The sequence below is a fragment of the Cydia pomonella genome, chromosome 2 (assembly GCF_033807575.1).
Source record: "Cydia pomonella isolate Wapato2018A chromosome 2, ilCydPomo1, whole genome shotgun sequence".
NCBI lineage: Eukaryota > Metazoa > Arthropoda > Insecta > Lepidoptera > Tortricidae > Cydia > Cydia pomonella.
In genome coordinates, this window is record NC_084704.1 from 31,925,260 (window position 1) to 32,037,590 (window position 112,331).

The 112,331-nt window shown below is 35.7% G+C and overlaps 2 protein-coding genes and 1 long non-coding RNA gene across 4 annotated transcripts; 2 read left to right on the forward strand and 1 right to left on the reverse strand.

The window, feature by feature from the left end:
* Positions 1–309: 309 nt before the first annotated feature.
* Positions 310–30,063, forward strand: LOC133515368 (phospholipase A1 member A). Of its 2 annotated transcripts, none has more exons than XM_061847897.1 (7): positions 310–573; positions 15,405–15,552; positions 18,244–18,469; positions 24,680–24,860; positions 26,171–26,362; positions 27,008–27,176; positions 27,414–30,063. In XM_061847897.1, exons 2-7 carry the CDS (start codon positions 15,530–15,532, stop codon positions 27,529–27,531), a joined length of 909 nt encoding a protein of 302 aa, XP_061703881.1. In that variant the 5' UTR covers positions 310–573; positions 15,405–15,529; the 3' UTR covers positions 27,532–30,063. The 2 variants fall into 2 exon arrangements, with proteins under 2 accessions (XP_061703881.1, XP_061703880.1); XM_061847896.1 differs by having other exon boundaries at positions 322–716.
* A 6,930-nt stretch (positions 30,064–36,993) lies between these two features.
* On the reverse strand, positions 36,994–90,238 carry LOC133515367 (vesicular glutamate transporter 1). The gene is given in 13 exon segments (XM_061847895.1): positions 36,994–38,996; positions 39,599–39,775; positions 40,651–40,836; positions 41,226–41,261; positions 41,263–41,412; positions 41,578–41,685; positions 41,861–42,023; positions 42,409–42,602; positions 44,617–44,871; positions 45,161–45,300; positions 45,944–46,056; positions 87,039–87,146; positions 89,348–90,238. Coding segments are annotated over 12 exon segments (1,800 nt in total). The 5' UTR covers positions 87,107–87,146; positions 89,348–90,238; the 3' UTR covers positions 36,994–38,786.
* LOC133515369 (uncharacterized) lies at positions 41,341–44,003 on the forward strand. Its single transcript, XR_009799015.1, has 2 exons — positions 41,341–41,385; positions 43,788–44,003. It is a non-coding gene; the product is annotated as an uncharacterized LOC133515369 (long non-coding RNA).
* Positions 90,239–112,331: the final 22,093 nt, after the last annotated feature.

The following is a 112,331-nucleotide window of genomic DNA, read 5'->3' on the forward strand; positions in this document are numbered from 1 at the left end:
CAAACAAACATTCAGCTTTTATTTATTTATTTCTAGATCAATTTTGCGAGTTTCCTTTACAAGTATAATGAATGTTAGTCTGTCTAAAACAAGTCACATAGTGGCTCGGCAGACTCGCAGCCAAAAACGCGTTTTACACCGAGTTACACTTATTACAGAAACAAATTTTCACAAGAGTTGTCATTATCTGTAGAACAAAACCGATTTCAGAAAACTTTGTATGACATTTTAGTCTCTCAATGCGGTAAAAAAAAACCTTTAAAATTGTCGGGTTATTCGAGCCCACGGTGTATTTAAATTTAATGTACATATGACATGCTTACAATGATTTCTGTATTTTTATTCATATTCATCTCAAAACAAAATTATGACAGGAAGGGTGACACAATGACGCACGTTCATTTTTTTCTCAAGGTAGGAAAACATACTTAATATGTGGTTATCATATCCATGGTGCACAGCGCAAGAGGAAGCCATTCGAGGGTCGTGTCCCAACAGCTCCACCACTTTCGCTGGCCAGTATCCGCACGGAACACGACCGGCGCACACGCACCCGTACGACATGATCACGCGGTAAACAATAATATTAGTTATGGTCCGTGATAACAAATATTATGTCTGTGTAAAATTGTGATGTCTAGTTAAATTATTTATATGAAAAATGGTTGAAATGAAGTGGTTGCTGGTTGCCGGAGTAGTCCTTTTGCAATTTCCTGGTAAGTAGAAAAACGGCGTTTAGTGATAATAATCAGTTTTGCAATTTGTAATAATTACACGTCAAGCCAAAATAGGGGTTTTAGATCAAAACCTTTTAACAACAGATTTAATTTTTATTCTTCATTTACTTATATCGTTCTTCAGGCAAAGGGTATTTTTTCTTTTCTATAATTTGAAGCAATTTCAGTTGATTTTCGTATGCAGTAAGGAATTACGCAAGTAATCAACCGCAATCCGCATCCTTGCGGTATCAGTAGATTAAACCCGGGATTGGAACCGTTTTTTTTTTTCAAAAACTTCTAAATAACCGTAAATTTCGGTTTATTTTATACTCAAAATGTAGGACTTCGTTGTGTTTCTAGATAAGTACTTCGTATTATTAGATTGGAAATGAAATAATTGTCAAAGAACGAAAAAATATCGTTTTCGTTCCCATACAAAAAATACCGGTTTCGGATCCCTGGATTAAAGTTAAACAAGCGACGCCGTTAGCTGGATGCTAGGCTACGCTACGAGGTAATAAAAAAATATTCCCGGAATTTTTCAAAGTAAAAGCCGGATTAACCGGTAGAGATCAAATTATTTAGCCATTGCAACTTAATTAGCATCTTACACTTTATACATACTACGTAAAGTCAACGAAGTATAATATCGTGCGTGAAGAAACTGGCGCAAAAACCGAATCAAATGTGAGTTTGCGTGCAGTTGTTTTAACTTAGTGAAATAATTTGCTTATAACATCAGCGGTAATGCTCCTTATTTATGCTGTATCTGGTTAACGAACAAATATAAAGAGATAAGTAGAAACAATTTATACCATTTTTTGCATTTTTTTATTCTTAATCACGTTCCTACTTATGAGATGATATACATGAACAATGGTCTTTTAGACATTAGAGAGGAGTGCTGAACTCCTGAGCTAAATCGGCGGCGGCGGTATCTCAAAAGCATTTATGTTCTTGAAAATTGAACAATGAACAACAAATAAAGAAAGTAAAGTATATTACAGTACGTTAAATCTTCATTTCAGTTACCGCTTTTTAGCTTAGCACGGCAGCAGTGCACGAAGCGAAGGAGATGCAACCTTTGCCCATTTACGAATACACATTTAAATACATACTAAGCTATTGCGTAAATGCGATGCACTAAATAATGGTTTATTCTGTTAAAAAAATATAAAGTTTGTAATGTAAGGTACTTACCTAATATTACAAGTCAGGATCAAGTAATACTGGGGACTAGCTCACAGCCTGGATGGAGTGATTTGCAAATAGACAGGCAGTACACAGACCTGACCTACGTGACACGCCGCGTTAAAACATGTGGCTAAAATATTTGTATTTACATGACAATGTATTGTATTGTATCTATGGCGTAATGTTTTAGGCTTTTTGCAATTTATTCCTCTTCACCTTTCGCATTAGGAGGGGGCTGAAGGACAACTCACGCTAGATCAGGCCCAATCCTTAATGCAAAGATGTAATTTATATATTTAATTTACACATATTTACAAAGATCAAGGGCTTCAGGGTTTGTAGAGTTAAAAGCTTGGCTCTACAAGAGATCTGATAACTTTATGATAGTGCGAGCCTTATGGTTTTGTCTTGGCAACATTATACATGAAAATGTTTTTGATAGGATTTCACTTCTTTTTGTAAGTTGGTTATGACAATCTTTCATCCCCTAATGGAGTTGGGGGTGATTTTACAATTAAAAATCCTGAAATACTTACATATCTTGGGGCATCTTTTATACAATCTGCTTTTTTACTGATTCTCCATAAAAATTTCAACCCCCTTTCCCCCAAACGCCCTTTCCCTCCCACTTTCCACCCTTATGGAGTGGTTTTTCCCCATAACAAAAACTATCTAAGGACCTACATGCCTAATTTCAACTAAATCGGTTCAGTGGTTATTTATTCCTCATACACAATACAACCCCCCTTTTCAACCCCTTAGGGGCAAAAAATATAAAGTTTCTAATTTTTTTGTTGTTTGTGTACTAATAATATCCTACATACCAAATTTCAGCTTTCTAGGACTCCAGGAAGTACCCGGAAGGGTTTTGATGATCATCACTTTATCAGCGAGTGAGTAAGTCAGTGACGAAATCGGAGTTTTTTATATATGAATAAAATCTTAAGTGAGACAGCTGTGCAATTGAATATTTTCATGCTCAATAAGTTCACTATTATACATTATATTCCAAGAATTTTATTTATCTGGTATAATCCAAACACAAGTTTAGGTTTCAAAGAAACGACGAAGCGCTTCGGGAGATGGGAGGTAGTGCCCCGGTTAGTTTAGAAAGACTACATATCGTCGTTGAGAATGCCATATCCAATATGTGCGCGATTTTTAATCAAAGTAATTAATACCTTATGTATTTTGTTACTAGGTAACTATTTGTTAATCAAAAATCGAGCACATAACGGATTTGGCTTTCTCAACGACGATATACCGGTAGTCATATTATACATTATCTCAAATAAAAATTAAAATAAAAGTAACAAATAGTGTTTTTAGTAATAAGACTAATAAGAATTACTCGTTCCTTGCTTAGTATGGTGGAAATATTCGCTGTCATCGAGTGAAGTGTCGTCCAGAGTCGCGAGTTCGAGTAACGCCCGAGACTCTGACCTTTAAAGTAGTATTGTTTCTTACATAATTTAGGCGCTAATGATTATGGTCATCTCATTTAAGATTTATTTAATCAATTTTATCAAAATACAGAACTACCTATTACACAAATGATGCTAAAACAAAAGCCAACACTATCTTCACCAATATAAACAGAACCTACTAGAACTTCCTTACGCATAACACTTCCACTGCGCCACTTCCGAACGCAAGCGCAGACCACATTTCATTGCATAATCCCGCGCATGCGCGCAAGAGAAAGGCGGAGCACACATTTCAAACATACGCACATAAGACCTTTTACCACAAACCTTTACTCTCACCGACTTACCTAACTTTGATACATTACATTGTAAACGTGACTGACTGATTTGGGACAATTTTGAACAGATTCACTTGTTATTGTTACGATTCTCTCATTTGCTGGCTCGCGATTTTGGTGATGTTAGGTAATGTGACACTGACAACGTTACGAATGAAATGGGAGAAATTCTTTAATTTTGGAAACAATAAATTATATTATAGACTACAATAGTCCACGAAAATATTTTTTTTGAGTTATGATTAATTGATCGTCTGTCGAAACAACCAATTACTTACAAATACTATTTTTTTTCTAATTAACGTCATACTTGAATAATTTATTGCTTAAGGTTCATTTTGTTTTACTAACATTATCTTTTCTGACTAGCAGCTCATTCCCTTCATATCTCCCAGGACTTCTCGGGCACTCTTATCATTAAACAAAAGCCAGAACATCCAAAAATCGACAACGACGAATCAGCCACCATCAAGTTGCAGGTCCATCCAGCCCCTGTTAACACCGCTGCTAATACCTTTTCACCGTTGCCCCCATACAAATGCTTCTATATATAAATATGTAATCCCAAATGCAATAAATATAGCGAAATAGTCAGTGGCTGACCAACACTGGACTTTATATCTTTACAATAAGGTTTACGTACAGTTAGATAATAGCGTGGACGATAGTAGATGCGATTTGCAGCATAGTTCCAATCGTAGACAAAACTGACTATACTTAGTTTTTTTTACCATTAGAAAAGGTGTAAACAATCTTGACAAACAGCGACGTCATTTTCCATAGCGACCTGACTAGACGCCGACGCTCAAAAGTCGCTAGTGTGAAGTGGCCCTTAAACGAACTTTATGTGGGTCATGATGTTCACTCTTTATCCCAATCACGTTCGTTTGCGCGCACATTGCCTTAGTTACTAGAAATGAGAATACTAAATACTAATAGACATTGCAGAATACAACTCCTATCATATGTGTATTGAGCTCACTATAACTATTATTATTACACAAACTACCTACTTATGACAAAAACTACCTAGAAAATTGTAGGAAGAATTTTCCGAAAAATCTGTATATAGTACAAGATTCACAAAATACGATAAGCTAAAAATCATTAAGCGACAAAAGGGTGATTTTTGGGGTCGTGATCCCGAATGTCAAAAATTTATTAACAAGGTTTCCCTTGTACTTGCATTTGGATATTTACTTGAGCAGACTGACTGACAGACACGCGGGCCGACAAAGTACAGTCACCTTCGATACGGACAAAGTGCCAAAAATATGTATATACGGCCTTATTGCCCTAATGTTACTTAAGGTAGTGTATATAATTATATTTTTAGCACTTTTTCGGTATCGATATTTTTAGACCTAACTGTGGTGTCTACGTGTCATCAACTTGTATTAACAAAATCTAGCCAATTACAGGTTATCCGGTCATGCAAAACAAAAGATTGTCTATACTTGGATTACACCTCGCTAGTTTATCTACTTCTGCTGCTAATTAAAATTAAAGGGAATTTAAGACCCGAGTTTGCAATATTCTTGCCCCCGGAGTTACACACAAAGTTTTTCATCACACTTGCATAGAAAAAAATAAATTTTATACGAAATAATTCTTAAATACGGTGACATTTCAAACAAATATTCGTCTGCCATATTATAATTTTTTGACAGGTAGGCTTCGAAGGCACAGACCCATCCAACATTCAGCGATGATTGAAAATTGTCTAATAATATTTTAAACGGCCAAGCCTAAAAAGCGCTGGCTAGACGTAATAGCGGACATGGAAGAGAACAATCTCACACCTGAGGATGCAGAAGACTGGGCAAAGTGGAGAAGATTGAGTAGGAAAGTGGACCCTGGCGTTAGCTCGAGACAACGCTAGGTTGAAGATGTATATTTTAAACAGGTATTAAATAAATCAAATTAAATATTTATAAACCCACACAAATAAACGTCAGTATTTTGAAAGTAAAACTAATTTATAACTACTTGGTTCGTATGAATTAGTGACATAATAAAAAAAAAACAATAACATCTTTTCAGAATTATAAGAACTCCCGCAGTATCAATATAGGCCTTAAGTCCTTCACTTGCATTTTTTTTTATTAATTATGGCCTGGATGCGAGTCCTTTAAGCCATAGTCACCTGCATGATAGCAAGATCTTTTTCGCGCAAGTCTGATGAAAACAAGCTTTTATTTGGCCTTCGCCATGTTGCAGATTTTTAGTGGTGCCAATTTACCATCATCTTGGTTAAACAGTACAGCTTGGCCCGTTTCTAACTTTAAGATACGTGAAATATTAGGTCTAGACGTATCTTAAAGTCATACGAAGCGTTCGTATCTACAATACGATACGTTCGTGTATACGATATGGATCAGATATATCAGCGTCAAAAGTGACGTTTCTTCAAACTAAAACGTCACTTTTGACACTGACATATTGATACAACCAATAGCATGCATGCAATTTTAGACTTTGATGTCTGATGTCTCATTCTTCACTTGAGCGACTCTATTATTCGTTCCAAACGTTATCTAACATAATAACAGTGATTATACTCCTTTTAAAAAACATAATTTTGCAAATTGCATCGATCTTTTGACACAGTATCATCAGAGTTGCGCAAGAGTAGATCCGTGTCAGAGATCGAGTAACACGCATTCGCGTTTGCATTATGACATGGTTCGAATGTCCTCGTTATACTTTTTTCCTTGTAAATCTCAGGTTTGTATTCACGATGTATCGCACGAATATAAATATGTTTCAAATTAAAACTTAGATTCTGTTTTCACAAGCTCAAATATCAGTCAGTCATTCAGTCAAACCTGCCAGTTACAGTATTCAGTACCCCTAGTGTAAATATTTTCGACAGCGAAACGTTACGTACGCGTTTGCGTTAAGTGTCATTTTGTATGAGATTTTTGACTCTCCAAAACGTCCCGCTTGGCGCGCTGTTCAAAAACCTATACAAAATGAGACTTAACGCAAACGCGTACGTCACGTTTCGCTATCGACTAAATTTACACTAGGGGCACAGAATGCGATTGTTACTGCCCCGCAGTCTGCTTAATAGTGAACCTTCTTTCGCTGGATAGCTTGAAAACTATCTGTCCGAGCTTCAGCTAACATCGTAGATGCGCTGCAGAAGCAAGGCAGTGTTAACAACGCTCTAAACCAGTAATTTTATTTTATTAGATTTACTTACAACCTTCACTATCGACAGTGGGGCGACACTCCTCCTTTCGGTCATTCTCGGGTTCGTTCAGCTCAGCATTGCTCCGAACAATTATTAGGGTTGGCACACAGAAAATATTGGTCTGTGGGGTTGGCACAACTTGACGTCCCTTTGCGTGCTCGACCACAGATAAAATAATGACTTGAATTTTGACAACCTTAAATAGCCGAAAGGGATAATACTGCCATACATTAAAAAGGGACAGCGTGATTCGTCCCTGAATCGCTGCCCAACTTCTTTTTTGTAGGAAGTGTCATATATGTACGGTAGAACTCTTATATACATATATTTAGTGCTATCGATACAGACATTATTTACTGAATTACCAAAAATACCAATAATTTAACACTGCATCACTCTCACTCTCGTCAAGTCATTTTGTTAAAATTGGTGATGTCATTGTCAGTTTGATAGTGGTAGTGTTTTTTTTATACGTATGGGTAAAGACGCCGCCCTAACGATGAGCAAAAATACTTATAACAACCGACACCAACAACTTATCGTCGCTTTCAAAGCACGAATTTTGAATTCACAACACTTTTTACAAGTATGTAATTTAAAGCAGTCGTGAGTTAATGTTAGAAGTCACTTATTCAAAATTTGAGCTAGATTCTAACCTAAACTCACTTCCTAAAGATTACTTGAGGATTAATTAATTATTAATTATACAATAACTTGAACTGTGGTAATAAGTCATAAATGGTAAAATATAACCTGATAATGATTGGAAATATAATTAACCATGTAATTAATCACTAAATACCAGTGTAACTGCATTATTCGCAATACTTTGGCCGTAAACAGATTTATATTATACTTAGTTATTCACTTTTTTAAAGGTTTACAAAATTTAACTTCAGAGTTGAAGTCACGCACACACACGTCATGTAGCGATTTTCAAATTATTGTTTTTTTCTTCATACTTACATGTTAACAGCCAACTACCAAATTGATCATAAAGTTTCTTAGACGTATTTAGCTTATATATTTAGGCATATCGTCAAACTACTACTTCTACTACTACCTACTGCCGGCCAAATTGAAACTATGCTTATAAGATGTCATAGCGATGCGATACCGATCTGTGAGTGTCAGAACTGTCATTTATTCAAGCAAAATAACTTTAGATACCGTTGTCGTTGAGATTCAAGATGGCGAAGACGTCTCGAGTTTTTTTTTTGTGTTTCGCTCATTTATGTTGTTTAAAGTCTAATATTGATAGCTTATTATGCAGTGAACTATCGTGGAAGTGTGCAGCTAATGAAAAACTAATCTTTAAATCCGTTTGGCCATGTGCCATGGCCATGGCCATGTGGATTTAATCAACACCCGACAATCCATCGTGGCTTTTAGTAACTACCGAACAACGTCATGCTCTACGAGCACACTTAAAACTTACAACGAAACTTGACATTGGCAAAATCATCATAGATTTGATGGAAGCCATATTTTGGAAGAAGAACTTTTGACAGATAGATATCATATCATTTTATACGTTCGAATTGGGACGTACTACTGTTATAAAAAGTTATTGTTATAAATGTACAGTCGCGTCTGACAATTTAATATCGGTACGAAAAATATGCCAAAAATATGTATACACTGTTAATATATGGGCAATAAAGTCGTGTATACATATTTTTGGCACTTTTTTCGTATCGATATTTTCAGACGTGACCGTACTTTAATGATTCATTTTGGAATGAAAACCATTTAATAAAATAAGACATGCGTTTTGGTAGGTACCTACTTCAGATTTTTTTCGCAAATATTCTTTGTGGTTAAATACACAACTGTACCATCGTCACAAGAAGACACATTGCCGTCGTACACTTTCTGTTTCGTTAACTGAACGACGCCTGACAATAGAGGGGTTACTTAACAAGGTTTTTCTCGTGAGAACGGGAGCAAAGTATAGTAATTCGCAAGTTTTATTACGAACTCTAAAGGGTAACATTGTTGAGATCTTTGTGTGGCGTTATGATGACTGATAAGGCACATACAAGATAATCCATAATGTGAGTTTATTGTTACTCAATTATACTTAAATAAATAAATATAAACTTATATCCCCAATTAACTTACGTAAAGTTGAGTTTAGTGCCTAAAGTTTGCAATTTTGCAAAAAAATGCGTATTAGCGGTAAAAAAAACGTAATAAGAATTATAATGTATGAAGAAAAAACTTTAACACTATTTTCTCTTAAACAAAGCAGAACCGTATTTTTAAATTTTAATATATGCAAGCATATACATAACTAATGCTATCCAGGGATATTTTTATTTTTGTAAAAAAATGCGGCAAAGGAAACGCGTAGTGATTGAATTTAATTTAATAGTGATTTCTAAATAGAGAAAAGTGAGATATTTAGAGCGGGTTCATATGGCTCTTAACTATTGATAACCGGTGATGAGGCTTTCTCGAGTGCAGCCTACAATCGGTATTGGATATGGACACATCACTATAGCGCATGAGCATCGCGGCAATGGCGGCGCCGTAGTGGAGTTTCCCAAGTTATATCTGTTTTTATTGTATTAAATCCTTTATTTGATGATGACTGGTGTATTTAGTTTAACATTATACACCACCATGCCATTATTTACCCTAGACTGGCATTTAAAAATGTGATGAAGCAAGCGACCTCCAGGGTCTTCAAAGGTGGATGTTTCTCAATACATGTCAACCACAAAGCGATGGTATTGCACGGCGGTAATGATTATATTATAGACTCATTATAGTCGTTACATCGTGCGACCACGCGTGTCGGTCTTACGATGCCTTCCTTGTAAACAAATGCTTACAATTACTATAGTTCGTTTTTATTAGCATTAAAAAAGGTAACCAATATTGACGTGTCTTTTTATGGGAAATTATTGGAAAACGCTTATTGAAAATAAGTTAGTTTACTATTTATTAGGTACTTATGAAAGCAAATACTAGACTAAATAGTAAATAATCAATTTTTATCATTTTTTTATTCTCGAATATTTTTTTTTAATTTCTGTTTAGTTTGTTACCTACCATTACTTATATTGTAGGTTCAGCGATTTTTCGCATATCGACGATTGGCGGCTTTCTTGCCTACTCTTATTCATCAAACTTTACAAGCCGCACTATTAGTTAACTTATGTTTATCCGTCTTCCTCGCGTTGTCCCGGCATTTTGCCACGGCTCATGGGAGCCTGGGGTCCGCTTGACAACTAATCCCAAGATTTGGCGTAGGTACTAGTTTTTACGAAAGCGACTGCCCTAACCTTCCAACCCAGAGGGTTGGTTCCGGATTCCTCACGATGTTTTCCTTCGCCGAAAAGCGACTGGTAAATATCAAATAATATTTCGAACATAAGTTCCGAAAAACTCATTGGTACGAGCCGGGGTTTGAACCCGCGACCTCCGGATTGCAAGTCGCACACTCTTACCACTAGGCCACCAGCGCTCTTAACTTATGTTTATCCGTTTCTTATAATTAAGTAAATTATAATGACAGATTAATTAAGACTTTTTGGTGGCATGTTCCCATCATTATTCAAAAATTCTGAATGTCAAGACCAATTTTACTAGGTACCTACGATATTACATAAGTGAGGCGTAACATTCGTAACGCGTCCACACAGTGCGAACCCGATCAGTGAAAGCGCATTGACTCATTCAGTTTACTAACCAGTAGTGGTTGACCCTTGCGGTTCATAATGAACGAATATAAACGAATTTTTATTGTATACGTTTTAAATGTTAATATATCTGAAAATCTTTTATAATTATTTCATCCTATTTATTATTATTATTATTTTTTGTAATTTTAATATTTTCATGCTATTGACTCCTCATTAAATTATTTCTTATTAGTTGATGTTAAATTATATTTAATCATATAAATATAATTCATTTTAATTGACCGAGTGATCTAATCAAGTTATCACTGACAACTGTTCACATGTCTACATGGACTGAATATATCATGGGACACAATGTTTGTAATTTAAGATCTTATGTTACCATATGTTCATTGTGAATAAACGATTTCATTTCATTTCATTTCAAAAATGTAATGGGTAAATGATGGATCAGGTCGTGTTTGCTAATAGGTACGGTTTGTAAGAAAACCCGAGCGTTGCGTCAAGGCACGTTTTAGTTAGGCAGTGGCGGTGGGAGTGCCTAATGAATCTAGGTGAAATAGGTTCTAAAGTATACTAAGTTATACTATATATGTATTAGGTGGGTTAATAAACTAAATTTAAATTATGAATGTGTCTGTTCAATTAGTTTCATTACAAAAACAGATTTTTTAATGGTCAACTTCAATACCGGTATTGACATCGGAAATTGGATTTCAATACCGATATTAAGAATCGTCTGATGTTGGATGGCCTAGTTGTAACTTTGTCTACCTTCCTTGGATGTTCGTACCATGAAGCGTTTGTCAGTGAAGGAACCGCTAAGCGCGGCAACAAAGCGTGACTTTAGCTCATGAGACCATTTTTTCTGCTTTACAAAAGACAATAATAAGTGTATTAATTTATTGAGTTTTACCCATGTAACGAGTATACGGGTATGGCATATCGTCTATGGCGTGTGACAACCTCGATAAAAGCTATTTAATTTATTCAAATAGAATTCCAAACTGTCAAGGCGAAGGTTTCACTTATGATGAATTAAGAGTATACCTAACATAAATTACATCAAGAAAAAAAAAACAACTGGCACTGATTTTCTATCGTTCTCTGGTTATTTTCAATGTATTTTGGTACAAGCTTACACAGACCGACATTTTTTTTATACCACGACGCTGGCAAACAAGCATACAGCCCGCCTGATGTAGTCCGAGGCGAATCGAATCATGATGAAAAATCCGTTGATATATGAAACATGGACATTGCACTAATATCTATAGCGCTGTCTTCTGTTAGCCTGCGACGTCACATTTTCAATATCAACATTTTTTCCTAGTCCAACCCGATTCACCCTGTGATCCGATTCCCCTCGGCCTACTACATATACTACAGGTCCTAGGTGACGATATATAATATTAGATAACATCCATCACTCACGAACACATAAATATTCGTTAATAAAACAATTAAATGGCCTACGTAGGCAGGGTCACTGCCTGCTAGGGTAGGAAGCCGTCCGAATAGTATATATACTTACTTGTAATATGTAGTGTGTGACGTTTTCACAATAAAAATGCAATGCGAACTACCTGCAAGTCGACATTCCGTTGTCAACCGTCATGGCGAGCGGACAGGTCGCAAAGCAAGCGAGCAGAACTGATTCTTATTTACCATAGTCATAAACGAAGAAAATTTCAGGCGCCGAATGTCACTCTAGTTTGACGTAAAAGATAACACTAGCGACGAAAATATTCACGGTTCATTACAGTAACTATTCAAACAGTTTGCATGTTTGTAATTGGACTTGAAAAATATTTAAAAATTATTTAAAGCATATTTGTACTAATGTAGACTAGCAAAAACATTTAAATATTATTTAAAGTGCATAATTTGTAGGTACTTTGGACTTGCAAAATCATTTCAACATCATATAAATGACGTGCTTATTTCCTCAGGCGTAATTTTAGAAAATTACTAAAACGCTTGGTAAGTATTTGAGCTCCTGCAGTACCTAAAGTCAGCATAATTTTCTTGAGACCACTTGAGATAAACGAAGCATTTCGCAAAACCATCGCAGCAACATATGGCGCATTTAGATTTATAAATTAAAATATATATATATATATATATATATATATATATATATATTCACATATTTTCTTGATATAACAGGGAATCTTGCTCTCACTAATAATATATTCAGTATTATTGGTGATTTAAATTGAGTGATGAATATTTCTAATATATAGGCACAATTAAGCGTGGAAAAGTTATCTAGACCATGTTGTAAGCATAACAATATTAGTAACTGTGACGATTTGATGAACGATTTAACATTTTTGGTGGTCAGTGAAGGATATTTTTGTAAATTACCTGTTACTGACAATTTCCACATATGACACATCCGGATCTGGATTCGGGTCTAAAATCGTATCGAAAACCAGATACCATAGACAATATTCAGAACCATCTGAATGTATTATTTATTCATTCATATATAGACATAAATTTACAGCTTAAGTAGGTATGCCATAACACCCATATGCAACTTAAAATACTTAATAATTTATTTAGGTAAGTTTTAACATTGTCATAAAAAGTTAGGTATAATCTACAATTGTATCTGTAGGTGAATATTGATTTTTTTTGTAGAAGAGTCAGATTGTATTCCATCCATGAGGTTCAGATTTCGTAAAACCACCAAACTATAGTCCAGTGCCTATTGCAACTATGATCCACAAAAGGTACCTATGTTATTTTTGGTTACGTCTGAGCTTATCTTCCGTTTATATAAATACATATATTACCTGGGGGGTTCCCAGCGCGCATATGTTTTTTGCAGAAATCGCGAAGCGTCTGGTTGTCGTAACTGGTGACCAAAGAACTGGCGGCTTCTTCGCACAACGTATCAGGATTGCGATACAACGAGGAAATGCCGCCAGCATCCTTGGTACAATGCCTCAAGGGCCTATTTTAGATTTAAGCTAGTTATAAATAGTAAAACGTCTGTATAAGTATATCTATTATGTAAATAAATAAATAAACTTTTTACTATACAGGGTTTTTATTTAGTCATCAATTGTGAATGCGTAGTCGTCATTTACGGGGTTAATATATAGGTATTACTGAGCAACTTTTACTATGGGAGCAACCCCGAAATCGCGAATAAACAATCGGTTGTTTCATACATTTTGGCTGTTTGAACTTGCCTTGACATTTTCTATGAGAGAGTAAAATTTTTTTTCGCGATTTCAGTGTTGGTCCCATAGTGAAAGTTTCTCAGTATGACCTTATGTAATCACCCCGTAAATTATTGCAGGTTTCTAAATAAACTTCCTGTATCTAAGAAATAAAAAAATCAAGTAATAGTCACACCTGAGCAAATATATCAGCGTTAATTTTTGACCATATTTGGGACCTTTTGGACTGTGGTAATCGTAAAGGGTGGTTTTACATTTCTTAATTTCTGACCATGTATGCGCCTGTGAGAACCCACAGTATAGATACCTGTACCCCTAGTGTAAATAAATTCGATTTCCAAACGTGACGTACGCGTTTGCGTTTAGTCTCATTTTGTATTGGATTTCGAAAGAGCGCGCCAAGCGGGACGTTTTGGAAACTCAAAATCCTATACAAAATGAGACTTAACGCAAACGCGTTCGTCACGTTATGATGTCGATCTAAGTTACACTAGGGGTACTGATGGACACGCACTTACGTGGATAGAACTTAACAGTAAAATCGCCGACATAACCGAAACAGTCACGACTAGTTTCTTTATGCTCTGTTTATTAGATGACCGCTCACGCACAATTAATTAAAATAATGAAGTATTTAAATACTGCCCAATTAGTATTTTGTTACGTAATTAACCTATTCCTCCATTTATCTTTTTCGTTGGGTCGGTGCACAATCTAAATATTTATAAAAATACAATTTTTATTAGTGTCAGATATTCATTATGTTTATGTATGTATGTATGTTTTTTATATGAAACAAGCCATGTCGACCAAACCAGGGAAATTTTTAATCTCAAACCATATGTAACCTATCTGTATCTTAAAAAAATACTCGTAGCAATTCGATGATACGTAATACCTAAGCAATTGGAAATAATTACTCGTGTCTGTATTCATAAGTAACTTGTTTAGTTGGTTTTAGTATGTAGATACATATTGCAGCATTACATTACATTTTAAGCAGACATCTGCTAAAAGGTAATTATGGTGCAGAAATACTATTATTTTATTTATGTAGTAATTATATTTCGTTCATAATTTAGTTTTTTTTTTCTCACTGCACCCACCTTGACGCATTTCTGTTTCGCCCAATGGTTGACTGGTAGAGAATGCCTAGAGGCATTAAGTCTGCCTGTTACACTTCTTTAAGTGCAATAAAATAAATAAATAAACCCCGTACCGTTCAGTCATCTCGGATATGATATTTAATAAAGTACCTAATATTTATGGATTCTGTCCTATGTACACATACCCGCTTTTGCAATGTTTTGCATTTGTTCGCAAATTTACCTAATTTACCTAATTTGCATTTATACCTAATATTATAGCTCATTATTTCAATTTTCCATAGTTTTTTTACACTGACGCTATTAGGATGTCATTGAACAGTTCGAGAAGGCAGAGATAAACCTGTTACAATGTAGGCAGTATTTTTAGAGCTTACAAATTTTTACTTAGGGACTGTTCACTTAATCAGCCAAACCGGTCAAGCTGCAAATATCCATTTCATTGGTAGCATAAAACCGGTGAACGCGAAGGTTAAAGACACCTAACATATAAAATATATCATTACCAAAGATAATATTATAGCTATACTTATTACAACTAATATCTGAACCATCTCTGTTTACATTGCAGTATCAGAGAGCCAACGACAACGCAACCCCAACAAGCTACGCGTCAACCCCGGACCTCAGCAGCTACAGGACATTTTCAACACCACCTCATGTATCCCTCCGCCTTATCGCTGTCCGCACGCTGGGATGCAGTTCTTCCTATACACCAGGTGAGTAAGTCAAAGATTAAACTACAATGCAACCCCAACTAGTTGCGCATCAAATCTGAATCCAAACTGCTACAGGGAAAATTCAACACCGTCTCATGTGTCCCAACACCCTACCGCTGCCTTTTCCCTGGTATGAAATTCTGCCTCTGCACCAAGTGAGTGATTCATCAGTCAGCGACAATGCAACTCTATCAGTTCCTCAACCTGGAGTAGCAGCACATAACGTAATTATCTCCATATCCTACATCCTGTCACTACGCCGCTGTTTACAGCCTGGGATTGCTTGCACCATGAGCGTGGGTTACACAAGGAACTACAACACAACCTCAACAGCGCTTCAACCTGGGGTCACAAGAATCAGTGCTGACTTCCCAGACCAGCGTCATCCACTTTAGAAATCGATATTTTAAAATTCAAAAAAGGCTTCAACCGTTCGCCAATGTCGAATGCTAATCCGAGACCCTCGCATCCACCTTTACCTCAACCTCTGTAACACAAGGTCGATTAAAGTTTTGATTGCTTAAAAGATTATGCGCAAGTCAATGGGAAATAGAAATATTTAAAATTATGCATTTTGTTGTTGTGTAACGTTGATTAATATGCGTCATCGAGATGTAGAAGCCTCCACGTGTGGTTGATCATTTTAATAGGTGTAACTGTGTAACCGACGAGTGAATGGTATTACCTGCTAATCTCCGTACAAATAGACTTTTCATCACACTTGCTCGTAAACGGTGTTATTGTATACCAGCATACTGAAATGGAATGAGCTATATTACGACCACGACCGTAATATTTTTTTAAAATTTTATTACGCAATGGGCATATTGAGTTTTACTTACTTTTAAAATACTGACGTTTATATTACAATCTGGCGGACGAATGTTTGAAATGTGACCATACGATTAAGAATTATTTCCCTTAAAATTTATTTTCTTCCTCACAAGTATGCTGAAAAACAATGTGTGTTCCACGGGCGGTAGAAGAATTACGAACTCGTGTTAATTAAGCCCTCGCCTTCCGGCTTAAGTATACATATGTTCGTAAATTCTTGTTTACCGCCCTTAATACACAAAAATAGCAGATGCGGTAGGGCAAGTGCCAAGATCGGGAGTGTACCTATGTAATCACTTTCCAACTTAAAACTCTACTTCGGGGAAACTCTACTTCGTATTTAAGGTAGCGGTCTATATAATTATTTGTCTTTCGTCATAGTAACTACGATTATGCCGTCTACTACATTAATTGCCATTCTATAGCTCTTCTTGGTGCCGAATTTGAATAATCTTCCGGTTTTTTTTATCTCTTACGTAACTTATGTTTTATGTTTAAGTAATAAGTACATACATGCATACGAATTTGCTTATAAAGATAGACGTTTCAAGGTTTCAGGATTTGCAGTTTTAGGTATAGCGGGTAGTTTTAAGTATTTTATCGCCATTTCATATGACAGTAAATAAACAGTTATCGAGATAGCTACTTCTCATTCATAGAAATGGGGAGATATTGTTGTTAAGTGGCAGTGTGTGAGACTACAGGAGAAAAAAGAGTTGGTAGCCTAGCGGTAAGAGCGTGCGACTTTCAATCCGAAGGTCGCGGGTTCAAATAGGTTACCACCAAACCAATAGGTTTTTAAGACTTATGCGAGATATATCATTCATTTATCATTCGCTTTTCGGTGAAGGAAAAAATCGTGAGGAAACCGACTAATCCCAATAAGGCCTAGTTTTCCCACTGGGTTGGAAGGTCAGATGGCAGTCGCTTTCGTAAAGATTAGTGCCTACGCCAATTCTTGGGTTTATTTGCAAAGCGGACCCCAGGCTCCCATGACCCGTGACAATAAGCCGGGATAAACGCTAGGAAGAAGAAGGTTAAGACGACAGGTTTGCAAGTTGCGGAAAATTTCAAAAAAGTTGAAAAAATCTAGGAAATTTCATAGGAAATTAAGAAAACTTTCAATATTGAAACGGAACATTTCGATCCCTATACAGTATTTTCCACCATGGGGCTTTAAATCCAGGGCTCAATTCTATTCATTACACCGAGCTTCTTTGACTATGAGACCAACCTCGAAAAATCTGGCTTTACCATTGAAAACGTCGATATCAAAAAAAAATGAATGAAAAATCAACATTATCCTAATAAAAATAGCACAGTGTGGGGAGTTGAATCGATTCCTGTATTTAAAGCCCCCCGCTGGGAGACACCCCGTATATGAGAAGTTTTCGAAATTTGTCAATGTGGAAATTACGCAATTTTTTGGCACGAAAAAAATTGTTTCCTATGCGACCGGTAGTTTAAGTCCGATAACCCTCCATACAAAGGAAAGGATTTTCGCGTCAAAAAAAAATTCTACTTTTTTCTAATCAGAACACGATACCGAATATCTTAAAAGGATCCCCACTATAAACTGATAAATAATTTAATTTGTTCTAATACTTCTAATAAGATCCCCACTATTTTTGTTACGCCCTGTAGAAACGATGGGCGTTGCAGCAAAGAATTTCTCTAGTGGCGACCGCAAACAGGAGCACAGCACATAACAATAGAAGGCCCCTATAGGCAAGATAGAGACGTGAACTAGTCATCACCGAAAGGCACGACCGGTCGATGCCTCGAAATTCAATGTTATATAAGTATAGTAATCTAATACCTAGACAATGCTTGCACCTCTTTATCCTCTCATTTCAGAACGACGCAAGCAAAGGGCGAACTCCTGGACACTCTGGACAACGAGTCCCTCTCGAACTCTCGCTTCAACCCCAGCCACCCCACCAAGGTGGTCGTCCACGGCTTCGGCGGTGGCAGGAACCTCTCACCCAGCACTGACATGCGCAAGGCCTACTTCACTAAGGGAGACTACAACATTATTATCGTGGATTATGGCAGTTTGGTCAAGGAGCCTTGTCTTGGACAGGTCAGTATTTTTATTACATATCTCTATCACTTTTTGCTTGTCACCAATGATATTATAACTTCCAGATAGGTAATAGGCGATCCAAAATTGTGCTTATATTGGCATGATGACAGTAACAAGAATCATGGAAATAATGGTTTCAAAGAAACGTATATGTTAATATGATTCTAACAAATGGCCCTATTCCAGTACAAACATTAAGATTATTCATATTTTCAATAAAATAGAAGTGCAGAATTCTCCAATTAGCCATTTTGACTGAAACACCAAGGAGAAGCGAGCCAATCCGTCATATTTCTTTGAGCAGCATAGACAACCTCATTCACCGTAATCCATACGTTCACACCAAAAAGTTTGGATGTCCAAAAAAATTATATATTTTTTATTTCACACAAAGAAAAGGGCGTGACACCGCAAGTGTTTAAGTGATTGTTATTATATTGCTTTTATTATGTTTCTTGATATTATTAGAATACATTTATATAACGCAGAAAGGCATTTTTAATTTTTATATATTTTATAATTTTCGTTATATGCGAGGCAACTCGCCAGTAGTCGGACAGAAACGATATGAAGTACCGGCACTTCATTGAGGTGCGGAAACATTTTGTTAGAGATGCCTCAATCCCAAAATCAATTCAAAACTAAAAAAAGCCTAAAGGAAAATCTCAAATTCTCAATGGACGTCACAAACGGACGTGAGGCAAACTTGCGCGAGGTTTAAAGCAGCTATTAAAAACGCAATTATTTGTGTTAAAACTTATGAGTAACTAAAATATTGTGTTTTTCGGAATCAATACAAGTGTACCAACAATAATAAAGGGGATTTAAAAAAAATTTCGTCATACCAATCGTACAGTTGCTCTTTAGTCGCGCCGAGGCAAGCTTCCGCATATCGAAAGAGACAAGTAGCTTATGTTCAATAAAAATTATAACAAAGATGAATGGTATGCAAAAATTAATCTATAAAACCACAAAACTGATTCATTTCTTACATTCATTTCATTAGGTAGGTACCTAATGAAATAAATATGGAAGTATTTTATGCTCCTTACGTACGAGTATAACCTATCTATAGTTATATATTATCATTGGTACTACCCAGTCAGAAGAAACTAAAAAATAAAAAAGAGCAATTTGTTTTATGACTAACCCACGATTTAACTTATGAAGTTGATACTTTTTATGGCTCAACAAGCCAGTTAATTAACATTGCTTAATCGTTAATAATGCGGAAAAGCTTAAGGCGCTCTTATAGACAGATTTTAGGTTTTTGAGGGGGTGAAGCAGACGAAGTGGTAAAGCAGGCAGGCGGGCGCCCCGCGCGCCGCGCTCGCAGCAAGCCTACGTCCTTATTCTGACGCCATCCGTATTCTGGTTTGTTAGTTCTGGGATCTTTTCCGGAAATTTATATTGATTATGATTTAAACTTAATGAAATTAAAAATTTGATAATTATATATAATACTAGAGTATACCGCGGCAAATTGAGAACCTAGTAAAATGATACCAAATCGTTTTGTGTCGAAATAATATTACTTACTAATTCAGACAAAAGTTACAACTGTCTGCTTTAAATCATATATAGATACCTATTAAAAACGTAGTTGACCTTAAAAATGCAATAGAAGTCAATTTCGGGCAAGTAGTGCAAAAAGGAAGAATACTAGCAAAGCTAAGTCATTTGTGGAAGTGAACGTAAAAAGGTAGCATGTTTTTGCTAGTATTGAGATAACTGAAAACAAGCATAAGGTATGCACAAGCATATGTAGCTCCAAAAAGTCGATAAATTATGCTATCTTCTCAAAAAAGAACCATGACTCTAACTGTAACGACTATTTCTATATTATTTTTTGAATTGACGACAATGAAGACGATTATAAATTTTAAATGCAAAAGTCGAGAAAACTGCTATTATTATTTATTACTTAAAGTTTATAATGGCAAAAATGCACTTATACTACTACTACTACTACTTCGAAGTTATGTAGTAATGAGTATAATTGACTGACTTTAATTAATGTCTAATAAAGAATCAGTCTGTTGTCTGTCTACTCTGTCTGTAATCAAATATTACAAGTATATTTGACCCACTGAGGTTTCAGATGAAGTTGAAAATCTGCATACATATGTAAGTAGGGTGACAATGAAATATTATGGTACCATCGAGCTGATCTGATGCATGAGAGAGGAGGTGGCCATAGGAACTCTGTGTCAAAATATCGCAACCAAATTGCGTTTGAGGTTGTTAGAAATGTCTCAATGAGTATTATTTTCCTTTGGAAAGAACTGTTAAGACCTGTTCCGTAAAGTTAATTAACATACAAAACTTTCCGATTAACAAAATTATTTTATCGTCAACTATGTTATTTATCCCTTCAAGTGGTGGCCCACCACTCACGGGTCGATGCGATAGCCAGAAAGCTGTCGGCCAACAGAGGGTGGTTAGTGAGGTGTTGCCATATTTAGTGGCAAAATTAAAGGCTTTGAAGTATATTTACGCTCTTCTAGCGCCCAAAAGTAGCTAGCAAGTTAGACAAGGAAAACATACATACACACGCTTGTTAACGCTTGGTTGCTAAGGACCGTTCATCCGGGATCGAACGCCTAGGTCGAGTTCTGTCTTGATTTTTAAAGAGGTTATTTTGTAAATACACGGTACCCTCGAGGAAACGGAAAGATTTTAACAGTATATTCCGGATCGTATTTAGAGGCAAAAATGTCATATAAACTTTTTTAATTCGCCTAGTTTCAGAGTTAATAGCAATTAAAAAAATTTTTTTTCGTTGTGTTTTAGTGCATAACGCCTTTTTGATGGCTATGTCGCCAGTCGCCACTTTGGGACCTAGTCTAGACTACCTTCTTGACAGATATCAAAGTCACAAGGTACCATTTGAATAGACTTATTTTTACGAAAAAAAATGTACCAATTTATATTAATCCATAAATTTTCCAAGAACATGAACTTAATATGTTTAAAAACATACAAAAAGTAAAAAAAAAACACATTTTTTTTGCGGAATTGACTTAAACTTGTACGTGAAATTCTTCTTATGACCTCAGGAATACGTGGTTAAAAAAAATCCGTTTCCTCACGGGCACTTTTTATGACTTAACCTTTGAATTTTAAGCCCTACGTAGAAAATTAATTAACAATTACCTCCAATCATAACTTTGTTTTGTGGTGGTAGTCATTTTTAATAAGGAAACTGTAAAAATGTCACTGTTGCTAGGTTTGATTAGTTAGGTGCATGTGGCGAAATGCAATAAACATTACAATAATTTAACAACAACAAGGACAACTTCAACAGAAGGACATGATGTCACGATCCTCAGCATTGAGGGACCAAGAAGAAGAAGACAATAATTTAATAATTAAAATATTAATAATTATTGTTCTATTCGAATAGCGTATTTAGTGCTTATTCTAACGATATATGCTTCAATATATACTTTTATACATAGATAAGCTTAAATAGTTGAATTTGTAATATTCTCTAAATCCGCGCTGAAAACCCGACGGGGCCACGCCACGTGACTACTTTTTACGTTTTGGCTTCTGCCACTTGAAGGGATATACTATAGGCCTTGACTAGTGATTCATTTCAAAATAAACTATTTTAATATATACATATTACACATAAGCACCCTAATGCAAAAATGAAGAAAATATATTTTGCAAAACTTTCGATCGGTTTTTTCCACTTATATTTTGTATTGGCAGGAAAAATAGTAAAAGCATATCACAAAGACATAACAAGGTCCAAGGTTTTAAAGAAGAAGGTAAAATTGGCTGAGACCTGAAATTGACGGCAGAGTGTCATCGAAATTTATACTTGAAAAAAGAAATAAAATGTCACCAGTTTTCATTTCATACAAAACAGAAATAGCATGGTATAAAAGTATTATACCAAACTTTTACAAAGGACTTTATGTTTAACATTATCAAAAATGGAATTTAGTGACATTCTTGAATTTACAGAATAATTAACCAGTGAAATAAAAATATTGGCGAGAGGTACAAATATATACGAACTTCCGAACCGAGTACTTGCAAAATTTTGAATGGAATTTGAAGGGTAAATATCACTCCTGCTCACCTTACAAAATAAAATAGTTGATATGAAAGTTAATAAACCAGAAATACCAAACAAATTCAACACTTATAACATAAACTATTACAGCCATTTGAGCACTTCCACAAAAACGTGAAATGGTACCTTCCACTAAGCACTATTTAAATCCCACATATTTAAATCCAGTATATCTCCTGCATCCTGTATGTGTTAAAAATGAAGCTGTTCCAATATAATGACTTATATAAATTAAACAAGCGGATTAATTTTATTTGTTTACGTTTAAAAATAGGTAATCAATTTGATTATTACTGTAATAGCCATTTAAAATATTATTTTACCTAAATTGATAATTAAAAGTAGGTACCCCTCACGAAATAAGTACTACTGAATTTTATACTTAGCAGTGTTTTTTAAAATGTACATGTATTTTACCTTCCTCGTATTAAAAATGAAAAGTAGAGTGTTTAACTCGGGTGCAAGGCACCATTTCATCACCGGACAGGTGCGTGTGTAAAACTTGTCAAAAAAGATAATATGACGGATGGATGTCTGAAATGTCACCGTATTTAAGAATCAATTAGCTTAAAAATTAGTTTTTTCTTCGTAAGAGTGATGAAAACATTGTGTGTATAACATATTTGTGTATTTATAGTGTGATTATCCATTTTATGTAACGTCCGCTAAACTAGCACAGGTCCGACGCTGACAGTGGTCACGGGCGTACTGGGGTACTGACGGTATTGCCACGCAGGGTAACGTTTAGTAGACAAAATGTTGAATTCATAATTATGAATGAAAAATTTAACGCATCGATAAACTGACAAGCAAAATGTTAGAGTAACTTAAAAGCTATTGAATGAAGTAAATTTCATATTGATATTCATCATAGTACTTCTAAAATATCGAAATAAATACAGTTTTAAGCATATTTTCAAAGCAAAAATCTATCGAGAAAAAGATGAGCCATCGTGTTTCTGACAAGCATACGGCTAGTTCAAAGACTGAAGTTATACATACTAGAAAATAATCGATGAAATCCTTGTACAAGCCTGTAAATATCGATTTAAAAATAGCGCATTTTACTATACACCGCGCCTTAAGCTTGGAATGTACTCCTATACGCAGAATTGAATATGTCACGGCCACAGCCGAAATCAGTCGATAATGAGTATTAATGATAATAATGACTGACAGATTTTTTGAGTTTGTTGCGTAGTTTGTTGGGGATTGGTAATAAATTAATAGAATTTTATTATAATATGAGATCGTAAATGAATATTCAATAAAATATAATATTACTGTTCACCTTGCTCTTTAGCAACTAGCACAGGTATCCTTGGAGGTCATGGTGTTTAATGTTTAGTGCACATAATTATACACATACTTATACAGTATCAGATACATACTTACATTATGTCAATAAACTAAGCAAAAAAGTATAAGTACGAGTAGTAAAGCATGCATGGACAGATTATTACAAAACAAATCTTACTAAATAATATGTATGGATCGAGATGTTAAGTTTTGAACAATTTTAGGTTGGGGGTTGCGGTAAATACCTAATATAGAATTTTAATTTTAAAATACTACAAACAATACTAATTTTATTCATATCGTTCTATTTCCGATTTATAAGTACTTACCAATCTGTTTTTGAGATGAGATGAGCTGAACCTGAGCTGTCAGAAGACTCCTCCTCTCTTTCGTAAGAAAATATTCAATGGAGTTAACTTTTACCCGGAAAGTAAACTCTTGAATATTTCCCTGAGCGTATGTAGGTTATCTATTTCGACACTTATAATCTTCTTCTTTTGTTATGTCATCATCTGACGTCGGCGACCATCTCTCGGAACTTATTTCTATCCTGTGCCATTCTGCTCAGGTTGGCAGCGTCATTAATATGAGTCCAGCTTTTAGGGCCGGTACAGACGGACTGCAACTCGACTGCAACTTGTATGGGAACTGCATGCCGACTGCACTCCAACTGCAACGTCGACGTGCAGTTCCCATACAAGTTGCAGTCGAGTTGCAGTCCGTCTGTACCGGCCCTTAATGTTATCCATACAGGCTAATTTCCTTCTTCCTCTACTTCTTTTGCCCTCTATTTTTATATAATAAACGTCGCTTTTCAGATAGAATGGGCTCCCCGCTTCGCCGGCATGTGTATAGCGCAGATGCTGGAATACTTACGGAAGCACCCTACGAAGAGTGTTCCGCCGGAACACGTGCACACCATCGGGTACAGCGTGGGGGCGCACATTCTGGGACTGGTCGCCAACTTCCTACCTAAAGGAAAACTTGGTCGCATCACAGGTAGGTTAGAATGAAGCTAAGTGTCATTGGAACGAGTGCACACCATTGGGACCAGCGTAGGGGCTCACATACTGGGGATGGTCGCGAATCACCAGCTAAAACGAAACCTTGGTCGCATCGCAGGTAAGCGTACCTAATGAAGCCTATGCCATTGGGAATGGCTTATCATCGGGTACATAAAGTTTGACATCCTGCAGCTGGTCGCAAATCACCTGCCAAAACGAAAACTTGGTCACATCTCAGGTAAGAGTACCTACTCTCAGTTGTGACGCCTTCATAAAGTACCTAATACTTAATGAAGTCAATGTCTTTGGTAATGTTTATTGAGCAACACCAATATAATTAGGGACCCGATTATTAACAGCATTCAATAAAATTATGCCTAAATGTTGCTTGCATTGGACCATTTGCAAATAAATGTAACGATTTATACAATCTTGAAGACAAGAGTTCACAACAAGTTCAACTCATTTACCTAAATCTTTAACCTCTAGCCGCCAGAAACCTATTAATACCCCATTACAGTAAATCTTTATTTTGACAATTCAAAATTCCTTTTGTTGGTTTGAATTGACGAAAATATGGTTGACTTACCCTTGGCATTATATTTGCATAATATATGGACATCAGAATTTTGCCATCCGTTAATTAGCATGGTATAGACCATAATAAGAATAAGCATTTATCAACTGGTCGACCTCTAAACACCTTACTTACTGAACCGACCGAATGTTTTAATTTCACCTTGACGATATTCAAATTCATAACATAATAAATACTTGCCTATTAGAGTGATGTATTGTTATCCTATTGACGTCACCAATTATGGGACATTTAAGGGAAAATTTGAAGTATTTTCGATAATAAATATCTACCGCTTTCCTATTCGTCCTTTATGTTTTCGATATATTTAATTAAACCAATTGCAGTATTTATAAACTGCAATTGGTTTGAATATTATTAACAAATAAAAACTATGTGTTTTTTCTTCAGTCATGCTATGTATGGCACCATTAATGCCTGATGCCATGTTTTTATAGGGTAGAGGTGTCTATTGTAAAAAAAATTGAGAACTTTTGACACCATGAATCACCATGATGTTATGATTGTCCCGCCGTCTATAATCTGAACCGACTGTGACGAGACGAAGTGTGGTCGTGTCATTACATACATCTTAGTTTCATAGTAATTTGTTGTTTCATAGTGATTAACTACACTTTGTCACTGCAAACTTACCTTAGTCCGATTTGATAAACTAACCGTTTCTAACCCAAAAAAAAAAAACAATTAAAATCTGTCGTTTTTTTCAGGTTTAGACCCTACGATCCTATTCTACATGGGAAACAACCGTTCTCGAGACCTAGACCACACGGACGCCCTATTTGTAGACATCCTGCACACAGGTGCCGGTATACTTGGCCAATGGGGCCCCAATGGCCACGCTGACTTTTACGTCAATGGCGGCTCGAGCCAGCCTGGATGCGCGCATGACACCATCTTCCGTGAGTAACTTCCGTAGTAAGTAAAAAAAACACCAAAAAAAACAATTTATACAATCCAATAAAAACTGTAATATTTGGGCTTTAGAGCGCCATCTTTTATCAAAATAATATACTAACATGGCTTAAGTAACGTGAATAATGTGAAAGTTCGGGAAAGTGAGTTTTGCTCTGATATCTAATAGAGGGCGGTGTAATCTTACTTATTTTAGCGCCATCTATTGCTCTAACATTACACTGCGAGGTCTTTAAGTTTTTTTATAGTCTTTGTGAAATTTGCATTAAGTGGATAGGGGGCGAGTGTAGAGCGAAGTTCAAGCAATTTTTCTGTCTAACCACTCTAACCAGGCATAATATCCGCCGTAACAGCGATTGAAAATAGGAATTTGTTTTACAAGGTGGCAAAGTTTTTGTTTAAGCTCACGTTTTTTTTTGATTTTTTTTTACTTAGGTCGTAGGTATAGTGAGAGAGATAGTGATATCGCTCGTGGTTCAGAAATGGAATCTTGAACGATGCGAGGGTTTCAAATCACGAAGGTTAAACAAACTTTGCCACCCATTGAAACACATTTTTTTTACAAATTATGTAACTATATAATTAAAACATTTGCGAGATAATCGAAATATACCAAAATATACACGTTCCAGAAACGCTCTCATGCGACCACACAAAGGTGACGCCGTACTTCATCGAGTCGATCAACTCTCGAGCAGGCTTTTGGGCCGGACCGTGCCCTAGTTTACTCTCCTACCTCATTGGCTGGTGTGAACCTAAGGACACCGAGTATGTGCTCATGGGAGAGCACCTCACGCACAAGTAAGGATCCATCTTAATAATCATTAAGCTCAAGTCTCAAAACCTGGTTCTGATTATTTGTATATACACATCGATTTAACATGAAGACAATTTCATGTTGAAATTTTTCGTTAATGAATTGAGAGTTACCTGTAAAGGGCTCAACTCTCTACAAAAGATTCTTGTCTTCGACTTGATTACAAGCTGACTCGCAAGCATTCTCCTTCATACCAATCATGTGTGTTCTATTTTTTACAGAGCACGTGGCGTGTACTACGTGACGACAAACGCGAAGCCGCCTTACGCACGCGGTTTCCCCGGCAAGTCGCGTCGACTGCGCTCGGCACCACCCTATCCTTACAGCTCTAATAGCTGAGGTTCTGCTAACTAGAAGTCCTTTGTTATACCAACCTGACAATTGTCTCGGGCCTAAGCTACAAAACATGAAGATAGTAACAATGTTTATTAGACATTTTTTATTCTCGTGGGATGCGGAATAATTGTAAACATCATCCAATAATATATTACGCTGTTTAAGAGTCAATTGGTACATCTAAAGGCGGAACACCTTGTATACCCGACTCAAGACACCGCTCTGAGCCTTATAGGGAGCGTGCATGAACTGTAGGAGGCAGCACATGAGCCGTCAGATTTTTGGCGCGAGGCGTAAATGTGATGTTTTTTGTTCCGATGTAGCCCACAAGATGGCAGAACCCACTATGCACAAGAAAACACGTGACGTGTACATGTGCATGTTTATGGTTCCGATTCAGGCCACAAGATGGCAGACCCTCCAACGCGCACGGTCCCAATTGACCTTGTTGTCGTCGTCGGTCTTTCCCAACGAAGATTCACCGTATGTTTTCACTTAAGTACTAGATAATAATTATTGCTAGGCATCATTGTTACTTGTTATCTCAAGAATTTTCTCCTAATTGAGTGTCAGGTGACAATTGTCAAGTTCGTATAATAGGGGTAAGAACAACGACAGAGCAACTTCACATTGATCACGTTATACGTCAATTTATTTATACTAACATTGAAAAATAAATTAGCAAAAATTATTTTTCTCCTGCCATAAAAAAATTAAGGAAATTTAGGTATTAACTGATTAGGTGACCAAGCATTAGTTAAAATAAATGACTGTATTTATATTCTATTAAAAGTTGCTAGAGCGTGTTTGTTCGTTCTGATTACCAGAATAATAATAGTTTTACTTCTTAGATAGGCAATGTGTTTTCTTGTCAATTGAATAGTTCACCAATATAATTTATTAATAGGTCATAGGTGTTTGTGATATTTGCCACTCTTGATAGTTTTACGGACTTTTATCGGTTTTCGGTATGCTTAGTTGACTTATGTTAAGTGTAATACAAAATGTTAATTTTCTTCAATTTTAGAAGTAATCAGAGAAGACATCGCGATAGGTACGAGTATGTTACAACAGTTACACTACAAACTTGCTTTAAGTTGATCGCGATTGATTATTTTAAACCCGCAACAGAGCTGGCAATACCGTAGCATATGACAGTTTTATGTCAGGGTCGGCGATTACGATGAACTTTGCTTAAATTTTATCGTCCCCTAAAATTAATAAATTGAATTTAAATGAACATGTCAATGTTAATATCAAAATGCATTTCTATGTGCCTGTTATTTTGTTTGAAATTGAAATCACGTTTTTTCTTACGGGAATATTGCTGCTTGAAAATATTGGTGTGTTTAAAAAGAAAGAATAAAATATTTTTTGTTCCTCAATTTGTCCGTAGTATAACGTTGACGTACACCTGCCACAGAGTTGCTGGCTCGGTTGCGGGGTTATAATATATGGGCAAATGATTAGTTTATCTACACACATGTCATAAACCCTCTATGATGCCTTAAAAATCCGCAAATAATGGCCAATATTACGATAAACTGTATTGTTACAACAAATTTCTTATCTGTGATTATGTTTTAATTGCTTCATAACTACATCAAAATCGATTTGGTTATACATTCAAATTTGGAACAACTCTGAAAAAAAAAACAATTCGATTTGCCCTCTTTTCTAATATCAATCGAGATGCCTATTTGTTCGAAATGAAATGTCAATTGCATACAATTTTGACATATCTCGCATGTTAGTTTGTATCGAATGATACGGAAAAGGCCCCCGACTCTAGTTTGTCTGTGAATTAAAAAAAAACTACAAATGCGTGACATGTGTGAAATAAGTTTTCATTTACCGTACAGTTTATCTTTTCATTAGTTTTAAGTATAAAATGAATATATTTTGTTGTTTTAAAGTAACTATATCAAAAAGTGCGTATAAAATGAGAGATAAAAATATTTCGGTGACGCCACCACATATCCGCGAGTTCCGTCAAGAAAGCAACGATGCATCGTTGTCCCAACGTTGGCTGTAATTTGGATTAATGAATCTATCATAGAAAGTTTATAATATGTGTGTAGATAAAATAGGGTATGTAACTGTACATAATTAGGCATTACTCACTTCGTTCGTTTCTTAAACACACACTCGTGTATTTTAATGCCTTTTATTATGTAGCAGGCACATAAACTATTATTATGGCCATTGGAATTTGTAGTTCTCGTGGTTAGAATCATTACAATACGTAAAAAAAGTGGTTACTAGAGGCCAAATTTACCGCCCAATTCTTAATCAACTCTGTTAATTCCAATTACACTACATTTGTGTATATCTTTGTAAACAGTTATATTTAAGTGATTATATTAAGATTTTCGGGAAAGTAGAAACTCAAATAACTTTAACCATTCATTTACCTTTCTTCTGAATTATCGAGTAGAAAACATAATATTATGATGTCTTTATGTGTTTTGCTTTTATATCCATATTATGAATGCCTTACCTAAGAAGACAAATATATTTAAAAAATATGTTTTTTTTTTGTATTTTTGCATTGTACGAGTAAGTAGTGAAAAAATAAATAGTGTTTATGTTTTATTAAGGCACTGGCAATAAAATAAAGGACAAAATTTTTATACATTTATTAATAGGGAAGATAATGTCACCATTTAACTCAAACAACATTTAGCTAAAACTCTATCAGAAATATACAAGCACATGAAGTAAAGACAAAAAAAGAAGTTTTAATATTTTTATACAGTAGATAACAAGTCGAAGCCGAATATAACAATGAGAAAAGAGTTAAAATATAAATGCACTAGAAAAGTACGATTTAAAATACATTATTAATCTATGACAAATTATGTAACTACTTGATTAATGTATGATTAATTAAACTACTATATCCTTTGCAACATCAATACCAAAAACAGGAAATATAAGGTATTTTTGATTCATCGATATTTTAATTTCTTATTTAACTAAGTAATAGAATGTTTCACTTGCATCAGCCAAAGTAAGAAATGTTTGTTTTTTTCAATTATCGGTTGCAGCTAAAGAAAGTTTCTGCTGGTGACGACTTTAAATTTCTAGTGAGAAAAAACAGTGTAGGTGCCATCATACGTAAAAATAATCATTATGCCGAACAAAATATAATGTAAGTATTCATACAAATATGGGATGAGTAAAAATAGCTCCATTGTTAGTAATTATAATGAACCGTGGCTGATACAAGCACTCCAGTATTAACTCAGCCAAATAAGTAAATATTAAACAACCATTAATATTGAACTCGATTAAGTATGAAGTATCAACATGCGTACATTGAATCGACCACATTTTCTTTGAAATGTACACCTACAATGTCAACTAGAGTTTAACGAAATTTCAGAATGAGAAACCATAGTTAAAATATTTACAGTAAAATTACTATCGTACCCGTATTCTCCAACAAGAGCACATTATTTTACCTTGACATCACATTTCCCCGTCTTTGTCTTATTCTTTGTAATTTTCTTCATCTTAAACACTTATTTTCTTATTTTTGAAATTTATAGACACATCTGACACTTTAAGAGCTTGCAAGCTTATATTTATCAAACCACATATACCTGAAACCTTATCAAACACTTCAACCCACTTTTTTATTTACAATCATTTTCAATATTAAATTCATTCAAAGAACTCGGATAACCATATATACTTTACACGATGTTATCCAAAAATACAGCAACACACAACAGAAGTTCTGTTTCTTTGTTAACAATTATTCCGAAACTACCTTTATGTTACAGTCGAGTTAATAAATACGAATCCTTTTCTTCAGTTAATCCATTGCAATAAGGTGAAAAATGTATACATATTTATGAACTCAACTGTAAAATATTTTTGATTTACTGAACTGTAAAAATAGTGACACCTATTTTACTAACTTGACAGTTGACACTGAGAACTGTCACTGACCTTTTATTTCAGCCATGGCAATATGTCGCAATGACATGATCGGGCCAGAATCGGAAGCGAAATCTATTGTTAAGTTAGTAAATTAAAGCCTGTTTGTTTTGTACAACTCCTAATTACTAGTTATGATAGGCCAGATTGAAACTAAATGCCGACCAATGTCTTAACCACGTGACCTTAACTGAGCACATACTACAGTAATAATCTACTTAATTCTGAAGATACTGTTTTTTCTACTCTTCGTAATTTACTTTTGTTTTCGACAGTATAATTGAGACAATATGACAAAATAAAATACAAAAAACTTTTTGGCTCCTGGTTCACCAAATCGACAATGACAATTGGCAATACGTATTATGAAATTAATGTTTATACGTTTCTATGATTACATAGAGTCAAACGACATCATTTGAAAATAGTAATGCCGAATTGTCAGTGTCAGATGACAATTGTCAACATGGTGTAACCGCTGCAGATGCATTACCGCTGGAGATTCTTTTCTGCTTTTACCACCGCTTGCGGTTAGTAATAAACAAGTCAAACAACACACAAGGTAATGTTAATGAAGTAAATTACCGATTAAACCTTTTATGTTACCTACAAATGGTATCAATCCTTTAATGCATGGCTTTATATTTTGTTTTTGAATGCGAAAAATAAGGTTTTATATCGAATAAAACGACTTCAGACATAATAATATATCAATCTCCTCTCATCTTTAACCATTAAGGCACATACGGCGCGCAAACTGGCATGCGACTTAAGTTACATTGCGGACTATTGAGGTTACAACCAATTCAACAGACCGATCAACTACCTCTCCGATGATATCAAATTCTCGCACCGTATAAATGAGCCCTTTTAATAGCCCCAACACTTAACTCGAGACAATAACAGTGAAGGTACCAGTAGAAGGTACCTCAGTCAAAGATTATATAATAGTTTTCTCAGTCTAGGGCTAAGTCAAAGTATTTATTGTTTACTGAGCCGAAGACAAATCAATCTACGTCCAACAAACTAATGAAAAAAACGGTAGCTTATTGCATAATACAGAAGCTTGGTAAAAATGTTTCTAAGCATACAATTATATGGACTTTTATTTTATGTTATTATAAGGAAGTGTACACCATGCATTTAAGGGTTGAATAGAGAATAACGCAACAGGATCAAATGTGACGTAAGCGACACAAATTATTTACAGCAGTTGTCAATATAAGGACTTAGAAAGCAAATCCTTAAACATGAGTCTAATCAGTAATTGACAAATCAGTGCCTTTGTGCAATTAATACTTACTTCAAGGCTTATGTTCAATATTACTTTGACTTGTAACCATGCAGAGAAATTTACTTAACGCCAGTATTATCGTGGAAACGATTTTTTTTATATCAACCTGATTTTGGCCTCTCTAGAATGGTGGTGCTAGAGTGAGAAATCTTCATTCATACAGTTTAATATTTTACGTAGGTACATACACTTGACGATATTAAACCAAGTTTCTCTGCATGAAAACATTCGAAATTTGTTTAGTCTATTGTAAGTACATCAATTATCTATGTTATAATTAGTTTTCTTATTATTTTTAAAGCTACTATAGTTATACGCATTTCCATGTTCTTTTAACGAGTGTTAAAAAAATATAAATCTAAGAAATAGCAAACATAACGATGAATGTTCTATAAACACCGCATCCGCATTTGAACTATTTACATTATTATAAAAAGATAACTGATTATCAAAACAACCAAATGGTACAAATTTGTGAGAATTTTTATATCCTAAACACAGCATTCTTGTGAAACTGTCTACATTAACACATACAGAACGGAACAAAGCCCCTACCGTGGAAAACGAAAATTGAAATTTCTTTATATGCCTCTCTATAGCTCGAATATGCAAGAGCGATAGAAAGACAGATAACGAAATATTGATTTACGTTTTTCGCGATAAGCCCTATGCTAGTCGCTGTAGTACACGGCCACTGATGATACATGAAGTATAAATTTAATACAACAACGGAATTCTAAACGATGATCTCAAATCGATATATACATAGACGAATAAAAAGTTGAGCCGAGTATATGTACATATTATCGCAAAATTTACTTCAAATTATTGCGATTACTATATGTTTTAAAATATTATTGTCTCTGCCCTTAAGTACGAGTTTTCAAAATGAAATAAATTAAATATTCAAAAGTAAGTTTATATATTTTAAAGAATAATAATCCTATGTAGCGAAAATTTTATATTGTAACACTTATTATATTTCATTACATTCTAATTATACAGGCTAATTGTCGTTCCCCAAGGGAACATTATTGTCAACACAGCCTTATAGAGTGAGATCACCCCTTTTAAGAATATAATTATTGTCGTATATTTAACTTACCTAGTAATGCATGTACAATGATTTAAATAAATAAAAAATTGATAGAAATTAAAATGTACTAAAAGTTTGCTATACTATATACGTAGGACCTGGGAGCATATTCTGATTGTAATAACAGTTTATGAATGTGATCTGGATTTCTTCAAACAAAATCGTCACTACGGAAACGGATATATCATATTCGTAAAAATCCTGATCAATTAACTTGTAATTACAATCAGAATACTCCTCCCATTAAATTATTAAAATCAAAATTAATAAATTAATTGTAATTGAAAAATAACAATACCCTGAACTTAGTGTGCGCTCGTTCTTAAATAATGTTGTAATTCTCTTATTAAAACTAGATACGCACAAAAACATAATAAATAACGCGTATGATTTTTGAAAAATAAACAAATCATTCACCCTTTTTAACACCATATGCTGCATGATAATACAAACCGTATGTCACACGTGAAACTTTATTGCAAAATTATTTTACTAACTAGACTTTTTTAGAAAGTAAAGTCACACGCACTGACAACTACATACGTGACATTTAGCCACTTTAGCACAGCTACCACGAGTTGGTGTTAGACATTTATGTTAGCGTCTGCGTAAACTCGGCCGCATTCCCTCTCTATCGCACCAATCCATCTGTGCGAGCGAGATGGATTGACGTCAAGTGTCAACTCCTGGCACGGCTCTTCTCAAGTATCAATAACTCATTCGATAATTACTGACTATGGATAAATTTAATTACAATTACAATGAGTATTACGCTAACTTATCTTACTAAATAGTGCACGTCAAACAAGTGACCGGGTGATCGGTACCCTTTCCGCCATAGACATTGGACATCGTGAAAATTATCATTGATTCTTTTATATATTATGATATGATTGAGTTCAGCCATTCTTAACAAAAATGACCATGTTAATAAATAGAATGTTAAATTATTACACAAATTATTAGTCGTCAAGTTAAAACTCGACCAGAATGTTTACATGTAATATAATTATATGACTCAATTGCCAATTATTTTTAATATTTAATATAACTTTACAAAGTTTTTCAGTTCCTTAGATATTTAACCAAATTGATAATTGTTATATGATACTGACAATTCTCGGTAAGTTTTTATATATCGAGTAACGATGGTAGTTCGGCTACATCTTCACCAGCTGGCCCAATAACGTACAGGGATTATTAGTATTAGATTGGTGAACTAGTATTTCTTGCTCCCAAGATACCTTGCTGCTTATCGATCCAAAAACTTACGTGAAATTGTCACTGTCGGGTGACAATTGTCATGTTGGTGAAGTAGGGGATGGGATATTATTTTAATTTAAAGAACAAAAATAATTTGCGACTCTTGAAGAGTTGGACGTAGTTTAGCGAAAAGGATCCATCATCAAAAATTAGTCATTCAAATGAATGACTTTTCTTTTTGACAGAAATTTCAAATTTTATTGACAGATTTTTTTTGAGTTGGATCCTTTTTTATAAATTACGTCCAGTAAAACTTCTTATAACACATTATTGTACGTCTTCCTACCTGTAATAAACGTCGTCGCAACATAATATCTAGAAATATGACACAATATTAAAACTTTTTGGTGATTAGATTTGTCATAGTTTATATTTTCACATTTATATATTTTTCTAGCTCATACCAAATATACAAATCTTTAAAATCCAAACGTTTTATCAAAGTTTCACAGTCTTTGAAAAGAACTGAGATACCAGTTAGTTTAAGAATGATCGTCAACGTCACTTTAAACAATTGTATTATTGCTAAAATTATTAACTTTCTAAGTCATGATACAAAATACTACACATTCAAGTAATATTTTGAAAGTTAGTCAAAATATTTTACAACACAGAAATTGACGGTGTAGAGATTCTTTAAAACAACCACTTGCTCTATATTATAATTTAAGACATGAATCTAATGACATGAAAATAATAAATGATGTTAGTTACTACAATTTTATATCTCCTTGGAAAGTAAAAAATATTCACAGATATGTTTAGACGAAGTTTCACTGAACTACTCCAATTGGCGCCCAGCAATCCGTTGAAAGGTTGTTGTATTTTAACATGCCTACACCTATGATAATTATCACCCATGTCCAACAAACCAACTAATAACAGAATTATATTAAGTATGACCTAACCTGGCTATAATGTATATAAATAGAAATGACTTGTTGTTTTTATTAAATGCGAATTTCTTGCATTCAGACTTTACTATGTCATGTATACTATATCCAACCACTCATTGTCTTAATGTATTATTTATTGTTGCTATTTAGCGTTAATATCTGTCTTCCATTGATGTGGCCTGCATGATGACACTGGCCATGTTTGTTAAAAAATATCTAACTACTAAAGTTATAGTAATCTGGGTTAAAATAACGGCATCTTTCGTATATTTTGCACACATTTTCTAAATTTTAACGTGCACCGCATAACAAGTGTTCTTACGCTAGTCTCTTATCCAACATCAGTCATGAATTATTGTCACAAACCTGCTTTTCCATATTGTCGTTGATGCATACCCTGTGGAATATAGGTTGCCGTGAAGCTCTATTGTCAAGTAAGCCACTAAGTTTTGCTTGTAGTAAACACCAATAGTGAGAATAGGTTTTTGATCAGCTCCTCCAGACATGGGAGCTTTTTGATGAGAACAAACAGTTTACTACGACTTGATTATAACATTTGTGTAGGTAAAGTGCAACGTGCGAGTCTACTAGTGAAGGTGAGACTGAAAATTGGTGCCGTGCTTTAAACCCAGAAACAATAAGGTGAAAAATAAATGTTTTAAAGCAATATTGTGTCATTATGTGTTAGTATACTAATAGTGTATTTACATCCAATAGGTGAGAAAGGATTATCCTAAACTTTGTGCATTTTAGATTTATTTTACGGTGTGCATATATATTTACAAAAGTGCATGTTTATGATAAACTAGTTGGTTGGTAGGTGAATAATATGAGTATAATACTAACTACTTACGTGCATGTAGTAATGAGATCCGTAATTTGTGATGAAACAATCTACACCTATATAGGTACCTAAAATGTCAATATTACTTAGAAATAATGCGAATGTTGTACGAGATTCCTGAGAATATTATTTGCGTAGAGTTATTTTATTAGTATGATCAATATTTTCTTCTTAACGATCTATTATCACAATATTGACTATGTGGTTGAATTACTGAAACTGAATTACATATAACTAATACAACTTTTCGATTCACGAACGACTCTCGAATAGTGGAAACTCAATGGAGTGTTTCAATTGACTAAACTTGACTACAATAATAACAAAAAATAACAAATTCACACTAATTTTTCACATTATTAACCCCTTTGGTATACTTATTTTAAAACACAAATTTACTTTAATTTCTTTAAACTTATTTACCCCAGATTAAATATTTTCTTTAATCTTATTACCTACATATAGATCGAGTTACGCTAGGAAGACGGGGAAATGTGTTTTAGATTTCAAATCCATAATATATATTAATGGAAACTTGCTACATATATACAATTTCAAAGCATTGTGATAACAAAGTCCTCAGCACAGATACTACTGATATTATTATACGTACATTGGATAATTCACCTAATGATCCTTCTAAATGACTTATATTACAAGCAATCACAAAGCTCAAAATAAAAAATGTATTTAGGCGTTGTATTTTTTGTAACGTCTTTTAAACTTAGTGAGTAATATAACAAAATAATTTCAACACAAAGCTTGCAAACAATACACATGTAATTATTAAACAATGATTGCATTACTTCCCTCTGTAGTTAACATTCTCTAGTAAGTACATAATATATTTCTACGTCTATAATATTGTTTTATATTTAAATAGGTACAGGTAAATCTAAATTTGAACAATTAAATTACATACTTATTTTTAAAGATATAAACATTTTACAACAATTAGCAACAAGAGAGCAATGTATACATATCTATGGGACTCATGCATTTAACAATCAGTAACGTGTGTTCACATTTGCTGAGGCTCGGCATTGTCGCAACGAGTGACTAAAATAAATATCGAGAAAATGGCATGTTTCACTATTTCGACAATTATAACCTGACAATGACAGTTTGTTGTTTATTTATGAGCAAAAACAAACCAATGGTCGCTAGATACCATTGGATTGTCAGTGTCAGATGACAATTGTCAACTTGGTATAATATGTGCTTGGTTGGTAATAACAAAACAGAGTAATCGCACAATATAATGCCTTGGACGAGGCTGCTCAAAATGGTCACACACCTTAAAAGAAAATGAATAAAAAACGACCCTAAGGTATATTTTATTACTTGATGATATGTCAATAAATATAACAATACAAACTTTTTTAAGCTATGAAGAAAATCAGCACGGTTTAAACCGAGCAACATAATATAGACTTCAACCTGAACGGGTTTTAATATGAATACGATGTAGCACAATGTCTGTGTGTATAAAAAAATAATGAAGATCTGAACAGGTACTATTAATTTCTATAACGATATGACGTAGTACAAGCTAACCATGGCGAGATAACAGCACATGTAATTGCACCTATCTACTCGATTAGGACTAGTTCACCACCCGAGCAAGGGGCGGCGCTCACATCGAGTGGTCAACTAGTTGGAAAATACTATAGTGAGCACAAAATCTTTGAAAATATCAGTGATAGAAAATCATAAACCTCAATATAATACTAGACAAGAAGCAAGATTTACATTTGTTTGAATATAGATTAAGCCAAAGTTTTGATTTTTGCATTATACCTTTCATATCATTGTATGACGATACCCCACTGTATGAGATCCTCTACCAAAACATTTTTCTGAATCTTATAGAACTGAAAATCAAACCTCAAGTCTAGTACCGCATTGAGCTATAATCTAGTAAGTGCCGTCATCCGTGAGCTCGGGGTACTGTTGGGCCGGGGGCTGCACGGGCTCCGCCTGGTAGAAGGCGCCGGACACGAAGGGGTTGTTCGGAACGTGGGCCTGCGGGGCCGGCGCGGCACCGGGCGCGGGCGGCCGCGGCGGCGCCACCGCACCGTACGCCGGTGGTGAGCTGCTCTTTAGTGGCGCTGATGGGTCGCCCATCTAGATTTCAAAAATAATAAGTTTAAAGACAAATAATCTTACGCGGTTTAAGAAACAAGATTTTAGTATAGGTATATGAATACGTGATTGTTAATAGCAACTTATGAAGGTGGTCTCATACTCCTTAGATTTCACAATGGACTCACAAAAGAGCTGTGGGTTAGCTCCATCGACATCAGCAACGCACTCAACGCAAAGGTGCATCAATATACAGTATTTTTAATACTTATAAAGATGATCTCACGGTCCTAAGACTTAAGAGGTGACTCGTAACAAGATGGCAGTGCCTCGGCCCAAGACATGATACGAAGATGCAATTAGTCAAAATACACGATTGTTAGTACATACAAAGGTGGCATCATGATCCTTAGACTTGACGGGTGATTCGTAAGAAGGCGGTTGCTCGGCCGATGATTGCAGCTCGCCCGACGCGAAGATGCGACAGTAAGTATACACGATTACGAACGATACTTACGGAGGTGGTCTCATGGTCCTTAGCCTCGCCAGGCGACTCGTAAGAAGGTGGTGGTTCAGCCTATAACTGCATCTCGCCCGACGCGAAGATGCGACAATAAGTATACATCACGATTGCTAGTACTTACGAAGGTGGTCTCATGGTCCTTAGCCTTGATAGGCGACTCGTAAGAAGGCGGGGGCTCAGCCCACGACTGCAGCTCTCCCGACGCGAAGATGCCGTAGATGGTAATGCCGATGAAGTGCACCGTCGCGCCCATTAAGAACACCTCGCGCCACTCTGTTATTGCTTTTTCGAGTTTATCCTGCACCAATATCAGATGTTTGGTTGGCGATATTTTGAAACACAGTGAAATAGTAAAGAAGCGTGATCAGTGTATTTTCTTTCATTGCCTCTTTAAACCAAAAATGTCAAGATATAGTCGGATATAGATATAGGATATAGCTAACTGTAAACTGAATTTGAAGTGTGGAAATGTCATAGAAAATGTTGATGTTGCATATGTTAGGTAAGATTTTAAAACGAGAATAAATCTGGTAGGTACATTGTTTATAAAGATTAAATGAAAACCTGAATCAATATCAATACAGAGATGATTTTAACATATTTATCGCAACCTTATGCATAAAACAAAGGTATCGAAGCGCACTACCGCAGCAGGAAAGCACCATAATAAAGTGCTAACTCATAAATACTGTTTCATACTCCGAAGTAACGCATCGCCGCGCACCCACAAAGCGATTCATTTCATATTCCGAACACAACTCGCTCGGAGCTCGATTTCCTTTTTAAAATTAGCTACGGCCGAATGTCCTTTTTGTTGCGCCAGCTATCGCCGAGGAGCGATACGGTGGGGTCGCATTCAACATTTCAATATAACGTAAGGACTTTAAACTGAGGCAGGAAATGCAAAATAATTTTATCTGTGAATAGCTGATGCTGACGATTTTACATTATGTGCATTTTACGAGTCGAGGGTTATAACAAATTAAAGAATACAACAGCATTATTACCTATTATACAATCATTTTACAATCGACAAAATAAGAATCAAAATAACTGCAATTAGTCCTTACACTATTTCCTTTCTTTCGTCTAATGTTCGACTTTCCCTTTATGCCATTCAGTTTTAAGGATGCCTCAATAAAGTGGGCAGAGATCCATACAATGTTCACCTACCTTCTCCTGCGTTATGTAGTTGATGACGATAGGCACCACAAAGCCGGCTATGGTACCGATGCCGTTGGACAGGCCCATGAGGATAGAGGCGTATCGAGGCGCGATGTCCAGATGGTTCACATTGTAGCCGGAGATGGCGAAACCGCTGCATGCCACGCCCAGCGTTAGTTCTATAGTCGCCACGTACTGACAAAGGGAGATTAATACATAATAATGTTAATTCTGAAATATTTGCGCGATTTTAAAGAAAACTTCTTTGACTCAGGTATAGGTGCAGTTCATATAATCAAGTCCGTGTGATGGGAGTAGTATCATGAAAATGTATGGGTTTGCCTCTTCACAGAATACGAAAAGTGATTGCAGAAAAAAAGAACGGCGGTTTTTGAACTATAACGCACTGAAAGACAAGCACGTAGACTTCATGTATGAATCATTTCATATAGCAAATTCATAACAATTAATTTATACAAATAATTTTAGTATAATAGTATGGTAGAGTTCAATTTTGCGTACTTTCTGAGATCCTTCTGCTTTAGTAAGGGTTAATTAAATGTTGACTATATACTCAAACTTACCTTGTTATCGGCATAGGCAACAAGAACAAAGAAAAAACGCCTCCAGCCCGAACCCTCCGCAGTTGAACAGTTTGCGCACGTTGGTGGTAGTCATCGTGCCACTCTTGCGCAGGTAGTCGGCCAACATGCCGCCGATGGGCACCAGCGATGTCATAATCAGGTGGGGAATCGCGCCCACGAAGCCAGACTATAACAATAAGATACCACAGTGAGTTTGGTATTAAGTTGCATAAAACGGATGTTCATGCCATGTACAGTGGACATATCCCATAGTTCTGTATTCGCATACATAAGAGATATGGGTTATATTTTCGAGTAAGATGTGTGTACCCTATTTTTAATAGTTACTCACCTCTGTGATTTGCATTTGAAATCTTGAATTAAAATATGCAGACTGGAATATAACTAGCAAACAGAAATTCCATGTTCTGCAAAAATTCGCTACAATAATGGCGTATACCTGAAACAGAAAAAAAAATACATTCAAAAATGGCACAAGATTTAAAAAATCAAGTGTCTTAAGATCTTTAAATGTTGCAGGGAGATAATAGTAGGTACTGTAGTAGGTAGGTAATGAAAATCAATATTGGGAAACAAAATAAGACAAGTATGCTACATGCATAATGTTAACTTACTGGGGGTGACGTAAAAAAGGCCTTCCACGGCGTGCCCCAAAAGCTGGGCATGGGGGCCTGCGAGGCGGTGCCGAGAGACTGCTCGATGTAGGCCATCTCCTTGCCGGCGATGTGCGGGTGCTTGCTCGGCCGCTCGAACACCAGCCACAGCCACATACAGTACCTATACAATAACATACAAAGTTAGATGTAGCAAAGACCCCTCAGCAATAACTATTTATTACAGCTTTATGATCAAGACTTTCAAGACCAAAGTGAGTAACTCATTTGGTGATTTTTTTATAATAATATGATTGCGATTATTTATTTTAATATTAACGGCAGAGTTTCCCCAATTTCAACGAATTTTTCATCATTAACAATTTCCCGATCAAGTCCTGGACAAAGGGGGCTACCGACTGTCTATTAAATTGTAAGAAAGATCCTCTTTTATAGCAAAATAATGATGAAGTGTGACTACAATGGGTTCCTCCTCAAGTAAATACTAAACGCATCATTTAAAAACAAACACTTTACTAACTTTTACTAACTTAAGTTTACTAACTTACCATATAAGACCGAATACTCCGTAGAAGTAGAACGGCGCCTGCCACCCGATGTAATCCGACAGCATCCCAGAAAGAGGCATGCCAATGACGATGCCCGCATATGTCCCGCAGAAGGCCAACGTAGCCAGCCGCGAGCGCTCCAGCGGAGGCGCCCACATGCGCCAGATACCGTGGCATGAAGGATACGTCACACCCTGAACAGACAAATTAGGATGACGTATTAAGATGTTTGCGAATAGATTTTGTGTTTACTTTCACATATAAAAAAAACTGTCAAGTAACATTTGGCTGTAGGTATGCATTCTCACTTTTTTTAAAGTATGTACCTACCTATATTTCAAAGCAGCAGTCCAATAAAGTTTAGTCAAACCTTACATAGTGATTGTAAACGCGCGTTCGAAACTTAAAACGTAAATATAAAAAGATGCTACTCGTAAACTTCATGAAACATATAGGTAGCTACCTAAATATAAAACTTCTATAAGGCCATCTAAATATTTCTGTGAGATATATCAGTCAATAGAAACTTTTGACAAAGCATCCCATAAAATGGGATTCTTTTGTCAGTATATCTACAGTTATCAATGATTAGATTTAAGGGGATATCATGGGTATTGAGGAGTCAGCTAAGTCGCGATACACGGGCGCGCAAATACGTCGCCATAGCAACGGGACCCGCGTAATCCTAAAGAGGCTTTTGAACATCGGAATCGATGCCGACTGTACTTGAAAGCGATTAAGAATGGATACGGTGGAGGCTAAATTGTAAAACCACTCAAACGTGATCCAAATAGGAAAATAGGAATACCATGTACACTCGTATGTAAAAATTGGGAAAAAAACGAACGGCATTAGAGCGACGATCACCCACTTCATTATAAAAAAGAAGCAGGATAATTTATATTAAAAAAAATCCTTTAAATGATCCTGACGTATGATATATGTAGTCTCAAAATTAGATACCCATTGAACGCTAAACAACACAAGTTATCGCTACGCTAATACGAAGATATTTTTCGCTTATTCGCTTTTTTGCAGAAAAAGTATCCTATAGGCCGAAAAGTCTAGCTTAGCAGTGAATGCTTTAATTAGATTTTTCGCGCCGTTTTTGATAAGTTTGTTGGCTACTTACCGCTTTTCACACTTTTTATAAAACATCGTTTTATAAAAGGCGATTATCTCTTTACCTCGTATTCATGATAAAAAATGCATGACCACTATTATGTTAATATCATTATCCGATGTTGTTTACATTTATTAATAAGGGATCGCACCGACCGCTTCCGCCGAGCGGCACTAATGCGCTGCTAATGCATTCCTAAAGACTACATTACACCATGTAGAAAAGCTGTAATATGCAAAATGTTGTTTGTCTACAGAAGGGGAGTAAAATCCAAACGTGACGAGCAGAACGATAGACGGGCCCTCGAAATTCGGAGCGTTCGTAATAGGCCTCATCATGCGAAGGCACGATCCGACCAATGCCAAATGTTCAAAATTTAAAACGTATGACATTTTACTTGTTACATGTTCATCTTCACCCTCTTTGTTCTATTATTAAATGGTATGAGTACGTAATATGTGCTGTTACACAATGCATTGTCGTTTACAATCGATCGTCCTATTTTTTTTCGGAAGAATGAAATAAAAAGAAGCATTCATATTTTTAGGTTCTTCGATGAAGAGTTGTAGGACAGTAGTAAATAAAGATTTTAATAATAAATACCTAGTATTTTCTCATATTACAAAAGCGTCTCTTAAATCTCCCACTAAAAAGAATTCTAGCCGGGAATTTGTCTATTTCCTGGATATCATGTATATACTGTAAACATTATAGGATGACCAAAAAAATTTAAGTAATTATGGAACCATAAAAAAATAACTCATACCGTTTTTTTCCTTGGACTTTTCAAGTGCATAACATGTAATTAACATACAAATTAAACTAAACCTAAACTAACCCATAAAAACTATTCGAACAACCCACCCCGCATCGTTCCCGGCGCAAAGGTGCCCATTACGCTTGCCGCGTTTCCACGTTGAACCACGATGGACAACCTATTCTATATATTCTATTAACATATGAATGAAGTAATTCTTACCACAGTTTATTTGCTTCGATTTTTTTTATAAATATAGATTAAAATAGATTTAGTTCAAGGTGACATATGCTCATGAAAAAAAAACCAGCAGTCCATTTAGATTCACCTCAACAAATCCCTGCGCGACCTTCAATAGCACGACTGCAGTTGGCCCCACAGCCATGGCACCAGGGATAGCCATGTTAAAGATGGCGGACGCCACAATGGCCGCCCCAAAGATCCTGTTGGCCGGATACATGGACGCCAGGAAACCACCCGGCAGCTGCGTGATGAAGTAGCCGAAGAAGTAGGAGGAATCGATGGAGGCTTCTACTTCTACCGTCCAGTTGAATGGTGTGTCTTCTTTGATGCCACTTGATGTCTGTTAACAATGTTCTGGTCTTATAATATGTGTATTGATGTTTGATCAGCGTACAATTTTAGAATTTAATAGGAAAGAGTAAATATTTTGGTATTCAAAGAGCATTCATTGCCAGATCGCAGACATTTTCGCATACACAACTAAAGTTGCAACACCCTTTTCGTTTTTGTAACCTTCACGGGTTCGGTATCATGGCTAAAGACTTACCGCATTCACGTTTGACCTTTTTTGCCTTAAAAAAAACTGCTTGTATACAGCGTTATCTACTGTTTGTGTAACATCGACTCACGTTATGCTTCTCCGTCATCTTGAGCTTGGCCATGCTCATGTTGCAGCGCATGCCGAACATGATGCTGAAGCCGAAGCAGGCGAGCAGCGCCACCGTGTAACGCGCGCTCAGGCATGGTAACTCCGCTTTGATGTACTTATCTTTAACAAAATAAATCGTTTTGAGGAAGGGTAAGCAATATAACTAAACAATAATAATCTACTGATCAAGGTAAGCAGTGTAAAAGTATCTTACTAATTACGTATTGTAGTTTTGAATCATATAATCACGGTCACTTTTTGCCTGCGCTCAATAAGAGATACAAATACACGGTCAGCACTACAGAAACACAATCATCGGGACTTCTACCAATTTAAATCCTAAGGCTGGTCTGGAACTAGGCCCACGTCGTGCTGTAAGAATAAATAGGTCTAAACAGAGTTACTAACTCAACCTGATGGCAACGGTATTAGACAATAGACATACGGTCTAAACTTTCCTTTACCACTCGCGGCAAGTACAAAATTTTAGAGTACAGAAGTCTGGCTTTAGCTAAAATAAATCTGCCATTTTATTCGTTAGGAGTGCCTATATTAAGCTGTACCCTTACCATGAGTTTGACACTGATATATTCGCTAGCGAATGTGTTCACTAACTCACAATGCATCTCCGTCATACTGAAAATGGTTGCAAGCGAGATACACCGCATTTGCTATCGACTATGCCAGTGACTAACTCGTGGTAAAGGTACTGATATTTTATTTTTTTGCTTTAGAGAAATATTCAGTACTCAAAAATACCTACCTATATGTCGTGGCGGGGGCCGATCGGGTGAAGGTGGTGTTTCCAGGTCCTCCCCGTCGTACATCTGATCGTAGCCCTTCTGGTCCACATGAAAGTTTTCATATTGGCTGTTCCTGGAACAAAGAAAATCAGTTCATCAGTCATTGGTATGAACTACAAGTTCCGAGGATATAATGTTGATGGCCAGATTAACTTAGAATACTACAAGTTCCGAGGATATAATGTTGATGGCCAGATTAACTTAGAATAAGTAAAAAGTAAAAAAAAAATCTATTTATTTAGAAATTATATAGACGATTACAGATAAACATGTACCATATGTAAGCTAAAACCTCACTGTTTGTAAAACATCCTTAAACGAAAGATAAAAGCAAAATAAGTGCTCACTACCCCCGCTCAGCGTCATGGATATTCCAGTTAACGAAATTAGTCTCCCGTGAGCTGTCGTGTCGCGGCGATTAGATTGCAAACAATGAATTGCGACGTGCGACGTGCGACGACAGTGCTAATTCAATCTCATCGCTTAATGGCCTCCGTGAGCTTCCCAAACGGAGCGGACATGCACACGCGTTGTAAATGTAATATTTTTGGAAAAGTATCAAGGGTTTTCTACCACTTAAGACTGTTGGTAAGAAGGTATTACGGACTACGATGTGGTTAAAGCTGTTAAACTAAATACGTCTCAAAACAAACTACCAGCCGCAAGAAAACCAACACATAACTAAATTTGAGTAAAATGGAAGAGCTATCATGAGGACAATCCAAACTTACATTTTGACATCAAAATGATATAGAGACCATGATATGATGTAATTTCCCGTGCATTTCACTCGCGCCAAAACATGTATATGTTACGGGTAATGTTAAAAGTTAAATTAAACTCAAGTTTACCCTGATATAACTAGTATTACCCAACACTGGCTTGGTAATGTTAGGTTAGGTTATCATCATTCTGACAATATCCTCCCAGTGTTGGGTAGACCTAGATATGTACGGGTAGACGCAGAATACAGATTAATGTTGTTTAAATTATCAGACTTTACCCAAAAGACTTGGATAATACTAGTTATATCAGGGAAAACTTGATTTTAATTTAACTTCTAACATTACCCGTTCCCGTAACATATATAAAAAGAAGTATGAGCAAAATGCAAATTACATCATTTTGACGCTAAATTAAGTTCCATGTCTCCGAACGCGGATAATATACCTACCTTCTATTTTTATTGTTATTTGAATCAAATCAACGAAACTGCATCGCCAATTTGCAGGTCTTCCATATGATTTACCTAGATACTCAAGTTTGACGTCCTTCCAAACTAACTAGACACGCCTTATGAGAGTTTTAATTACTAACCGAGCTTTTGAGTTTATTAAAAACCCATTCGATTAATATCCCATTATGAGACTGTTCGACCCACCAGCACCTGAGCGCCGACAAATCTCAATTACTACATTATTCAGTCACCCACACACCTCGTCGATGCTAGAGTTTAGTTCTGCATTTTTCATTTTATTTGCACCTGCGTTAGACGCTGCTTAATTGTTGATAACTGCTCGTTAATCGTGTTTAATGTATTGCAAGGAATAATTAATGTAGTAATATTAAGAAATCCCTATTAATTAAAGTATTATTAGCTACTCTCATCAAATAACAACCACATATAATAAAGGTTGCGCCAAGTACTGTTTATTGCTTCAAGAATAATAAACTTGTTCAATCTAAATAAGTAGGTGATTAACAGTTAATAATCAGAGCCCCTGGTGTAAATTTATTCGATTTCGAAACTTAGTATGGGATTTAGACACAGCGCGCCAAGCGGGACGTTTTGGAAACTCAAAATTTCATACAAAATGAAACTTAACGCAAACGCGTACGTCACGTTACGCCATCGAATAAATTTACACTAGGAGTACAGAATCACTGTCCCATTAACAATTGCTAGGGTTGTGACTCAGAGCCCTCAGAGGTTTTGAATCGGTTAAATATGCTCTTTATGTGATGAAATGAGAAAACTGCTTCTACATACTAAGCTACAGAATAATGTGTCCCCAATCTTGACTAGATATGTCATCATATAAATTACGACGAATACAAAGATATTGGTAAGAGTATTAAAGCGACGCCGACGTTTTTTCTAATTACCTATCATTTATCAGAACCATTTATTTTTTAAAACCAATATACGTATATTTATAATAGCTATTACAACTATTCTTATGTATGTAAACGTTCACAGTTAAGAATCAAACCCTATTGTCCCATACCGTCGCTAGGGCTGTCACCCCGTATCCTTCGTTTCCACTTGGTTATGCCCTTTATGCGACGATTCATTACCACCCAAAGGGGACGCGGACAGATAGCCACGCTTATTACTTTTGTCAGCGGAAAAATGAATTCACACCGATGAATGTTACATTACATGTTGGCATGATTGTCATTTTATTTTTATGTGACGTTTGTAAATCTTAAATATCGATCAATTTGCTTTTATCGCGTAGTACCTACCTACTTATACCTTTAAACGAGCAATTCTTGTATATATATTTCGGGATCTCGGAAATGGCTCTAACACAATCTATCTAGCTGGTAAAACGCGCATTTTTCAGTTTTTATATGTTTTCCGAGCAAAGTTCGGTCTCCCAGATATTATCCATTAATTAAATAGCTTCTGAATTATATTAGGTATCATTTTAGAAAACGACACTTGCACATTTAAAAATATCTGTAGTCCCGGTTGTGAGTAATAGGCATCAAGCTAGTCTGATAAAGTTATATTCAGGTAAGTATGTATGCTCAGGCAAGACTGCAAATAAAACTGAATACGTCAATGGAAAAATAACATTTAGGATCATACCTCACTGCACCCCACACTCCATTTTCAAAGCTTAAATCCTAGGTACCTACTTCAAATTAACCAACTTAAGTATGCTCTCCAATACCGCATAATTGTCTCGAGTCTTGAAGTCCACATTACATTGGTCTATCAACGCCTAATAATCCTCAAAGAAAATGGTATACTCATTGTCATTGTCAAGGCCCTAATAGCATAAAGTTTAAATTAAAATCGAAACTGCCATTACGGTATCTTTCACCGGAAAACATCCCATCCGCTGAGCGACGCAGCACGTCAACTATAGCAGGAGGCTTTTACAAGCATTGTCACAAATAGCATGTGATTTTAGCAGAGTTGCCAACTTGACATAAAATATGCCAGATCTGGCATATTTTCACTCGCTTTGGCATCAAAATTTTCCATTTAGTATCTGGCGTATTTTTTTGCATATTTGGTGTAAGCCAAGTTTGCACCAACTAGGCAGCAATAATATGCACCATGCCATCGCCTTATGTGGTTTATATTTACATATGAGTTTTAACTTTTGTGGTGATGCAACAAATGGCATGTGATTTTATTTTAGATAATTGCCGGCTCAGTAGGAGCAACGAATTCATCGGATCAATCAAATGCCGCAATGTATCGCAAACCGCATGCGATTATCGGTGACGTTTGTAGAAGCCAATAGGCTAATTATCATTTTATATAGCAAATTGATCCTTAGCAAAGTAGGTGTGAGTGATTTATTTTCTAGGTACAGTTAGCAATGTTGTCGGATAAATAACAATATAATAGTTTGTGTGAACAGGTTTTGATTGTTCTATACGTATTTTAAAATTCGGTTATAGTCTCAGTAAATGTTTTGGACTTAGTCTGCAATCAGAATGTATGCGCTCAACTGGCAGGTAGTCAAAATTGGGACGAATAACTCAATATATTATAATTTTATAGCTATCTACTCTATTGATATATTAGGTCATTACCTATGAAATTGGCGTTTTATATGGAACTTTAAAGAAATTCGATTTTTCATACAATGAATTTTGCGGATTATTTTGTGATGGCATTTTCAAACCAAACAAATTTTTGCCAGTAATCTGAGACATTTTTAAGGCACATTTTTTATCTGATATTATTTTATAAATCTGTCCCGTCAGAAAAATATAAGTCATTTAATTACTCGAGCCGGCAGCATGAAAAGAGCTGTTTTCAGGGCGGTATTCTGAATACATAAAACAATAAAAGTAGCAAATAATTGTTTGTAAAATCGTTGTTATGTAGCGCACTAATGAAATCAAAAAATACTTCGAAGTTACTATTAAAATAAATAAACTATGACATGACTAATACTTATGAACAAAAACGCCAATTTCATAGGTAATGACCCAATATTTCTAATTTTAAAGTAAATATATACAAAATAATGACATTTAAACAACATTTAAATAACTTATGCGAGGTGAATGAACAAATAGCAAGGTAAAGTAGTTTTCTCTAAGATCATAATTACATATAATAGCATATACATACTTTAAAATGTATGTACTCTTCAAAAATCAAAAGTTCAATTATTTTTCACGACTGATGCTCCCGCTAACCGGTTTACACGCTAAAAGCAGTATTAAATTTATTTTTTATTTGGCCATCGCGCCTCATCTAAATAACTGGTGCATCGCCGATCGGGGGAGTCGGGAAACAAATTTAACCGACAATTGTAAATCAATTAGAGAGGGTGGTTTTATGGGGTGTAATAGCTACCCCCGTAGCAAGGGCCGGATTCTGGATAAACTAATGTAATTATTTATTATTTTATGTCATAATTTGTAATGCTTGTCAAATTGGAGTATTCCGATTATATCGAATGAATAGATAAGATAGGATATTTTTTAATGGTTAACATACAGGTACTTAAGTGAAACAGTAGCTTTATTTAATTATGACTCCGAAGATGTTACAGTTGCGGAAAGTTTCCGAAAAATTGGAAAAGTTCTAGGAAAATTGCACAGCGAACAAGAGAAACTTTCATTTTGCGGAGAAACATATGAGGAGTTTCTGAAATTTTTGTTCTTGTGGAATTTTCGCAATTTTGGAAATTTTAGTTTCATCAAAAGAAGATGCGTAAAATACAAGTCAGCACAATGGGTACTCGGCCTTTGTTTAATTAATTAGCGAAGAAGTCGCGTTCCTCCCTGGCGGTAGTATTCAGCGTTCGAGTGCATATTGTGATCTCCCCGCTCTTCACGTCTCGGCCAGGATCTCGGCGGATCCTGCACGACGCTTTATTTTGTTGATTCTCGAGTGTTCTGGGTTAAGAAATCTGCATTTTGGATGTTTATGGTTGAAAACTGACAACAAATATAACAGATAGGTACCTAGTTTAAGTTTTAACTGGATAACTGAGTTGAATATGTATGTATAAATTCTTTTTCAAACTTAAATAATGTGTCAATCAGATGTTGACATCGTCTTGAACGACATTCTACTCCGCCAGTTTGACGAAAAAAAAAATAACGATTGAGCCATGGGTTTTATTTGCAATCGTCTCGTAAAAGTATACAAAAGTATAACAATTTTCTGTTCAGTTTTTACCGTTAAGTTTAATTTTTGACGAGCTTATTAGGGCTAATGATTACTATATTACACCAAGAATCTTTACACTTAAATATCACAAAATCGTTACCCTTATTTCATATTTCTTCATTACTACCCACCACTAATTAATTATTAAGTATATATAACACCAACAATGTCAGTTACCAAGAATGTTCTCAAGAGGCTCGCAACTGCGAGAATGCCGAGAGTGGGGTCTATTAACGAAGTTAGCGGCTAACTAAAGTTGGCGACTAGCGTGGGCCCAATGACGTCCCGTATTGTCCAGCTATCGCCGTGATGAAAATAGTTCTACTTCTGATAATGGCAATGGAAGAATTTGCTTCTTTGAGCACGTAATTTCTGCAAGGTATAAATAGACAACAAAAGAATAAATCGAATTATTTTTAATAGATTTTATCGGCGACTGTGCTTTTCTTTAAAGACGCATGTACCAGTGTTGGCCGAAACGTTTATGCAAATTAAAATTATTGGCCATTAACCATTATAAGTTGAACCGTAAACTGTAAGCGTCCGTTACGGTTACGGTGCAATTTATAATGGTTATTGGTTAATTGCAATTAACGTTCGGCCAACACTGATGGCATGTACTACTCTCATCGACGCGATTCTAAACAGTATAAAATAGATGTTGTTAGGTTATTTTATGTCTAGGTCTTTGATCTCCATGATTAGCACGATGTCAACAAGATATGCAATTAAAGTTTCAGGGCAAACGAAAGCCAAAGGTGAAAATTAAAGACAACCAAATCCCGTTATCAGTGTTGTAGGTTCATTTAAAATCATGTTTGTCGCACAATTTTTATTTCGTTGTAAGTGGATCTTTTTAAAAATGTTTTGTTGGAAAAGTGTATCCAATGTTGCCTTCTGCATTATGGTACGGTTACGGTTACGGTACCTATTAATATTGCAAGTTAAATAAAATCTTATACGAATAATGCAGTAGCCTTCTTCAAGGCGACGTTTCCTTCGCTATAGAGGTAAGTAAGTTTCAAAACAGTCCAACTTACCTCTTTGCCCCAAACTGACTCACCTCGTTGATCGATCAGCCAGTATATTAAAGCCAGTGATTACAGCGACAAAGTTAAATGCCTTAATAACTATATCCATTAACGGGTATGACAAAACAGTAATTACGCGTCGCGTCGGGTAATGACGGCCCCGGTGGTGCATTAGCGGAACAATGGGGGAACATAGATAATCAGTTCAACTTTTGGATGTACAGTTTCGGCTTTTGATTTCTGATGTGAGGGTTAAGTTATGATTTTATGTAGTATGGCAAACATCTATATCTAATCATACTTTAGCAACACTGTTACTGCGACGTATACTAAGGTAACTTGGTTAATGTTGCTATAGTAGAACGTGCTTCTAGTTTGCTAAATATTTGCCATTTTCCAAATTACCTCGCTTTTAAAGTTATACATAACAGTGATTATTGAAACATGTCGTATTTATTTTATTATCATTATTCACTTTAATTTGATCAAAGAGAAACGGCTGCGTTAATATTCAAATTAGTTTTTATCCGAAATAAATAACATAATGAATAAGCCAATTTTTATATGACACCGAAGCACAATATCGACATAAAGCTCTTGAAAAGAATTCGTAAAAGCAAAACGAACGAATTTGACGACCGGTTTGGCCTAGTGGGTAGTAACCCTGCCTATGAAGCTGGTTCTGCTGAGGGTTCAAATACTGGTAAGGGCATTTATTCGTGTGATGAGCATGGATATTTGTTCCTGAGTCATGGGTGTTTTTAATGTATTTAAGTATTTATAAATATTTATATATTATATTTTAATCGTGTGAATGGGGCACTCAACGCTTTTATGAGCAGCCAGAAGGTGTCGCAAAAAGCACGGTTGGCTGTGCATAGAGGGGTGTTGGTGCCTACACTTATGTATGGTAGCGAAAGTTGGGTATGGCAGAAGAAACATCAGAGTCAAGTGAATGCAGTGGAAATGAGAGCGTTGAGAAGTGTGTGTGGTGTAAAATTACAAGATAGAATTAGGAACAGTGTGATAAGGGAAAAGTGTGGACTGAACGAAGATGTAGTGACAAAAATTGAGAAAGGTATGTTGAGATGGTTTGGACACGTGGAAAGAATGAGTGAAAGAAGGTTAACAAAGAGAGTGTATAAGGGAGAAGTAGAAGAGGGAGCTGGAAGGGGTAGACCTCGGCGGACTTTCTCTGATCAAATCGGGGAAATCCTGAAGAAAGGCCAGGTCAAGAGCACCCTAAACCGACGAGCGTGTATGAGGAATGTCATGAAAGTGAAGGAAGCGAAAGAGGTATGTCAGGATCGTAGCAAGTGGAAATCCGTGGTCTCTGCCTACCCCTTCGGGAAATAGGCGTGATTATATGTATGTATGTATGTATGTATGTATGTATATTTTATATATATCGTTGTCTAAGTACCCTCAACACAAGCCTTATTGAGTTTACTGTGGGACTTAGTCTCAATTTGTGTAATAATGTCCTATAATATTTATTTATTTATTTAAAATGTTTCGTTGTTCATAAAGAAAGAGCTACGCATATACAGCTACAAATACTTAAGTGTCTAAGTAACGCAGTCGCTCTAAGCAAAAAGTCGCTAGATTTCATGTGCTCTTTATTAACCGATACCAAAAATGAGAGGTTCTTTTTCAATTCGTCTGTCTCAAAACCCCAAGTTCACGTAAAACAATATTTTAATTTGAAAGCTCTAAAACATGTTTTTACTATTCTAATATTTACATCTTATGCAAAATATAATCCCAATATCTTCATGAACCTGTTGCTAAGAGGAGACCATTACGATTAAAATATTTCTTATGCGAAATACCTCTAATGCCTACCTAATATCTAGAAACTATATAAATCTGCAGTTTATTTAAAAAATAAAAAGATGTTTTAGCTATGATTCAAATTCTTAGTTTTTTTTTTAAATTATCAAGTCATTATCTATACAGAATAAGAAAAACTAAACAATTCATTCGATCGATAACACCTACAGAACGTCAATATTATGAAATCCGTAACGAAATTAAAACCGAGTCCCAGTCTCACAACAACAGCCAACTCTATATCCGGCTCATTACTTGCTCGGCAAGTTATGGACTTAGTTAACAAGAGCCTTGGCTGTGTGTGATTTGCGGTTCACACACTTACAGTAAGAATTACATAGATAATATTATTAATTTGTTATTTCAAGTTTATGGTTGGGGCCTCCATAAATCAGTGTTGCTGTTTTTCGTCCGTTTTACTACACAAATATTATTAACTGCTGCCTGTGTTTATGCTTGTTTGTCATAATAATAATACTTATATATGATTTATTTATTTTAAAGATTCGTATTTCAATATATTATATTGGTATTTAATTGGTATTAGGTGATTGTATCTACTTGTCTAGTTTGCAATCAGCTTTTGTTATGTACGTGTAACTCTGCAGTTAATGCGGCTGAAACACATGGACCCCAACAACTTAAATTTCAATAGAATATTTGTAACACTTGTATAAAGTTTTACCACTTGTTCATTCTAAGGCACGAAAAATCGGAACCCTTGGAATAAAAATTTGCATACAACGTTTTCGTTTCTCCTATCTATTTAAATGTACTTATTGATTTTCCTTCATCTTATTTTCAGGTTCAGCTCAGCATACATAATTAATTTTTCTATCAGGTAATAAATAAATAAGCAGCAGAAATAGATGAACGAGCGAGGTGTTAAAAATGGATACTCAATCTTATTACCTTAACAATAAGATTGGGTTTAGATCATTTTATATACCTCGTACGCGTAGCTACTTTTTGCTGACTGTAGGTATAAGATACGAGTTTTTTTTTTTTCAGAGTAGGGACAGTATAATTATTCCTTTAATATTAAGGATGAACCCAAGACTAAAACTAAGTTTGACGTAATTGCCTGTCACTTAGATATAGAGTGGGCGGAAGGGCACGTCGATGGCGTCCAAATGCCAAGACTGAATAAAACATGTAATAAATAAACGCAGGGCTGACATGTTTCTTAAACTCAGATTCAATTTAAATCAATAGTACAGATACAATTACCTATCTAAAGTTATGTTCCGGACCGGAAGACCGGCTAGCATGACATGCGTTCTCGCGCGCGACTATACATTTAGCGAGACTTCAAGTATAATGTCGCGAGAATGCAGCCAGCCTTATGGGAACCCTTCCACAGGGCTCTGACCTGGGTGATCTAGCTTAATATAAACATATTGGGCTAGGTCAGTCATGTTATGGTTTTTTTTTTTAGGTTTTAATTTTAGTTTTGTAGGTAGTTTTAATTTTAGGTTACATTTTATTCTATAAGTTTGTTATTATTTAAATATAGTCATACTAGACTGTCAGCTGAGCTGAGACGATTTGTAAATTATAGGTATATTATTTTCATTCTTTATTTTGTTTATATACCTATATACATCTAGAAACGTATGAAAACTAAACATATTTAAATCATCATTTGTTTCTAATCGGGTAGGAAAGGAACATACATATCAACATGTAAATGTTCACAGCAAGAACGCCGTATAAATGAATAAAGAAAGCCCCATAAATAAATCACAAGAACGGTCTCGCGTTTCGACACTCGCGAGCATAATGGAGTTATGACAAAAATGGCGAAGCCCGAGAAATATCACTTGGCGAACCCGAGACGCTTGTTAGCGTCTTTATTTATGGCCAGATTTATTTTATGGCCGGCGAGGATATCGCTGAATCAATGGGGGAAGAATTGCTCTAAAAAACAGGCAATCACATCGATTTTTCTGTTAAACTGTCTCTTTTGCCCGGCTAACGAGGAGGGTAATGTTCTCGGAGTTTATAAATAATATGGCTTAGTTATTTCTTACGGTAGACCGAATCAAATTGGATCACAGAGTGGATTGGATCATGATGATTTTTTTTATAAATATTGGAACACAGAATTGATATGAGAGCACTGAAATAGCGCTGTACATCTCTTCTGTCAGCCTGCGACGCCAGTCTCATAAGTCATTTTTTAGCTGTTGAAATTTTGATTTTATTTCAATAAATCAAATTTCAAAGACGTAATCGGTCGATAGTCGACGGCCTACCATTCCAAGGGATAAGCAATATGTTCAATATCAACAAATTTTTAAGTTTGATCCGATTCGCCTTGTGATCTGATACGCTTCGGTCTACTACATACATATATTTATTCACGCGTTGCTATCGTAGACGGAATGCATATGATAAAGGTGTTGTTAGACATGTGTCAGCCTGTAGAAACTAAAAAAGGTCAGTGACTGAAAAAATCGTTAGTTTTTTTAGTCCCATTAAATTCTGAAATATTTTAATAAAGCGCTTCAAAACAACTTCATTAGATATCTAAAAACTGAAACTGAAAGCAGACTGCAGCCTACACCGAACGTGCTTTTGGGAGATTCTATTTCAAATATTGTGTTTCCAGGGAGCGAGGCGAGCGACAAATATAATAAAAATGGAACGCAAACAGTGCGGGACGTATTTGCGATGATATTTGTTTCGTAGGTTCTTACTCTCTGCTCTAATCTGCCGGGGGAGGCAGAACTCACGCGCGGGATTTTGTTTCTTGATTTTTATTTCCAAATCAATTACGGTTTCCGCTATTTATTTGTTGCCAAGGGCATGTTGGACTTGGTTTAATGATGACACGTTATATGCCAGACATAGGGACACTTTTGTCAAAGTGAAAATTATAACATGACATAAAACTATCGTGTTTAAAGTATAGGTAAATATTTCATTGGGTTTTGTCAAGATATGACAGCCTTTTTTTATTTCAGTAACGTACGTACGTGTTTGAAGTTTTTTTCTTTACTAAATAATTGATTTATTACCATTTTTTTGCTCCATTTGCTAATATAATACTTATACCCCCATTATATTATTAAAAATATTTGCTGTTGACAATTCTTCTTACGACTCTGAATGGATTTACCTGATCTTTTGATTCTTTTAGAAGGATTACCTACTTTCAAAATTACCTTATTTGATTCATTCTTTTTCGTTCAAACAAATCCAAGACGTTCTACAACTTAAGCCTATCTCCAACCCGAAGTGTAAACGTTATTGCACGCAGTAAATAAATTGAAGACTCGAAAGGGGATCCCAACAAATCCCCGGTTAATCCAGGAAAGAGCTCCGAATGCAGGTTAGTTGTAAATATCAATTACGCAAATATCCTGGCTTAAGTGTAGACGGATGCTTCTCGAGGATAAAGTGAATTAGAGCGAAGGGGTGGCTCTAGCGTAACTCCCTGGAGCGTTTTAGGGAACACGCTGACCGTGGTGTGAAATAGCTGCGAAGCGCAGATTACATGATAGCACGGGAGATACTCCAGTCTCAAATACAAATGACAGCGATCTAAATCGTCATGACATATATAATTGAACTATACTTTGGCATTCGTGACAAACTTACAGAATAAAAAGAGTGGCTAAGCGCCACTTGCTCCAACCCACTGACCCGGGGTTAACAGGTTACACCGCTAACCCAGTGTCAAACTGTTCTGGTAACCATGGTAACTACAGGTTTAACCGATTAACTTCAGGTTTAACTGATTAACCCCGGGTTAGTGGGTCACTCTGTTTATTAGCATACACCAGCAGTCGTCAATGAAAATTTACACAATAAATTTCGAGGTATTTTGCCGATCCCGTCTGCTATTTTCTTGAAATAATCCATGAACTAAGGCGATAAAAATATAATAACATACCTCTTCTGATAAGTTCACTTTCATTAGGTAGATAAGTTAGCTCTAGTATCAGCACAGCTAAATATTGTACGTAGGTGTTGATACATTTTTAAATATAATTCCTTTGGCGTCCCAAAACCGATTTCCCGAATAACTCAAAGTAATCAAAGCTAGGCCGCGTAACTATAGAGAAATACGGCAGCAATCAATTGGAAAACGTCCCGGGGGCAATTTTTTCAAATCCAATAGAAATGGGAGTACACAATTTCAATATTCGTACCGCTGACTCGCAAGGTATCATTCCGGACTCTTGAAGAGTTCGGGTGGGTTGATAAATTAGGTATGTTCTCCTCTATACGTCGCAATTTACGTGAAACAACCGACTTTCGTGACAGGTTCAACAATCAAATTATATTTTTTGTCGATTCAGTTTTTGGAAATATTTAAAGCTATTCCCGCAAAGTCTACAACTCACAGAGCCACTAATAAAAGTATGGTCCTATGTACGGATGTGCAAGTTACGGATTTTTTTTCTTAAGTCAGAAAATTTCCTAGGTAATTCAGAAAAGTTTCATTTTGGAAATAGAGAATATAGATCCTCATACAAAAATACGAAAAGTTTTCGTAATTTTCATCGTGGAAATTCAATATGTGTACAAAAAAGCAATTATTTGTGTTATCAGAGCTCGGTAGCTAGACGGCAACAATAATCCAGCTATACCAGCAGCAGCAGCAAGCAGCAGGCAGGCAGCAGGGAGCAAAACCTGATGTTATGGGTTGGGATACAATGGTGCGGCACTTTCAATGCCTACAAATCCTAAAACAGTGAGCTTAATACCAGTACTTGATTTATTATTTTAATAGTTTTAAATTATATTCTTTTTTTGACAATCAGTGCGTATTCGTGCGCGCGGACTTCGACTGATCATATTTTCAAGTTCGTTCAGTTTATCAATTACTTTAAATATAAGGTCAATCAATGTGGAAAAGACCGTCTATGAGATAAGACCATCTACAAGCTCTTTTGTCGCTTCTAACTCACACATACTCGTACAGAAGTACACATACTCCACTTACAGTAGGTGAGAAGAGTAGAAGGAGCGAAGCTCTTCCATTTTGACCGTGTCTGAGCAAAGTACTTATACAAATACGAGAGTTCTTGTCTTAAATCGGTTTCTCTTATTAGGTTGCTACTTACTTTGAGTTCATTTTACACCGGCGTGTAAAAAGCTCATTAGCCTCGAGCTCGCTACCGACGGAAATGTCCGGACAGCTTAGCGACCTCTCGCTCTGTGGCCGGTATTGGGTCACGGTCTTTAATTAATTACGGAATTCTAAACATTGTACATTGATTGGATTGTTTGAATGAAACGATCAGACATAATTATGGATATTTTAAGTGTTTATTAATTTGAATATTTTAAAGAAAAAATGTTGGTTGGTTTTGAATAAAACGGGGCAGAGGCGTGTATACGGGGAGAGTCGGTTATATCGTACCAATGTTTACTTAGAAGTGGCTATTTTATTTATGAAGATAGTTACAAATGTCTGACTATTCATGTAAAATTAACAGATAAAAATGATTTTTTTGCGATATGCGAGAGGACTGTCATCGGTACGATTTAGCCGACGAGTTGGTTTACCCTCAAAATTTAAATTGTATCCATCAAGCATTTAGCAAGTTTATTGATTATTTTAGGTTTAAAGAACAAATATTTATTGACAAAAACCAAAATGATTACATTACCTGCAATAAAGTCTGTCCACCAATGAACCATCTGGATCTGTTTGATCAAAATGGTTGACTGGTAGAAAATACCATAAGGCTAAGTCCGCCATTTGTACAATTTTATATCGTACAATAGAGTTTAAATAAATAAATAAATAAAGTAAAAAAAAAACAAATAAATCGTTAACGTAGACATGTAAAAACCATCCATGTAAGCATGAACTAACAAAGAATGTTAGGCAAGACATCCCTTACCCTAGTCAGTAGTTCAATCATAAAAAGAAATTGGCATACCTGTGTCCCGTAATGCCGGCCCAGGGGACCGAGGGATGACATGTGAAGACATAAAACTTAACTATGACTAAATGTAGGGAACGAAAAATGGTACTTGTTAGAAAATGTTGTTTTGTTCTTACGACGAAATTTTTTTTTTCGAGAATACCGCGTAAATAAAGAGTGGGTTAAAATTCTTTTAGTTGTCAGCTTTTTGTATGAGAAAAAACAGTTTTTTTTTAATTTCTCTCATGTAAACTGTAATCTACAGCTACAAATACATGCACTAGTTTTCGACTTTTTTATTTATTTGATAGAATACACAAATACAAGCGTGACAGAGTGGTCAGAAACAAGACGACGAAGAGAATTTTGACCCGGGCATCTATTATAAATTTGATCGCTGTTTGTATGTGTGTTTGTGTGTCTGTGGCACCGTAGCTCTTAAACGGGTAATCCGATTTGCATGCGGTTTTTTATTATTTGAAAGCAGTCTTACTAGCGCTGGTTCTTAGATATATTTATCAAAATCGGTTAATCCGTTTAATTGCGTTGAGGTTTTTTAAAATTTAAGTTATGAGATTTCTTTGTTAATGAGGTTAGTAGCAGTTAATGTCAGATTTGACTTACTGCACTTCCGGTAATTAAATGAGAGTGTAGAAATACAATTATTAGGTAAACACAATGAAACCATACAACAAAACGGATTCAGTAGGATCCGTTTTCAACACACTACATTATAGTGTTCGAGTCAGTGTGCGTGCTACGCCGTGTCGTAGCATTATTTAGCGTAGCATTCGGTGCCATTTTCGATCAACAGTTACATACAGAGATGTTATTCCAAGCTTGGGAAGTGACACGCAGAGTGTATAATGGGATATATATACGGGTAATTTCAAAAAATTAAGAACCTTTACTCTAATATGACGGAGTTATGTGTGATTTTCGGAATTAGCGCACATTTTGAAGCAGTCGGAATTACCCGAACATACTTTACCCATTTTATTTGCGACACTCGCCTGTCGGCTTAGACCAATAATTTGCCTAAGATAAATTAATTGTATTATACTTTCGTGGAATAATCTACTATTATTTATCATTTTCCTTATTCCTGGACTTTTTTTATGATTACATCAAAATAAAAATACAATTTACATCTATACCGTGTACTTACATTATCCATCGCCAAAACATGGTCCCAGTGGATTTGTACCCGGGGAATCAACAGGTGATACCGCACAACACTAAGCAAACTTCAGACAAACTTACACCCTCTCCCTTCCCCTTAACGTTCAACTTTGAATCACAGGTTTATTATTTCTAAAGGCAACCTGTGGATTTTCACAAGATTACTTTCGCCAAAAATTGAGTACTGTTAAAGTGAAATACACTTTTAAGGAAATGCACTGTACGGTACACTTCTAAGTACTTGTATACAGTGAGGTGCAATAAAAGAGTAGTGGTAATGAATGTTAATCGCGGTATGGAGAAGATATCAAGGCGCGAGCGAGCAGTCGTGACGTCACGGGCGCTGGTATCAAACTAGCCAGATGCGTGCCACGCTCCCTCAGTCGTCCTTACTCAAAGAGCGATTCTGCAATCATTTGTCCAGTTAATATCTTTTTTTTTGTCTTTAGAGATACAAGAAATATTTATTTTATAAATGTATACTACGCTTGAGCTGCGGTATCTGTAAATTCTTGTCAAAAGGAACTACTTTTGCCAACATTGTTGGAATACTTAAGCTTATTACATTACATTATAGTAAGTATACGTTTATTGATTATGATAACATGATAACGGACAAAAAAAATATTTTAGGAGTATGTCCTTCGAGAGTTAGGTAGGTATTGGTAACGAAAAGTTGTAGAAATTGTTTAGGCACAGGATTATTCATTCCTCACTACAAGTTTATAAATTTACGTCCACATGTGTCTTTTTAGAACTATCTATGTATTTAAGAAATAAAAGCATGAACCTAAGGCACAATGTAATAGAATCGTAGCGTCAGAAACTCGTCATGAAATAAACACAGGATAGTTTGAAATTCAATAAAATTTCGTTAGTATTCGAATTGCCTCCATTTTCTTCGTACAAGACAATAAGTATTATTGTTGAAAGCGCGCCGAATCGCTCTGCCGATTGATCTCGTATTCGGGTGACAAGAAGGTGTAGTGGGAGAGAAAGAAACGAAAACTCGAACAGAGAGAGAAGAAAATAAATGGGATTCATTCAAGATCCGCCATTACAATCTTAAAGAATTTCTTTACAATTAAGAATAAAAGTAAAAATCGTTGTGTGATTTTTTAGATTTATTCGTAGTTGCAGAATGACGAAGACAGTCCCGCGAATGCTCCAGATTCGCAGACAATGCCCTAATTTATATCCAACTCACTTACTGAGGTGTTATTCTATTCGTATGCTTCTCGTGAACTTTCTTCCGGGCCAGTTCAAGCGCGCTCTCTGCTTACGCAGCTTAAAGGTCACTGGGGGGCAATTGCGTTGGTTTGTAATAGGTGTTGACTAGTTAAGGGTTAGGAATGTTTGGGCCGGAGTCAGGGTGGGAGCCGGCGTGGGGTAAAGTACGTCTATCTCATTACACACGACTGCGCCGCCATGTCCGCGGAGTTTTAGTGAGTGTTTGAAAGTTCACTAACTTCTGTTCTCGCCTTTAATGGGTATGTTAAGTGTCGGTCATTTTGAAGACAATGTTGCAAACTTCTAATTGGATTTATTAATCCGCGTCATAATTTTCCATTAATACAGTTATTGCACTGATACGTGGTAGAATCTATTCTAAATAGAAGTATAGAATTTTGTACCTAAAGCACATAAGTATATATTGTTAAGTGTTTAGTGACCTTTTTACACATTTGCATTAATAATTACAATAGATCATTGATCAAAAAACTGCGTTGTATATTTTTGAGTTAATCACACGAAATAAGAGTAATTGGCAGAGGTATTTTTTTACTTTTAAATTATAAATGCCGCTTTATTTAGGAAACTCATAAAACGAACTGCTTTAAAAAATGTAACAAAATTAAAATCGCCAAACAAAACATTCCCTCGTCACGCTCATCACAATGGTATCATTGTTACCAAAAACTACTAAGCCATATTAAACGGCAGCAAAACATGCGCCATGAAAACGTACACGTACAAGTCACAAAGCCAATTACATTAAAACATTCGGCACAAAGGGCGCGGAACAATGGAGCCTGCGAGGAGCCGCGATATGTCTTTCAATGCTTTTAACTTTGCTCTGATGGCGAGGGAAATGGTGACGCGGCGCGACAAATGCCCGTGACGTAGGGGTGAGACGTGTCGATGTAATTATTATATTTTTTGATGACATCGATGTCTTTAAAGATTTATCGTTTATAAAGTTAGATTTCTCAAAAAAGGTTTATAGTCCATTTTTTTGCATTAGAAAGAAGGTAAGCGATTTTAACGTGTCTATTTATTGAAAAACACTTTTGAAAAATAAGTCACGGCAAATATGTAACAATTGTAAATCATATACGGTCATTTACATTATTTTGCTTTCATAAGTAATAGTTACTGATTTTTAAAAAGCATCTATCAATAATAAGATATATTGAGATAGTTTACCTTTTTTCTAATGGTAAAAAAAAACTAACTATAGGTATACTATTTTGCGAAAACATATAGAAATAAAAATGAATGAATTCATTGTTCATTGTAAAATTGATAATTCTTATATAATACCTACAGTTTCCAGGTTGGATAAGAAACGTGCCAAACGCGACACAACAGTAAGTGATAGCACCGCACCGTAAGCTCATTTTAGTAGGTACTATTATCACATTTAATGAAAAATAAGTTTAATTACTTAAGCATCCGCATTGTAATTAGTTAAACGTCTAGTGCACGTTATAGGTAAACTCAGAGATCTCAGCTCTCTCATTGTTTTAATGAGGTTTCAAGTAAAAACACGATGTTATGTCGATACGTTAATAATATCAAGCAAAGTGGAGTAAACCGGTCTAATTGCACCAACTAACTCATTTCTGCCGTCCTCGCATTTAAGGCAAAAATAAATGGTAAGGACACAACCACAACGTAACGAACTATGCGCACTAGTATAAGAATCAAATCTTTACCGATTCCAGACAGATCACGTAAAAAAAATTAAAAATACACATATTATCCATACTTCATAACCAAGCAGTGTGCGCAAGTGTAAACAAGTCAGACGTAACCAATGGGGTTATATCACGGCGTGGTTATTCCGCCAACTTATTTTAATACCTTTTTAATACAAAATACTCGTAAAAATATGCCATTTATCGATATGAAGCAACCAAGTTGTATGCACTAGCATAAAAAGTGAGACGTAACCAATGGGTATCACAGCATGACTATTCAACTCATTTTAGTGTATTTTTTTAATAAATACTAGTAAAAATATGCCATTTACCGATATGAAGTAACCAGGCAGTGTGCACTAGCATCAAGAAATGAAAGTGACCAATCAGAGCGTGGTTATTTGGCTTCACATTTTGGTACTTTTTTATAAAATACTAGTAAGATATGTAAATATTAACCATTTTTATAGATATAGGAGGCAAACGAGCAGACAAATGATGGTAAGCAATTGCAGTAATTACCATCGCCCACTCTTATTGGTACATTTATGTATAAAATACTAGTAAAAATATCTCACTTATCGATACATAGTAACCAAGCAGTGTGCACTAGCGTAAAGAAGTGAGACGTAACCAATGGCGTATCACGGCGTGGTTGCACCGCAAACTCATTTTTATAAATCGTCCGCCCGCTGGCCCGGAACCGCGTTAGCCACCCTTCTACACTAATGCACTACCTTTATATACTGCGATATAAAATGTCCATCGAGGAGCATTTTAAAAAGCAGCTTCAACCATTTTTTACTGAATTGGTAAATGGGGAACAATGTTTGTGAGTGTAGGTTTATTCCTTTAGAATTTCTCACAAACCAGCTTTTCAGTCAAGATCTCGTTTTAGACAAAGGTCAATTCTATATTAGGAAGAGACTAAAATCGCTACTTGATTTACAAGTTAATTTCTGGTACTTTAAATTAGTATTTCTATCGAATATCCGCTAGTCTGAAACATTAACTGGCATTTTTTATTACCATGTAAATTATTGATACCACAAATCTGGTAGCCCATGGCCCAATTAACGGTGAAATAAGAAACTAGATTGTCTTAAATGTGCTTTCCAGCATTTTAAAGGACCTTTAATATACTGCCAACAGTCAACACGTGACATTACTCCCCATATAAACGACCGTCCTCGGCCACTCTCTTAATAGACAGTATCTACCCGAGATCTTAAGTAAATCAAATCGCCCCATGAATGGGAATGAGCCGGGGCTTTTCACGGACTTTTCTGAACCGTCACAATGGCGGGATCAAGGAAACTTATCTCGGGGACTCGCCAAAATGTTTCTTAATGCTTATTTAAGTAGCTGCTATTTGATGTTATCTATGGGAGTATATCTTCGTTTTCTTGTTTAAGTTGAATGGGTTTTATAGATAAGCGTAAGTCGCCTAGACTATAATCTACTTAGTTCTTCGTGAAGTGTTCAGTATTGGGGTTATTAAGTGGAATTTATGACTTTCACTTTAGTACTTATACTCGAATAATTTTGCGATCTATCCTCATTCCTCGCGTCTATTTTAAATTTATATTGTTGGTTTCATTTAGAGTAGTCTGCAGTTCAAAATCCTCTTAAGCAAAGCGACAGCATAATTGTTAATGTTAACTAAGCAAACAGTCAAATGTGACCGTAATAACAATATCGTTAAAATTCATATCTAAACTCTTATGTACCTACTTACTTAGTCATCATAGAAATAATTTAATTATAGTCTAATTTAGAATCCCCGCAATGCTCATTTCCAGCAAAGTTAACAAGTTTTTACGATGTCTTTAAATTTGCATTTTTATGGTGCCTAAACACTTAAACGGACGGTATAAAACCCCACCATGATCAAACCACAGAACGTACAAGATACACGTTTCATGAAACATCCCAAGTGGCTTAAAAATTCAAAAGTAGATAGTTCCTTTTAGAACAGCGTAAGTGAGATGTAAAGATTTGTGGACCCTTTCAGCTAGGAACGCTGTACCGCGAGCTTTGAAAAACAACAATAACCCTCCACATACGTAGATGAGAATACGCAATATACTTTGAAAGTACGCCTATTGTAGAGTTAAGAGGATAAAGAACTGTCTACGTTTATCAGGAAGAACTAGTATTGTATTTACAGTCACCATTAGATATATCAGAGCGGCCAAGGTGCTCAAAAATATCTAAACCTTGACAATAGAGGCGTGCTCAGATATTTGTGAGCGCCTTGGCTGCTCCAATATATCTGATGGCGACTGTACAATTTAGCCATTCATTTACATGGAAGTTTAAAGAACGCGGTATTAGGCAATTTCGTTTTAAATACTAATGTGTATTGCATCTATCCGTGATACAGTAGTATTTAGTAAATCATTTTATTGCACAAAACAAGTAGAACAAAGATGAACTTATCCCTTTCAGTAGTCTCTTGGTTAGCTAACCATTAAGCAACTAAGAGAGATAAATATGATATGACTTGTTTGATTAAACTTAATTTATTAGCGACTTTCTCATTCATTTATGCCATTAACAGTGATAAAACATCTAAAATGTTTGTTTTTGCACACAAAAAAGTGACAACGAGAGAGAACAAATTAGCGCTTCAATTTATGACCACCAGTTATTTAAATAAGATGTGTGATCAAAACAAATCTTGCACAACTCGTAGTGCACCCTTTTGTGCTACCGCTTCACATATTTTATTAACTCTACGCCGCCCCCTCTCAGTTTAAGAGCCACGCTATTTTCATGTTTCGCAGTACAAATGGGAATCCATTTAAATACGCCAGCCAACGTTTCAATACGCCATGTAAAGTGTTTTGGCGGGATTGGGACCCGCAAGTATCGAACTTGTAAGATTGAATTCCATCTACTCGTAGCTTATAAGGGGGTAACCAAATTGGTAGAATATCACTCATGAAAGGTACTTAGGTCCAAATATTATATTAGTATAGAATCATAGAAGTACAGTGAGCTGCCAAATTGCATAGTCACATTATGAATGAATTTATTATTTAATAATCCTAGTACAGTCACCTGCAATAATATGTAACTCTTCAAAGGCAGCCAAAAATATGTGACACGCTCAATATAGCTCTACATATAACATCCGTGTCAGATATTTTTGCGACCTTTCTCTAACATATTATTGCACAGTTGAATTCTTTTACACATATAGTTTTTAATTCGCATTAAAATGTAAGACTTATTTTCTCGGAAATCTTCTCTTGAGATGTGTTACTGGTGGTGGGGGGAATTTATATTTATGGGAGTACCTATAACTCTTCGCTTTCATCATACATGGACCTGATGTAATATGGACGAAGTTGTAAGCAGCTGGTTGTCATATAAAAGTACAAAACAGTATTCTGTAATTGAATGAATGCGTCCAACTTCTAGCTTCCAGTTACAGAATGCATATCAATGAAGGCTTCAACTTCCACCGACCTGGCTACATAATAGAGCTTTGGAATAGTTGGTCATCGACACAGGACTTTATGCTAAGTACGCCGTAGACTTCGCTGCAAAGCTTTGTCATAAGGTCAGTACGGGTAGTAAGGCTGCGGGGTAAGTGTGGCCGGCCTTCACATTATGGCCTAATTACGCATTAATTACGTACGATGTTCTATTTACGCAGTAAATGGAAGAAGCAAGTAGCAAATGTATGAACTAGTAACACTAATCTTTGTGTAAACAGCCACAATGTGAAAGCCAGTCACACTTATCCCGCAGCCACACTTATCTGTATTGACCATACTATGTTAGTACACGTGTACTATGGTCGCGCTTATCGTATATGACATGACATGATACAGTAGGTATACGTCACTTTCTAACACCGCGAGTTAGTAAAAGGCGTGCACTATGTAAACGACCGCAATAAGGTTACCATATTCTATTGAGATAAAATGTTCATTAATATACTTAAATTTATTTCACTCAGCCCTACGAAATTACCAAATCATCTAGGTAATTTTTAACAATGTATAAGTGTTTATGAATTAAAATTTATTATTATAAAAAAAAAAAACGTTGTGAAAGAATATTTAGTAGACGACCAGTTTGGCCTAGTGGGTAGTGACCCTGCCTACGAAGCCGATGGTCCCGGGTTCAAATCCTGGTAAGGGCATTTATTCGTGTGATGAGCATGGATATTTGTTCCTGAGTCATGGGTGTTTTCTATGTATTTAAGTATTTATAAATATTTATATATTATATATATCGTTGTCTAAGTACCCTCAACACAAGCCTTATTGAGCTTACTGTGGGACTCAGTCAATTTGTGTAATAATGTCCTATAATATTTATTTATTTATTTAGTCAGGGTATACAAGATTATTAAAAAATATGTCAACTTTACTTATCTATGAATCAAGTCACTTAGCAAAATTAATTTGAAAAATTCCTAATAGCATTATTGCGATTGCTTACAGGAACGACGCACTTGAGACAATGAGACAAAACAGTCTAGTACGACATTATCCAAATACGTATAAACCTATAGTATCGTAGAATATTCTTCCAAAGCATACATTATCCGTTACTAGTAATCCACGCGTTTGCCATTAATTTGTTAAACCTTTTTACTGTCCACGCTTTATGGTCCATATAAAAAGATACATTAAAACGTAACCAATCCCTTCACAGCAATATTTTTATTGCTCGTCCCCTAATGCCATTCCGTTTCACGCTCCAGCCCTCCGTAGTCGATCAGCAAACAAATAAGTTTGTTGCTTACAATCGAGTTCCATTCCACGCAGCTCAAAGAGAAGCCAGCGCGGTGCAAAGGCCTTTGCATCCAAGTTACAAAGGCGGTTCTAAGTATTCGATACACGTGCAGCGTAAGACGGAATGTAATCAAGTCTTGGCATCGTTAAAAAGTTCCTTACTGTCCTTAGAACAGAGTTGTTATGCACAAAGCTAACTACTATGAAACACTAGAGTAACTATCCGATATCTACTAGTTATAATGATTTCTACAAATATAATTAGACGTCGTAAAAGATAACGTTAGATAAATATAAGACGACATGTCACGACAATATGTGTATAATAAGTAAGCAGAAAAAAATGCAATCCAAAATGATTGAGACTTGCTGTGCCTGTCAGCATCATCAGAATGAATTAATAAGAAACGCAACTGCTTTAATTCATTTATTCGTCTCTCGTTACACAAACGCTTATCCCGAATTGTCAACACATCGTACGTTGATGTCGCCGCACATTCGCACCCGTTGCTCGCACTGGGTCACAGCCGCGACAAAGGGTTGCACTACCAGATTGCCTAATGGACAGTGAAGGCGAGATACCGTGTGATAAATCACCGTCGTGATTACTCCCATTATCTTAAATACGATCTCGGGGGCGAAGTAAAGTTGTTGATGTAATTGACGGAGACGGACGGCTCATTTTGTAATGGACGGATTTTAAAAGTTGCTTGTTTGTTTTGAAAGTCTTTTAAAACGTGAGGAAGCTCTCAGTGATATATTGTTGTTATCTTTAATCAATGTTGGGGGAGAAATCAGTATTATACACATCAATCTAGTCGCAGATTAAGCAAGATTTTTATAAACTATGCTACAGCCTATTAGCACGAAGGAAATCATAAATAATAATGTACTTTTATTTTATTTTATTATATAATAGCCTTTTTGTCATGACACCCAAATGCTGTTTATTTGTTTCTTCACTGATATGTTGTTAAATGTATAATAATGTACTTATATATATTTAAATGAAAACAATCCACCTCTAAACAGATATTTGAGTAAAGTAAACTGGCCATTTTGCATTACATCTCATTATGTAAAGAAATTTCAATACTGAAATTTGAATAAACACCGCCGAATAATTTATTTACTAAGTTCTAAGGTAAAAAGCATTTCTGAACAAACCTCGCTCTTTGCTTATAATATTTTTCAGAAAACTTGGGTACCAGCTGTGGCAGCTGTCTTCTCAGTATACAATTTTGCGTTTAAATTGTATGAAAAACGTGAAAAATATTAGTCACATCTGAGGGAAAAGCATCAAGCTTATTCTTGCAAAATATGACCGTCAGGAGCTAACAGCGTTAAGGGCACAACAATTGACATGCATTAACTGTATTTCCGGTGGCGCTTCTCCAACGTCGTTACGGACCGGAAATTCAATCGAGTTTGGGGACGCCTCGCGCGGGTACTTCCCACTTGGTTGCAGTATCACTTTCGTTTGTCTTATGAAGATGAGAATGTGATCAGTGATATCTTAAACAAGAACGCGCATAGAAAGCCTCTATTAGCTTCACTGCAGATACAGCACTGTTAAGAATTCCATAAAAAGAGGAGGGTAATCATTCTCGTGTACGCAGACACATTTCATCAACGAAAGAGCAAAGATATAACCTTTTACGATTTAAGCAGTTTAGAGCATGTAGCGTAGGTACACTAATTATAGTGATTATTTTATTAAAATAAATACTTCGTTTAAGATAAAAGCAATGTGAAAAAATACTATGTATGTAAATATTATGTCTTGCGCCACAAAGATAATTAATTCAAAAACAGATTTACAGTGTTTAAACAAAGGTAGCAAATGGCGCTCTTATCGCTGTAAATCAAACACTTTATTGCTACATTTTCAGTTCATTGAAAATTCATCCTAGTTTTTTATAGTGGTTCTTTGTAGTTTAAGTGATATGTAAGCAGTTTATTTGATACGAAATCCCCAAATCGTGCCTTCCACTACATTGCTCACGAGGTGCAAATAGCTGTGAAGACAGACAACAAACAGAGGGAGTGCGACACCGCATGCACGCGGACTTACGAGGAACTACTGGGGTTTTGATTCCAATCGCTTACAGATCACTGGCGAATCGAAGATTGAACCAGGGGCAGGGGGCCTAGCCAAGATGATAATCTATAGAAAACGAAAATAGTCATGTCATATGTCTTTTAGTCTTTTTGTTCTGTTATCCGGAAACATTTTTACCGTACATATGGCGCTATTTTACCGCACTAGTACAATAATTAGCACATTGCGTAACAACTGTACTTTAAAACGTTGTACAATACATATGCGAATAGGTTATGGTAAAGTAGGCAACCTAATTGTGTTTGGGGTTCGTGTCGGTTTAAAACACTCCCTTCGGTCGTGTTTTAATACTCGTTGCGAATTTCCTACTTTTCGCACTTGTATCGTAATGTACACATACATTACACATCAAAATTACAATCAGTGAAATAATAATTATGCAAATTTGATTAATAGCAATATACTTCACAAATATGTTCATTAAAATTACAAATTAATAACTATAATAGTTTACTATGTTCTACATCTTCAATATTTGAAAATAAATAATATTTGTTTTGAGGGTCAGGATCGTAGACACAAATAAAACAGGTTAAATTCCCCGATTACGTAACTATTGACTATTCTATGACGCTTGCACGACGTTTAAAAGTGCGAGATTGCTGGCTTACAGCTAAACAGGCCCTCGAGACCCGACAGCGAGTGATCTCGCTGATCAATAAGTCTTGCCAAGTCAAATATTTGCACACGACGCACATTAGTGGAGATGGCGACGCGCGCAATACCGCCGATGTGACGGATTTATTAAACGCAGAGTATGGCAGACTGTGGTGCGTCATGTTTTAATATTATAAGTAATTTTTTTAGTAATCATAACAGTTGTAGTGATAATTTCGTATAATTATTTACTGGACCCTGCTGCCTGCTGCTGGAGAAAGGGTAGGATTTATCAAAAAAATTAAACACTTAGGTCTGGTAGCAAGATATGGAAATCAAGACAGATATTTTTCATGTTTCCAACATTCATTAAGGAAACGAAATATCCAAACATTCATGGAGGAAACGAGTTCACTTACATTAACAAATTATGATTTTGAAGTAAATATTTTTTGCATATTTTTTTTATTTTGAATAACAGTTGTAGGTAATTGTCATGGACAATGAGGTCGATTCTAATTTAACAATTTGTAATATATATTAAATTGGTTTTGACATGACCTTGACGATTGTCTTGGTGATTGGCGCGCTTCTCACACACGACTTTCACTTAATTTCACGCACGACTTTCACTTAATTTCACACACGATTTTCACTTAATTTCACACACGATTTTCACTTAATTTCACGCACAACCTTCACTTAATTTCGCATTCACCAATCAGCGTGAGCGATCTTATAGGTCACATCAATTTTTATATAAGAATCGGGGTCAATGTCTAAACAGCCGGGCTAGCCAAGGTAACAATGGCTATCGCTACGAAAATGAAACACTTTGTGTCTCTATCTCTCTTCGATATTCATCACAGGCCTTTGCGTCTATTGCAGAAGATTTAAGCATTGCTGTTTAGACAACGGGTTTGGTGACTGTGGAGGCCGATGCGTGAGCGGCACGACCTCCCACATTTTTAGCAGAGAAAGCTCATGCCACCTGAGGTTCCAGTCCCGATTTGCTTTCTGCGACACCTTCTGCTATCTAACGTAGTAAACCAGGCTTGGTCGCATAGCTTTCTCCCCTCCACAACACGCTTGCGCCATCCATCACGGTCCTCAGCTAAAGTTTCCCAGGCATGGTGGTCGATTTCAAATGCTGACATGTCTCGATTATCACAGTCCATCCAAAGTAGAGTGACCACTCGCGCATCTGAAGTACAGTACTCTGCGTTTTATAACACGGTTCTTTATAAAAGCACACTAGGGAACGTTTGTGCTTTGTAAACACCTCCAAACTTGAATTCATAAGATAGGGCGTAAAGCCAGAAAATTAGAAAGGAACAAAAGATATGTCGCGCCGCCCGAAACTTGCGAAGGAAGATTTGGCGATCACGCGGATTTTAACGTTTTACCGCAATAAGGCTGAAAGTATAACTTCTCTTAATAATTTTTCCAGTCAAATCCCTCGGCTATATTTTTTTTTTATTGGAGAAAGGTAAGCATTTGACCGCAACCCACCTGATGATGGTACTAGCTACATATTTTAAAATGTTCAAATTATATTGCTGTGGTATGCATGGTATCGACATACAATTGAAATAAAATAGTAAAGACATGTTTGCATTAACCCCCTCTTAAGTAAAAGAAAAGCAGTGTAAGCAAAGTAGGTATCAATTTTTCACTACTTCGCATAAAACTCTTTTGCGAGGTAACTCCGTGAAAACCCTTGTCAATAACAACATGATGCAATACGCACTGTATACTGTGTATACTTAATACTCAATACTCAAATATCCTTGGAACCGAGCCATTAGGATAGGAGTATCCTTAACTCTGGGAAACGGAAATGTGACCCAACTAAATTAAACAGTCTAGTGCTCGACATTAGAATGCCAACACCCCGCTATCACTTCTATTAACAATGACTTAGGTTTAAAGATGGCATGTACTGGGAAGTGATGGTCACTCGGACGTCTTTTTACCCACTTCCATATTTTTGAACGCTATATTTTCAATGTATAATAATGTATAATTCGTGTCCATGATGACGCGCAGATTTGTCAAATCTAACATGATAATACGAGTCAAGAAACACGTCATCGTGAATGACACGGTTTAGTTATACATCTGCGCACAGAGCCTTTAGAACCAAGTACTCTGTATAATGTAACATAATGTTTCGTGAAAGCGCAGGACCGTAAGTGGGCGCCGCGTCGTCTCGTGAGCGCTTCGCGTGGGCGTCCTTGTGTTGGGAAACGGTGAACCATTTTGAAACAATGGGAAACATGTTTACGAGATATTTTAATGATTCTGAAATTATATAAGTAGCTTGTGTCGATCATCATTAAAACCCTAAAATTAGAGCAAATTATTAACTTTTCATAGGATCGGGAAAGTGGACTGATAGATAATTAGACGGATTGAGAAAAGCAATTAGGCAGATCGGGAAAGTAGACCGTTTGGTAAATTAGACAGATTGGGAAAGTGGACCGATGGTACTGGAGGGTACTGTGTTTATACTCAAGAGGAGTAAAAACGGATGAATTAGTATGAAAATTTCAACATTGAAATACGCATCATTCAAATAATGAATAGAATCAGTCGTTACTTTGCGGAAATCCACACTAATTAAAACAAAAAATATTTCTTTGCTAATCCGCGAAAAGATAACGTTACGAGAAGGTTGATACCAGTGCTAACCCTTGCGTATACGCAAGTAAGTATAGCACGTTATCTTATCGCGGATTAGCAAAGTAATAGTTTTTGTTTTAATTACGCATCATTCATGTTGAATCCTAGAGACGGTCGGCTAATAAGAAGTGATGATAAATACCTAATAATATTTCATAAATTATTGAGAAATTACTATATATATTTAAGTTTTTAAAAACCCTAATTAAGTTCTGCAAACCAACCTACGCGAGCCACGAATCCCACAGCTCTGCAAAAGGCAAAGCAAAAAATTCCATCAAAGCCTCACAAACGGCTTCCCGATCAAAATTCTACGTACTTAATTAAAGATGGCTTCCACTGTGACGTCAAAAATAATTAATTTCGCCATTGCTACGATTTGAATACAATGTTGGCTATATGTGACGTGTCCTTTGAAGTGGGATTACCCGCCCCGTTCCGCAAATTAAATCCGTGTCTCCGAGGATCCTCATCGACAATTTAGTGTACTTAATGAGGTGCCCGGCAAGGGTAGATTTTAATCTATGAAAAAGATTAAAGTCAGTGGTCGAATGCATGTTTAAAGGTCATAATGAGCAGTCTAATGGTGGCTACTGGTCAAGTTTTCATCAAAAATTTGAAATTTATGTATCGGGTCTCTATTAAACACGTGATTTTTTTAATAGAGGGTGCACGGTTTTTAACGGCTATCTTGAAACTAAGTTAGGTACTGTAGTATGTGCCGTCAGAATCTTTCCATGCAAAGTTACGAAACTTCCACGCGGTAAAATTTCGGATGCTTCTCATATTTTAATATGGGAATCAAAATTATCATTTCCAAAATGAAAGTTTCCTTTGATTCCTGTAAAAAAATCCTGAAATTGAAGAACTTTTCAACATTTTTAGAAAATACTTGCAGATATTGCAATTCAACGGCTAGCCTTATCCTGAGCTACTAAGGTAAATCTTACATATTTTAACTGACCAGAAACATATTAACGTGACGTTATGTTGTCCTGTTACCAAAACGTTAGTAAAGTCACGTTAAGAGTCGCCAGTAGAGAGCCACCATTATATTCTTTTATGTAAATCTCTTACTCGGTCTATTTTCTTTACATTACAATTTCTAGCAATTGAAACTAATTTCAGGCATAGATGTAGATATGTTACTTCGTTAAATCTTCAGGCCAAGTTTCATGTTATTTTCGTTATAAAATGAGAGCGTAACTTCAATTGTATGAAAAGGGGAATTCGGCGGCTCTATACTGGCGACTGTTGTTGAAAAAAACAGTGACATCTTTTCTGAGCATGAAACTGCTGCTTCAGATCGCTGTTTTCCTTAATATTATAACATGATGTTCTCGAGTCTATACAATCAATTATTAACTGATTGTAAAGATTCGAGAGCACCCCTGGCGTTGGAATGTATAGAATATGCGAAACGCTCAGTAAACCAATTCCTAGCTAAGCATGGAAAACGTTGCTTCTTGTTTTGACATATTTAAACATTGACTTAAGATACAGTCTTGCAAAGGAATTTCACGTATTACTCACCTAGTAGGTTTCCTTTACTCGACTGCGTAACCAAATGATCAAACGACCTTCTCTGGGATTCGAACCCGGAACCTCCTTCTTCGTTGGCAGGGTCACTAAGGACTGGGCTAGAATGTCGTTTGTTCGTTTGGTTTCGCAATGGAGTAAAGGAAACCTAAATTGCCTTTAATATGCTAGGTAAGTAATATGTGAAATTCTTTTGTAAGGGCATTTATTTATGTGTTCATCACCACCCTATACGAGTACATATTATGGATGATAGAAAACATCCATTTAAATTGCATGATTTCATCAGTTTAGATTATTACAAAGAGCCCTGTTGTAGCATTCCAAGTAATCCAACATTATCGCTTACAAACGCTTCTTTTTTTTGAGACTGCCAAAAAGCCGTGTTTTAGTTTGATTCTTTAAAAAAATTCTGCCAAGCCATGAAATATCATGAATCAATTTTTTTGACGCATTAAAGAGCAGTCGCAAGTTACACTCTGCATGCTCCTGCTCAAGATCGCGACCGCACAAAACTACTGCTAATAAAGATGACTGTTTGCACAGATTCGGAAGCCGGCCCCCTGGCGCCGCGCCGTACGGCGTCGCGCCGTCCCGCCGGCCGGTCGGCCAGACTCCGCGGCGACTATCGATCTCGGGGGATGACGGATCGTCCCACTAGCTTGCAAACAACAATGCTGCAATGGGCTTATTTTAGATATAAAACAAAATACAATAGTCAAGAAAAAAGTAAGAAACTATGCTGAAGAAATACGTCTTTCCGCTTTCAATTATTAAAAAAAAAAACACTTTATAAAGAAAGTGGATCGTTTGTGACGGCGCACTATAAGTTTTGATATAAATATTAGGTAACGTTTTTTAAGATTAAATACGAAAAGAGTAACTCACTGATTTGACTGGTCAGTAAACCGTTTCAATGAATTGGCTACGATGTACGCATGTATTGTTTACAATGATCTTATATTATATTGTACATTGTTCGAATTTTACAAGAACAACAAGACTATTTTAAATGTAATGTGACATTTATAATAAACATTTTCAGAAATAACAGTAAATAATTAGAAATTTAATTCTCCTTGGACTTGCTCGCGAATCTATTTCGCGTTTTATATTTACGTGATACTATCGATCTCAGGGGATGACGGATTGCGGTCACTCGCTGCTTTCCAACAACAATGCAATGAATTTCGATATTGTAGAATATTTGTTGACAATAGTCGCTGAGGATAACAATGACTATAAGAAAGATTGAGATTGACAAAAAATCTCTTGCTTTCGTTAGATAAACAAAAAGCAAGTTTTAATCAAAAATTAACTTTTCTGATAGCTTTTCTCGACGAAAGTACTTCGTTTCACAATCATCTGCTATCCTTGAATACTTTTTGAAATTTCGAAATAGAAATATGAATAAGCTTGCGTAGTCACTACCTATAGGCCTCAAGACAAGACCAGTTCAGCTTGATGGTGTTACCTACTTTATTCCGCTCACTCAGAAAAAAAGTGTGCCAAATTTCACTTGCATGGTTTAGTTACAAATAAAAAGACACCGGTACAGAACAATTAGGTAATACTAAATTCAGCTTGTGAAAATTAACCTACAAATAATTAGATTCCAGTAGAAATCAGTATGTATGAATTAGGTTTTTAAACATAATACAATTATTTTCCCGTAAAACACCTATCCGCTCCAATATTAGGCAACGCCGGTTAAAAAAAAATTGACTCCCTAAAAGGCGCTGTCGAGACATTACCCTAACTTAACAAATTATATTTCAAACTGTTTCAAAGCTATCAATATTAAATATTCAAAGCAAAACTCAAATCTGTATCCATTGATTCCCCTCATATGCCAAACGGCAGCATTAGGAGCCGTCGTCACATCACAACTAATTGGACGTCCAAGCCCACAATGAGACCACAGCTTAGCTTCATTAAAATTTCATCCCGCCGGCGGTAACTGGCCAATTTGCGCGTAACGCGACACCCCACGAACTGTGAATACGTATTGACAGACTCCTTTGTAACTTGTTTAAACAGCCGAGGGATATGGATAATTATAAATACGCTGTATAGAAGAAAAGTACCTGGGCGACCGAGCTTTGCTCGGTTATAACTATTTATTGTAATATGGTGGTCTATAGGTGATAATCTTAACTACATTTTTTTACTAAATTAAACTTGTCTAAAACAATAAAAATTAAAAAAATTATATATAAACTTGAACATATAAAAAAAAACAAAAGTTAGTCACCGGGCGAGATTCGAACCCGTAACACTCGTTTAGCAGTCCGCGTCTTAACCCGCTGGACCAGACGGACAGTGGCCGGCAACACGAAATTAGCGACCATATTCTGCGTCGAAAGAAAAACGCATGAAAACTGGAAAACACGCGTTTTCCCAAACATAAGACTAATCTAGATAGATTGTATACCCCCAAAAAACCCCATATACCAAATTTCAGCGAAATCGTTAGAGCCGTTTCCGAGATCACAGAAATATATATACATATATATATATATATACAAGAATTGCTCTTTTAAAGGTATAAGATGAAGACGGGCTTCAAGCGGAAAATCTGACGGTATTTAAAGCCCGACCAGAAATATATGATCATTGTCAAGAGGGCGCTCGCTGTTCCTCTCATATATAGGATGACAGTTCAGTTTAGAATGAACAATATAGCTCCAAGGAATATGGTGCGTGATCGATATATATGGTATGGTTTTATCGTGAATTTTCATTCTGGCAAACATATCAAAAATGACCGGCCAATTACCGCGTAACGCGACACCCCAAGCCGGGAATATGTATAGACAGGCGCCTTTAGGCGTCTCTGTCTATCCACACTGTGACACACCACACACAGAACGCCTTCATAACATGTTTAAGCAGGGGTTATGGATAATTAAATTCTACACCGTGAGCCCATATAACCTGACAAATTCAACCTTACATTCTCCAAGATCTCTCATTAGCGAATAAAGTACATTAACCTCATTTTGCAAACTATCCATCACAACAACAACAACAACAACAACAACAACAACAACAACAACAGTCTAAAAAAGTTCAAAGATGCATAAAATACATCTCATCTACACCACCCATCTCCACATCTTAACATTCATTACCATCACCTTTCATAACAACACAACATGATCCCAGTGTCACATACTTCATTAGAGATGTAAAACATACCACAGACCTTACGGATCCAGCCGCCCGTAAACTTCGCGGGGACTGGACCTAAAACTTTAAACGCATAAAAAAAAACCTAACTGATTTTGGTGTATTCTTGACCGCACTTAGACTATAATGTAATACAAAGTTTTCTGAAATCGGTCTCGTTTTAGAGATAATGACAATTCTTGTGAAAATTTGTTTCTGTAATAACTCAGTGTAATACGCGTTTTTGGCTACTACGCTGCAACTATGTGACTTGGTTTAGACACACCTACTGACAGACATTAAAGTTTTAAAGGAAAAATGCATTTTTTTTTTCTTTAAATAAAAAAAAACTGTACTTATTCGTTGCAATGCTTTTTTTTCGCTAAGATGTAAAAAGAAATATTGTGTCGTGTCCAGAAAACACACACACACACACAATTTTTTTTGCCGTATTTGATCAAAAGTCGTATAACAGTTTTTGCTTTATATGATCTCAGGAATGCGTGGTTAAAATCTGTCGGATTAAATGGGCCCACGGGGTATAGACGTGTCCAAAAATAGACATAGATATTTGAATTACCGTGATCAAATTTTATTGCAAGGTTTTCTTCACTTCTGGAAAATATATCGCGACTGAGATATCTATTGCTAACAAATAAGGGATATTCGTAGTGCCTTACAAGGAAAAGTGACGGATATTAAATATAATGTAAGTGTATTCATTCATCATATTTTCCCGGATGATACAATCAACATCTTTTATGACATATTTCTAGAGAGAATTCTTGATCAGGCAAATTGTATCAAGAATAAAAAAATGTGAATAAAACTAAATGAGCATCCTTCCCGGATATTCATCCAGTGATGAATTGCAAATAATCGCAATACTGTACAGTTACAGTCAGTATCAAATAATAGGGAGGGCAAAGTGGATAAATATATCGGAACACATCTTTATTTCTATTGTAAGAAAGGTGTGTTAGTAAATAACATGTATATTTGGCTGAATTCCAAATCAAAATGGTTTGAATAACATTGAAGTAGGTAATTAGTGCTATGAGCTAATCCGTGGGCCTTAGGAGCCTAGACGAAAATTACAATAAAGATAAAAATGAAACACTAACTTATTAATCTCTGTTGAACACTCCTATAATTCCACTCTAGATACATAAATAGGTACTTTAAACAAACAATTAAACAGGAAAATTACAAGCTCTCAAATCTCCGTATTAAATTCTAATCCGTCCTCAGCTAATGCCGATGTTTTATTTCAATATCCGCTTTGTTGAAGTGGAATAAAACAAAATGCCTGAGCAATTAATTCAGGGTTCCGCCGCGGGCCGGACCCATCGGCAAATTGTCGCTGGCAATATTCAAATGGCGGAAACAATTAGTGTGAGTGCTGTGTGCTATTTAGCACTATCGGGATGTATATGCATGGTAAAAACAAAAGGGCAAATTAATAAGGGACCAGTGTGGAGATACGGCGTTTTGAATGGTAGCGTAGGTGGCGGGAGAAGAATGGCCCGTGTGGGGTGCAGGCGGTTTTTAGCACTTTTTGTTTATCATCTCATCCATTTCGCTTAGGTACGTACAGTATTCAATTTTCATAAAACATATTTCAAGCACTTTTTTATAGAGTAACGGGTATAACTAACGATATAATCTCTCGCGTCGAATGACTGTGGTCCCTATGACAGATCATTTTTAAGTATATGGAGTAGCTGTTACACAAAATGTTTGTACTCGTAGTAATTTTTTGGAAGTTTAGCAAATTAATTAAGTTAAAAATAAGGTACACATATATTTCGCCGATTATTTTTTCGATTAAGTCCAACCAAAATACACTTGGTGGAACTATCATTCGATGCAAAAGAACACCTTATCATGAATATTGTGTTGTACGAGTATTGTATGAACGGAAATTCACTGCAAATTATGTATTGTGTCGACAAATCACCCTACAACAATTTTAATAGGTACGTTAATAACCATCAAATGCGCAACGACGGTAGACAGCAAAATATGAGTAATAATTGTCGGGCCCTCCCCCACGTAGCAAATCTCTTTTGTGTTCGCTGATAACGGCACAAAGCCCGCTAATGTCTTTTAAGGACTTAGTGATTTAAACGGACTAAATAATGAGAGCTACCCTTCCTCGCCTGCCAATTTATGAGCTTAAGACCGTAGGGACAACATTGATGGACTGTAGTGCTGACAATTTGAACCAAACTAACTACATTTTTTTTTAAATATAATTATAAACATTTTCTTTTATAATAATTAGAATAACCTTACCTTACTTTTTTTTAAATACTTCTTTTTCAAAATTATTCAAATTACACAGATGTTTCCAGTATTCTTTTTCTCAAAATGTAGGCAATTGGCTACTTGACTGTTTTTTATAAATAATGTCAAACGATCTTGATTTTCCTGAGAATCAAATGTCTATAAAGGACTCATGGTATTTAAGCAACACAAAGATCAGAAATGAGAGTTAAAGTCTGACGCTCGCACTCGACGATTGAAACGCCTCTAAAAAAATGATAAGGTGATGTGACGTCACATCATATAAGTCTGTCCTAAATGTATGGAAGATCAAGGAAATTGCCATTTTGACCCTGAAATATTGAGTTTATGTGTATAGTTGTCATACAATTTATTTTTCAATAAAATGTATGGAATTGAATGGTACCATTTTCTTTTCTATTTTTGAAAGACAAAAAAAATTTTTTTTTTTGAGATTTGCCGAGCCTCGTATTTTTTATAACCTCAATATAATTTTCGAAATTCCACTTTTTTTATAATGGATGGCTCATTTTCTATCCATTTAACTAAATTTTGTTATAATATTCAACATGTGTCAAGTACCCAATTGTTTTATCAGTTAACTTTTTGATTGTTATTAATATATGAATAAACCAAACCAAGGACGACAATGGCTACAGTATCGTACCAATAACACTTTCTCGCTATTATCGTTATGTTATCTTATCCATTTCACTAGATCCTTTGTCAGAAAATGTTTCTGGATTATTGAATCAAAATCCACATTGTGTTGGCTTACTCGTGTCAGATGAGGGCAGTCAAGCGAATCAGGAAAATATAGTTTATCTTGTTCTGCAGTAAATGTGCACCAAAATAATTCTCATATTGTGTTTCAGATTTTTAGGGGTTTCGTAATGTTGTTAATAAAAGCAAGTACAATTGGAGACACCGCATTTTTTATTAAGACTATATTAAAATCAAATTATTCATGTGGCGTTTCAAATTTTCATGGAAGCGGATAAATTGCACGAGGCTATGACTTCACTCTAATAATTACATTGCACTTAGAAAACATACTGGTTAGAGAATAGTATATATAGTATCCCAACAAAAACGTAACACGTCAAAAATGCGAGTGTTGCAGACCAACTCAGATGGTCAGGCGGTTTAAAAATTTAAACTTTATTTTTTAATAATTATAATAACTTGTTCATCGTACGGCAACATTTACAGATACAAAAAAAACGTAAAAGTGCAATCATCAAAACCACCAAAATATCTCAATCCGCCCACGCACGATAACCGCAGTCGTTCAGGCGATTTGCCGACAAATCTCTGGCAGTCGCAAGTCGGCGCGGTGCGCATGGCGACGCAAAGCCGGATGATGTCTGTTTGTTATCAGCGCGGAGCACTCGACTGTGCCGGGGGTTGCCGTTCGTTACGGAATAATCGCCTTATTTATCGATTGCGAACTAGACTGGTGTCATTAAGATTATTATTTTTATCGAGGAGTATTTAGAGTTAGACTAGAAATGAGTAGACTAGTTAGTTAATATTACCAGGTTGATGACAAGGGTTTAGAAAGCTGTGTCTTATCTGTTGCCTTTCGTTACAGACTGAGACCATTTGGTGAGTCATTAAGATTATATTTTTCACCTCAGCAGCTCGGACAAGGTTACTTTGCTGCTTAAAAAGAGTAGCAAAATTCGATTTTGCTTTTGATTTTCAAACATCTTCTTGCTTCTCAATAAAGTTAAGTTTCCAATCTAAATAGATATTGATCACTGATTAGATTGAGTATATTACAGACCGACAAGAAATTTATTGAGGGCGCCACTGAGCCACAAGAGGAAATACATTATGCAAACATCCATAGGCACATACATCTCCATCTGCCGCTTAAATGAGTCCGTTTATACTTACTTACTCAGCATTTTAGCTGATTATTCATAAACATCTTTAAATCAGATCACAATTCAAAAATAATGTTTACAAAATTCTCCCAAAAATGTGATTGTTGTGACAAGTTAACTGATTTTTACCACAATGTTTCGCCCTTAGTTCCATTTCATTAAATTTCAATTTCATAAAAAATGGTTGGGAAGAAAAACCAATACAAATCAAGGTACCTAACTAGACCTACTGGAAGCTGATAGTTGCCAGAAAAATAATTGGTTCAAGGGTCGAACTATAACAGTACCAGTATTACAGTCCAACTAACATTGAAAGTTAAAGTAAGAAAAAAGTAAAATTAATGTCTTAATATATCAGCTAAGTTTGCAATATTTATCACAAGTTGTGGAAAAATATTGCGAAATATCGTAAATCAGCCCCCACGTTTTATTTCCAGTGCAGCGCATTATCCGCTGTCAATATTATCGGCGATGGCCGCTCCCGTCAGATTGCTTCTCCCGATCGCGCACAAACAAAACATTCTGCTTCGAAATGTTATTGCCTTTGTTTCAAGCGGAAAAACTCCATTATTTTGAGCGATTACTTATTTGAAATTAAAAAACGAAACGACGACTTTTGTATTGTTTTTGCAGCGATGAATTGAGGATAAATAAGTTTTAATTTAATTACCTAATGTATTTTTTGTAATTGTTTGGATGTTGTTTTTTCAACCTGACCAATCTTATATGTTTCAGATAAGAAAGCTCGGCAATATTTTCCAGGTAATACATGTAATAGCCGAAACCTTACCATTAACATAAAACGACTAAGTCGGCATTACCAAGGTTCATATGAGGAGCCTAGTTAATTTTATCATCAACATTGTAGACGATGAAAATAAAGTCAAAGGTTGCTTTTTATGTAAGTACGTTATTATGGTTATTATTACTATTTAAAGGATGACCTTTGTATTATTGTAGAGATGAATACAAACTATTTAATCGTTTAATTTAAACTTCATCCTTTTTTCATGAGAGTAGGATAAAACGGCCTGGTTGAAAGATTGATATAGCGCGAGACTAACAGCGTGTGTGTACTAATGGTTTAAAGGGTTTGAACACAGGACCACTAGGTCACTGGGACTAGTATCCTACTATTGATACCATTACTGGTCAACGACTATAGTTACTAGGCTAATTGGTTATCAAATTCATTCCGGTATTTCAACTCTAAAAAGCGCTGGTGGCCTAGCGGTAAGAACGTGCGACTTTCAATCCGGAGGTCTTTCGGTTCAAACCCCAACTCGTGACAGTGAGTTTTTCGGAACTTATGTTTTAAATATCATTTTGACATTTACCAGTTGCTTTTCGGTGAAGGAAAACATCGTGAGGAAACCAGATTTATCCCAATAAGGCCTAGTTTACCCTCTGGGATCAAAGGTCGAAGTTTCGTAAAAACTAGAGCCCACGCCATATCTAGGGATTGGTTGCTAAGCGGACCTCAGACTCCCGTGAACCGTAGCATAAATGCCGAGACAACGCGAGGAATAATAAGAACTCTAAACATAGTTAAATTTGATGATATCCATCGCAATGTGTAAGTTAGGTCAAGTAATATTGATTAAAAACTTCAGTGTGGTCCATCGTAAGCACAATCATTTTTTTCATATAGTCATTTTGCTCTCAGATCGACGTCACAAGCAATCTATAGATAATTTTTAACAACCCAGAGAAAAAAATCTAAGATATAAAGGCATATACATTGAAGACATAGACTATCATACTTAAGTAAAGAGAATCAGCTTAATATTACAAATCTGAGCAAGGAATACAATGTAAAGAAAACACTACCGATTCAAACATCAGATTTGGGTATCGTCTCTCTACAGCTGGTAGTGATATATGAAAGATAATGATGTAAGAAAGCCGATTATTTTGGACCGTTTTAACAATCGTTTTAATAGAACGTTTTCCCAGCATATACCATGTACTATCGTTGACAAAATTTATTGACCATATGTGAACCTTCTTGCAACAAGATAAGGTCTTCAATAGTTACGTGTGTTGCTATTAAGTAGTAAGGGATGGTCTGACACTGTAAAGCAGTCGGTTGGTGAACAGCTGCACCGAGCAGTGTCGGTGCTTATGGCTTAAGAACGCACTCAGTAGAGACAGAAAACAGTATTAAATATGTATACATTTCTTAACCTTAATCCATTGGAATTGGAACAAGATATTTTTTGAAGTGAAAACTTCTTTAGCGGCGCTGTGCATTTTTTGTGATGGGGAAAAAATGCTAAACTCGCGTCAGGGCGTCAGGTGTCACGTGACCGTCAGATTGAAAATTCGTAAGACGGACATGTGATATCATGGTGACGTGCAAATTGAATGTCATCGAAGCCTGGTTACTTTTGAAAAATCGTATCTCATTCAAGTGTGACATTTTATTTTTTTCATAATCAAAGTGCTTTCATAACGATTAAAGAGGTTTAATCTTTGTTAATTGTGTTGTATTGTACCTATCTTTGTGTTGTTGGGTTTCCATGATTGTAGATACTCAAATTTTTCCTTACCAAAAAGTTAAATAACAGAAAAGAAGCGTGATTGTTTTACTTAATATGATGGTGAACGATTCATTAACATTTACTGATTGTGTAGGCCGTAGTCCTGCTCACTTCTCATGAATTACTCTGTATACGTTATATATTACTTAACACTAAAATTCGCATTTCAAAATATCTTCCACACTCAAATTTATTTACGTAGGTATAATAGAGCTTTATCTCTTATTATAAAACTGCTACTCAATTTCTCCAAAATATCAAAAATTCACAACGTTAATATTCACGTTTTCACTTCTGCCGGCACTCCCGGAGTGCAACCCGTTTTTTTTTTTAAATATATTTATGAACTCAACTGTACAATAAAACGTCAAGTGTAACTGAGGGCATCGCTGAGCGTTAAGCAGGCAATTACGAGTATACATAATATTATGTTACGTTCACACGATTGTTGCAAAAACCAACCATCCATCGCACTCTGCCTCCTGCCATCCTGTACGTAAGCTGTTTGCCACCATGTAAATGCAAAGTTGACACATACTTGATAAGAAATTGTGCAGAAAAGTGTTGCGAGGTATAAAAAGAATTACTTCCTCTGTTGCCAAACCATAATGCAGTAGCCACCGATCTCGGCTAGTATTCGGGGGCTTTTTCTAAAGCACCAACACCGATGGCAATTAGCAGTACCTACTCAATCAATTGTTAATTTTCTTTTGTTTGTATCTTTTTATTGAGGTTTGCCAATAAAGAGTATTCTATCTATGTATCTATAATATAATATATGTAATAATATACTCTCCCGGCCGGTTTCGACCATGGCGACTGTTTCAGCTCCGTTGAACACGTTCGTGTGCTCGCAAGTGGCTCGCGTAGCCGATTTTATTTGCGAAGACCCGTGCACACGACGGGCAAGAAAGCACATCATTCACGTAATTGTACGTAATAGCCGCTGGTGGGCGGGCCTTCAGCTCATCCCGTCTGATATCGAGTTCCACAAGTCGACGGGATTCGGGACATGTTTGCTTAACTACGAAAGATCTCCAATCTATGTATCTACTCAAGTCTCAAAAACGTTAGCACATACTTTTAATAAATCACGCTTTTTTTAACCTCCACACTATCAACTGTATTCTGCACTTCACAATTTTAGCAATTACTCTTTGTTTTATTTTGTATTTTTTAGTAGTGATCCTCAGCGATGAATGGGCGAGAAAGATAAAGCACTTACTTGAACAGAAGGGGTTTGTTGGCGAAGAGGCCTGAGGCCTTCTCTTTCGCGGCCTGCAGCCCCTGCATGGTGGACGCCCGATGTCCCACATCAAAGTGCACCTAACACCTGAGGACAGAAACACCATTGTCACAATCACACAAAAAAAATACAATATCTTATGTTTCGATATAAATGACATATGAATTAATGTAAAATTTTATATGTAATGAATTATTATTTTGATCAATAAAGGCTTGTGCATGAAATACAATCACGCTCGTTGTACGTAAATATTTGTAAAATTTGAGGTTATGATAATTAAGTACATGTTTTGGTTCTATGTACATTGCTGCTTTTCTTAGCGCAATACCAACGCAATAGTGCTTTTTGAGTGTTGACCTACTTCACTTTGCTGTACATTGCTACTGACATACTTTGCTTGACAGACTATATGTATAAATTTTTTCACTTTAATCCATTACAATTAGGTGAAAAAATGTATACATATTTATAAACTCGACTATATGCTAATACAGGTGTTTTCCAAGTAATGGTCTGATTGACCAATTAAGATTTTTCAGTAGCAATAATGGCTAATTATAATAATTAATTAATATAATTAGCTTTTCCTGCTTCTAAAAATGCTGGTGCAGGAAAAACTAATTATAACCTAAATAAGTGTTCGACCTATATAATCGAAACATATAGTTACACATAGTTAATAGAACTAGCATTAAACTAGATATAGGTACGCCAAGTGTAAAAATATGGGTGTACACATCTTACTCAATAATATGTCCCATAGCATCTTATTCCAGTGTAATAAGAGCGTAGTACGATATTTATGAGACGATTCTCTCGATACATATTTTTGCAGCTGACTACCCGCATTATCTCAAATAAGTTTTGCCTTTTTCTAAGTAACACAAAGTCAAAGTCAAAATATTCTTTATTCAAATAGGCCTAGCAACAAGCACTTTTAAATCGTCAAATTTTACAAATATCATCTTAATCTAAATATCAGAGCAATTTATTGATGCAGTTATTATTGTTCTAAAAAAAACATTGAATTATTATAGATATGGTAAACTTAATAATAAGAATTTCACAAAATGATCGTCAAACATCAAAATTGTATAAAAATAAGTACTAGTCTAGAAACTTTCTAGAATAAAATCTAAATGTCAAAAAATACGGTATATATATATACATTGAATTATCAATTTCATCATTATTAACATAACAATAAATAATTCATTCTTTACAATCACACTTAATCCCACGGTGTTTCATCATCATCATTCAAATGTCAAAGTAACAGCTAAAGGAATTTAACCCTTTTAATTTTGAATGCAAAGAATCCTTAAAAGTAGCTTTTAGAGCAACTTTGAGACCGTTATCTATCATCTCTTATTCCGAGGTGTAACCCTTAATTTGACTGAGCGTGCGCTGTCAAAGTATGTCAAACGTGCACATGACAATGTTATATCATAGATTTCTTGATTACTTGGTAGAAATCATGTTGGTTTGTCGTGACAGATATCACAACTTTGGTAAGTGATATGATGACATGACTTTTTATAATATGATTTATGAAGCAAATACAACTTTAGGACTTTCACTATTGGGTTCACCAAGATACTATTAGAGTATATTTGAAATAACTGAGCATACCTTAACCTACTGAGTACCAATTATGACTTGATGTCTCACTTAACTAGCTACAAAGCAGAAAACACTTGTTATATAAATAGCATAATTTTATGACGACCGGTTTGGCCTAGTGGGTAGTGACCCTGCCTACGAAGCTGATGGTTCCGGGTTCAAATCCTGGTAAGGGCATTTATTTGTGTGATGAACATGGATATTTGTTCCTGAGTCATGGGTGTTTTCTATGTATTTAAGTATTTATAAATATTTATATATTATATATATCGTTGTCTAAGAACCCTCAACACAAGCCTTATTGAGCTTACTGGGACTTAGTCAATTTGTGTAGTAATGTCCTATAATATTTATTTATTATTATTTATTATTATAAATACTTAAATTTTACATTCAATTATTGCTCTGAACCTTTAAATGATTGCATAGATTATTTAAAGAACTTCAGGCTTTAGATTAATCTTGTTAAGAGATATAAAATGAATCAGTGCTTGACAGTGTTACATAACTTTGAGATATACATAGATATAGCTATATGTATAACCCCACCCCTGGCCCGAAAATCAATATTTAATATATTCTCGTGCATCATTTAAAGCCCTCTGCATAAACAACAATGAGAATAGCACAAAAAAAATATTTAAATATTAAAAAAAACTTACATAGCTTCCAGTTCCCGGTATTCGCAGCTACGCAGCGTCTGTCGATGGCGTAGCGCCCCGCGCGCCTCTACGCCGTAGCAGGACGGCTGCGCGTAGCCCCCGCCGCCATTGGCCTAGCGCCTACGTACGTAGACAGTGACCCACCAATCACAGATGGAGCTGGAAAAGAGGCGTGGTTTTGAAATTTTCAGAAATTTTCAGGAGGACCATGCAACCTCCGAAAGGCACCCCCGACAATGTTTCCACATGAGTGCAGTGCGGGGGGACGAAATGCTTTATGCAGTTCTTGGAAACCATTTGAATTGTTTTTGATTTTAAACTGTCGGTTTGACAAATTATTCTTACAGTCAAAATGTCACTAACCTACCTAAATAAAACACAAACATGCATAATTCAGTAACAAGTATTCTTATTAATAATTACACAATTAAATGCCTTTGAGGAGATCTGAATCCAGAACCACTGCTTTACAAGCAGCTACTGATAATATACTGCCTAAGCTATTGTCTAAAGAAAGCTCTAGAGGAGCGAAACCTTCATAATAAAAAAAAAGTTCCAAAATGAGGCAAACAAGTTAACTTAAAAAGCTGAATAAAACCTACGAGTCCAAAGCGGCCTACCCGTGTGTGACTAGCCTAAAAAATACAATTAACATTATATTTTTTTAAGTCCCATATCTTGTACTGCAGCAAGAGTCTCAAAGTTGAAAACACATTTTCCTCGCTACTGGTCGCAATTATACAGAAAACAATAAAAAATATCACACTTATTTAAAATAATGTTATCTTTCTAACACATACCGTTAAAACCGGAATAATCCATAAACTTTAATTTTTTTTTAATTGAAATAAAGAGACATTAACTTAACTTCGTTTAAAAGGGTCCAAATATTGTCTCTCTCTATTTCAATTTTTAAAGAAAAATTAAAAGTTTATGGATTATTCCGGTTTTAACGATATGTGTTAGAAAAATAACATTATTTTAAATAAGTGTGATATTAATTCTCTATGATATTAACTTAACTTCGTTTAAAAGGGTCCAAATATTAAGTAAGCATAGAGTGCTCAGTCCATTTTTTTTATATACCACGACGGAGGTAAACAAGCATACGGCCTGCCTGATGGTAAGCAGTCAGATACCAGAGGTATTACATGCGCGTTGCCGACCCTTTAAAAACCTGTACACTCCTTTTTTTCCATACATCAGTTTTCTTACCAAAATGCTTATTATTTTCGTAGTCGACATCTAGCGTCAAGTAGCGGATTTATCAGTACTACTACTTGACAATAGATGTCGCGACGAACGAAAAGTCTAATGCTCAACTATTTTCAGCTAATACTGTAACCGGATAAACTGGAACTCTATTTTCATCTCCTTCTGCTTGTAATATTAGTTGTAAATAGATGAGCAAGACCCTTTTCGTCAGTCGCGACAGTCTAGACATCTGGCGTCAAGAAATGGTATTGATAAATCTACTATTTGAATGAATGTCATCTCGCTTTGTGTGGTAGGGCACAGCCAGTGGATGTCATTCCAGATCTAGAGCAAAGCCCAACTGGAGAAGTACCTCCACCTTACAGAAAACAGCAGCCAAATAACACTAGACCCTACTCATAGTGTTGTGTTCCTGCCGGTGAGTAAGGTTACCGGAGCTCAACGAGGGGGGGCGGGTTTAGGGTCGGCAACGCGCATGTAACTCCTCTGGAGTTGCAGGCGTACATAGGCTACGGAGGCTGCTTACCATCAGGCGGGCCGTATGCTTGTTTGGCACCGACGTAGTATAAAAAAAAAAAGCATTTTGATAAGAAAACTGATGAACGGAGTGAGAACTCTATGCTTTCTTATTTCTCACTCACTCACTCAGCAAGCTTCGTTGCTTAAAAACGGTACTCGACTGAAAAGCTCTGTATTATATCACGATTGAATAAAAAGGTTTTTTTTTTAACAGTTAACTAATACTCATCGATACGATTCAGACAAAACAATGAAGTTGCGTTGTTTTATTAGAGAGTTCCTATGGCCACCGGTCTCCATTATCAGATCAGCTTGATGGTGTCATAATAAGTATTGTATTGTCGCTTAACTTACATAAGTATGTGAAGTTTTAGCTTAATCGAGTAATAATGGGCAGTGAGTCTTTAGCTCGCAAAGTTAGGTGACATACAGACAATAAAACCTTGTAAAATTGGCAAAACGTAAACCAGTCAGCCGTGTCAAAAGTTCGTATCAAGGATTACAAACAAAACGACCCTAATTATATAAAACTCTCACAATTACTATTGTTTTGTAATAGAACCATTATATGTAACGATCAACTGGAAAATAAGATGCAAAAGTAGAAAAAAAGGGGGACTACAAACCACTTGACAAATTGTTTCTACTTCTATGCTTTTTCTTACCTACTTAAGGTACATGCATGCCAAGATTCATGCTTTCTTTCAGATGGGACTATACATTTGAAGTTTTTTTAGGGAAAACGCCTGTACTATATCGTTTTTTAGTTTAAGAGGCTCCCTAGCGCCAATGAACTTCGATCTGAATCCCTTAGTTTTCTAATGTTTTTTTTTAGCTTATCATACTAACAGCAACGGCTTTAAACAATAGCACAATCGGAATAGAACATTTTTAGTTTACATACATACCTAATTACAGGCCTGTCCCAGAGATTTAGAGGTTTGTTCTATTCCGATCGTGGTACAATATATTATCTCATATTTACTTATGTCTTCGAGATATTTGGCATCAAAGTTGAACAATTTTAGGCCCAAAAACTGGTTTTGTGACCATAACTTTTGTTTTAATTAGTTTAATATTAAAATCACTGACCAGTTTTTAGAGACGTCAGAGACTAGAGTTATTTCGAAAGAGTATTTCGTACATGTAAATTCCTTCACAGCAACCGGGAACGAAATAGCGTTTTTTTTTTTTGACAATATTTAAATAAATCATAAATAATAAGTGTTCATTTCTTTCATATTCCGGCAGACCAGAATAAAGATAAAAGATTAAAGAACCGATAGTCATTTGTCACATAACTCTATTTATAGTGCAAATGTAGGAGTAACGACTCAAAACTTATCAAATAACGATGAAAATCGCGGGAGCCCCTTACATCCAAAACATTTTTTATTGCTCACGAATACATATTTAATAAAATATAAGTTGTAAACTAAATAAAAAATACATTAAATACCGTTCTGTTACAAATCTCAATATCAAAACACTAGGCACGGGCTCACGGGCTTAAAGACAAATGCAACCCCGTTGTACGAATAGACAGGCGTATCGATATAGCGGAGCAGTTCATTTCACGGGCACTGGAGCCCGCAAATGAAGTTTCCGCGGTCCAGCGGCCACCGCCGATATTATTCGATATTCAGCGGTTTATGAAGGAAGACCCATCGCTCGTTATGAGCGCGATGGAAGCCAGTGGAAAAATCGCGCTTAAATAAAATGAATCGGCTTATCTGAGGAAACGTTTTAGGAGGGGCGAAAAGTGTCTATTAAGTAAGAGAAGATAAACAACTGGATTTAAATATTCCATTTGCGTATGACTATTATTTTGGCAATAGTGTCTTAGTATTGTTCCGTTCTAGTGTTTGACAGCGCCCCCACAGTTGATATTTTCAGACTGTCCAACTGGAACAAGCGTCCCAGTGTTGAACAGCCTGTTTGTTTCATTTGAAGAAATCCAATAAAATAAATTATGTTGTTTAAAATGTTTACTTCACATAAAATCGTGTCTACTTATTAAATCATATTTGGTTTAAACTAGAAACTAATACTTTTGATTAATCTTGACGGGAAAATATAAAAATCTTGACCGACTAGATGGTTAAGTAGACTACGATTTTACAAACTCGTTCTTGGAACACACTTTATTCTTGTTTCTCCTGATTTCAATAGTTTCAACAAATCCAGCATTAAAATCCAAATAGTAATCCTAAAACATATCCCATAAAATCCACGATTTGCTTGACAAACTGCATCCAACCCTCAGCTTGATTAATGCATTCTTTTATAATCTAAAACGTCAGACAGGGGCGGCCCCAATCCAGTTAAATAGATCCGAAACCGCTGACGGCGCCGCTCATGCACGTCATAATGAATGGAGTTAACATTTAGCTGCATTTGCGTATTCGTAGGACGCGGCGGGCGTAGGGAACTTAGTGGTACTGAATTTATGACTTGGAAGGGACTTTTGACTATGCAAAATAATGTTGTCACTTGGAAAGGCTGCCTTTGTCGTTTGAAACCTGCGCGCAAAAATGTACTTTATTTAACTCATACCGAGGAAGAGTATTCCATCGCATATTTAAATTTTGTACTACGCTAGAGCGTAAAGTAAATTTTTCACGCGGACATGAAATAACGAACTGTTAAAAGCGTTACTTTAAAATCTAGTTTATTTTTAAGGTTAGTTGGACAGTTGTGAACATGCTCAGTACCAGCAATATTTAGTTAATTAGATCGAAAAACGCTGACGGCTCCGCTCATGCACATCATAATAAATGGAGTTAACATTAAACTACATTTGCGTATTCGTATGAAGCGGTGGGCGTAGGGAACTTAGTGGTACTGAATTTATTACATTATAGGGACTTTCGACTATGTTATATGAAAAATAATGCAATTTGAAAGCCCGCTCGCAAAGATCTTATTTATTGTGCTCATACCGTGAAAGAATAATCCATCACATACGTATTACTTCAATTTATTCTCTACGCTAGCGCGTAAAGTGAAATTTTTGCGCAGATATGAAATGACGAATTATTAAAAGCGATGAATGAATATGCATTGAAAAATTTTGCTTATAATAGTGTCTAATATATTTCTTAAGGGAAATAAGCTATTGAAAAATAAATACTTATGGCTCTGACAGCTGTAGACCTTGTGAACTACCATGGCGCCGCCATTTTGGAAAATATCCAAATACGGAATCGACAAAAAACAATTTAGTTAAAAATATAGTTAGTTATGGAATGGGGAGTTCGGGGAGTTAAATCCATTTAAAACTAATTTCATTGCTTATCGTAATACTAAATTAATGTGATACTAAATTAATTTACTTTTGACATCTGTATGCAATTACCATGTTTAAGCAAATAAATATTTCTATTTCTATTTCTATATTTCTAAAAAAGAAAAAAAAACGTACTTACAATAAATAGAAAGTACAGTGTTCTAGAGCATAAACATATCATTTTCTGCACACTTTTTAGAACAACAACTACTCGCTTTCAGAGCATGAGAAATAAAATAGTTATTTACGATACAATTGCAAAAAATAGGAAATTCGTAACGAGTGGCGATAAATCAAAACACGACTGAAGGGAGTATTTTAAATTGACACGAGTTGCGAATTACCTATTCGCTCATGTATCGTATAACGATTTACAGTACATATGACCCTTTAAATCTTCGACATAGTTACATAATGTGCTAATTTACGCACTAGTACGAAAAATAGCACCATATAATAAATAAAAATAAATAAATAATAAAATTGTTTATTCCTTATAAGTGTCACTTTTCATTATACAGGGTTGGTACCTCTTTTTAAGTAACAGATACTTGTATTAAGAGGCACCGCTCTTCCTTAGTTGCTAAATGAACAACAATAAATTATTACAGAATTTGAATAAAATTAAAACAAAAAAATATTAACATTATCAGTTAATAGCAAATGTAGTTATTTTAAATTTAAACTTAAAGAGAGAATAAATTGTTGTGTGTTTGTGTATGTGTGTATTTATATATCAAAAACATTATGGATTAAGTTCTCAATATCAAGGTAACTTTTACATTTTAGCCATTTTGTTATTATGCTTTTACTTTCGTAATGTGATAGTGGATATATATTTAAATGTTTATTAATAGAATTATATAGTTTAACGGATTTACAAACAAATTGTCTACTCGCATATGTTGTGTTTATTTGAACTGTTGGAATTATATTGTTTCTTCTCCTTCTGTTTTGTGTGGTAGGTGTGTATGGTACAGATTTGTGTAGTTTTAAGGTCGTAAATAATATATACAGTTTCCTTACAGATAATACGTCAGAAAGTTTATATAGGTCCATGGTAGGAAATCTAAACGGCTTGAAGAACATAACTTTTAGCAGTGATCTCTGGGCTCTTTCGAGTTCCAGAAATTTTGTTTTGGTAGCACCCCCCCAGACCGGTATACAATAACTTATGACTGACTGAACAAGGGTTACATATATTTGTTGAAGAAGATGTGAAGTACAAATGTGCCTTAGGTTTTTAAAGACCCATATAAGCTTCCTGACCCGGCTCATGAGGAGCTCTATGTGCAAATGCCACGTTAGACGTTGGTCGACTAGTATCCCTAGATACTTAGCATTTTCAACTTTATTTATAGTAGTGCATGTACAGTTTTGCGTGTTGTTGCTGCATGTGTGGATTTTTATATTAAAATGGTGATCTGGTTGTGTACTATTGTAGTTTGTAAAGCAAATATAGTTTGTTTTAGATGTATTTAACGTAAGAAGACGGGAGCGCAGCCAGCAGGCAACTTCTGACAAACCTTGTTCTGCAGAATGCTTCACGTCTTCCCAAGTGTCTCCAGTGAATACAATGGCAGTGTCATCAGCATAAGAAAAGATGTGTCCGTTATTAATATGCATATTACATAACTGGTTTATATAGATTAAAAATAGGGTTGGTCCAAGGACACTCCCCTGGGGTACACCAAAAGTTATATCAGTTTCTTCACTAATGTGGGTTCCAATTTTGACTTTTTGTGTACGATTTTGCAGGTAGTCTTTAAGGAGTTGTAGTGGAATGTCTCTAATTCCTATGTTTTCTGTACTGTAAAATAGATTTCCGTAAGAATTCCATACAGTAATGTCGGGGGTATCGGACGGAGAGTGGTTACTTGCTAAGGACCGGTAAGGACGGCTGAAGGGCCGATAAGCGCTGAGTGAGCGCGAGTGTCGATCACTGTTAAGTGCCGATCGATATCGTGCTAGCATCATAAAACGTAATATAATAGATGTTTACTTGTACGTCATAAATGACTAGCTTCTTCCCGCGACTTTATTGATAAAAACTACCCTATACATGTACTCTCCCGGGCCTAAGACTATCTCCATACCAGATTCTATCCGAATCGGTTCAACGGTTTAAACGTGAAGAGGTAAGTAACAGACAGAGTGACTATTTCCAAAATAGCATACATCGCATTTACGAATATATAGTTAATATTATAGCAGAGATTATTCTCCGAGTTACATAGGTCATGAATTTTTCTTTTTTGCTGAATAAAATTACTGATAAAATTGTTTTTCAAATGATGTTTAAAAGTATTTTTTTAATACAGTTGCTCAAAAAGTGCTATTTTACGTAGCTGTTTAGTGTGCGGAAAGTTGGATTTCGCGAACTAGTGCTTTTTACTTTTCCACGTGTTCCAGTTCATGACTATTTATAGATGAGTGTTAATGTTAGTTTCCTTTAAAAGTCGTAATCAACATAAAAACCTACTGTTCATGTAAAAATAATACATTTAAGCATATTTCATATATTAATACTTACCTCTTCATCATTATAACACGTTTATTTTTTAATATTGAATATTGAAAAACCGTTCTTAATAAGTTGCCTGAATGGAACGGAATACCTACCGAAACGCCTGTCAAAGAAGAGGCGTTTTTCTTACTGCAAGAATGTTTTAAGTTTCCAAAGGCAACATTCGATATTCTCTTCATATAATTTAAATATACGATACACAAATAATCTTAAGTAACGATACTTAGGTCAATAATAGTATAATATTTTATATTTACCATTGTTTCTGTCTTATAGAACATGCATAAAAAAGTACTTGTTGTTTTTTTATTTTTTCGCAACTCTATTAAAAAACGTCGTTCGATACACGTGCGGAAATGTCATTCTTTCATTATAAATTCATACTAGCATCGAAATGTACTATTATTTCATGATAACCACTATATTCAAAATATTTGTATAGTACTGTAAATAGGAAACATAATATTTCTTAAATATAAAACTTTTTGAACAAAAAGGTATTTTCGCTTCTTTTCGCTCTCCTGTAAACCGAAGTAAGTGGCGCATGGCACAAACATATTCTCGCCCGAGGATAATATATATTACTGCACAAAGATAATGTTGTTATGCATTTTTTTTATATGCTCATTAGCTCTCTAAAAGTATTATCTAGATCAGACGAAATTCGGTTATCATATGTTTAAATAGTTATTCATAAAAGTGGCCTTTAGCTGTGTGGCTACATGGCAAATACAGCGGGAGGGTGTCCTGAGCCACACTTACCGCTCAAGAGCGCCGAGGGCTGATAAAAGCTGAGCACGCGATCGAAAGTGCCCGATCACCTCTTTAATTGCATTTTATGGCATCTAATATCGTTTAGACTTTATAAAAAAGAGAAAGCTTTGAATTTGACTGCATCGTTTATTTTTATTCTGATCTTTTAAAACTACTACTTTTTTAAAGTGTTAAAACGACCTACTCTTAAAGGACTTTTCAAATTATTTATATGCATCTTTGACACTTCTTTTATCACAGCTTATAAGAATATGAGTTTTGGATGACCATATGTTATTTTTTATTTTTCAAACAGCTTATGTACGGTGACAGGTGTCATTTCCATACAATTTATAACCTTAAAACGCAAGATCTCGCAAAATCGTATTGAGATGACATCTGTCACCGTATCAAAGGTGATTAATATTTAATTATGTAAAATAGACGAATTTTCCATAAAAGCATAGATTAAAGTACCAAATCCACCGTTCAACCTTGTTAGCCATTCAATATTTGGGTAGTTTAACATCGATGCTATCCGTGCGTTTTGTCCCGTTGAGTTGCACTTCTCTCAAGAGCGGGTGAGCCGAGTGCTGAGCGCGCCTTATTCAGTGCTGGATCAAGGCTTCCTTTGTATTTTACACAATGTTTCATTGATAGGTACACATAAAATATATAAATTAGTTTAAAAGGTACATTAGTTTAAAAAAAGGTGTGATAAATTACATACGGACATAAACATAATCACGCCTATTTCCCGGAGGGTTAAGCAAAGACCACGGATTTCCACTTGCAACGATCCTGTCATACCACTTTCGCTTCCTTCGCTTTCATAACATTCCTCAAACACGCTCGCCGGTTTAGGATGCTGACCTGGTCTAAAATAATTAAAAAAAAATGGATTATATAATAGTGATAAAATGCACAATCTAATCCAACATAAAAGTAAATCTAATAAAGATTCCTTAATATGTTTTGTCCTAAAGCGTCGTACTTTTTGCTCTCAATAGCGGAGATAGCACCCGATGAGTGTTTAACGCGCTGAGAGTCTTCCGTTGCATTTTACACAATGTTTAATTAACATATAGATAAATACATGTATATTGCTATAATGCGTAAACGTAACATAGATGCTATTGCGTGTTTTGCCCTGAAGAGGTCCACTTACTCTTCAGAGCGGGGAGGGCCGATAAGTGCTGAGCACGCCGCATCCAGTGCTCGATCAAGACTTCAGCTGCACTTTACAAAATGTATCATTAACACACGGAAAATATGGTAAAGCGTCTAATTTTGAAACGGTCGGTGGCAAACAAGCATACGGACCGCCTGGAGGTAAGCAGTCTCCGTAGCCCATGGACGCCTGCAGCTCCAGAGGTGTTACATGCGTGTTGCCGACCCTATCACTCCGCACCCTCTTTGAGCTCTGGACCTTACTCATCGGAAGGAACACAACACTATGAGTACGAGTAGGGTCTAGTGTTTTTTGGCTGCGGTTTTCTGTAAAGTGGTTCCTGGTCACCCTCTAAAAACTAGCCAACGTATACTCAAAAAGATTCTGTTTAATATTCACACAATTCAAGTAAATTTTCAGGACTAATGTTATTTGGTTTAATAACAAAGCTTTCATGAAACACAGACATATATTAAATATATTATGAACGGGCCACTCACGTATTTTAAGACGAAAAACGCTCGACACCTTTCACTCCGTGCCAAGGAGTGACATCAGGAGCTCGCGATGGCGAACCTGCGCAGATTCTGAGTGACCCGTTTTAAATATATTTATTTGGTTTAATTGTGTGAATATATAGATATAAGTAGAATTCTTAATTTAACCATTTTAGTATAACGTGGCCAATTATTGGAAGGTGGCCAGTAATAGACGGTTTGCCCTATATGACTGAGAATTTTTATAGCCAATGTAACCGAGATGACATCATAGTTTTTTTGTCTTAGTGTTGCATTTATTCTCAATCTCATGTGAGGGGAGTGCCGATATTTATCATTAAGGATGACTCACGCTAGACCGGGCCCGGGCCGGGCCGGAGCTTCCGACGCTTCGTTTTCTATGGAAGCACCACGTGATCATCGATCAGCCGTCATAGAAAATTACGTGTCGGACGCCTTGACCCGGGCCCGCCCCGGTCTAGCGTGAGTCATCCTTTATACGATCAAATTTTCGGTAGCATTTAACAAAATCCTTCATAAACTAGTAATCTCCACTCTCAATTTCTTCATACTTCACGGGTAATAGGGAATGTTTTATGCAGATATAGAAAAACTGCCAAATAACGACTTTGTTAGTAAACTACTCTGTTATAATGTGGAATCGATAATAGAGTCATTTGTGTCAAAAATCGCATCAGCAGAGACACCTCATCACCTCCAAACGAACCTTTTTCCACACGATTGCGTGTCACCGCGCCACCTGGGGTGCATCCCTCTCCCTCCCACCCCAGCCAAGCACCTCTCCCCGTCCCCCTCACTCAGGCTATTCATGACTTATTAACTTCTCTGAGGTATCATGGCAACCTCCGCTTCGACGATTTAATATAGAAAATTGGGAAGTCGGTCGGAAATAAGATCTATACAGTTTATTAAATTCTTTAGGCTCGTGTCGATTAAATTTTAAGTGGTTTTGATTTGATTTTGTTCCTATTGAAGAGCCAGGGTAATAAGGTAGGAAGGAGTAATTAACTTATTTGATTAAGTTACTTAAATTTATACTTAATCAAGCAGCATACGTTTCGCGCACAGTATATTATAAGTAATCATCAAAAATAACTCTAGGATCACCTTTAGGATATTTTTTCGGATATTCTTTGACACTTGGAGAGCCTTTACACCTCCATCTTATTAATGTCATTATGATTGTGTATTATTATCTTTCTTAGACCGTGGGGACCTTATACATCTCCAAACTTAATGTATTAACCGTGGAGACTATACGTCTCTGTAATATTGTATAATTTATGAGACTGCTAGCTTAACAGTCCAGACGCGATTTATTTATTTAGTATAAATTTTATTTTAACACTTGGAGAGACTTTACACCTCCAGACTTTATTAGTATTAGTATTCTGACATTGGGGACCTTTTACATCTCCAGATTTAATGTATTTTTAACCATAGAGACTATACATCTCTATTGTATTGCAGTAATTGTTTATTTGAAGATTATTATAATGTAATGTTTACCCAGGTATTGGCTGTTGCTGTATTTTTATATCACTATATGATGTTACTATAAATGTTGTACCGACTTGTAAAAGAGCCCTTGAGGCCTACTTGCAGAATAAATTTTTGATTTTAAATTTTGTTTTTTTTTTAGAAAGGGCCTTTCCATAAAAAAAAAAATTTTATTGTCTGTTCGTTTTAGGAATGTTTTGTTTACATTTATTTAAAAGAGTGATGTTGGTTTTGGTACCAAATGAAATATTTATATTTTCAATTTGCATATTCATGATCCGGTTTTGTGGTCATCGGTGCAAAATGTACCTATTTAGAAAGTCTCAAAATAATTACATAATAAAGTTCGTTATTTTATGTTTATCATGAACTATACGATTATATATACATGCAACTATTAATCTTCAAGTTCAGGTATTTATTTTCTGATCCCAAACGTTCATACACCCCGGAAATGTTCGTTCGACTATCCCAAAACTGCAGGAGGTCGCTTCCCGCTGTGTCACGGTAACACAAATAAAATAATTGTAATTGTACCGCCACAGAGATATAACACATTTTTCATTTCTCATGCTCTGAAAGAGGGTCATTGTTGTTCTAAAAAGTGTGCAGAAAGTGATATGTGTGCTGTGATACTGCACTAGAGCATTTCACTTTCTAAATACGATTTTTTTATTTTTTTACGATAAGCAATTGAAATTTGGTTTTAAATGGAGTTATTGTACAATATCCATTCTGATACTTAACTGTCTATTCCAAAAGTAACTATACTTCTACCTTAAAGGCCGATTTAGACGGCACGCGAACTCGCATGCGATTTTAGTTACATTGCGGACTATTGAGGTTACAACCAATTCGGCGACCGATCAAATACCGCAATGTAATGAAACTCGCGTGCGAGTTCTCGCACCGTGTAAATGAGCCCTTACGGTTAATTGAAAGTACTCTCAAGAAATGCTACAAAAAAATATACTTAATGTTTTAAAAAGGATACATGTATTTTATACTTTCCTCGTATTCGAAAAAGAAGAGTGTTTCCTCGTATTCGGAAAAGTAGAGTGTTAAACTCGGGTGAAAGTCATCATTTCAGCCTCGTACTAAACTACCTCGGCAGAAATGAGTGCCTTTCATCCCTTGGTTAACAATCTACCATTAATATTAATCTTTTACAAGCTTTTATTTAACTTGCAACGTATGTTCGGGTCAAATCTTGCACGCTAAATTAGACCGACACCCCATGATTCGATTAAGCTTCAACTTCAAATACATAGGTAAATTGGGTGACGATTACCATCTGCTGATGCTGATCTGATCTGATGATGGACACAAGAGCCGGCCATAGAAACTCTGGAAATAATTTGATTACACAACGCAACCTAACGTGCCTGGGTTCGTTGTCATTGTCTTGTTGAATATTAGTTGGCTGTTCAAAGAAAAGTACACTCATTTGCGGAAATCACGAAGCATCTGGTTGGCATAGCTGGTAACCGAAGAGCTGGCGGCTTCTTCGCGCAACGTATCACCATTGCGATACAACGAAGTAACGCCGCCGTTAGCATCCTTGGTGCAATGCCTCGAGGGCCTATTGTAGATTTAAGCTATGATGATGATGACCTATTATGTATATCGATTACATATACATATATCGATTATGTAAAATAAAGATTTCTTAATAGAAAAATCTTTTTTTTTAATACTACGTCGTTGGCAAACAAGCATACGGCCCGCCTGATGGTAAGCAGTCTCCGTAGCCTATGTACGCCTGCAACTCCAGAGGAGTTACATGCGCGTTGCCGACCCTATCACTCCGCACCCTCGTTGAGCTCTGGCAACCTTACTCACCGGCAGGAACACAACACTATGTCATATATATGAGTAGGGTCTAGTGTTATTTGGCTGCGGTTTTCTGTAAGGTGGAGGTACTTCCCCAGTTGGGCTTTGCTCTAGATCTTGAATGACATTCACTGCGCTGTGCCCTACCACACAAAGCAAGATGATATTCACATTGCCCATACCGTGTATCATAAATGAAATTATTGACTAAAAACTTATTTGAAGCTATAAACAACTATAAGTAGTTATAAGAATTTGAAATGAACTAAATAAATCAAAATTTTTTATATTGTCTTTGAAAAGAAGCTCAATTTCAAAATAAATTTTATAAATCGGCATCGTTATTTGTTCTAAAACATCGCCAACAACGAAACGCTTGAATTCGAATCCCGGTGAATGTTTGCCGACCGATCGCTCCCCGAGGAGCAAAGCAATAAAGTGCTCTAAACCCCGCGTATTTATCGGAAATATATCGGAGCGATTTTCTCGGATACCTGGAGTGGTTGGAAATTGGGAATTCAGTTGATAGAAAATATTGAAACAAATGAGGCATTGATTTCTACTTGTAAGCATTACTACATACTAGTATCCATAGATACCTACGCATAGATATTACCTATTAGCAAATAATCGTTTTTTTTGTGACTTGGAAATATTTATTTTACAATAAAATATACTTATCTGTATATCTGGAGTTGCAGGCGTCAATAAACTACGGAGACTGCTTACAATTAGGCTGGCCGTGTGCTTGTTTGCCATCTACGTAGTATAAAAAAATATAAAAAAGACTCGGACTTAAGATTGAATTATTTTTAATATTTATTAATACAAAAAAGAAATACGTTTAGTCCCATGTTGTACTGGTACACATAAGATATTTTCTGCTTAAGTATTATTTTTTTGCGATAAATCTGATTAAAACAAAAACTAATACATTAGCTTTTGAATTTTATCACTTATCAAGTCATGCGTCACTTTCGCACTTACATACTTGTTAGAAAGTGACAGGCATGATGACAGATGATAAAAAACCGACCATCATCTGATCGTTTAAAAGAAATATCTGTAATACAAACATACCGTACGAAACGTAAATTTTTAGATGATTAATGGTTCACTGTTATATTAAGAAGCATTTTACTCTTTTAAGAATCCAAGGGTTGGTTATATAAAGTATTCCAAGAAAAATCTAATTAAAGGAGACGGCATTCTCTAATACTCGTAGCATTTTAAAGCCCGCCATCATCGGTTTTTACATGGAAACCGTTTCAGTAACGATCGTGATTTCAGCCCAGGTGAGGGCGGGGCTAGGCGGGCGCCGCCCACCAGCCATTGTTCCTGCACCGAAATTGAATAAATTAACTTGAAATTTAATAGATAACTCTATTAATGCCCCAAACAAGCTCTGACTCGCCGACGTCAAGTACGAGTTAGCGAAAATTGTTTGCCGCGTGATTGAATTTGGCCGGAGCGAGGGGTAAAAGCTTCTAGCATCCGATATAGCATTAGCCAAATCGGCGGGGCGGTGGAGTCTACATTAAAGCTTGCTAAGTACTTGTATATTGTATTTTTTTTTAAGAATTCACAAATGCTCCAAAATTTGCCGCAGATATTTACAGACGGCTAAAATTAATTAAGTATTGAGCAGAAACGTCAGCAAACGATGACATAGAGCTTAGAAATAAATTAAAAGTGGAAAAAAAAATTGTTTCCTAAATGACTTGGAACTACGGTAACCGAAGTTTTCACATAGATGTCGCTGGACGCCTCCCTGATGCACTAATGGTGGAAATATTCGCTGTCCTTAAGTGAAATCTTGGTAGCTCAGTTGGCAGAGCGAAGTTCGAACTCGCAACTCTGGATACCTAAGCAGTGAAAAACGTTAATTTCGTATCTTAAAGTCTATCTAAAAATCACGCACCTATTCTTAGATATTTGACGTTTATGGTACGGCACTTTCACACTTGTTCACTTACGAAATCTATGCAAAGCTAGCTTGATCGAACAATAACACTATAAACTACCTACTCGTTGATAATTAATCAATATTTGTGCCAACGGCAAACAAAATTTCACACATTTATAAAGAGTTTAGAGTCAAGCCATTTTAAGATAGGTTGTCATTGTCAGCGATTCTGATAGCCCAGACGATGCACGGCTTATTTTTAACGTCAAACTTCTATGAATGACACTTGCACTGTCCAGGCTATCAAAATCGTTGCCAACTTATCTTGGTCTGACTCTAATTAGTTGATCATCATTCATTAGATAGTTGTTTGACACAGACTCAAATTTAGTTAGGTAATTGTCATTGCATTTCGACTAATTTAACGCAAGTACACTTTTTCTTAATGCCTCTCTTTGTTTTTACCAGATATCGCCCAAAATCACCTAGAATGGAGAAAACGGCCAAGAAGAACCGACCCCAGATGATGGGAAATGGCAGATGATGATATTAATTATGCCTGTCTTTATTTTTCGATACTGAGAAATCTCTTTATATGTAACCAATGAACTAGAACTAAGTTCATCAACAACAACGACTCACAATGCCTTTAAATACATTACTGGTTGATACTAGTGCGCCGTCGGATAATTTCCAACATTGCGAAATTTCCACTTGGCAAAAAAATCGGAAATACCTCATATTTTTGTACAGTCATCGAAATCCAAAATGACAGTTGTCTTTATTTTCTGTGAAATTTTCTTGACATTTTTAAGATTTTTTTTTTAAGTTTTTGGCATCCTACTGTACTGGCTGATAATATTTTACGAGCCAACAATCTGTACTGGCTGACAATATTTTACGAACCAACAATCCACAATTTTTTTCCAGTACGGCTACCACCAGTTCTTACATTGATCTTTCCATGCATTGCGCTCATACTCGCATATTAGTGCAAGCGAGATGTACAGAAAGTAAGTTACGTAGACGTGAGCGAATATGTCGATGTCAAATCTCATGGTCGCCGTACAGCCCGCGTAGCCAAGATGCCAATCCTTAACGCTCCGTAGCGAACTGTGTCTGTCGCACCCATATGGAAGAGAGCAAGAGAGAGATAACTACGCTACGCTACGGAACGTTAACGATTGGCATGTTGGCTACGCGGGCAGGTCTATTAATTAATCTGCATTTTTTCTAATTCAAGGGTCTGGCTAGTCATGTTTAAAACAGCCCGACTGAAAAAATACGTTTCTTATGTGTAATTATAAAATATTTGTCTAATTATATACTGTAATTTTACCAAATTTTGAGTTTATAATATAATGCTGTTAGTTGGGAAGGAACTAAGTAACTTTTTTTAACCAAAGTAACCATAAACTATTGAAACATGAAAAATCAAAAATAATGCTATAAAACTCCTTTAGCAAGAAAGTAATAAGTTTTTGGCAAAAAAAATCATTTTTGGTATAAGCTTTTATCGCTGACTGTAGGTACTTTTCATCCACAGGCAACTAATACTCATCGAGACAACTCTAAAAACCCTATACCACAATAGTTTGCGTTATTTTATCACAAAATTCCCATTCCCACCTTCTGTCTCCATCATTAGATCAGCTCCATATCATCATAACATTGCATTGTCATCCGAATATGTATGCAAATTTTCAGCTCTATCGGAAACCGGGACATGGGTCAAATTTAGCTTCCAAGATGTGTTCGACACTACGTAACTATTAACATTTATATATTCTAACAGGAGTAGTTAAATAAAATCTTTGTAAAAATAGACCTATTATTTTTCAGATCCAGACAACCTCAAATTTATGATATTTATTGTTTGAGCATAACAATACCTATCAAAAAATTCTTCAAATGTGGCATTATCTATGAAAAGGGACCTTATTGTCGATGGCGCTTATTGTTTATAATATGAGAGCATCGTTGATAATGGCGTAAGCGCCACCGAAAATAAGGTCCCTTTTCATAGATAATGTCACAAATGTGGTTTTATCTAGTAGATTCCTGAAAACCCTAACCTAAAGAGTTGGTACCTATCATAAAGACGTATTATTGTTAATAAAAAAAAAGATAAGCAAAAAAAATGTATGTTACAACAATGTGTTATTATAAGGCTTAATAGGTTACATCGCTTGTCATTAAAATGTTTCTGATGAATGGTAACATTATTAAAAAAAAAAATTGAGTCCTTCTAGCGGTGTAGTTTGCAGTCTGCAAACATGTTTACTTGACAATAAACAACTCTCTGTTCTTATTCTTAGTGACATTAATGTTCATTGTAATAATTTTATAAACTTCTTAGCACGGTCGCATTTTCATCACTTGTCACTATGCCTGTCACGTTCTGACAAGTATATAAGTGCGAAAGTGACAGGCATAGTGACAAGTGATAAAAATGCAACCGTGCTACAGCCGCAGGTAAAGTATAAGTGAATATGATAGTTTGGCGGCAAACTACTCGTATATGTACATCAATGAAACTTTGTTTATAACTTTATCTTGGCACAAGAAATGAGGATTTGCAGAACCTACCCAAATTTAGGGGTCCTACCCCCTTTCCGGGGAGTATTGGCAGGGGGTTAATTTAACATCGTGCTTTAATTTTTTTTATACTACGCCGGTGGCAAACAAGCATGCGGCCCGCCTGATGATAAGCAGTCTCCGTAGCCTATGTACGCCTGCAATTCCAGAGGAGTTAAATGCGCGTTGCCGACCCTAACCCCTCCCCCTCTCGTTGAGCTCTGGCAACCTTACTGACCGGCAGGAACACAACACTACAAAAACAAAGAATGTACTTTTAATTACACAACTCATTCAATTATGTCATGAGCGCGAATATTTGTTCTCGAGTCATAGGTATTTTCTACGTAAAGAAGTATGTATATATTATATATCTATATCCTTGTCTAAGTAAGTAAGTACCCATAATACAAGCCTTATTGAGCTTACTGTAGGACTTATAATTAGTCAATTTGTGTAATACTCGTAATGTCCTATAAAGTCCTATGTTATTTATACAACTAAAACATATGCATATATATAATAGGCCTTTTCATCTGTGTGAGATGTTTTAAGCAGCATCCTGGTAACGACACTTGCGTTCGTGGCTGTATAGCCCTATGCGAGAGAGGATCCCACGTCCACACACGCGGCAGGTGTATGCTTGCCCAGGTGGGCGAGGGTTGGAGGCCTGCTCGTGGCGCCTCATACGTTTCTCTCTTAAAGAGGTAAACCAGGCATCGTCGTGTTTGGCTTGACCATCGTGAATAGCACGACGCCATACGCATATGCATAATACATACATATATAGGTATATATTATAAAAATCGTATCATCATGATCGGTCGTATGCATCTAAATTACTTTTCTAGCATTATGCTTAAATTATTTATAATGTGTTTTTAGGTATTTATTACTGATGTTTTGATATATTTAAATTAATTTACATAAATCAAACCAAATGGGCTGTATCCCAATTTACAAATATGTTTAGTGATACAATCTTACAATTTAAAATATATATGTATATACCAAGTAATAAAGTTTAATTTTATTCAGTAACAAGAATCATCTACCCCACAAATGATAATAAGGCAATGACTAAAGTGGATAAATAAAAAAATAGAAATAATGACCTAAGTATTTGTTTATTGAACAACTTACCAGTGCCAATTGTTCTTCAAAAATGTACACCTTACACTTAAATATCATAGACACCGATATTACTGAAGATATGTTAATGTTTAGTTACCTAATTTTACAACATTAACTAACAATACTTATGAATAGATATGTGATTTGTTGATATGTTTTGTATTGATATTCTTTAGAGTGGTTGTTGTATTATATACAATTACTCTAATTCAATACGTGAACATTTAATCTAATGATATATTTTATGAAATGTATTTTCTATAGCTATATCATTCACTAAGCCATCCGGGAGGCATCACTCTTAAGGAATTTTTATTCACTATTAGTTTTTTTTTTTTTTTATAGCAGGTACTTGTTTATACTACGTTTGTTATGAACTTCTATTAGATTAGTTATCTTTGTATTTTTTCGAACTTTATAAGCTTTCAAACATTTTTTATATTCTCAGTTACTTCACTTTACATGTTTCAATGCTTTGTTGGCGTTTTAAATATATATTTTTAATTTAAATAAGACTTGAAATATTTATCTGTTTCTAAAATATTTTGCCAGTAATACTTTTATAATTGTAAAACAAAGCGTTCGGGTTGAAAGCTATAGTGTTATTTGTTGTTTACCGCGTGTTAGTCCGGTTGGTTACAACCCTTAAGAGTGATGCGCCCCCGGCGCGCACCACGTGACTGCCGCGCTCAACTTTTCTGTTTACATCCTCTTCCCCCTCCCCCCACCATCGCCACAGCACCCCCGCGCGCCGGGAAACTCACTATGCTAATATTTTACAATAGTTCTAAGCGGACACGGGTTTTAGAGCACGGATTATGTTTTAAAGTGAGGATGAAGTTTAAATCCGTCTAGCGACCGGTTTGAAATAAAATTTATGTTAATGACGTTATAGCGAGAAGGGATTAATAGACAAATGATAAGTATACAGACACTTAAAATCACATTTAACGTTTTCAGTAACGACGGTTTTGTGATAAGTATTTTTTTAAATCATTGTTTTAAAAACAGTTAAAATGTCACGAAATCAAAACATTTCATTTTTGTCACTTATTAAAATAACTATTTTAGTTATTAGTTACACATAAATGAAATGAATAAAACTTACTAAAATAATAATAAAACGAAAAGTGAGATTTTAATTTTTATAATTACTTTATAATAAAGCTACACTTAAAATGAAACGCTTTTAAACATCGTTGTCTTCTAACTCTAAGGGCGAGAGCGTTAGCCAGGACTCGAATCCACAACTTCAGCTTTGAAAGTCGCACGCCTAATCCACTTAGCTACAAGACCTTTTTGTTTATTTCACTTCAACAGAACCTTAACAATAACTACAAAAAGTGGATAAACAAGCCTCCTTACGCCTGCCGCGTTGCCACGGCAACGCTGTAGTTGGACTGGAAACCACGATAAGCAGCTTTGCTCTGAGAATACGTCTGGGGGCGCAGATTTATATGATAAAAGAACAAAATAATGATGCAATATTACGGCGTTTACTATTATATAAATAAGTCGGTCATAGATGAAGACAGTTGTTTGAAATAAACCAAAAAATAAACGTGTAATATTTTGCCATATGATTTTTTTTATTAACTTTGTAAAGTGTAAAATTTAGTAAGGTGAATATAGGGAAGACCGTCTATCAGGTAATATTGCCATCTGTGTCCGCCCCACGTGACCACCGCCATACAAGAGGCGGGCACAGATGAGAATTATTTGTATGTAGCGCCTATTCCTATCTGTGCCCGGCGGGGACAGATGGGAATACACCGTTTGTATACATAAAGTGGAGAACAATAGAAATTGCAAATAATGTCAACAAATATGACCGATTTGTTAGTATTTGACATACACAGTGGTTTTGTTTTATTTCCGTTAATTTCAAGGGTGCATCCCTGAGCTTAAATTAAGTAACTTTCTCAAAGACACCGGTTTCTAATTAAGTCCATTTCGGAGATAATCAATAATTATTTTTTATTTTATAAGGCGTGTACACTTGCCTTGCGAGTTAATACATTTGCTACTAAACGTAAGTATTATCTCGAACAATCGATGTTCGAAATGACATTAATAGGTATGTCACAGTTTTCAATTGTTTGGTTGAGTTAAATGTAAGCCCCGAGTTACAACAACACTAAGTATATATATGCAAAATTGAGGTAATTACTTTTAATAAAAACAAAAATAACGAATAAATAATTTTTTTATTTTATTAAGTATGTCATTTAGTTTCTTTAAACGTACTTACCGATACCCCAAAGTTAACGGAATTCAATAATAACACGGTGTATAACCTAAAATTCATACGAAGGTTAATTTTTTTCACTGAAATATTATATAACTAATAAATGCTGTTAATAAAATATTAAAGTATAATTATAAACTGTTGATAAGGTTATGATTATCCTTAAAAAGTGCGAGATTACAAAGTAATGAAGGTGAGTTTTTTTACATTTATATTTGCAATTTCTATTGAACTTCACTTTAATTTAAGTAGGTTGGTAAAGCAGGAGCGAAGCTCTTCCTTTATGATATGAGTGACGTATGTACGTATCCAAATACGAAAGATCTTGCCTTATGACGGTGATCCCAACCAAAACATTCATAATTATGCCGATATCCCCATAGCCATCTAAGTTATCTTCCTCGCGTTGTCCCGGCATTTTGCCACAGCTCATGGGAACGTGGGGTGCGCTTGGCAACTAATCCCAAGAATTGGCGTAGGCACTAGTTTTTACGAAAGCGGCTGCCATCTGACCTTCCAACCCATACAAGTTCGGTTTCCTCACGATGTTTTCCTTCACCGAAAAGCGACTGGTATCAAATGATTTTTTTTACATAAGTTCTGAAAAACTAATTGGTAGGTACGGGCCGGGGTTTGAACCCGCGACCTCCGGATTGCATATGAAGTGCTCTTACCGCTAGGCCACCAGCGCTTATCCGATATGCCCACACTTATTACTTATGCACAATACATTAAATAAAGTGTTTACTTACCCGTTATTCATGTACACTTTGCACACGAACTTAGGGGATTTGCTCCGACTCCGACGTATGAAATCGCACAAAAATAAGTCACTATATCACAGGCACCAAAACGTGAAAAACTAACCATAATTAATTATTGAACCTACTCGAACAGCTCACGGAAAACTACGAGTATCTTATTTTAGATAAGTGAACACATTGAGACCAATATAGATATTGTTTATACACATAACGAAGATATACTGACTGTGGGTCCATCGTTAAGGGCACAAACATTATGTACAGGGTTAATACAATTTATTTCCAAGGAGATTATTGAACATATTGTTGAATTATTTAGTAAAAAAAATACAAATTCTCTTAGTTTCTTGATGTAAACTTCAAGAAATTACAGCATCATAATTTGACAGTATTTGTCAATATAAGAATAAATTAGATGACAAATAGGTTGTCGTTGAGATTCAAGATGGCGAAGACGTCTCGAGAATATTTTTTTTTTGTGTTTCGCTCATTAATGTTAATGATAGCTTATTATGCAGTGAGCTAACGTGGAAGTATGCAGCTAATGAAAAACTACTTAATCTTGAAACGCGTTTAACCATGTTTTAATCAACACCCGGCAATCCATCGTGGCTTTTAGTAAAGTCCAGCTATCTTTTTACTAAAAGCAACTACCGAACAACGTCATGCTCTACGAGCACTTTCAATGTTACTACTGAATAACGAACTTGACATTGGCAAAATCATCATAGATTTGATGGAGGCCATATTTTAAAAGAAGATGATGATGACTAATAATTGACATACGTTAAAAATCATGATATATCGTCTTATAATCCATTGAGTTATTATTGCTACAGAGAAACCATACGAAACAATGAAATTGTCGCAATCGCAACCTGTACCACGCGACCAAAACGTCGTAACCGCCGTAAAATTCTTGGCGCTTACGCGTTTAGGTCGCGAGATTCATGCTCCGCTTCTATAGTTTGTTTTTTTTTTTTTATGGTAGAGGAGGCAAACGAGCAGACGGATCACCTGATGGTAAACG

Bases quoted from the DNA above. Each gene is read 5' to 3' on its own strand.
- LOC133515368 (XM_061847896.1), top strand. From the start codon at position 662: ATGGTTGAAATGAAGTGGTTGCTGGTTGCCGGAGTAGTCCTTTTGCAA. The intron at 717-15,404 runs GTAAGTAGAAAA...TTTACATTGCAG, and splicing joins AGTCCTTTTGCAATTTCCTG to TATCAGAGAGCCAACGACAA. The intron at 15,553-18,243 runs GTGAGTAAGTCA...CTCTCATTTCAG, and splicing joins CAGTTCTTCCTATACACCAG to AACGACGCAAGCAAAGGGCG.